The sequence below is a fragment of the Ochotona princeps genome, chromosome 2 (assembly GCF_030435755.1).
Source record: "Ochotona princeps isolate mOchPri1 chromosome 2, mOchPri1.hap1, whole genome shotgun sequence".
In the NCBI taxonomy this organism is placed as follows: Eukaryota; Metazoa; Chordata; class Mammalia; order Lagomorpha; family Ochotonidae; genus Ochotona; species Ochotona princeps.
This window is the reverse complement of record NC_080833.1, coordinates 139,541,998-139,686,176: the sequence shown is the minus strand read 5'-3', so window position 1 is coordinate 139,686,176 and position 144,179 is coordinate 139,541,998.

The window sequence follows — 144,179 nt, the reverse complement described above, 5'->3', positions numbered from 1 at the left end:
AAGTGTCTAACAGTAGAAATTGTAAGTCATAACCTCCATGTGCTGTGGTCCTAATTGTTATGAATCTGCAGTTACATTATTTTTTTTTAACCTCACAGTCACATTTAGGAGATATCATATCAACATAATTTGTGGTCTGAGTAAACAATAACTCTAGCATGAGAAAGAAGATCAGAGCTTGGGGGCAGAAGCAATTTACCCTGGAGACTGCCATGTGAGAGCTGACTGCCTGATACCTCCACACCCTCCCACCCCCACACTGCCCGCATCTGCAATCTGTACCCCAGAGAAGTCAAGGGAAGCAGTATTACAGGCCGGTGACAATAAACAACACATCTAGTTCAAGAAAGTGGCCTCTGCCCTCTGAGACAGATTTATATACCAAATTACAGATGAGGGGAATAAATCCATCTCCTGTTTCCGTTGCCTTGATTGCAGGATGATGAGGCCTGGGCCTCTGTGCCTAGTGTGGCTGGGACTACTGTGGCTCAACACATGTTTAAATGTTTTTACTCAAGGCATATCTCTGGGAGATTTTAACATTATGGACTAATTTAAGAACTTAGTTGGATCATTAACTTCTGAAAGCATTTTTTGTGAATCAGGTTTCTCCTAGCTAGCATTGTCCTTCTTTAACCTGTAATTTTAACTGACATGTGTATGTGAGTTAATTGTGACGAGTTGTCGAGTGTCAGAGTATTTGTCTCAAGGCAGAGTTAAAGACTTGTTGCTCTGTATAAGCAGGCATTCGCTCTCCAGAAATGTCCCCTTGTGTGTTTCCTTTTTTCTTTTTTTAATGTTCATTTATTTTATTTGAAAGGTAAATATTCACAGAGAGAGAGAGACAGAGAAAGAGATCTTCCACTCACTGATTTATTCCTCAGATGGCCACAAACTGAAGGTGGGATCCAGGAGAATCCTCCTATGTGGTTCAGGGTCCCAGGGCTTTGGGCCATACTTTACTGGTTTTCCAGGTCGTGAGCAGGAATTTGGATCAGAAATGAGGCAGCCCAGACTAAAACCAGTACCCATATGGGATGTCAGTGCTAACACACAGGAATAGCCTGATAAGCCGCTGTACCCATCTTAAAGGCAATGTCTGCAGTACCTTAGCAGAAATAGTGAATATTATATTTGCTTCCTGATTTCCAAGATCTTACAATGAATGAAAAAGATAAAACAAAGCAAAAAAGCAAAAATATAGTTGCTTAGATGAGAAGAATGAAAAAAATCCTAAATAATACATGGTATGTTATTGTTCCATGTTCCAATCTGTGAATAATAAATGGATGAAAAGCATGCCATAGCAAAAACTGATGAAAAGAGGAACAGAAAAGAGGCGGGTGGGAGAGCAAAGCAGTGAGAAAGCGGAGTGTCTCCTTGGAATTGCGCTTATGCAACACATAACATCTGTTCTCTTTAGATTAATAAAAATCAACAACAAAAAATATATGTGATGGTGGACATGGATATTGTCATTCAAAACCAGACACTGCTTACTAGAATTTGTAAAACACAATGTGTAATTAGTTTTATTTTTATTTTTTTCTTCTATTTTATTTTAAAGTTTATGGTACAACTCCATAGACTCTGAGGCTTCCCTTACCATTTCCCCAAATTCCCCCTCCACAACTGTTACCCTCTACATTCATACAAATATATAGTCCTTCGTAAGCAGTCGTAAGTCCATCATTGTGCTATTTAAGTATGTCCTGATATTGCTGGTACAGACAATTGCAGAGTCCAGCATCGTATTGCCAATATATATCCAACAGTTTCATTGGAGTCCAGCTTTGATATGGAAGTAGAGATGCATACAGCATTGTATTTTCATGTTCAGCTCTGTTAGTCTCTATTAAAAAGTTACTTAAATGAGAAGCCATAAAACAAAAATCAACAAGAATAAAACAAACCAAAAAAAAAAAAAAAAAAAGTACAGCACCATGGAGTTAACTAGCATGCTACTGGAAAACAAGACACAAAAGTTTCTTGTAGAAAATGATGATAATGTGTGATCTATGAGTTGAAAAACATTTAGTAAGAAATTATTTTGAAGAAATGAGAATAAAAAGAAAAATATTAAAACCCATGGATTGCAGCAAAAACAGTGTTAAAGTGGTTATGGATCATATACTTTGCATGAAGTTTGCCTTGTATCAGAAACATATGGTACTTTTCCATAGTGATTGTACTAGCCTACACTCCCATCAGCAGTGAAGGAGCATGCCTTTCTCCCACAATAATACCATCAGGTGTTGTTAGTAGAGTTCAAAATGTAGGCCAACTTCCCTAGAATTCGGAGGAATTTCACCATGTGGTTTTCATTTGTACCTCCCTGATGCCTGAGCGTTTTTTTATATGTTTATTAATCATTTGAATTTATTCTTTTGAAAAATGTGTATTCATTTCCTTTGCCCATTTTTTACAGTTTTTCTGTTCTGAGATTTTGAATCTTTGCAATTTCTGGGTATTAGTCTCATATTAGTTGTATAGTGTGCAGCAATTTTCTACCATTCTGCTGGTTGCTTCTTCGCTTGGTTGATTATTTCCTTTGCTGTACAGAAGCTTTTAGTTTAATTCAACACCATTTGTCAATTTTGGCTTTAAATGCCTGTGCTTTGGTGTCTTTTTCTTTTTCTTTTTTCTTTTTTTTTTTTTTTTTTTTGTGATTTAGTAAGCAACATTTCCATTTTTCTTTTTTTTATATATATATATATATTTATTATTTAACTTCAGTAATTACATTGTATTATGTGACACAATTACATAGATACTTGGGTTCTCCCCACCCCTCCCCAAACCCTCCCACCATGGTGGATTCCTCCACCTTGTTGCATAACCACAGCTCAAGTTCAGTTGAGATTCCCCCATTGCAAGCGTATACCAAACATAGAGTCCAGCATCTTATTGTCCAGTCAAGTCCAACGGCTTCTTAGGTATACCCTCTCTGGTCTGAAGACAGAGCCAGCAGAGTATCATCCCAGTCAATTGAAAGCTCCAACATACCATCAGCAAAAATTTACATCATTAGGGAATTAATTGACATAGTAATGAGTAACCAACATGCTAAAAGTAAATGCGAGTTCCCAGTCACCTTCTTTGGTGTCTTTTTCAAGAAGTCTTTCCCTTTTCCTATATCTTGGAGAATGCTTCTTATGATTTCTTCTAAGAGTTTGATAGTTCCTGGGTGTAGTTGATTTAGGTCCATCATCCATTTAGAGCTGATTTTTGAATTAGGTGACAAGTGGGGTTCTTGCTTCTTACCTCTGCTGTTTGCCACCCAATTGTCCCAACAACTTTGTTAAATAGACCTGGATTTTCTTCTGGATTGTTTTCAGTTTTCTTGTCCAAGGTTAGGTTGGCTGTATATGCGTGGGCTCCCTTCTGGGGTTTCTATTCTGTTCCGTTGATCTTTTCTGTTTCTGTATTAATACCAGACTGTTTTGATGACTATTGCTCTGTAGAATATCTTGAGGTATAAAATTATGATTCCTCTGGTTTGATTTTTATTCTTCAAAACATCTTTTGCTATTCATGGTCTCTTGTGTTTCCAGATGAAGTTTAGTATCTTTTCTATATCTAAGAAGAATGTTGCTGGGATTTCGATTGAGATTGCATTGAATCTGTATATTACTTTTGATAATGTGAACATTTTGATGATGCTGATCCAGCCAATCCAGGAACATGCTAAGCTCCCTGCTGCCTCCCAATCCCAGACTCTAATAACCATCTTTGTTTACTTTATAATGTTTATATTTTCTTTCACTTACATAGAAAGTAAAGCAACAGAAAGAGAGCCCATGAGTCAGATTCTGTTGCCTGCCAGAATGAATTAGCAGAAAGCTGGACTGGAAGCAGAATATCCACGACTCTAACCAGCCTCTAATATGAGGTGCTGTCATCTCAAATGGTGGCTTAACCTGCTATATCACATCATGTATATCCCCCATTATTGTTGCATTTTTACCTTCTATGACATCACCTATATCTAAGGCTCCACAAACACATGAGGCCAAGTGATATTTACTTTTGCCTCTGTGGCTTGCTTCTATAACATAATGTGTTTCAGTTCCATCCATGCCGCTTCATATGACATGATTTTGTTCTTTTTCCCATCGTATACATGTACCACGTGTATACAGTTTCTTTAGGTATTCATCAGTGGGTGGACAAAGGCTGTTTTCATTTTTTGACTGTTGTGAAAAGTGTTGTGATAGATAAGGGAAGTGTACATATCACTTTGACAAATGGGTTTCATGTCTCGGAAATATGTAACCAGGAATAAGACTGGTGGATACTTTGGTAGGACTCTTTTTAGGTTTTAACGACTCTCCAAACTAACTTACCTTCCAATAAACAGTGTGCAGGTGTTTCTTTCACTCTAAATCCATGCTATCACTTGCTATCCTGTGACTTTTTGATCACAGCCAATCTTACTGGAGTGAAGCAATACACTATGGTTTTGATTTGCATTGCTGTGATATTAGTGATATTGAGCATTTTTTCAATACAAGATGACAGTTAAAAATATTTTCTTTGAGAAATATCTTTTCAGAGCTAACATCTACCTTTTACATAGGCTTATTTGATTGGTTGGTTTTGGTTTTTTTTTTTTTTTTTTTTTTGCTATTGAGCTATATGAGTTTGCTACATATTCTAAATTTTAATGTCTTCAGATATATAACTTGCGAATATTCTCTCTCATTCTGTAGGCTATCTCTTAACTCTGTTACCTGCTTATTTTTCTTTGTAAAATCTTCAGCTTGATGAGTTCCAATTAGCCTACTTCTGCATTTTTTTCCTGTACTTCAGATCTGATCTAGGAGATTCTTGCCAATTAAAACATTCTACATTTTTCCCATGTTCTTTTGTAAGAGTTTCAAATGTAGGTCTCACATTTAGACTTTAATTAACATTTTTAATTAAATTTTTTACATGGTGAAAGTTTCTTTCCATTTTTCTTCTTGTGGATATCCAATTTTCCCAGCACCATATACTGCCCTTTTTCAAAGATCAGTTGCTTGTGTGTGTGAGGGTCAGTTTCTAGGGTCTCTATTCTCTTCCATTAATCTATGTATCTATTTTTATGTCAATACTATGTTGTTTTAATCATTTCAGCTTTGTAACATATTTTAAAGCCAGCCATATTATGTCTTCTCTGTTTTTTCTTTCTCAAAGTTACTTAGTCTATTAGAAGTCTCTTATGAGTCCATACAAATTTTGATTGCATGTGACTTTTTAAAGATGTATTTATTTTGATTGCAAAGTCAGATATACAGAGAGGAGGAGAGACAGAGAGGAAGATCTTCTGTCCGATGATTCACTCCCCAAGTGACTTCAAAGGCTGGTGCTGTGCTGACCTGAAGCCAGGAGCCCAGATCCTCCGCTGGGTCTTCCACACAGGTGCAGGTCCCGAGGCTTTGGACCATCCTCAACTGCTTTCCCAGGCCACAAGCAAGGAAATGCATGGGAATTGGAGCTGCCTGGGTTAGAACCTGTGCCTGTATGGGATCCTGGCTCATTCAAGGTGAGGACTTTAGCTGCTAGGCCACAGTGCTGGGCCTCGATTGTGTTTGTTCGGTATATAGTTCAAGGGATTTTATAGAGATCTCACTGAATTTAGAACTACTTTGTGTAACATGCCCATTATAATGACATTTATTTTTCTAATCCATAAAGATTGTATGCCTTTCCATTTCTTTATGTGTTCATCATTTGGTTTATCAATGATTTTTGATTATAACTTTGGAGAATATTAGCCTTTTTTTTTTCTTAAATTTATTTCAGGGTTTTTTGTTTGTTTGTTTGTTTTGGAGTTTTGGGTTATTTTCCCAGAGAAAATTAGGAATGGAACAGCTTTCTTGATTCACTTTTGGTGTATAACAATTGAAGTAATCTTTACACTGACATTATCCTTCAGTTGTAGTTCTTTTGAAATTGGTTATCAGTTTTAATCATTTTTGGTGAATGTTGTATAAGTTTATCTAATATTCTGTTATCTGCAAATAGTGATAATTAGAATTTCTCCTTTCTTTCTCCTGCATAATTGTTCTTGCTAGAATAACCAGTGCTGCATTGAATGAAAGTGGGTATACTATGAAGTAGAAATACATTGCAGTACATACTATCTCCACTTCTGGATAAAAGATGGACTCCCTATGAAACTGTTAGACCTTGACAGTGGGATGCTGTACTTTCCACCACTGTTAATATGCACATTGTCATGACACTTAAATAGAAGTATGATAGACTTGAGACTGTTTTTGAAGCACTATACTATTATTATTATATAGGGGGAGACAGAGGCAGGGAAGAAAGAGTGGAAAGGGAAATCCCTGAGCCTAGGGAACTGCTTCAAGAAAAAAATAAGTGGGTATTGTAGTTTGTTTCATGTTTTGGAGGGAAAGCCTTCAGCTTTTCTTGTGATACCCTCCGTTGACTTGTTATAATATGGTCCTTTACCCAACTGGATTGTAGCTTTTGTTATGAAGAGTTGCTGGATATATCAAAATTCATCCAATGCCTCTGTGCATCTATGGAGATATCACATGTTCTTTTTCCCATCTCCGCTTTGTAGATATGGCATATCATGTTTATTAATTTGCACATGCTGAACCATCCTTGCATTCATGGGATACATCCCACTTGATCATGGTGAAGGCCCATTTGAATATGTTGCTGAACTTGATTGGATAGCATTTGGTTGACATTTTTTTTTGCATTTATCTGCAATTGCATTGTCCATGGCTAATGCTACTAAATCATACTGCCTGTGCCACCCATTTAATTTAGAGTCAATCCAAGAGACTTCAGTGTCAGCTTGCTGTTTGGTTCTACCTTCTGTCTTGCAAGGGACTCAGTTGTCAAATGTAGGGATGCCTTGGCCAGTTACCCAGGGTTGACACCGAGTATTCACATTATCCAGTGGGATCATCACATACGTGGAAACATCGGCCTTTTCCCAACATCATTCCCCATTGCTGATCTCACTCTAAAGATGGAGTCTGCTCTCAAGGCTTGGGAAAATTCCCTTTTGCTGAAACAGAACTCTCCAGGAGGTACTGGCTCAGACATCCAGCCTCTAGCCTCTGCAGACACTTCCCACAGGATCACTTACCATTCCTGCTATGGAGTGTCCATGCCACCCATGCTTGTGGCCTCTGTTGCATCTTCTGCTTCTATACCAGAGACATCCATCTCTGACCAGTATACCTAGATAGTCACATGTTGGCAAGTCAGCAATGCCACAGCAGCAGAATTCCCCACAAGCTGTTGCCTTGCAAATCTCCATCTCCTTCCACACATCTCTGCAAGCTCAGCCTCAGCCTGGACTGAGGCTAGGCTTCCTGCTGCCCATTCTTGGAAGGTCCTTAGCACCTTGCAGCACTTTATGTGTCAGGTGTAGATGCATTCAAAACTGTCACTGCCAAATATCATGATACTCTGTGGTGCACATTCTTGCATCCTTCATACTTGGGGTGGATTTCCTGGCACATAGCCCTTGGAGATGGAGAAGCCACAGTCCAGGTCACCCTACCATCCCATGAGTGGAAACCAAGCCCTGTTCTCCAAGGAGCAGCTCAGCCAGATTCTGAAGACCAGATCAGCCAGGCTCCAAGGAGCAGCTCAGTCAGTCCCAGATGCTGGACTCCCAGATTCATAGTTATTCATTCTATTGCCACATTAAGGCTTTGGACAGCAGTTCTGACCCTGCCACAATCTATACCACTGCCCTCAAGCAGAGGCTCTGAAGTTCCCCCAGAAAATACCTCCATCCAGATCCCAGCACCTACTGCTGGACTCAGCTCATGGCTCCCAAGGCAGGGAGAGAAGCACCACAGAGCTCCAGATCCCACCTTGTATACTTCCAAGGTCAGCCAGCAGGGAACAGGGATGCATTCTTCAGTCTGCTCTTCAGGTGGCACAGTGACACATCAGATAACATAGGACAGAAAGGCTCTAGTTTCTGACCTGAAACTGAGGATGTTTTAGTATAATGAGAAGTACACAGAATTTATGTCTTGGGCTTTTTTGAGGCCAGCAGATAGGCTAATGGCTGACTAGCCCACACTAGAGATTAATAGTGGAGATAGAGTCACCACTGGGACCCAGGACTGCCAGGATGGGATCTCTGCTTTGGGGCCCCAGTCCTGCAGGGAATTCTGTGTTTCCACACTCATCTCCTTTCATTGAAGATGCTGTGATGCTCCAAACCCTGCTGCCTGAAGGGGCCCCTGAGTGTCAGGTTTTCTACAGCTCATAACTGAAGCCACGCAGTGACAGGCACACCTGCTAGGTCATATCTAAAGGGTATGCATGTAGTCTAAGCCTTTGCTTTCCCTCATTCCTCCCAGCAGCAAACTCAGGATGTTGGCCTCGAGGGGCCTGAGCTAAGTTCAAGTGTCTGTCACTCTCACTCACTGACCTATGTGCACACAGTTGGGCAGGGTCTAAGGTGAGGACAGGTTGTGGGCCCCATTGCACTTCCAAAGTATCCTGGGCAGCCTCAGAAAAGACAACCTCCTTAGCTCAAGAGCTACTTCGAAGAAAGGCATGTGTGAGCCACTGCATACTGCACTCCCGTTGGCGGTTTTAACTAAGAAGTTAACCCAGATACAGGCAAGTCAAAGGGAACTGAAAACACATTAGGAGTTTCTCAAAGGTGCTTCTGAATCTCCCTGTAGGCTGTGCCGCTGTCTGCTAGCAGTTCTGATCACCGGTAGTCCTGGGTGAGACCTGGCTCAGAGAACAGGTTGAGGGCAGAGGGTCCTGTTGTCGCCTGGGTGTGTGACAGCCTCTAGGGTCTAAGGTCTTTGTTTGATAGGAATTTTCTCATGGTGCCCCATTGGAGAGACTGGTGAGTGGCCCTCAGGCATCTGGCTAGGATGGAACATGTTGAACTCCAAGGTATCTCACAGCTTTGCCTGCAGCTTTCAACACCTCCCACTTTGGCCTTGACCCTTAAACTTCCTGCACTTGCTTGCTTCCTTCCCTTCTGCCCATCATCTACTTTCCTCCTCTTCCTCCTGCAAGTGTCTGACAACCTTTACTGCATCATTCCCCTGCTCCTCCTCACTTCATTGCCAAGACATCTCAAGAAGAAGCCTGGGTCAGCACAACCACAAGCATTTACATCTGCCTGCTCCCTTAGAATACAGCCACACCGACTTAGGTGCACATAGCTTGACAAAGGAAAGGAGTTTTCTTTGAAATCCCACAGAATAATCTTGAGTGCTATTTCAAGATGTGTCCTTCAGGTGAATCAGACATTGGAGTGGCAACACTCCCAGCTTGAGAAGAAAACAGAAAGGTGGCCCATTCTCCAGGCCATTTCTCTAGTTCATGCTTTCCTTCTTCTTCCCTTACACCCCAAATAAAAAAAAAATAACTAAGAAAAATTCCATTTTACTTATCTGAAAAGAAGAATTACAGAGAGAGGGAGAGTGGCAGACAGGCAGAAACAAAGAAAAGAGAGGGAAAGAGGTCACCCAGCAGCTGGTTCACTGCCCAAATGGCCACAACGTCTAGGGCTGTTCCATGCTGAAACAGGTGGCCAGGAACTCCACCCAGGTTTCTCATGTAGGTTCAGGGACCCAAGGACTTCTGTTGCTTCTCCAGGTATGTTAGCAGGGAGCTGGATCAGAAGGCGAGCAGCCAGGATTTTTACTGGAGCCCATATGGGATGCTGTCATTGCAGGCAGCAGTTTAAGCTACTGTGCCACAATACTGGTCCTTGAGTTCTGTTTTGTAGCAACTTGCTTACTCTGGCTTTTAATTGCAGAATGCAGTCCTCTTGTGTTTAAGGTAATTATTGATAGGTAATTAATCATTAGTATGATATTTTAATTCTTGTCTTGCATTTGATTATAGTACCTTTTTTCTTTCTCCTATTAAACTCTCCCCTTGTGTACAAGCTATTTTCCCTGGTTTACATTAATTTTGCTTGTTTTTTATTTAAATCATTTAATTAACTGACAAAAGCTCTTCATTTTGTTTTATTTTGAGATTAAATTAGTGAACAAATTAAAAATGCAATATAACTTTTTAACTATAGTTATCACAAGTTTAAAACCTCATTAATTATTCAGATTTCATCATTATAAATTCCTACAATTGCAGAGTCTACTTAAGTTCAGCATTAACCAAAAGAGAGATAACATAGTTTCAGTAATTTTACACCTTCCTACACAGTGATTGTAGTTTTGTAATGGCATAACAACTAGGACCTTATGAATATACTTTAAAGGCCAAATGGCTAGTGACATGGACTGTGTCCCCATTTTGCAGATGTGCACGAAGGCTGTTTGGTCAAACCCCTGCTCCCATTCTGGACACCCTTCCTTCACATTATGTCAGATTGTGTTAGAAAAGAAAAAGAGAAGAAGATAAAAAGGAGAGCAGAAGAGAAAAGGGGGAGGGGAGAGAAAGAAAGAAGAGAAGAGGGGAGAGAAAGGAAGAAGAAAGGAGAAGAAAAGAGAAGGGAAGGGATGAAGAGGAAGAGAGGAAAGGGGGGAGGGAAGAAGAGGGGGCAGGGGAGAGAAGAGTAGAGAGGAGAGGAGAGGGCAGAGGAGGAGAGGAGAAGAGTAGAGAAGAGAGGAGAGGGGAGAGGAGGAGCGGAGAAGAGAGGAGAGGAGGTGGGAGAGGAGGAGAGAAGAGTAGAGACGAGAGGAGAGGGCAGAGGAGGAGAGGAGAAGAGTAGAGAGGAGAGGAGAGGGGAGAGGAGGAGCGGAGAAGAGAGGAGAGGAGGTGGGAGAGGAGGAGAGAAGAGTAGAGACGAGAGGAGAGGGCAGAGGAGGAGAGGAGAGGAAGAGAGGGGAGAGGAGAGAGGAGGGGAGAGGGGAGGGGAGAGGAGGAGAGGAGAGGGGAGGGGAGGAGAGAAGAGTAGAGAGGAGAGGAAAGAGGAGAGGAGGAGAGAGAGGAGAGTGGAGTGGATGCGAGAGGGGAGAGGAGGAGAGGAGAAGAGTAGAGAGGAGAGGGGAGAGAAGAGTAGAAAGGAGAGCAGAGGGGAGAGGAGAGGAGTGCAGTGGAGTGGAGGGGAGAGGGGAGAGGAGGAGAGAAGAGTGGAGTGGAAGGGATGGGGGAGGAGAGCAGACAAGAGTAAAGGATTGAGACAATACATCATGAACACAAGGACTGAGAAAATAGATCTGTAATCCTCCTCATTTTTTTAGCTTTCTAGGAAAGCCAGCTTATTTTTCCCTCAAAGCCTTCTTCTAAATATTTTAATCCTGTTGTAATCCTGACAATAGATTACTGTGTTTGTGAGAGTGGACCCATGTGAGGGCAAAGATGTATGCATGTTTTTGTTGTTGTTATTGTTTATTTATTTTGGATTTTCATTCAACTGAGCACAGCTGTGATTTCATTTGTTCTTGGCCAGCTCTTCTAAATCAATCCCAAAGGCTTTGAAACATAGATCTACTTTTGTATTTTGTGAATCGTTTGTTAACATTCCAGTCTGTCTTTAAAACAGCTTGATTGCAATGCTTAGTGAGATTTGAAACTTGCTGTAAATTTTTTAACATCACTATTAACACTTGCCTTAGGATGTATGTCAAACCTTAGGTCACAAAGACAGCAAGTGAACTGTACTACAAATGTCCATGGTGCTTTGCTTCTATCTGTACTTCAGTGCAGGCTGAATTTAAGATTATTTTCCAGGGGAAGCAGGTAAGGTTGAGGCACTGCCCCCAACAGGTAGAAATATATAACGTGTACTAAAGAAAAAGGATTAAAATGTTTCTCTAGTTTATTTTGATTCCCTGCTGGTTATTTTTGTTAAGTCTGTTACCAAAAATACTTTCTGGATACCATGAAGCTTACACAAAAGGTTTTCTACCTGCCTTGGAATGATGACAAGCTAACACTGAATATAAAGTTAGGGAAAGATATCAAAACCATAGAGGTAAGGACTTCTACCAAAGGACTCTCCACAAGCTCTGTTCTTACACAGATTTTGAGTGCTTAAGGTTACATTTGACCTCTTTCAGTACTGCCTGTCTCTTAACATTTTAATGTAGGGATAATTGTTTAAGTCTTCACAGTTAAATTACAAATGTTGCACACAGTGTTTACAATGTCAAAGAAGTCTAAATTTATTTCGCATGCTTTTAACAATGAATTTTCTGCCTTCTGGTAAGTGTTTCTTGTTCACATTTCTTTCCATTTGAAGAACTCCTCACAGCAATTCTGCAACCCAAATCTAATGGCCATAAACACCGTCACTTTTGTCTGTCTTGGAATATCTTCATCTCTCCCTTCTATCTGAAGGACAGCTTTGCTGAAGGATATCCTTGGCTGACAAGCTATTCTTTCTTTTCTTTCAGTACCATAGAAGCTGCATTCCACTCCCTCCCGTTTTAAGGTTTTTGCTGGAAAGTCTGCAGTCAGATACATTGGAACCTGGTCAGGTCTTTGACTTTCCCGAAACAGGACAGTTACCTCTTTCCCCAGGTATTAGGAAGTTTTCTCTCATTAACTCTTGAATGTACCTTCTACCTCTTTGGCATTCTCAGTTCTCCCTTTGAATACAAATAACTCAATTATTTACTCTTTTCATACTTCATCCTCATTCAAATTAAATCATCTGAAGGAGCAGCAGAATGCTGGTTGAATGAGGATGCATATTAAATAACAATTACATGGCATTTACTAGGACAACCACTAGGAGTATTTGAAATAGACAAGATGAATACGCTAACAGAGGAAGTAAAGCGGAATAGTATAAAAGGCTTGATTAAAAATGGAACAGTCATGAAAAGGAACAATAAAACACAAAGCTAAAGCAATAAGTATAAAGTTTTAAGATGATCGATATTAACGCTATTCTTTAAGTAATTAATTTTATGTGAATGGTTTAAATATGCTAAGTAACGAAGATTGCCTAACCACATGAGAAAAATACAACCAGTTAAACGTTGTCTACAAGAAATCTATTTCAAATACAGCTCACAAAATCCAAATATAAAAGACTAGAGAAACATACACTATGTTAACACTAACAAAGGAGACGAAGGTAGATGTTTTACCTATGGCTTTTTTTTAGTCCTCTCTGAAAGCTGCTATTGGCAGAAGTCCTTAACAGGTTCTTCTAATATAATATTAGAAGATGCTGTTGTATCACATGAAGACAATTTTTAAAAACCTGATTGTTGCTTTAGGTAATTTAGACTACACTTTATGCCAAAATTTACAGCAGATACTCAAATCTGTGGGCACTGACTAAAGAAGTCATGGTGGGCCTGGTGCGGTGCTCTAGTGGCTAAAGTCCTCGCCTTGCACGCGCCGAGATCACATCTGGGTGCCAGTTCATGTCCCGGCCGGCCCCACTTCCCTTCCTCCCTGCTTGTGGACTGGGAATGCAGTCAAGGATGGCTCAAAGCTTTGGGACTTTGCACCCACGTAAGAGACCCAGAAAAAGCTCCTGACTCCTGGCTTAAGAGCAGCTCACCTCCAACCACTGTGGCCACTTGGGGAGTGAATCAGCAGAAGCAAGATCTTCCTCCGTCTCTCCTCATATCTGTATATCTAACTTTCCAATAAAAAATAATAATGAGAAAGAAAGAAAGAAAGAAAGAAAGAAAGAAAGAAAGAAAGAAAGAAAGAAAGAAAGAAAGAAATGAAGGAAGGAAGAAAGAAAAGAAAAGAAAAGAAAAGAAAAGAAAAGAAAAGAAAAGAAAAGAAAAGAAAAGAAAAGAAATAACGAGCCATGGACAACCAACAGCCCTCAGAAAATAATTTTATAGAGCAAGGAGGAACCCATACCACCATTAATGAAATCTATCATATCTACTACATTAAATGTCCTGACACTCAAGGTGGGTGATTTTACAATCTGAACAAGTACAATCTCTCAACACCCACTATGTAGAAAACAAAATATATTTTTACCTTCTGAAAAGGCACCCGAGTTGTAATTTATTTCTGTCCAATTGTGCTCATGCTGGCTGATATGATTCTATATTTCAGAATCCAACAACTTCTCAGAAACTATGCAAGGGACATAGCCATTGGAATTGACTGGAAATTCTCCCACTGGATTGGTGGGGCAAGGGTTAGGGGATGGGACAGGCAAAGCCTATGTCCCTAATCCACAGAAAGTATTTACTTTAGACATGATAGATCTGCATCCCCAAGCAGCTCTTAAGATTAAGGACTGGAAATCTCTGAGGTGGGCAATAAATAGGATGAGTAAATGACCAGCATAGGATCACAAGTTGGAAGCTACACCTCCCCTACTCTATATCATCCTATCCAATTTCCTGTCAATCCAATGACCCCTTCCCCTAGATGTGCTTCTTCTCACCTGGGATTGGGGATTGTGTGAAGTATCCACTTTCCTTTCCAGGCTCATAGGAAGCCTGGCAATCGGGATGTATGCTGTCCTTCTTCCCATGGAAACAGGATTGAAGTTTTCTGTGGAACAGGGAATCAAACCAGAATATGTTAGCATAACCAGCTGGGCAAACTGGTTCTTCTGTAGACTGGAATCCACCAGCCAGTCTGCATTAAAAAGAAGAAATAGTTCAACATACTGCGGCAGCTCAAGACCTGCTCAGGGCCTGGAAATGCTAAAGAAAGTGGTTTAAGTATGTGACTTCCTGCCACACATGGGGGAAACTTAGATTAAGCCACTGTCCCATGACTTCAGCCTGGCCCATCCCTGGCCATTGCAGCTATCTGCAGAGCAATCAGCAGATGAAAGTTTTCTCTCTCTCTCTTTCTCTCTCTCTCTTACTCTTTCTCTCTCTCCCCCCCTACACACACACACACACACACACACACACACACACACTCTAACTTTGGCTTTCAAATAACTAAATCTGAAAAAAAAAAAACAGAAGTGGGAATCAGATCCAGGGACTTGGATATGGAATGCAAGTATCACAAGAAGTATCTTAAATGATGCACCAAATGCCACCTAAGGCATAATAATTGGAAGAGACTAAATTAATTCAATAAAAATAGAAAAACAGTTGAATAAATAAATAAAAGTCTTATAAGGATGTGGAACCAGAACCATCATGCATTATTGATTAAAATACAAAAAACACGGTCAGATTTAGAGACTTCTGCTGTTTTACAAGGGTAAATTTAATTTTAATATATGAGCCAGCACTGACTCTCCCCAGTAGTTACCCAACTAATTTGAAAATAATACATGTTTGCATAAAATTTTCCAACTATATGTTTATATCAAATGTGCATTAACAATCAAAAATAACAAGAAGGAATCAAGATATTCTATCACAGTAAAACAATGGACTGTGACACATCCATGGCATGATGGTTATTAACTGATAAAAAACAAATGAAATATCAATCTACAAAAGAATAAGGATGAAATTTAACACATATTGCTAAGACAGAAGGCAGTCTGAAGGAGTTGTAAATGGTAAAATTGCATTCATATGGTATCTGGAAGATGAAAAAGCCATTGGCCATTCAGTTAATGATAGAGACTCAAGGTGGTTGTGCAGCACAAGCGCTATTAGAGAGAATAAACGAATTCATGGGATAATGTAATGCCAGAGAGACAACAACGTATTCAAAGTCATAATACAGAAAAGTCCACTTTGCTCACCAGAGGCCCCTGCACTGCAAGTGTAAGCCTTAGGTGCTTAAGTGAATTACAGAAACACATTGGGAAAAAGCTTTCAGTCAGAAAAAGAGAATTTCCACAAGAGATAAGAAACAAATCCTTTGGATTCACAAAAATCAATGTAAAATCTCAAGATATGTGAACTTGGAAAGCAGTATAACTCTGCACAAGAAATACAATAACATCTTCATATTGGACTGTGAACAAAGTGAGACTAATGAAATGCCTGAGAAGGAAATCAAAACAATGATTGTAGGCTAGCTCAAATATCCAGAGGCAGCTGAGTGAAACTGCGAAATCAGTTTATGATATGAATCAAAACTTCAGAAAAGAGAAATGTTGAGAAATAACTACACACAAAAATTAGAAATGAAATTTTCCAAAAAGTTAAATAGTGAAAAGTGTTAATAATAGAATTCATGAAACACAAGAAACAACTTTCAACTCAGTTGACAGGACATTATACATATTTCAGTCAGAAAAAAAAAGAAGAAGAAATTAAAATGAAAACAATGTTCAAAATCTAGGAAATACCATCAAAAGACCAACTATGAGTTTTAGCAGTAGCTGAATGAAGAGGGAAAAAGTGATGTAGAAAATCTACTTAATGGAATATTATAGAAAGTTTCTCCGGTTTAAACAGATATGGACTTCCAAATTCAGGAAGTACATAGAGTGCTAAATAGGTGTGATCAGAAAAGATCCTCATCATGACACATTGTAGCTCAACTTTTAAAAGTACAAGATTCAGATAATATTCAAAAATCTGCAGAAGAAATGCCAGGACAATTTTATAAGAACTATCACGAAACAGACAGTTTTTTCAGCAGAAATCCTACAGATAGGGAGGGAATGGAAAGATATGCCAATGAGAATACATTCACCCAATGAACTTATCATGGGTAAATGAAGGGAAAATAAAGATTCTCCAAAACACACAAAAAAACTGATTTTGTTACTACCTCTTCAGCCCTACAAATGGCAACTAAATAATAAACACAAACCAGGAAAGAATTTAAACTTAAAAAATGTGAAGAATGAAAAACCTCCAAGTGAAAGAACAAAGTCTATTCAGCAAAAACAACAAAAATGTTTATGAAAAATTTGCAAGACCAAGCCTTTATTTATAAATTGTAATCTTAAATGTAAATTGAATAAGTTCCCCAATTGAAACTATAGACTACCTAAGTAGAAAAACAACAACTATACAGTGTGTACCAGAAACACACTTCCCCTGTAACAATGCACACATAATGAAAGTCAAAAGGTGGAAAGAAATACTTCATGCAATAACAATCAAAAGCATTTTGCAGTAGCTATGCACGATATCGAAAATATGGAGTTTAAGATAAGAGGCTGTCAAAAGTGACAAAGAAGGTCATATGTAATGACTAAGAATCAATTCAAGGGGCTATAATCATAGAAAATATAGCTGTCCCAATGTTAGGGCATCCAGTTTCAGAAAATAAATATTACTGGATAAAAGAGAGAGACATTCTGCAACATACTAACGGGGATTTCAACACCCCAACTTCATCAACGGACAGTCAGCCAGTCAAACGTCCAATAAAGTAACAACAGAGATAATCTGCACTATAGAACAAACCGGCTGAGTTTTCAGAATATTCCATCACACAGTTGCATAGTACACATTCTTTCATCAACATACGGAACATTCTCTGAGATACATCATATAACAAAACATAAAACAAGTCTTTTTTCTTTTTTAAAAAAAGAAAATCATTGAAATTATTCACACATCTTTTCTGACAATAATGGAATAAAGCTGAAAACTCACAATAAAAGTAACCCAGCAAAAATGCATGAACACATGCAAATTGAATAAGATGATCCTAAAAAACAGTGGGTCATAGAAGAAATTACAAGGGAAATAAAAAATCCTTTGAGGGGCTTGTTTGGTGGCACATCAAGCTACCATTTGCTGCAATGACATCTCATGTGAGCAGCATTCCAAGTGCTGGCTGCTCCACTTCAGATCCAGGTCCCTGCTAATGTGACTGAAGTGGCAGTAGATGGTCCAAATGCTTTGGTCCTCGGTCACATTGCACAGGTTTGGATGGAATGCTTGTCTCCTGGTTTCATCCTGGCCCAGTCCCAGCCATTGTGATGATTTGGGGAATGGACTAGATGATAGAATATCCCCTCCCCCACTCTGTAATGTTGCCAATCACATTTTGAAAAAAAATCACTTGAAATGAATGAAAATAGAAACAATACTATCTGGATCACAGCATAAACAATGATAAGAGAAAAATTTGCAGCAATGAATGCCCACATGAAAAAATTGGAAAGAGACAAAATAAAAACTCTATTAATACAACTTAAGGACCTAGGTAAACAAAAGCAAATAAAGCTCAAACTGAACAATAAGACAACATAATAAAAATTAGAGAAGACATCTAAAAATACAAATTGGCCTGGCACGATAGCGTAGTGGTTAAAATCCTTACCTTGCACATGCCAGGATCCCATATGGGCACCGGTTCTAATCCTGGTGGCCTCGCTTCCCATCCAGCTCCCTGCTTGTGACCTGGGAAAGCAGTCCAGGACAGCCCAAAGCCTTGGGACCCTGCACCCGCTTGGGAGACTCGGAAGAGCTCCTGGTTCCTAACTCCTGGCTCTGGATCGTCCAGTACTGGCCATTGTGGTCACTTGCGGGGTGTATCATCAGATGGATGATCTTTCTGTGTCTCCTCCTCTCTATACATTTGCCTTTCCAACAAAAAAAAAAGTTTAAAAAAATACAAATCATAAACCATAAAAAAGTCAGTGAAACAATGAGCTGTAAAAAAAAAAAAAAAAACAAAATTAGACAGCTGGTTAATAGCCTGCAGAAACAAAAAGATAGATCCACATCTCTCACCATACACTAAGATTAGATCTAAATGGATAACAGAACTAAACCTACATCCAGAAACCTTCAAACTTTTGGAAGAAAATGTTGGAAATACTCTGCAAGATCTAGGGGTAGGTCCCTACTTCCTAAGAAGGACTCCAAAAGCAATAGAAATCGAGACCAAAATAAACAATTGGGACCTCATCAAACTAAGAAGCTTCTGTACAGCTAGAGAAACAATCAACAAAGTAAAAAGGCAACCCACAGAATGGGAGAAGATCTTCGCACATGACATAGGTGATAGAGGGCTGATCTCCAGAATATACAAAGAGCTACAAAACAACCAAAATGTCAAAACAAACAAGCCACTCAAGAAATGGGCACGGGAAATGGGCAGACACTTCACAAAGGAACAAACCCAAATGGCAAATAAACATATGAAAAAATGCTCAAGTTCCCAGGCAATAAGGGAAATCCAAATTAAAACATCAATGAGATACCACCTAACGCCAGTAAGACTGGCCCACATGAATAAAAGCACCAACAACACTTGTTGGCGAGGTTGTGGGAAAAGGGAACCCTACTCCACTGCTGGTGGGGCTGCAGGCTGGTACAGCCTCTATGGAAATCAGTATGGAGAATATTCAAACAACTCAAATTCAACATACCGTATGATCCAGCAATAGCACTCCTAGGAATATATACAGAACACTTGTTTTATGAGAAACCAACATGCACTCCTATGTTCATAGCAGCACAATCAGTAATTGCAAAAACATGGAAGCAACCAAAATGCCAATCAACAGAGGATTGGATAAGAAAGCTATGGTTCATCTACTCCATGGAATACTACTCAGCTATTAAAAAAAACAAAATGCAGTTCTTTGTGGCCAAATGGGCCAAACTGGAAACCATAATGCTAAGGGAAATGAGCCAATCCCAAAAGGTTAAATAGCACATGTTTGCCTTAATTTAAGATGACATGATGTTATGTATAACATGTTATGTTATGAATGTTATATGTTGTGTATAAACTAAAATTGAAGTATAGGTGAGGTGGTCACAGAAGGTGGCTAGGAACTCGCATTTACTTTTAACATATTGGTTACTGATTACTATGTCAATTAATTCCATAATGATGTAAATTTTTGCTGATGGTATGTTGGAGCTTTTAATTGATCGGGATGATACTCTGCTGGCTCTGTCTTCAGACCAGAGAGGGTATACCTAAGAAGCCGTTGAACTTGACTGGACAATAAGATGCTGGACTCTATGTTTGGTATATGCTTGCAATGAGGGAATCTCAACTGAACTTGAGCTGTGGTTATGCAACAAGGTGGAGGAATCCACCATGGTGGGAGGGTTTGGGGAGGGGTGGGGAGAACCCAAGTACCTATGAAACTGTGTCACATAATACAATGTAATTAATGAATTAAAAATAATAAATAATAAATAAAATTAGCATTGGCTCAACTAACCAAGAAAAAGAAAGTCAAAGAAATATAATTACAGATAAAATACAACAGAAATATAATACAGCAGTAATAAATTTATATGCAACCAAAATATGAAGAACCACAGGAAATATTATAAACAGCTACAAGCAAATTTAATAATGTAGAAGGAATACATTTTTGAATACACATCATTATCAAAATTGAGGCAAAAAAACACAAACCTTGAGAAGACTAGAAACCAAAGCTGAGATTGAATTGGTAATAAAGCTTGATGTCAAAGCAACACAATTCAATGCAATAAAGGCAGTGCATAACAAAACGCACGGTCATATTGATGAGAAAAAGCTGGAAGATCCAGGCTGGAAGAGAATGGAGTGACATATTCCACATCCTGAAAGAAAAAAAAAATTGCCAGACCAGAATCACCTACTCAGGACATATTTCGTTTGTATTTGAAAATGAAATAAAATACTTCCAAACAAACAGAAACTGAAAGGCTTAGCCCCTACCTGACCTGTCCTACAAGCGTTACTTAAAGATGTATTATAGACAGAAAAAGAATAACATCTACCAAATCCAAAGGCAACCTGGAGAGCATCTCATTCAAACCTAAACCAGACAATGAGATGCCAATGCTAAAATGCCAGGGCAAAATCACTACCTGCCGATATTAACCTTGAATGCAAATGGCTTAAACTATCAATCAACACACATCAATTAGTAGACCAGACTGAAAAACAGGACCCATCTGTTTGTTGCCTACAATAAATACATTTCACCAACCAAAATACATGAAAACTGAAAGTGATGGGATGGAAAAGGATATTCCAAATTAATAGAAAGAAATAAAAAAGCTGGTATAGCCATTCTAATATGCATTTCAACGTGAAAAATACTAAAAAGGATGATAAAGGATACCACATAATAATTAAGGGATCCATTCATCAAGAAGAAATCATGATAATAAATGTAAGTACATAAAATGTCAGGGTTCCAGGCTACATGAAACAAGTATGAAAATATTTGAAGGGAGATATAAGCTCCAATACAATGATAATGGGGGACCTTAATACCCCAATAATTTTAATGCACAGATTGCTGAGATAGAAACTCAACAAGAAACAACAGATCTCACCCAGACAATAGAACAAATGAACTAAATTGGTATCTACAGAGCCTTTCATCCTACAGGTGGAGTATACATTTTTTTCACCAGTACATAGAATCTTTTTCAGGATTGATCACATGATAGAACACAAAACAAGCATCAACAATTTTTTTAAAAGTTGAAATCATCTCATAAGTCTTCTCAGACCATCATGGAGTGAAATTGGAGACTAGCAAGTAAAGGTATCCCAGAAAACATGCAAATACTTGGAAACTGAACAACAAGATGCTGAGCAGCCTTGGCAATTCTGAGATATCGTCAGCTTCATTGCTCCAGGTCTACTTCAGTGTTTCCCCAGACTTGCGCATTTCATGCACAGCCTAACAAGGGGAGTTGTTTCACCGATTCTGCTTTCCATCTTTTGAAGAGGTCCTAGTCATTCCGTGTTGGCTTAGATACGCTGTCACGTCTTTCTTGTACATCCAGGTATGTTCTTTATTGTAGGGGCTCCAGTAACTGAGGAGGCCCAATCCCAATAGATACATTCCAAGACTGGACCACATTTCTTGTGATTTTCTCCAAGGCTAGAGTTCGAGCCAGGTAATTTAGTTAGAGAGTGCCCTAAGAAACCTTGCCTGAAGTTTCTGCAGACTTCAAACAATGCCAGTTACAATAGATACTATAATGTTTGAGTTAAGTTCTTTCACACAATGTTATGTGTTTGCAATCAAAAACTACATGTACACCATAACTGAACAGCTTAGGAAATAATCCAATTTCTTACTGCTTCTTACAGATGAGCAAGGGGGAAGCTAATTGATCCATGTGGGTAGTGGGTTAAATATCAATACAAATTCATATTTAGCATCATCTAGATACAGTTGGTTACACATAGAAAGTGTATGCTAGCATAAACACAATATTTAATGCTAACATCTATGATAATGTCTAAAAAAAATAACACCCTTCAGAATAAATATAGAAACCACCTAAATCCTCATTTCTAAAACCAATGTTCAACAAAACAAACCCGAATACCTCAGGTAAGTGACTGTTTCTGTGACTAGAACAAAAAAAAAAGTTTTAAAAATGTCTAGAATGACTATATTACAAGAAACTTTAAATCCCTTCACTGCATTATTAGTGGCACAAGAACCAACTGAAAGAGCTTCCAAGGGCCAAAGCTGGTACAATTCAAGGTAATAAGACAGCATTTTATTGAAAGCCAAAGCACAAAGTAATTATCATAAGTTCATATTTATTTAAATAGTCTAATAAGTAAATGGTATGTGGGAGAATTCCATACAACTTATATACCTACTTCTCAAGGTGGACAGTGAAGAAGTCTCACTCTATAGGCATGGACACAGATAAGTACCTCCTCCAAAGAGTACAATGGCAAAAGAGGGACTGCTACTTTCACACTTATTGTCAGGTGATCCAAGCTAACATAGATGGTCGTGAATCATATTCATAGTGCATACTCTCGAGGGGTTGTGATTAGAATGATACTTTACCTCCATCGCCTTCTTCACTTAAATTATTCTAATGATGAAAAAGTCAGACAATTTCTAAGTGAAGAATACACTTTAAAATGCTTGACCAATACTCCCCAAATCTGTCAAGTCACCAAAGAAGAAGTGTCTGAAGAATTGTCATAGTCCAAATAAGCCTAAACAAATGTGATCAGTCAATGCAGAGAGCTATCTCACATGTTAGGTACAATACCGTATAAAGTTCAACTCATGATTAAGTTGCACTATTGGTTTATCAATTGTGACATATATACCACAGTAAGATAATTTTTTTAAAGTAGATGTCTGCTATTTGGGAACTCTGCATATCCTCACAGATTAGGGTTTAAAACTGTCATGTAATTTTAAAATAAATTACAAATAAAAAGCATAATTTTTATAAAATCTATGTTAGTTCAAGGGAACCTGCATACCTCTAGTCAGAATTTAGGTTTTTAATAACTTAAATATTTAAGTCTACTTTCCTAACATAAGAATACCTGTTTTAAATGAAGAAGAGAAAGATACATCTATACCTGTATGGTCCCAAAGCCTAGGTCATGTGCTGGTTGTGAATAAATTTTACATTAACATAATTAAAATGTTCATTTACAGAAACCAAGAATCACTCCAACACATGTACACACTGCCTTCTTAACACAAAACTTTCCCCAAATCATTTCACAAACAACAGACATTTTTGCCCTGCCATATCTAATACAAATCATAGAAAAAAAATGTTATCAATTTTCTTATAGGTGGTTAAAGCACAGAACATACTAAATAACAAACTGAGAAGTTTGCATGTGAAAAATAGAAAACTAAAATTAAATTGCTGTTAGTCAAAATAGCACCACTAACAATTATATAGAACATTAAAGATCTTTGTTACACAATACTCTTGTTGACTCTTGACAGTGTCAACTACATTGGGGATTGAAAGAAGTGTAGCTGCACATCTTGTAATTAAAACATATTTTGAGAATTTTTTGAGAATAAAGACACTGGGATAGGGTAAGGACACATTTAAATAGAAGAAGACTCATTAGTCGGGGTGAAGCAGAGAGGACACATCCCAAAAAAATAGGAGAGGAGAGGCCAAAGGCATAGGGACAGCTGAAGACTGACAGACATGGGAAAACAGTGGAGAAAACAGTGTTGTATTGCATGACCACATATGCTAGTGGCAGTCAGCCAGTGGTAAACCAAGTTCCACCAGCAGCCAGGTGGGAAAGGGAGTTCATCGGGAGCTCAGGAAGCAAAACCAGGCAAAGAACTGCCCCTCTTGCTGATTTATTTGATTTGAACAGGAGCAGACAGAGGAGCAGATCCTAAATAGGTGGTGCTGAGACAGGGTGGATTTCACAGCCAAGTGCCCCAACTCCCGAGAGCCACATCAGGTGTCATTTTGTGTAGGGATGCAAAGCTGTAGGATGGGGCTTTGCATGCACTAAGCTGCGTGTACTAAACTGCATTGTACTGACATGGCAAACTACAGGTTCCACCCAAATTAGGTCCATACAGCCCCCAGGCCTAATTGCCAGAAGATTCAGAACTCCCAGTATGATACATCAGGATCCATTTTTTATAGTACAGACTGCAGGGACAACAGTGAGCTGTGCATGTGCTGAACTGGGAATGAATTCACTTCCAGCTCAGTGCATGGCACTGGTATAACAGGAAAAATAGTACTGACTTCGGCATCCTATGGACCAAAATAGATCTGGCAGGCCTCAGACTTGATGAACAGCAGATTGCAACATGATCAGCACCACCAAAAACATGGTCATTAAAGAAATGTGGTGTTTCCTTCCTAGTCCTGCTAACTGTTTTAACCAGAAGTGGGAGAAAGATTTTATGGACAACTTTGCAGCCACAGCATGAAATCACAGAGGGTGGAGAGTGCTGGTCCAGGAGCTGGAGCTATGGAGACCATGGTGAAAACCTGACACAATGCCTAGGCCTGAAACTCGCTGGTAGGAGTGGCACAAGTGAATGCAAACAAAGAACCGGGTACCAAATGCAATCAGTAAATTCAACCTGCAGACTTATGCGGAACACAGCTTAGAAACCTGCCCTAAGGAAAGAATCTGCTAGCCAGAATTGTAATAACCAGGAACTAAAGAAGAGGCAGAGGCATAATGAATATTATGAGCAAAAGCTTTTGCCAACCTAAAGGTTAATTGAGGAATACATCAAGGAAATAAGGAATAAAGAACTTAAAATAAAACTTATTACAAAGCTTCTTATCAACAATGAGAAACACATACTAGGAGTTCAGGAGATTTAAGGAGTATGTCTTACCGGAAATAGCAACACTGAAGTTAAACCAAGCTGAATTATTACAATTGAAGGACAAAATGGAGCAAATGAAAAATTCAGTGGAAAGCCTCATCAATAGAATGAATTAGGCAGAAAAAAGAATCTCAGAATTGGAAGATATTTATTGCCATAATGAGGAAACAATCAAAAAGATGGAAGAGGAACTGAACCAAACTAAGAAAAAATCTTCAAGAATTAAGATACTATATTAAAAGGCCAAATATAAGAGTTATGGGAATTTCAGAAGGCTCAGAAAGGGAAGCTAGGTTTAAAAACTCACTTGGTGCCCATACTGAAAGTCCTAGGTGAGGATCCAGGAGTCTCCAGGGTTGGGATACAAGCCTTCTCCTGTCTTCCTGCTCCATTCAGGGGTAACCCCCACCCCTGCTCTGTGCATATGACCTCCTGGTAAGAGGTTGTCAGGATCGCTCTTGATTCCCCCTGTATGCCTTTATAGTTTTGTTAATGTCTAATGCTGATTTGAGTCTGTTGTCTATAATTTATCTGTTATATTCTTGGTAGGTTATACTTACTGTCTTCCTCACACATTCTAAGAAGGTGGAAGATTTCTCTGCTCTCCCAACCAATTACTGAATAACATAGGGTATTGAAAATATATTAGGTTTTACAGTTATTTGATATCTGACTCACATTGATTGTTGGTTCATTGGTTAGATCACAATATCTTATTGCATGTGATACAGTCTGAGGTTAAAATAACCCAACTGCCAAGAAGAGCACTGGGAATTGAACTGTCCTCGTAGGCCAAGAACTCTGAGGTCATCCACTCCATTTCAGATCTCCCACATGGGATGGAAGATGCCCAGATCCTTCCTCACAGGATCTAATGTCATTGCAGCAACAGTAAATTTCCTTTGGGACTCAGGAAGGGAGCTTTCTCTGGTCCTTACTTAGTTCCAACTTTGGATCCCCACCCTCTCTTTCAATGACCATCAGGGTCACTCTGGTGCCCCCCCCCAAAAAAAGTTAAAATTAGATTAGATAGACAGAGACTGATAAGGAAAGCTTAAAACCAGACAGGAAATGGTCAGCTTGGACTCACTTATACCTTACTAGGTAGGACACAGATCAGTTACTCCTCATTAAGTTATTGAAGATTTCTCTGCACATCCTTCCTAAAACTGTTTTGGGCCTCAATTGTTAACATGTGCCTAGTTAGAGTTATAAGCCAGTTTGAACTATCCTAAAATTTGCCAAGTTCTGTAAAAATCATGCTACAGTACTATAAATTGCAAAATATAAAAATGAAAATAGACATGAGACAGCTGAATAGTACCCTATAACCACTTTAAGGTGTATAGCAGCCAGTTGTGTATAAGCTAAAATTGAAACATCAATGAAGTAATCACAGGATGTGTTTAAGAACTTGCATTTTCTAACATATTGGTCACTCAATACCATTGTCAATTAACTCCATTTGTTGTAAATTGTTGTTGATTTTGGGCCTGGCGCAATAGCATAGTGGTTAATGTCCTAACCTTGAATGCGCCAGGATCCCATATGGGCACCGGTTCTAATCCCGGCAGCTCTACTTCCCATCCAGCTCCCTGCTTGTGGCCTGGGAAAGTAGTCGAGGACAGCCCAAAGCCTTGGGACCCTGCACCTGCGTGGGAGACCCGGAAGGAAGTTCCCGGCTCCTGGGTTTGAATCGAAGAAGCACCAGCCTTTGTGGTCACTTGGGGAGTGAATCATTGGATGGAAGATCTTCCTCTCTGTCTCTCCTCCTCTCTGTATATCTACCTTTCCCATAAAATAAATAAATTAATAAATAAAAAGATGTATTTTAATTGTTGTTGATGTTATGTTGTGGCTTTTCATTTGATGGGATGGTATTCTACCAGCTCTACTTTCAGACCAGAGATGGTCTCCCCAAGAAACTGTTGAATTTATCTGGACAATAAAGATGCTGGATTCTATGCACAGTACTTGCTTGCAAAGAAGGAATCATGACTGGATTTGAACTGTACTATTGCAACATTGTGGAGGAATCCATCAAGGGGGAGAGGATATTGGAAGGAGCAGGGGGAATCCCAGAGCCAATGAAACTGTGCCACAAAATGAAATTAAATAAATGAAAAAAATGCATTTGATTAAATGATAAATAAGAATTTCTTTAATCTGGAGAAAGAGTTGGGAAACAGAACACAGGAGGGGCACAGAATTCTCAACAAGGTTGACCAAAAGTGATCTTCACCACAACACATGATAATTAAGCTATCCTCAGTCTAACACAAGGAAAAAAAAACCTTAAATGTACATGTGAAAATATCAATTGACATATAAAGGAATGGCAATTAGACTCACAGCTGACTTCTCACCGGAAACTCTACAGGCCAGAAGAGAATGTAACAAGATACTCCAGATTCTCAAAGGGAAAAAAATGTCAACCAAGAGTAACATAACCAGAAAAGCTTAACTTTCCTTTGAAAATGAAATAAAGTTCTTCCACAGTAAAAGAAAGTTCAAAGACTATTCTATGCCTCTTCCAGACCAGCACTACAAATGATACAAATGATACTTAAAGATGGTCTCTTAACATAGAAGAGGAATAGCACACACCAAAACCAAAGACAAAAGTGAAGAACATCACAGTAAAATAACAAAGGAAGACTAAATTGAACAATGAAAACCCATTGCTAAAATTAAAGGATCATATTGCCACCTATTCGTATTAATCCTGAATGTAAATGGCTTAAACCCAGCAACCAAACACCGTAGATTAGTAGACTGGATTTAAAAAATTATGTTACCTACAGGAGCCACATCCCACCCCAACAAAGATCAGAAGAAATTATATCTCATGGATTTTGATGTTTCTGAATTTATTTTCATTTTTTCAAAACATTTTTTCTCATATTTAATCCTTCACTGACTTATAGGTCATACAGTGGCATCACTTTCTTCAAGAAGATTCTTGATTTTTTTTTTCATTTCTTCACTGACACATTAGTCATTCAGTAGCATGCTATTTAATTTCTTGGCCTTGTAAATTTATATTTTTCTTCCTTCTGTTTGGTTCATTTTGTGGCTTTTCATTTGAGCATATTAAACTGTATAATAGAGACTATCGTATATCCAGATGTGTGGGTACAATGCAGTATGCATCTCTACTTCCAGAACAAAGATGGAGTCCTAGTGAAACTGCTAAATTTGTCTTGACAATAGGATGCTGAACTCTGTCATTGTTTATGCCCATAATGATGGACTTATGACTGTTTATGGAGAATTATACTATAGTAATAATATAGGGAAATCAGTGAGGAAGAGGGGATTTAGGGATGGATTAAGAGAAATTCCAGAACCTACAGAATTATATCATAAAATAGTAATAACAAAAATAAAGAAATCTCAAATAAAATAAAAAAAATTATTTTGGAGTAGTCAATATTTCTTTTAAAATGGCAAAAGAGGGACTAACTAAAAATAGTCATTAAAAATTGTGCTCAAGTTAAGAAATCTTGTTCTTTAAAACACCCACAATGTATTAATAGCCACACTATATGAAGAACTCACACAAATAAATAAGAGAGCTCACTAACAAAAAAATTTCAAGAGATTCAATCAGACACTGCACAAAATAGAGAACAAACATAAATGTATGCAAAATTCATCACAATACCACAGCTCTACTGCTGGGGTACCTGAAAATGCAAAATGTTAATTTAGAATACAGTGAAAACAAAAATCCCAATATTGTTGATTGACGTGTAAATCATTGCAACCACTTTGGAAAATTTTGTTGTTTTGTGCTCAAACTAACTCTGTGCTGTATGACCTAGCAATTCCAAAAGATACACACTGTAATGCTTAAATGCCTGCATTGCTTGTAGTACCCCCAAACTGTAAACTAATCAGATTCCTCTCCCTGTAAACTGTATATGTTTATTCTGTTTTCACACATTGAAATACCATACACTGTAGAATGTTCAATTATGTATAATATTAAGGTTCAGTCTCACTACCATGAGCTTGCAATGCAGTTCCATGCATGAATCACAAATTAGTAAGCAAATTTACACTGTCAAAAGTGGGGATGATGATTACCTTGGGAAACATAGTTTCTTTTATGGTTCCAAAATGGGAAATTCATGGTGGCAGAAATAGTCTATTTCTTCCTCTGAGGACCTGCTTCACGTGTGGTTGGATTCCACTTTTGAAATATCACCAAACTAGTCATTTGTGGTGCTTTCCAGATAGGTACATGGGCACCCACACATATGAGAGGCCTGTGGAAAATACATACTTATGATACATCAATGCATGCATTTCAGAATTCTGCATCAAAATAAGTGTATCTTGGTTTTTAAAGTTAATTTATTTGAGAGACAGAGAGAGGCACAGGACAAGACACAGAGGGATCTCCCTTCCATTGATCCATCCTCAACATGTTCACAAAAGCCAGAGGTTGCACACTAACAGATACCTGGATCAGGAGCTGGAGCTAAGAAGGAAACCTAGGCACCATGGTGTGCAATGCAGATATAACCAGTATCTTAAAAGCTAAGTTAGTGGCCCCACATGGTAGCCTAATTGCAAAAATCCTTGCCTTAATTTTCTGGTATTGCATAGGGGTTTCAGTTTGTATTCCAGCTGCTCTACTTCCCATCTAGCTCCCTGCCTGTGGTCTTGGAAAAGCAGTGGAGGACGGCCTAAAACTTGGGACACTGTACCCACATGGGAGATCAGGAAAAAATCCCCTGACTCCTGGCTCCTGCCTTTGAGACCACTTGATGATTGACCGCTAGCCAGAAGATTTTCCTCTCTCCCTCTTTCTGTGTATATGACTTTCCAATAAAAATATATAGCTCTTTAAAAATTAAAAATACCATTTGCTACCTTAATCAAAGCATGTTAGTATTTATCAATGAAAGGTAGATTACATGTGCTTAAGATAAAATTCTGTAAAACTCAAAGAAATCTCAAATGGTTGACCAGTGCCGTTAAATGAAGTCCAGAACTTCCAGCATGTTATACAGTCCCTTTCTGATCTACCCCTTCTACTTCTCAATTGCTAACTTCACCTCTCTTGAGGCTCCTTTGAACTGTTTATTTGCAGCTCTTCAAAAGCCAGTGTGTGTACATGGGGAATCAGGAGCGATCCTGACAACCTCTTAATATTCACAAAGCAGCGGGGGGAACCCAGAGTGGAGCAGGTAGACAGGAGGAGGCTTGTATCCCAACCCTGAAGACTCCCAGATCCTCACCAACGACTATCAGACACCAAGGACTACATCCCAACTGCCAAGGAGACCAGGGGAATCTGAGTGCCTTTGGAGGCTGAGAACTCTGAGGTCATCCACCCCTATTTGGATCTCCCATATGGGATAGAAGAAGCCCAAATCCTTCCTTGCAGGATCCAAGGTCATTGGAACAACAGCCAGGAGCCCTAAGTGGTCCGCAGAAACAGAAGAACAATAAACTTCCTTCGGGACTAGGGAGAGGAGCTTTCTCTGGTCCTCCCTTGGTTCCAATTTTGGGTCCCCACCCTCTCTTGCAATGACCATCAGGATTGCTCTGGAACCCCCTCAAAACAAACAAATAAACAAACAACAACAAAAAAAGACTAGAATGGATAGAGAACAACAAGGAAAGCTTAGAATCAGACAGGAAACGGTCAGCGTGGACTCACATATACCTTACCAGATAGGACACAAATGATTAGTTACCCCTCACTAGGTTGTTGAAGAGAATTTCTCTGCACACCCCTCCTAAAACTGTTGTGCACCTGAACTGTTGACATATGTCTTGTTAGAGTTATAAGCCAGTTCAGACCACCCTAAAAACTGCCAGGTTCAGCAAAATTATACTTCAACACTATAAACTGCTAAATACTAAAATGAAAATAGACACAAGACAGCTGACTAGTACCCTATTGCCATTTTAAGGTGTATAGAAGCCGGTTGTATATAAACTAAAACTGAAATGTCAATGAAGTAGCCACAGGACGTGGCTAAGAACTTGCATCTTTTTAACATATTGGTTACTCAATACCATGTCAATTGATTCCATAATGTTGTAAATTGTTGTTGATGTTATGTCGTGGCTTTAAATTGACCGTGATGATATTCTGCCAGCTCTACCTTCAGACCAGAGATGGTCTCTCCAAGAAACCGATGAATTTATCTGGACAATGAGATGCTGGACTCTATGCTAGGTATATGCTTGCAATGAAAGGATCTTGACTGAATTTGAACTACAATACTGCAACAAGGTGGAAGAATCCACTATGGGGGGAGGGTACGGGGAGGGGATGGGGGAATCCCAGAGGCTATGAAACTGTGTCACATAATGCTATGTAATTAATAATAAAAAAAAGCCCATGTGTGACTTCCATGGATGCAGTTCAAGGTCTCTCACTCTACCCTCTCTTCCTTGACCACTTGTCCATGCTTCTATAACTCTCTGCCCCAGTCGGCTTCTCTCAGCAAGTCCTTCTCCTGTATCTGCCAATTTGATTATGCTCCTGTCCTCCTATCATCTGCCCTCTCCCTGGCTCCCTTAAATATCTCTCTCTGTCTCTGTGTCTGTTTCTCTCTCTCCTTTCTACACATTTGGTTTGTGGGTGGTTCCCACCTGTCCACTATCGCCTAAGTTTCTTTTTTGCCTATTAATTCTACTAAATAAAAGTAAAGGTATTACTTCCCAAAGAAGAGTTCCAGACTGAGTCCTCTGTCCCTACTGCAATAAAAGGCTCATGACAGCTGGATAGCAAAGTCAAGCAATTCCCAACAATATTATCTATGCGTCCCCTGCCTTTTAAGCTGCAAGAAGGTTACTGTGACTGGAATAGAGCAGAACCTCATAAACACCAGAGAAACTAAAGCACAGCCATAGCACTCTGGTATACTTCAATTTCTTATTTTCTACTTAAAAAATTCTGTTGTTTATATTCCTTTTAAGGTGATATATAATATTAGATGTTAGGAATTCCAATAGCATGGTATATAAGTTGTAACTAGTAAGCAAAAATAAATTATTTCTTAAAGGATAGTACAGAAAACTTTTCTTCTATTTTAAGCAGATTTCTGATTGGACTCTCTTTCAACCTAAATTCTAAAATTTTGACACAAAAGAGTATTTTCGTACATAACCACGGAGCACAGCAATCAAAATTACAAAGTTAACTTGACTTTGGCACATTTGAAAGAAGAGCCCAATTTAGAAAATCCCTCTGGTTTTGTTCCTCTGTTCTTTCCTGGAGCCTTGCATTCAGTTGTTGCAATTTTGTGATCCTGTTTTCTCTCATTGCCTACTACATGCTAACATACTGTTTTTATTATCCATGGTGTATTATTTTATTATTTAGGATTTATTTTATTTTTATTTGAAAGGGTTGTAGAGAGAAGGAGGCACACACACACACACACACACACACACACACACACACAGATCTTCCACCAACAGATTCACTCTGCAAATGGCTGCAGTGGCAAAGTTGAGCCAATCTGAAGCCAGAAGCCAGGAGAGTCTTCTAGGTCTCCCACATGAGCAGAGAGGCCCAAAGATTTGAAGTATCTTTGGATGCTTTTCCAGGCTATACATAGAGAGCTGGGTTATAAGTGGCAGTGAAACTGCCAGGACAAGAACTGGTACCCAGACTGGATAATGGTACCGCAGGCAAATTCTTAGCCTTTACCCCCTCAGTGTCAGGCCCAAGTCTATTTTTTTTTTAAGATTTATTTATTTTTATTGGAAACTCAGATATTCAGAGAGGAGGTGAGACAGAGAGGAAAATTTTCCATTCAATGATTCACTCCCCAAGTGACCGCAACGGCCGGTGCTGAGCTGCTGCGCAGGAAATTCCTCCAGGTCTCCCACATGGGTGCAGGTCCCAAGGCTTTGGGCCATCCTCGACTGCTTTCCCAGGCCACAAGCAGAGCGCTGGATGGGAAGTGGTGCCACCGGGATTAGAACCGGCGCCCATATGGGATCCCGGCACGTTCAAGGCAAGGACTTTAGCTGCTGGGCCATTATGCTAGGCCCCCCTAGTTTATTTTTTTCCTTTTTTAGCATACTTTATCAAGGTCTAATTAACTACCTTTATTCAGGTATAATTTACAAAGAAAAAAATTGTTTTAAAGTATACAACTTTATGTTTTGGTATACATTAATATTGCAAAATAATCATCACAATAAGACTTACACATTTATTACCATGCATATATAACTCTTCTTTGTGTGTGGTAACAAGTGTGAAGATCTAGTCTCCAATCAAATATTCAGAGAAAGCATCGTTTATACTCTGTTTCTATTTAATAGTACTCATTGTTTAAATAAGTCTATTCGTGCTTTGGGACATGTCCTGTTACTATCCCCCTCAGCCTCTGGAAATCACTGTTCTATTCAGAGTTTCTCTGTGTTTGTGTATTTCATATTTCACATGTAAGTATTATCATTCAATATTTGTCTTTCTGTGATAAGACATAATTTTATCCTGTCTCGTAAATGAAGCCATTAACCTTGATTCTTTAATTAAAATGATGTCTGTATAATTCTCTGCTATAAAATATATACTTTTTCCTTTGTAATAACATTTTTAAGAAGGTACTTTATGTTTGAAAATATCCTATTCCTTATCGAATGTCCATCATTAGTTATAGTATCCATTAATATCTGATGAATTACTTCCACCTTTTCTAATTATCATGAGTTTAAACTTTGTAATTCCATTTACATTTATTAGTGGCATTCTACTTTCTTCTGCATTGATTGACTTAGATCATTATCCACTCAGTCTTGCACAGAGTCATCAATTTATCACCATCTTTGCTGTTTCTTGATTATATTGCCTCGGGTTTAGCCATCTGTAGCTCCTCTGGGCTGCTTTCTGTGTCCATTTGGAACGTCCCACACTTCTTTGAGCACTTTCTTGGTCTGGCACAATAAGATCTTTCGGGCTCACATTTACTTTCTCATTCTTCTAATCTTGGATCTAGTCACCTCCCCAAGGAGCCCTGCCCCTTTAGAGAAGGCAATGGCATGCAGAAGCCAAAGCCACAGTGATCAGCAGGCTCATTACTAGTGAGTCGCTGGTACCTTCTCAAGGTTCATGCAATCACCTTCCACCCAGTCGGGGGCAGCAGGTCTTACTCCCACATTCTCCTTCTCTGTTAATGCAGCGATCTTCTCTGACAGGGAGAATCATGACTCCCACTGTGTCCAATATACTTTCTTGTACAATTCACATCTGTTACCACAATCTGTCCTCAACACAGTGTGACTTCTCACCCTACCCTTGGGCTCCACTATCCCACACGGGGATATGAAAAATGACGATGAATTTCAAAAAAAAAAGATAAAGGGGATGAACTAGTAGACTATAAAGTACAATCTCACAAATTGCTACAGAAAAGAAAAGTGAAATAAACAGGGGGAGGTGTTGAGTTGGACGAAATGAGACTAGGGTTTCCAGAGCCATGTCTCCTGGGGAGAGCCTTGATAGTGTCTGCCCAGCCAAGGTGACTTTGCAGGTCAACCTTGCATTCTGAGTGGAACCCCCAGAAGTCTATTTGCTGAGCTGCTCTTCCTCATGTCAAATGAATGTCCAATTATTTGAAAACAACCAAAGTATTTGAGGTTTGTTAAAGTTCATCCCCACTAATCATCCAAATTGTCCTTAGGTTACCCTTGGCAAAAAAAAAAAAAAAAAAAAAACTCTACTAAACAAACAAACAAAAAACAATAACAACAAAAACTGATCCTATTGATAAATTCACATTTGTCTCCTAAAGCAGAGGGTGCTTCCAAGAGGCAGCAACTTCTCTCATGCCCAGGCACACCCCTGTCAATCTTGGCAAATGGAGGATTTTGAAAGTGCTCTAATTTTTTTTAGGAAAATCAAATATTATCAGGGATGGGTAGATGTCTAACATCGTGTAACTTTTTTAGTATCAAGGGACAGAAAGAAAAATCTGAGGGTTCTTGACTAGGATTGGGATTCTTGTGGAGAGCAGAGCTAATAAATATTACGAAAAATAGAGATCCTTTAGACCAATGAATATTGTGAGGTGAACTGCAAAAGAGATAAAGAAACAAATATCAAATATTTCTGCAAAGGCTTCTAGAATTTGTGGAAGGGAAAAGGAGAATAGATGTGCTGACTTGCGTACAAATTTGCAGACTCCAAGAGAGGAAGGCCTGTGTTTGCTCACTGATCACTGGAAGAATTAAGGTTGGTGGATGTATGGTCTCCTTGTTTTAAAAGATGTTCCATTAATGATGGATCTTATTACTCTGAGGCTGAAGTAAGGCAATATGAGATAAATGTAATTCTTTTGACATTCTAAATGAAGTGTGTTGTGCCTACAGAAAAATGCACATGTCTTATTCAAGTAGAGAGCTGAACAATCCGCTCTTGTATATAAAGCCATGTTAACCAAGAGGTGGGGAGAATCTCAATTTGTTTCCCCAACTTTCACCTTGAGCTATATATTTCCTTTTCTTGAAATAATTTGACCACACCGTGCACAATCTATACAGCATCTCTTTTCAAGAAAACAGTAGCTGGGCCAGGCGCCGTGGCCTAGTGGCTAAAGTCGCTGCCTTGAATGCGCCAGGATCCCATATAGGTACTGGTTGTAATCCTGGCAGCCCCACTTCCCATCCAGCTCCCTACTTGTGGCCTGGGAAAGCAGTCGAGGATGGTCCAAAGCCTTGGAATACCTGCACCCGCGTGGGAGACCCGGAGGAGGATCTGGACTCCTGGTTGTGGATTCGCGCAGTACTAGCCTTTGCGGTCACTTCTCTCTGTCTCTCCTCCTCTCTGTATATATCTGACTTTACAACAGAAATAAATAAATCTTAAAAAAAGAAAACAGTGGCCAAGACCTCACAGCTGTTTTTTAAGATAAATGAACAGTAGGAAAGAAACGTAACAGAGGAGCCTAAGAGTCTAGCAGAGACATGAATGAGTTTTGATTTTACAAGGACACATTCTTCCACTAAGGAGCCTATTCATGTTGAGTGTTTTCAGCTGCATCTACAGAAAAATTTCTCCTGACAGTAACTGTAACATTACAATTATTTGCAAAATGCCAGTTGTCATAAACTCATGTTTCAGATCACAGACCTGTTTACTTTAGCAAAATGTAAAGAAGACTTTATGAGAAGCTTTGTTTGAAATATGGATTGCCTGCTTCACCTTCTTCCAACAAAGTCCATGAAGACTGAATATGATTGAAGATTCTCAAAGATAAACAGCCACATGGCAGGTGCGAATTAGGCTGTGCACATTGCTTCTAACAGCAACGTAATGCTGCTGATCGATGGGAGGGAACTTGCGTGAGGGAAGCCTGGCCTCTATCCAGAACTAAATTCCCACAAGATGAACAAATAAGTATTCAGAATGTGAGCCCTGCTACGAATATTGTCTTACAAAAATGTGTCTAAAAGGAGCTCAAAGATAAAGCAAGGAAACTGGCACATTAAAATTGAGATGTCCAGTCTGCGGTACCCAGTGGAATGCTGCCAGCCGAGTTTGGCAAGTGAGTGCCGTTTGTGCAGTTTGTTGAATGTTGAATTCAGTTTAGTGAGATGTCAGTAATTCTGGCAGGGCTGATACAAATCCTGCAATGTATTCCCTTGGTATTCGTATTGGTACATAACACAATACGAGAATTCTTTATATGATGCTTACCATTATTTGGTATGACAAAGCTTTCTCAGGTAAAGGGAGTTAAAAGAGCAATGAGGGTAGTACCGATGAAGGCTAATTCTTGAGGTTCTTCTGGTTTTCCATAATCGGAAAGCCTTTTAGCATATTCAGAAGCAAGAATAACACGAAAAACAGTAAAAGACACATACAGTTAGAGTCATTTTTATATGCTATGCCGTATCTTACGGGAGCTCCGTTTTTGTATTGCTTTAGAGTTCACAAGTTGGCCTCCTTTGCTTTGTATCGCCTTTTCAGTTGGGTTGTGCTCACTGTCATTGCTGGGTGTTACTGGCTGGATTCAGTTCTCAGTCTCATGTTGAAGATCTTACCTCCATTTCCTCAAAACATGACTACACTTGAAGAAAGAGATAAGGTCTTTGAGGAATCGATGATGGCCCAATGACACTGTTGGTTTGGGTCCTAACTCCATCTGACCTGTGGCCTTATGAAAATGGCATTTGGACACAAAGAGAGACAACAGGAGATCCCTTGCACAAAGCATAGATCTGTGACGAGCCTGATAAAGCACTCACAGGCTCCCAGCTTGCACTACTCTGGCCGTGGACTCTGTGTGATACAACTACAGCAAAGTAAATTACTGTTGTTGAAGCCATTAGACGGCTGGTTGCTACAACAGTCCTCTCTGACTCATGTATGGTTTCAATCCTAAAGAGAACAAGCAGACACCTTCATTTTGCTCTCCTTATTAACGTCACCCTTCGTTTCCCTGACTCTTTCAGGAACTAATTGCACCTCACAGGTGCTCTGGATCCTCGCTTCCAGCACCTCATTACCCGAGGAACCAATGAATAGCTTCCTTTGACATAACTCCTTTCTTGTGCCTTGCCTGACTTCCTTTGCCATCTTTCCTAATGACTGCATCGTTTCCACTGTACAGGCCATTCTTATTAGCAACAGAATTTGTTTTTAGTTTGGTCATGATGGGACAACTTAAATGTTTACCAAATCTGTGAAAAATAGTTTGAGAGTCTTTTTTTTTAATATGCATTAAATGACTTCAGCCTTCAATAAGGGGCACTAGCCCATGAATTGATGAATGCTTCTGACTTAATGCACCACCTCCATGACCAAATTCAGAGGCAAACATGTCTTGCACTCTCTTCCGCTAGTGTCCCAGATAGTAATGCAGTGATAACAGCCATTTCCACTTAGGCCATATCCTTGGATCCACTGTCACCCCTCAAGCACCCAGAGATGTTCTTCTCCATCAACACATTCTTCCTTGCATCTGCAATCCACGGCCCTGTTTCAAAGGATGAAGTCACCTTCTCCTCCACATGAATGACTATCCTGTAGATGGCTTGCATGCAGTCCCTACATCAACCCGCAGCATAACCTGTTCATCCAGAGTAAATTCACTTCTGGAATCTAAACCAAATATACATGTATGTATGCATGTATATACATAATAAAAGCTATGGCTGGCCCAAATTCTCACAGCCAAACAGCAGAAGAACTGTATGAAATCTCAGGCTAATTTTTTTTAAAAAAAATTCTTTATCATTGTGTATTTGCTTCACCTTTTTTTATTATTAGTGCTGATTGAACCCTAAGGAACTATAGGATTTTTCTTATTGATTTAAGAGAAGCACCGATCCTTCCCTTCAAGATCAAACACAAGAGGGTATACCTAAGAAGCCGTTGAACTTGACGGGACAATAAGATGCTGGACTCTATGTTTGGTATACGCTTGCAATGGGGAAATCTCAACTGAACTTGAGCTGTGGTTATGCAACAAGGTGGAGGAATCCACCATGGTGGGAGGGTTTGGGGAGGGGTGGGGAGAACCCAAGTATCTATGTAACTGTGTCACATAATACAATGTAATTACTGAAGTTAAATAATAAATAATTAAAAAAAAAAAGATCAAACACAGTGTTTTTCCTCACATCATTACCCTCCATTGTATTACAAAATAGCTGAGAAAACCGAACACAGCCAAAGCATTGGCCAGCTTTTGGTATTGCCCATAATGGATGAATCATAGCAGGTGTGATGAGATGGAAAACTTTCTGGGCATCACTTTTATATCAAAAGGGAGAAAAGAACTCTTCTCCCTGAGATTTGCAAAGGAAAGCAGCCTAATACTCCCTTCCCAGAATGCTTTGAATAATCAAAACCTGGGACACAAATACATTAAAGTTTCTTCCAATCACTAGACACCAATGAGTATAGAGAAATGATTATTTTTTAAATTCACAAAGAATCTTAAAATGTGGAAGAAAAGTGTCCCTGGGAAGCAACTTTAGAGCCGATGCACAGTTGTGTCTTGATTTGATATTGATGATGGTGCTGGAGATACCACAACGCCCTCATAAGTTGTGAAGACCTCATTAATCCTCTTTTCATTACTGTAAATTAAATACCCAAGAAGAACTCCTTGGGGAAGAGAAGTTTATTCTAGGGGCCCAGCACTAAAGTCCTTGCCTTGCATGCACTGGGATCCCATTTGAGTACAGGTTCTATTCTCAGCAGCCACGCTTCCCACTCAGCTTCCTGCTTGTGGCCTGGAAAAGCAGTAGATGGCAGTCCAAAGCCTTGGGATTGGGACTCTGGGGAACAAGCAGGGTAGAAGACATCACCTGTAGTCAGTTCTCATTAGACACAGCCACTCATCAACTCTGGAACTGGCCAAGCCACCATGTTGTTTCTCTCTTAGTTTGTTTTTCTGTGAAATGAGGATAATGACGCAGACTTCATTAGTGCTAATGATCATGGTAATGCTACCTGGCACAAAATCTGGAGGTCTTTGTGTTTGTTGAATGAAATAATAAAAACATATTAAGTGATTTCAAGAATTTTGTGGAGGCAGTGGTGTTGTGGTACATCCGATTAATCTGTGACTTGTAAGACCAGAATTTCATACCAAAGTTCTGCTTAAAGTTACCACTGATCCGGTTCTGGTCCTGCTAGTGTGCCTGGGAAGGAATACAGTGTGCCTGGGATGACCCAAATATTTGGGCCCTTTGCATTCATGTGATGTACCAGGATGGAGTTCCTGGCTTTTGGCTTTGGCCTGACCCAACCCTGGCTTTTGTGACCACTGGAAGAGTGAGCCAGAGGATAGAAGATCTCTCTGTCTCTCCCTCTTACTTGCTCACCCTGACTATCAAATTTTTTTTAGTTCATTGAAAGGGAAATTAAAAGATGAATTTATTTTGGTGCAAAAAATGAAATTAATGCGTATAAAATAACTTCAAAATATTGACAGAAAAACCTATGTATGGGTTTTGAAGTATTTTACACCAAAATAAACTGGATATTACATTGTCCAGGAAGCCTTTGAGGTATCCTCATGTACATTTCCTGAGTTTTCCTAGTTTAGCTATCTTGTATGAAGGCAATCATGCAGTAATTTTCCTCCTGTACCTGACATTTTGCTTAACGTGATGTCCTCTGCAGTTATTCATGTTGTGGTGAGCTATGATATTTCCCTCTTTAAAAGACGATTCTTTCATGAAGCTATCTTATTCTGTTTCTGTGTGTAACACATTCTTAAGGATCATTTTGTAAGGATAGACAAGTAGTGATATGTTCTTTCATGTCCTGTTTATTTGGAAACTTTATCTCTATTTATAAATATGAGCTTTGCTGCATACATATAGCATTCAGGGTTGATTTTTTTTTTCTTTTAGAATTTTGACTGTGTCTCTCCATTCTTTTCTAGTCTGCCGGTTTTCTGATGAGGCATCAGTGGTAAACCTAATTTAGAGATCTGTTGAAGGTAATCTGGCATTTCTTTCTGCACATTTTGAAATGTTTTCTTTGTTATTTTTGAAAGTCTGACTGTAATGTTCCACGGCAAAGATGTTTTCTGAGGGAGATTTGCAAATTCCTACACTTGGAGGTCTTCATCCTTCTCCAAATTAAAGCAGTTTTCTGCTAGTATTTCACTGATCATGTTTTGTAATGCATTCTGTCTTTTTACACATTCAGGAACTCCTAAAATATAAGATATTTGATTGTTTGATGAAACAGGCTTCACCTCATCTTAGTTGGAATGGTACCCATCTCAGTTCCAAAAAACAGCAAGTGCTGGTGAGGGATGGGGGGAAAGGTACTTTAATACACCATTGATGGAAATGTAAAATAAACAACTATTATGGAAGAAAACTTGGAGATTCCCCAGATACTTGAAAATAGATCTATCATATGATCCACACTAGGAATTCACCCCCCAAAACTGAAATCAGCTTATGCGAGTTATATCTAACTCCATGCTTAGAGCAGCTCAACCCACAGCAACTAAGACATAGAATTGACCCATTTTCTACCAACTGACAAATGCATAAAGAAACCAGCCACAAAAATAGTGAAACCCTAATCCTTTCAACATTGTATACAGTTGCAGACTATTATGCTTTGTGAAAGAAACTAATCCAAAAAAGCAAAAATACCATGTGGTTGCTCTGATCTGTAGTAACTAATATGCATAGGAAACACATGAGGGCCTGGCAGCGTGGCCTAGCTGCTAAAGTCCTCACCTTGAGCGTGCCGGGATCCCATATGGGCGCTGGTTCTAATCCCGGCAGCTCCACTTCCCATCCAACTCCCTGCTTGTGGCCTGGGAAAGCAGTCGAGGACGGCCCAATGCATTGGGACCCTGCAGCCACGTGGGAGACCTGGGAGAGATTCCAGGTTCCCGGCTTCGGATCGGTGCACACCGGCAGTTGCGGCTCACTTGGGGAGTGAATCATCGGACGGATTATCCTCCTCTCTGTATATCTGAATTTGTAATAAAATAAATAAATCTTAAAAAAAAAATACATGAAATGTGTATGGACAAAATTGATGTTTTGAGGGACAGCAGCTTTTGTACTTGCTAAAATCTTCAGTGGAGCGTTAAGCTTGGGATTATAAAGTAAATTGAAAGCTATGTCATTAAAAAATTAAAAGAAAAATAAGAAAGGGAAGGATGAGGGTTAGAAAGGAGGGAATAAGAACATAAGAATTAAGTTCTTAAAATTGTATGTATGTGTAACACATGACTTTTGTTTCCTTTGTATAAATAATTCTTATTTGAAACACAGAATTAGAGAAAGATTATTCCATTCACTGATTTACACCCCACATTGGTGCCATGTGGGTGCCAGGAGACACTCCAAAGTCAAGAGAAGCATCTCCCACAGGGGTGAAGGACTCAACGGCTTAGGCCATCCTCCACTGCTTTTATGCTATTAGCGGGGAGCTGGATTATAAGGGGAAAAGTTGCAACTTGAACAGGTCAGCATATGGGATGCCAGCGTTACATGGGATGCCAGCGTTACAGGCTGATGTTTAATCTGCTACACTTAAACATGGAAAGCAGAAAGCAAAGAACAATTTCTAGCATCGGCTATTATAATAAGTCGGGCAGTTTTATGCAAATTTTTAGATCCTTTGACTTTATTTCGCTCACATGTGAAATTAAGATTTTGATCTAAAAACCTGTAAAAGTGTTTCTTGCACTTTCGGAGTGATGACTCTAACAGATGAGAGCACTAAAATCTTCAAAGGGCAGCTCTAAAGACCACTGCAAGTTAATCAGCCCACACCCCTTCCAACAAGACAAAATTTGTATCAACAGCTAAGGACAAATCAAATGCAAATGAATATAGAAAGGAAAAAATATTGAACTGCCATGTGGTTGTCATCGCCTTTGGAGAAATCCTGTGCTTATTGAAGAAAAGATTTTGATAGAAACAACTTGGATTGGAGAATCAAGATGGCAGAATAGGGTTAGCACACGTTTAAATGGGCAGAGAAACATTTAATCAGGATGAAGCAGAGAGGACACATTCCAGAAAATAGGAGAGAACAGAACAACAGCAAAGGGGTACCTGGAGACTAACAGACACAGGAAAGAAGCAAAAACAATGGTTTGGTGTTGAAGTGATTGATGTTCCAGCAGCATTCAGCTAATAGCTATCTGAACTCCACCAGCAGCCATTACTCCAGTAGCAACCAGGTGGGAAGGGACTTTCACTGGGAGCTTGGGAGGTAAACCCAGACAAAGAACTGTCCGTCCTGCTGGTCCGTTTGATTTGACCAGGAGCAGAGACAGAGCAGCAGATCCCAGATAGGTAGTGCAAGAACAGGGTAGATTTCATAGCCCAGTCATAGCCCCCTAAAGCTGAATTGGGCACTATTTTGCATAAGGAGGCAAACGCAAGGGAAAGGACTGAGCATACACTGGGCTGGGAGTGAACTCATTTCTGACTCAGTGAACTGCATCCATCAATGTGGCATTCTACAGATTCCACCGAAGACAGGTCTGGGTAGCTCTCAGACCTGATGGCCAGCAGATCAAGAATGCTAGTAGTGGTACGTCGGGTACCATTTTGTACAGTGTGGCAAAAGGTTAGGACTGCAGCAGATAACAGTGAACTGTGCATGTACTGAGCTCATGAGTTCCATGGATTGCACTGGTCCCACAGGAAAATAATACTGACTATGACATCATACCAATCAAAACAGGTCCGTGTAGCACCCAGACCTAACGTCTAACAATAATAAGTAATGTTCAATAATAAATTAAACAAAAACAACTAGGGTTGCTCTATTGTGTACTGCCTTTTACTTTAACTGGAGAGCTTGTGGGCTCATCTCAAGTCTGATAGATTGAATTTTCTGGGAGTAATTTTTACTCTGGAGGATATGGGTACAGATGTATGTCTGCTTTTTAAAGTAGATGTTCCAGGGGCTGGAATGACAACATAGCTGCTAAAGTCCTAGCCTTGAATGCGCTGGGATCCCATATGGGCACTGGTTCGTGTTTCAGCCCCACTTCCCATTCAGCTCCCTGCTTGTGACCTGGGAAAGCAGTAGAGGATGGTCCGAAGCCTTGTGAGCCTACACCCACACAGGAAATCCATAAGAGGCTGCAGGCTCCTAGCTTCATACAGGTTCAGCTCTGGCCATTGCGACCAATTGGGAATTGAAGCAGTTGATGTAAAATATTTCTCTCCGTCTCTTCTCCTTTCTGTATATGTGACTTTCCAAAAATAAATAAATAAATAAAATTCAAAAGACGAAAAAAGTTTAAAAATAAAGTGGGAGTCCCATTTGGCATCCTAAAAACACAGTGCTCAAGCAGAAAGGGAGAGTTCATAAGGCAAGGTTGAGTTTTTAAGTTGTTCAGAAATTCCAACTTGGAGAAAATGGAAGGACAGGCAGAATGCGGATTTGTTTCCGTCAGCATTTCTTTTCATACTAACTTAGAAAACACATGAAGTCTTAAGCCTATTCAGTCTTCTGCACTGTCCTGCCCTCATGGTTCTATGAGACGTTCCAAAAACAGGCCTGAGTTAAGTGCTGAGATCAGAAAGAATAGTCATTCTATGCCACTTCACATGGAAGTTTCAGGAGCAATATTATCTATTCCCTCTTAATGAAAACCTTCAGTCCTTAAAATCAAGTATGTATCATGCTTTTTTCAAGGGCTATCAACATTCTCCATAAGATTACAAAAATGGAGTTCAAATGTCATAAGGGCAAGGGATTGAGTGACATTTTCTGGGCCCATGTTAAAGGTATCAATGCTTGTTCTGCTTCCTTGTTTTTGGCAATTTCATGAGTAGCCAGCCACTTCTGCAGTGACACAAGGAGAGAAAGCTTAGTTCCAGTCACGTGGAAACTTCATTTCTGCTTCTTGCAGAATTTGGCAAAGTTAGCCCATCTCCATGTGTTGTGAAAGCAAGAAACTGTGCAAAGACCACTTCGTATTAATACAGCAAAAAGATTAATTTAACAATTTATAAGCCAGCCCAAACCATCACTGATGCTAGTGTAAATTCTGAAGCTCTAAGACACAAGCTAGTTTAAAAATATGACATATAAGAAAATCAAACGCATATAATTAATCAATGGGATCTGAATAAGCTACAGATTGTGCGATTTCAACTATATACCATTAAGCCAAGGCTACAGTGAAGATTAGTAGTTAGAAAGGCTTAGAGAGGCAGAAGAACTGAACAGGTGGAGCACAGTTGAGCGAAATTGCGCTCGATGAGCTTACTACAGTGATTATCTGTCGTTTTGCATTTGTCCAGCTTGATAGAATGTGCAATAACAAGGTGAACTCTAAGGCAACCCATGGGCTTGGGATTGGAATGCTGTGCCATTAAGATTCATCGACTGTAAAACTGGACCACTTGTAGGAAATACTGAAATTATAGAAAGGCTCTACATGGGTTCATGGAGAAGGCACAGGGAAGCGACCAGCATCTTTTGTTCAACTTCACTGTGAATCTAAAACTTTTGCAAAACATAAGATATATAAAATTTAGCTAAATGCCATGCCAGTTTGTATTTGAAATGACAAAACACCCCATCAGAAAATATAGATTGGTTCAGATTTTAACTAGAACATTTATGAATCCCCTAATTTGTATTTTGATATAATGAGGTTATATCTAGAAAACCTATTACTTTTATGTTGTTAAAGAGGAAACATTTTCCCTTAATATAATGCCTCTGATTTAATGGTGATAGAATAATTTCTTAAGTGATGAACATATCTAATGGCTAAGCAAGTTTTGAGACCATACGGACATAAAAAAAGAAATGCACTCCTGTGCAAAGAGGACACTATATCTAGAGAAATGCGATTAGAAGAAGGATACAAGGAGAGGAAAATATAAGTTAGCATAACTGTTAAGCAAATAGAAGAAAACCACAAATTTGGAGAGGGATGTATGCAAATTAGCTTAGCAGAAAATTTTATTGCGGCCAACTCTGAATGATTACTAAGTAAAAAATGCTGAAGGTTCTGCTTTGAAAGCTAGCCAAATGACGTGCCCAATTGAGGCACCTCATATCCATCCGGACCTAACAGACACCTGCTTCAGTGATTATGTAGGTTTCTTCAGTTTTTTTTGTTGTTGTTGTTTGTTTCAAATCTTAAGCTTGCAAACCACATTAAGCCTCAAGTCCAGGGTTTAATTAAACCTATTGAAGAGCAAAAGGAAATAAGCTTTGAAGGTTCCGCTGTTTGGCTCATAAAATCTCAGCACAACAAACCGGGAAATATTCAATTATTCTTAGGACACCATAAATATTTTATTGCTCAGTCCTATTATTCCTTTTAAGTCTCTGTACAGCAGGGTGCTTGATCTGCCTCATACCTCTCTTCTCCTCTGCATTTGATAGGTTTTACGTACTGGAACAATGAGTTTGTTTTTCAGTATACACTCTGCCTTCATGCCAGTGTTTTTGGCGGGGGAGAAGCAGGGAGGTGAGGAAAAATGCTCTCAGAAGTGCTCCTTAGCAGCCATGTTTGTGCTGCTTTTGCCAGTCCTCAAAGAAACAGAAAACATTACGAGTCCCTGAGCCATGCAGCAGTGACACGGATTGTAAAGTCTGGCTCCCAATGTACCAGAAACATCACTTTTAGGAGTGTATCCCTAAGCCTAACTTTATACTATGACTGCCAAGTGAGGAGTGCATTTTTTTTCCAACTTCACATTCCTTTCCTCCCTATATTTTAATTTTATGATGGGCAGAATCTCCCCAAAGCCTGGGGCTAGTTTATACATAATCAATGACAATTTATGGAAATCAAGTAGTAAGTTCAACTTGCCGTTGGCATGAACACTTTCAATCCCTTATCTTTAAATCTTCATACTAACGCACTCGTGTTCTGTTTGTGATCCCCATTTTACAAGGCATATAAATGAGGCACAGAGAATCTAAATCATTTGCCTGGGATAAAATGGGTAGAAAACGGAAACAGCATCAAAAGCAGAAAGCCAGACCTTGAGGGTGCTCAGTGTGTGTGATCTTCTGCTACAGTATTCCTGTTTCCGAAACCATGTCCTTGTTTGATTCCAGTTCCCCAGTCTGAGTTCTTTTCTTGGTTGTTCCCAACAGCCTATGCCTCTCTGAGGTTTGCTTTCTTTGTGCCAGTTCTCTTCGGTGGTGGTGGTGGTGGTGGCAGAAGGAATGGGCGGTGCAGGGGTGGCGTTAAGTCTTTACCTTTCATGTCACTCACTCATCTTGGCTGCATGGACTCTCATGTCAGCTCCCTACCTGGCACTGTCTCCAGGAATCAGGGGCTTCGCCAAAGCTGATGTGTTCATTTTGCCTAATCAGACTCCATCCAAATTCAAGCAAGGTAGAACTGAAGTTAAAATGGCTGCCGAACTAGAAGTGCTCTCTATGTACTGTGCTACCACATGCCCTTGGATTCTAAAGCTCGGGAAAGTTCATTAGAGACTCCTGTTGCCTCCCAGGGAACCTTGGTCTTACTGCAGCTTTACAAAGACTCCCACTAGGATTATGAAAGCTAGACCCATCTCTGCCTTTTCTGTAAGTACAGCCTGGAGTAAATGGTAAAGTGATTTGCTCCATTAGTTGTCTATGCCTTGTGAAGATATTTTTTTAACTCAAAGTCCAATGGGAAAAACAACCATCTTGTGTCTTCTCAGCAATAGTGCTCAACATTTATCATGAAAAGCCAGAGGTTGTATAGATGGGGAATGAGGGATGTGCTACATGGATACTGTAAGAATGAAAGCCAACCCAGTTAATATAAACTTTTTGGGAGTTTGTGAGATTTCTCCTGCACACTGCTGTATTCCTGTGTGTATGATGCTAATATAGACCTTTTGTTTATTAAGTCTTTAAGCTGAAATTTCCAAATCGAAGTTTCAGTAAGTCCACTTCCACAGAGTAAGGTTTTGTCTACTGCCCCATTCCTTCCTCAGAAACAAGAGAGTGAGAGGTTAAAATTTTTAGAATGTGTTTGGAGCATCAGCTTTGGGAAATTTGAGGATTACAGAGAAAGGCTGGCTCTGTTTATTTGTTTATGTGAGTGCTGTTGTAATGTTGAAATGGAAAGTGGTTGCAGTGTGTCCAAATGATTCAAGAGAGGGGGAGTATTGTCTCTGTGCACACCAACGCAGTCACCTGGCTGTTCAAGTTGAGTGGAAGGACTCACTGTTGGGAGACAGCCATTTGGAAGAGAAAACTATAGCCCCAAGAATGGGGGTGGAGAGGGGTCCCCTCTCCAGTGTCCAATTCCATGTAACACAGTAGGTGAACCTGTCAGATATAGTCTCTCTAGTTCAGAGTCTCAATGTGCCAGGAGCAAGGCCATTAACCAGGGCTCAGCTGAACAGTGTGTATATGTTCCCAAGGCTGCACCAATGCTTTGATTATGCCACTGAAAATCAGGTCTCTCCAGAGAGGGATACCCTCCTGCATTAGTCAGGATTCTGTAAAGAAATAGAGCCAATGCCATGTGCGTTTATGCAAACAACATCTTTATCTAAAGGAATTGACTCAGGTGATTTTAGAGGCTGGCAGATCTGAAATCTGTGGGGGAAGGATGGCCAAGCAGAACTGACGCCGCCCTTCAAATCCAAAAGTAGTTCCTGCACAATCCACTCTCACTCAAGGCATGTAAGCCTTGAAGTTTATTCAAGCCACCACCTGATTGGGAGCAGGTACACCCAGGATACTGGGCCATCTGCTTTACTCAAAGATTGCTGATTTAAATATTAATCTCAGGCCAAAACACCTGCACTGAGATACCAAGTGTAGCATGTGACCACATACCCAGGTGCCATGGCCCAGTCAAGGTGACAACAATAGAACTATGGCAGGCCTGTTTAGTCCAGCTGGAGCAGAAATTCTCTCACCATTGGCATAACAGAGTGGAGAGAAATGGAAATTTATTCTCAATTCAATGCCACCTAAGAAACAAGGGTAGGGTTTCAAAGGCCTGGGGTGAGCTTGTTAAAAAGCTTTGGTAGATATTGACTTCATGCTGGCTTCATGCAGAGGACTCTTTGCCAATGTCCATGCTCACAATGTCAGGATACACTTAAATAGCAGAATGATGGCTTATGACTGATTATTAAAGATTACAGGAAGGACTATACTATTGTAATGACATTGAGGAAATTAGAGGTGGATGGGAACTTGGGGAAGGAGGAAAGGAAATCCCAGAGCCTGTAGAACTGTATCATGAAGTAATAAAACAAGTTAAAAATTTTTAAGTAAATAAATAAGTACTCCCTGAGAACCTTGTCTACTTACCTCCATTTGGATCTTCTAATTCCTCTCATGGCTCCCATACCTTTAACACCACCAGAGCTTCAACTCCTGCACCTCAAAGATGAATTTACGAAGCAACTAAAGTGAATATACATCCTTCTAAACTGCAGGAACGAAAAAATTAAAGAAATACAGAAAATGCAGAAATAGTCTTAAAGGATGTGAAGGCATTTGAATGACTTTCTTCTTCCACACCTTGTCATTTTAAGAGAGAAAAAGGGATTTATTGATTTTGGCACAGAGAGCTTGGTACAGTGTATGAGTGTGTGTGTGTGTGTGTGTGTGTGAGAGAGAGAGAGAGAGTTCATGTGACAGAGTGTCAATGTGTTAATGTGCTAATAGCCTATGAGTCCATGCACATTTGTGTATGTGAATGCGAGTGAAAGGATGTGTGTAAGTGCAAGTTTGGATATGATGAGCAAAAGTGTGTGAGTGGGTGGGTGGGAGTGTCACAGCGTGTTCGTGCAACAAGGGCTACCCAAGGTGAAACTCATATGATCTTAAAAATCAGGGACCTTGAACATAGGGATGGTGCAAGTAGCTTTGTAATATTTGTTGTAGAAGATATACAATGTGTGCCCCTACTTTAGCAGCTTCACAATCTTTCAGAATAAACAAAGCAGGGCTGGTATTATGACTCTTATAATGCCAGCACCCCATATTGGAAGTATTTGCTCCAGTCCCTGCTTCTGCAGTTCTGATCCAGTTTCATGTTAATGCACAGGAAGTGCATGATATCCCAACTACTTGGGCTTGTATCATTCATGTAGGGAACAGGGATGGAATACCTGGCTCCTGGTTTTCCCTGCCCCATCCCTACTAACCAGCAGAGGGAAAACCTCTTTTATGTGCGCTCGCTTTCTCCCTCTCTTTCCTGCCCTCCTTTCACTTCCTTTCACATAAATAAAGATTGTGAAAATTAAGAAATGTAGGGTGGGGCCCGGCGGCGTGGCCTAGCGGCTAAAGTCCTCCCCTTGAACGCACCGGGATCCCATGTGGGCGCCGGTTCTATTCCCGGCAGCTCCACTTCCCATCCAGCTCCCTGCTTGTGGCCTGGGAAAGCAGTCGAGGATGGCCCAATGCATTGGGACCCTGCACCTGCGTGGGAAACCTGGAAGAGGTTCCTGGTTCCCGGCATCGGATCGGATCGGCGCGCACCGACCCACTGCGGCTCACTTGGAAAGTGAATCAACGGACAGAAGATCTTCCTCTCTGTCTCTCCTCCTCTCTGTATATCTGACTTTGTAATAAAAATAAAAATCTTAAAAAAAAAAAAGAAAAAGAAATGTAGGGTGGTGTCAGTATTGGTGCCACACCATACTAATTCTCTGCCTGTGGTGCCAGAGTCCTGTATGGGTGCTGACTTAGATTTCTGCTGCTCTCCCTCTGATTCACCTCCCAGCTTGTGACCTGGCAAAGCAACAGAAGATGGCTCAAGTCTTTGTGGCCCTGCACCTATGTGGGGGACCTGGAAGAAGCTCCTGGTTCCTGGCTTGGATCAACATAGCCACAGGAAGTCTCTGGGAGGATTAGAGGACTCCTCTCTCACTCTGTGTCTTCTCTCACTATAAATCTGCCTTCAAAAATTAATTTAAAAACAAACAAAAATGATTATTTGAAAATATAAAAGAAGTAGGGCAAGAGACTAGAAGTGTATCAGTTTGAAGTTATGCTCTAATTTTTAAAGCCCTGCAAAGCGGGATTTTAGAGGAAGAAGCAGGACAAGTCAGTTGGCTGTTTCTGGCATCCACTGTGTCTGGGCTGCATCTGGACATGGCACGAGTTCAGAACACATTTGTCATGATGTTTCAGGAGCCCAACACCCACGTAATACTGGGGTCAATGTTGTCACCTAAGCCTGATCACAGAAAGCAAGCTGTTCATTTCTTTTTGCTACACCAGTGTTTGATGTGTTTTGGACAGTGAACTTTAATGATATCTAACTTCTCTTAGGCTATTATCTCCTTGTGCCCCACAGATAAAAATTAAGACAACACATTCTCAGATCCTTAAAGAAAATATGATGGTTTGAGGAGTTAGGACAATTCTAGAAGTATAACATTCAACCCAGAAAAACGGGATTGACACATTTCCATGAGATTTGTGACCTACTGAATCCTAAGTGACCCACTGGCCTTGTATTGTTTCTATGTTACTCTGTTTTCCAGTTTGCAGGAAAAGCATTTTTATTTCCAAAAGTATGCACTATAAATCCTTTGTGATACATGAATTCTCTGGCAAAATATGCCATAAGTGAATACTTAGGAGATGGTGCCAACTTGCTGATTTTTTTTATGAAGAAAAGAAAAAAATGCAGAATTGTTAATTAGAAATTTTTTGTTTGCTGGGATACCTTATGATAAATACTGTCATGTAATGCAAAGGCTGTGATTTCCCCCAAACAACTCTTCACCACATTAAATTAAACACCCTAAGAGGCAAGTTTCCAATTAATCTTTCAAGTACACAGAAGATAACAATTTGATTTTTATCTGTAGTGCATTTTCAAAACAATGCAAGCCAATACTCACTTAATTTGCTCTTGGCTCTGGAAAGATGGATCAATATGATAAATAAATCACATCGAACAAGGGCGTTATTGGTATTTGGATGAATATTAACAGACTTATTTGATGAACTTTGTTCAGAATACAAGCAGAAACACCAGACAGTAGTCTTTGATAATAACCCATCAGGCAATAACGAAGAGCTGATTTCACATAAGCACATTAGGTCAACATTTGCGCAAAGTCATTATGGACAGATAATATTCACCATGTTATTTAAGGACAAATGGCAGTACCAATTCTCAATGCATGAATGGAATTTAAGTAGAACATCTTCCATTTTAATGAACTAATCTTTTCTTTTTTTACATTTTAATATTATTATTCATTTATGATACAGTTCCATATTCCCTTGTCCCCTTGCCAATTCCCTCCCCCCAATCTAGTTCCTCTATATCATTACTAACATATAGTTCTTCATACACAGTCATATGTCCATCATTGCGGGCATGGACAATGAATGGCAGAGAGTCGAAAATCCATTTCAAGATAAAGTAAACAGTTTCATTGTAAGTTCATCTTTGGAAGCAGAAATTCGTACTACACTGCATCCTCTCATCTGGATGTTAGTCTCCATTTCACAGCTACTGTACATCCCCTTACATTAAATGTCATAATACAAAATTAACAATAGAAAGAAAACTAGAAATTTACAATGCCTTGAAGTTAAATGACATGTTACTAGATATGACAGTCTCCATTACACAACTACTGTACATCCCCTTAAATGAAGAGCCACAAAACAAAATCAACATCAGGGAGAAAAAGGATATTAACAACACCATGAACTTAAATAACATGCTGTTAAATGACTAACGTATAGCTGAAGAAATGAAAATCAAGAACCTTGTTGAAGAAAATGCCACTGCATGATCTACGAATCATTGAATGATTTAATCATAAGAAAGTGTTTTGAAGAGATGAAACTAACAGAAAACAACAAAACCCATGCGATATAGTTTCCACTGATCTTTGTTGGTGAAGTGTGTCTCCTCCAGACAATAAACAGATTGGTTTTGTTTTTCAATCCAGTCTACTAACCCTACAATGTTTGATTGAGCGGTGCTTTGGTCCTGTCATTTTAGGAATGGGTTGTTCATTGGTTTAGTCTTCTGTTGTCATTTTACTGGGATGTTCTTCACATTTGCCTATGGTTTTGGTAGGTGCTATTCTTCTCTGTCAAGAGAACATCTTGAAGTATCATTTGTAGGGCAGGTTTGAAAGAGGCAATTTTTTTTTAACTTTTCTCTCCTGTGGAAGAATTTTATCTTATTTTCAAAAGACGAAAGAAAACTTTGCTAGATATGTTATCCTAGGCCAACATTTTTTTTCTTTTAGAATCTGGAATGGGTTGCTCCATTCTCTTCTTGCCTGTAGAGTTTCCTGTGAGAGAGCTCCTGTGAGTTTAATTGGCATTTCTTTCTATGTCAATTGTTTTTTTTTTTTTTTAACATGCACATTGAGGGATCTTTTCCTTATGTTTAATTGAAGTGACCTTTATGATCATGTGTCTTGGTGAAGATCACTTTTGATCAAGCCTGTTGGGAGTTCTGTGCCCCTCCTGGATCTTGTTTCCCCATTCTTTTTCCAGATTAGGGAAGTTTTCCTTTATTATTTCATTAAATACATTTGCAAACTCAGCTTCTCTTTCTGCACCTTCTGGGATTCCCATAACTCTTGTATTAGGCCTCTTAACAGTGTCTTTCAATTCTTGAATACATTTTTTGGCCTGATCCAGCTCTGCTTCCAGGTTTTTGTTTGCTTTCCCCTGGTGACAAGAAATATCCTCCAATTCTGAGATTCTTTCTTCTGCTTACTTCATTCTATTTTGGAGAATCTCCATTGTACTTTTAATTTGCTCTACTGTGTTCTTAATTTCTGATATATCAGCCTTGATTTGCTTTATCGCTTCCTTAAATTCTTTGAACTCTTGCATGAGCTTCTCATTGCTGATCAGAATCTTTAAAATGAGTTTTATGAATTCTGTATGCCCCATTTTCTCGATGTCTTCCTCAGTTAACTCTGAGATTGGCATAGGGTTTTGCTCCTTTGAAGGGGAGTTTTTGTTAATATTCATTGTGTCTTTGTTTCTTTCTTTGCTCTTGATCATTGTACTTCTGGTTAGCAGAGTCTTCTCCTTGGGGCAGGTTTCTAAGCTGTATCACCCACAGGGTCTACAATGCAATTTTACTTATTGCAGTTGGTACACAACTTTTTGCTTGCATCCACTTGTGCCACAACCCCCAGCGAGTTCCAGGTCTGGGTTCTTATGTTACATTTCCACCTTGTTCTCCCAACCCCAGCTCCTGGTTCATCAATCTCTACCTCCTGTGATACAATGCTGAGGCCGCACCATTGTTCTCTGCAACCTTTCTCCCACCTCCGGTTGGAGCAGGTCCCAGGACTAGGGAGATACCAGGTGTCCTATATAGCTAGGTTGTTGGTGGTGCTGATCTTGTCGGAATCTGTTGGACATTAGGTCTGGTGTCACACGGACCTGTTTTGATTGGTATGATGTCATAGTCAGTATTATTTTCCTGTCGAACCAGTGCAGTCCACGAAACTCAATGAGTTCTCACGAGCTCAGCACATGCACAGTTCACTGTTGTCTCCTGCAGTCCTAAAGCTATTGCCACAGTGCGCAAAAATGGCGCCCTACCTGCCACTACTTGAGTTCTTGATCTGCTGGCCATCAGGTCTGAGAGCTACCCAGACCTGTCTTCGGTGGAATCTGTAGAATGCCACATTGATGGATGCAGTTCACTGAGTCAGAAATGAGTTCACTCCCAGCCCAGTGTATGCTCAGTCCTTTCCCTTGGCGTTTGCCTCCTTATGCAAAATGGTGCCCAATTCAGCTTTAGGGGGTATGACTGGGCTATGAAATCCACCCTGTTCTCACACTACCCATCTGGATCTGCTGCTCTGTCTCTGCTCCTGGTCAAATCAAACGGACCAGCAGGACAGACAGTTCTTTGTCTGGGTTTACCTCCCAAGCTCCCAGTGAAAGTCCCTTCCCACCTGGTTGCTGCTGGAGTAATGACTGCTGGTGGTGTTCAGATCACCATTAGTTGAATGCCGCTGGAGTATCAGTCACTGCAACAACACACCATTGTGTCCACTGCTTTCCTGTGTCTGACAATCTCCAGGTACTGCTCTGCTGTTGTTCTGTTCTTTCCTATTTCCTGAAATATGTTCTCTCTGCTTCATCCTGATTAAATGCTTTTCCATCCATTTAAACGTATGCTTACCTTTTTCCGCCATCTTGATTCTCCTGAAATAATCTTTTCAATATACACCAATGATGCACCAATGGTTTTATGTGTCTGAGCAGTCTCAACAAATAAATTTCACTTTAGCCACAATTCTTACTGAAGGGGGCATTGGCTGAGGGAGTAGTGATCATTGAAAAAGAATTATCAGGGAACTTGGATGTACCTACCTGCGACAGAGTATGCATTGTTCAAAATTCAAATAACTTGGAAGAATCAGAGGATGCTGCTGACCAATGCCATCATAGCAAATACTCATTTCTTATTTTTAAACAACATTTCTTTTGTTTAAATCATTATCATATTGTAGGTTTTCTGTAACAGAATGTTAGCACTGTACACAGGTTTGCTATTTTGTCTTCAGGTCCTTTGATCCCAGGGTCACCCCATATGGTAGGCAACCCTGTGAGTTAGTGCCATTGCTACTGCTCAAAGATAGAAAAACTAAGGTCCATGATGATGAAGAAACATCAGGAAAGTAATGTCAGTGGGACCAGAATTTATGGTAGGCATTCTACCACCACAGAACAGCTTCCTAAACACCCTATGATCCTTCCTCCTAAATTAACTGATCTGACCACAGATCAAACAAGAGAACACATGGATAGGATCCAAACTCAGTCTCTTGACAGAGTCCAGGTGTTTCCTACCAAGTCTGTGTCACTATTCTTACAAAAAGAAAAAGAAAGAGAAAGAGAGAGAAAGGAAAGAAGGAAGGAAGGATGGAATGGAAGAAGGAAGGAATGGAGGGAGGGAGGAAGGAAGGAAGGAAGGAAGGAAGGAAGGAAGGAAGGAAGGAAGGAAGGAAGGAAATAAGGGAAACAAAAAGGAAGAGGGAAAATTCAAGATAAGTGCACAGGATGTCTCAAACTAGTCTGTGAAGAGGAAAATGGCTTGAGTATGTCAGCATTTGGCTTTCATCTCTTTTTTTCCTTGGAAAATCTTCTGCTCAATGCCCCCACTGCACACTGTGCATGCGTCTGCAGCAGCATGAGAGGCAGCCTGGGCTTACAGACTAGTGTTGCTCTTCCTGACCTCAAGCACAATGCCTGCCTCTATAGAATGCTCAATAAGGTTTGTGGAATGAGTTGCAGAGCGGGAAAGGGGAAATAAAAGAAGTCCTTGCAATTTCTAAATATCTATACCAAGACAAGATTCTTCATACTAACGGTAATGTTGTCTTGTTCATGACCTATAAAGGCTTGCATTGATCTTCTTCAGGAAAAGAGGTCATCCTTGCTGATCCAGAAAATAATTCTCTTACCACATTTACTAAAAAAAAAAAACAAAAAGCAAAAAACAAAACCAAAAAAACCAGTTACTCTTAGTTGTCGATATGAATGTGGTAATATCACCTATCACATGTATATAATTAGTCTTCTGGTGTCTTCTTTTTAATTAGTAAAAGATACAATGATTCTACAAGTACATGAACTCAGTGTTTTAATTTTAGTTCTATTTTTCCATTGTCATTCAAGTAAGAGACTCATAGAAAAAAAACACCAAATTTATTCACAAGAGTCGGTCTCTCATGACCCACAGAATCTACTGGATAAATTCTTTGACTATAGACTAAAATTCTTTCATTTGCACAGTGGAAATAATTAAAAACAGAAAAAAATAATTAATTAAGCTTCAGGCACTAAAAGCTGGTTCTCATTGATTTTTTCCAAAAAGACAAAACAAAAAAAAATGACTTCTAATTCGTTCAGTGAACTACACTGAAATACATATGACTGATCTATACATAATAACTATCCAGCTTGCTTCTGAATTTCTGAACTTGATGTCCAGATGTCTGGAAAAGTCATCAAATTACATACATCCAGAGTGCCTCTTCTACATTACCTCAGTGTAGTTATTTCATATCTTCCCACAGCAGTAGGGTGCAGGATAAGCTCGTGTTGGAGCAAGGACATCTAAGTCCAGAATGGCTGTGTGACCATTAATCTCATGCCAATTGTTCCTTTTTTAAAGATTTATTTATTTTTATTACAAAGTCAGATATACAGAGAGGAGGAGACAGAGAAAAGATCTTCTGTCTGATGATTCACTCCCAAAGTGAGTGCAATGGCCGGTGCTGCACCGATCCGAAGCTGGGAACCAGGAACTTCCTCCAGGTCTCCCACACAGGTGCAGGGTCCCAAGGCTTTGGGCCGTCCTCGACTGCTTTCCCAGGTCACAAGCAGGGAGCCAAATGGAAATTGGAGCTGCCGGGATTAGAACCGGCGCCCATATGGAATCCAGGTGCGCTCAAGGCGAGTACTTTAGTAGCTAGGCCATGCCACCGGGCCCCAATTGTTCCTTTTTACCAACCTCATATCCCCCAACAGTCAGTGAGAGAGATATCACCCTTATCATTTGGAGGATCAGATGTCCAATAGTCATATAGAAAGTTTCTACAAAACTGAAATTATAAGAAATTAACAGAGCCTTTACTGGTGAAACCAGCAAGCACAGAGGTGGTCAGACAGCAGAAGCAACCAAAGACGATATAGAAAGAGACCACAGGTGCTTCATGAACATGTCTCATGCCTGAGTTGGGGCTCTCCCCAACATGCTAGGTTCTGAAAGTCTCCTGTGAGTTCAGCTCTACACTTCCAAATCACCTACACCTAACAAGTCACCGTCAATTAGGCTAAAGCATTATACTCACAAGAAAAAACTTATTTGCAGGCTATTTTATATGTATTGTTTTCAACCCATTAACATCTAGCTGACGGGGTGTTAGAAACTGAACAAAAATTGGCATTTTCTAGGGAGAATGGGAAAGCAGAGAAGTTCTGAATAATGGCAGGACAAGTACCAGCTGATAAACAGTTGGAGAGAAGTGACAGTCATTGTGCCCAGACAAGAGGAGAAAATTGTAATAGGAGTTTCAGATGTTGGAGTTGGCATTGCAACACAATAAGTTAAACCACTGCACACAGGAAGGGCATCCCCTAAATGCACTGGTTCAAGAACCAGCTATTCCAATTCCCCCATCCAGCTGCCTGCTCTCTGACCTGGGAAAGCAGCTGGAATCAGTCAAAGTCCTTGGCCCCTGCATCAATGTGAGAGACCCGGATGGAGTTCCAAGATTCTGACTTGAGTCTGGGCCAACATTCCAGCCTCAGCAATGGGACATTGAGAAATGAACCAGTGGACAGAAAATTCTCCCATCTCTTTCTCAATGTAACTTTGCCTTTAAAATAAGTAAAATAATTATTTACAAAAGTTTTACATGCCTCATAAAATCTGTATGGGCCCCTGAAATGTGACAAAAAGCATCTTTGTCAAACAGAAGAAATGGCAACAAACATCTCCATTTATTGGGGCATGTCATTTAAGTTCCACCTGCTGAGTAGTCTTCTCAAAAGCCTTCTTCTCATCTGATACTCCTTACCTCTGGCCTTATGTGACCTTTAGTGCTATTTGAAGTTTCATGTGTATGTCAGCCTTGTCTCCCAATCTGGGTTGTACACTAAAGAAAGTGGAATTGATTTATATTTATTTTCTGTACAGTTCCAGAATTCCACTGCCTTGAAACTTGGCCTGTCTGACATTACCAGCTGGTCTATGGCCACTTCTACAGCTCATAGAGCCAGATAAAATAATCCATCTTCCTAAAAGCTAAAAACAAACAAACAAAACAAGAATCAAGACTGTATAGCTAAGGTAACAGTCCCTGTATCCTAACCTCCAAAATTTATTTTTTTCTTTTCTTTTTTTTTCTTTTTTTTAAATTAAATCTATTCATTAATTACATTGTGTTGTAATTACATAGAATCTGGGATTCTCCCTCCACCCTCCCCCCACATGGTGGGTTCCTCCACCTTGTTGCATAACCATAGTTCAAGTTTAGTTGAAATTCCCTCTTTGCAAATATATGCCAAGCATAGAGTCCAACATCTTATAGTCCAGACAAGTCCAACTACTTATTGGGGAGACCCTCTCTGGTCTGAGGGCAGAGACAGCAGAGTATCATCCCGGTCAAATAAAAGCACTAACATACCATCTGCAACAATTAACATCGTTAGAATTAATTGACATGGTATTGAGCAGTCAACATGCTAAAAATAAATGCGATTTCTTAACCACTTTCTGTGACCGCCCATTCACAGTTCAATTTTAGTTTATATACTACAAATGACATAACATCCATAACATAACATGTTATGCTTAACATCATATCATCTTAAATTAAGGCAAACATGTGGTATCTAACCTTTTGGGATTGGTTCATTTCCCGTGGCATTATGGTTTCCAGTTTGGCCCATTTGGCCACAAGAACTGCATTTATTTTCCACACTTGACATTAAGGAGTGTGCAAGCAAGAAAGAACACATTAAACTCTCATTTTCAGTGAGTTCTGCCTTAATATATCAGGTGAAAGACAACCAAGTAGTACCATATGAAACACAGAAAAACAAGATTTGTTCACACATAATTGCATGCCTATCACGTCACTTATCCAATATGTTTGTCTTGCTGTAATGGCATACTAGTATGAAAAAAAAAAAAACAAAGAATATATAGCAAGGTGTCATGCATGACAATGTGAATTAAGTAAGCATAATTTACCACTTCTAATAAAATTGTTTTTATTTATGTATGAGCACTAATGTAGTCTGGCATGCTCCTAATTTCTGTTTTGTTGTTTATGAAATAGAAAACTGACAATTCACTAAATCATAATGAGAAAATCCTTTTCAAATCTGTTCCATTTGTTGGACACAGATTATTTTTATTTATGAATCGTGTTGGTTTCAACGATTCAAACTGCAATAGAGAGTAGATCAGCCAAATGTTTGCTTAATGACATAAGTGAAAGGATCCTCACCCAAACCACTACTCCACTGTGATGGTACTGGTGCTTAAAATTCCATTTGTGTTGCTTCATTATGTTAAAGAATTGAACAAGAAGGTTCTCATACCTAGCAAGGTTCTTGTCAAAACCGGACAACTGAACTTTGAGTAATTTGTGGAGAGTTTATTTGCAAAGGGATTAATTACCAAGCAGGTGAACAGAGTGTAGGTAAATCAGATTGGAAGGGCAAGTGCCTGGGGTCAGGAGCTGCAGAGTCAGGGGCAGTAAACTGAGGAAGAGTGTCAAGGGTCCTAAAAGGCAGTATATCCTGCAGGGCAACTCTTGCAAGGAATAGATAATTGAGTCAAGAAGCACATAAGATCATAGAAAGAGGGCCAATGGACTAAGTATCCTGATATTACCTACCTCTGTATCCTTGGTGTTTCTCCACAGGCATGTTATTCATCAGCAGCTTAATTAGCAAAGAACAATGCCACAAAAAAAAAAAAAAAAAAGAAAGAAAGAAAGAAAGAAAAGAAACAGAACACCTATAGCAAAGGAACTGACACAGTACTCAGAAATGTAGGTCCTGGGGGAGAATGACAGGGCAAGACTCAGCAATGGTAACACTCAAGATTCACCACTTTTAGGGTTTGGTATGCACCCTTGGCTGAAAACCTAAGGGCTATCCTCATGCAAACCATTCAGATTTTAGGATCTGTAAAATGGGGCAGGTTAGGGATAAGGCATCTGGACTATGGAATGTGAATTGTCTCTTTGTAGTTGGACAGGTTGGAAATTAGCTACTATTGTTTATAATCCTTGCATTTTCTGAAAATGGCAGAAACCAACAGCACATTTTGTATTGATAATAATTTTTGTGTTAAACACAAGGTTTAGTTCTCTTGATGAAATTACATATTTTAACAATCTGAAAGAAAAATCATATTGATTTATTTCCCCCAAAATCACAATAAAATTATCTTCTTGATTAAGGAGTAAAGAACATGTATGACTCTGACAGAGCAAGATGGTGGCACAGGGTGAGAACAGATTCAAATGCACAGAGACTCATCAGCCAGGGTAAAGCAGAGAGAACAGATTTCAGGGAAAAAGAGAGGGCAGGCCAACTGTAAAGGGGGCACTTGGAGATTCACAGACATGGGGAAGCAGTAGAAACACCAGAAAAGTCTTGCAGTGACCAGATACCTCAGCCATGTCAGCGATTTGTGATCTGCAGTGGCCAGATGGGAAGGGGGAGTTCACTGGGAGCTCAGGAGGTGAACCCCAGCAAATAATCACTCGTCTTACTAATTAGTTTGATCCAAACATGAGCAGAGACAGAGCAGCAGATCCCAAGTGAGTGGTGCAGGAATAGGGTGGGATTCACACTCCAGTGCTACACCAACAGCCAACAGACCCAGAATGCCACAGTGCTATATCAGGTACCATTTTGTTTACACAGGAAAAGGCTAAAAGGCCAGAACTATACATGTGCTAGCTAAGAGCAAAATCAATTCCAGCTCAGGACATTGCACTGGTCCCACAGGAAAAACAGTACTGACTTGGCAACCTATTGCTTCCCTCCAAAATCGATCTGGGTGGCTCTCAGACCTAATAACCTCTGGCTTCCAGGAAGACCAACAACACAGAGATGTAGCCGGCCTATCCCTAATCCTGGACACTGCTTAATCCAGGAGTGGGAGAAAGGCTATGCAGGAACCAATGTGGCCACAGCATGGAATTACAGAGGGTAATGGGTGGTAATGGGGCTATGGAAACCATGGTGGAAGCCTAACACAAAAGCCTAGGTCTGAAACTCGCTGGAGGGAGTGGCACAAGTGCCTGCAAACAAAGTACCAGGTACAAAACACAATCAGTAAATTTTACCCGTGCAGACATGTGAACACTGCTTAGAAATATGCACCGCCACAACAAAAAATAATAAGAAGAATCAGCCAACTAGAAGTACAATGTCCAAGAGCAAAAGCAGAGACAGAGACACCATGAATATTATTCAACACAGCCCTGCAAAGGAGTGAAAGTGTTTACCAATCTCAGTTAACTGAGGAATTCAGTAAAAAAAAAATGGAGGATAAAGAACTTGTAAAAAATATTATAAAGCTTCTTAACAATGAGAAGTACATGCAGGAGTTCAAGGAATTTAAGGAATATATCAAACAAGAAATAGCAATACTGAAACAAAATCAAGCCAAATTATTGAGTATGAAGGATCCAATAGAAAATGTTCAAAATTCAGTGGAAAGCCCCAATAATAGAATGAGTGAATGAAAGTAATAGAATGGATGATAGAATGAAGCTCCAACAACAGAAATAAAATCTGAGATTTAGAAGATGCACCTTGCTGCCTTGGGGAAACAATCAAAAAACAAAAGTGAAACTGAGTTAAGCAAAAAAAAAAGTATTAAACAATTAAGAGACTGTTAAAATGCCAAACATAAGAGTTATGGGAGTTTCAGAAGGCACAGAAAGAGAAGTTGGGTTTAAAGATTCATTCTATGAAATAATAAACAAAAATTTTCCCCAGTTTGGAGAAAGAATTAGGAAATAACATACAGGAGGGGCACAAAACTCCCAATAGGGCTGCCCAAAGGAACCTTTACCTCAGCACATGGTAATCAAGCTCTCTTCAGTGGTACATAAAGAAAAGATCCTGAAATATGTAATAAACACTAATTAATATATAAAGAAACTCAATCAGACCCACAGCTGGCCCCCTCAGAGGAAATTCTACACGCAAGAAGAGAATGGAGTGACATATTCTAGATTTTAAAGGGAAAAAAAATGTCAAACAGAAATAACTTACTCAGGAAAGCTTTTCTTTGTCTTCAAAAATGAAAGGAAAGTCTTGCATAGTAAAGAAAAGCTCAAAGAATTCGCCTCTTCCAGAGAGGCCCTGGAAATGAGGCTTAAAGATGTTCTCAACAGAGAAAAGAAATAGCATCCATCAAAATCAAAGGCAAATGTAGTACACTCCAGGAAAATGACAGCAGCAGACTAAATAAAACAATGAATAACTCATTGCTAAAATTACAGGATCAGATTACTACCTAATAACCTGAATGCAAATGGCTTAAACTCATCTATCAAATATCGTAGGTTAACAGATTGTATGGAAAACCAAATCTCATTTCTCTGTTCCCTACAGAAGACACTTCTTGTTAAAAAAGGTCAATGGAAACTGAAAGTGAAAGGATGGAAAACATTCCAAGCTATTGGAAAGGAAAAAACAGCTTTTGTACCCATTCTCACTTCAGATAATAAAGACTTTGACATGAAAACCATCCAAAGAGATGAAGAAGGACATCACATAATGATCAAATGATCCATTCTTTGAGAAGAGATCACCTTAATAGTTTGTACACACCAAATGCCAGGGAACCTATCTACATGAAACAAACATTAATGGATTTAAAGGGAGAAACAACCCCCAACACAATAATAGTGGAAGACATTATTACCCTATTAACATCAAAGGACAGATTAACAAGACAGAAACTCAGCAAGGAAACAATAGAGCTCACACAGACACTAGAGTAAAGACACTTAACTGATAACTGAATCTTTCATCCTAAAAACACAGAAAAAAAAATTTCACCCAAAATTGGACATTTTTCCAGGATTGAGCATGTTATAAGCCCCAAAATAAGACTCAAAAATTATAAGAAATGAAAATTATATCATGCATGTACAATCAGATCATCATGGAGTGAAATTGGAAATGAATAAATCAAACTACCCAAGAAGACATTGCAAATACCTGGAGACTGAACAGTAAGCAATTAAACAAACAATGGGTAATATAGGAAATCAAAGGGGGAAATAAGCTAATTGTTTGATGCCGGAGACCAGCTCCAGCTGACTGAGAGCTTGCAAAGGATGCGTGGATCGGCGAGATGATAAGAAGAAGAGATAAGACATGGACCACTATGGCTTGATGCTCATAATGGACAACTCAGAAAAGTTGCCTTCTTTATTTATACACAAATCATCACAAATTTTTGCACAATATCCAATTGTTTCATTTTTACATCATGGTTAAGAAAATGCAAAAAACAATCCTAACATATTATTTACTTTAAAGAAAACATTTTTGGCAAGCCATTACTCATTGAAATCTGCAGTGACCTGGCTGAAGCCAGGAATTCCATGGTTGGCAGCACATTCAGTTGCATAGTGAGAAGTAGTTTACTTACACTCAAAATTAATTTTATACTCAAAATCAATTTTTACTAAACACAAACTAATATTGATTAAAATATTAAGAATACAGAATTAAAAGATTATAAATGAAAGGATCTTATACAAGCATATAACATAGGTTCTTTGCTAAATCTTATAATCAAGTCATGCATTAATTACCGTCACCTTCACCTAGTGCTGATTCAATTGTTTTTTGTTCTTTTGTTAAAGGGCAGTGAAAGGGATCAAGGCAGCTCAGCCAATCTACAGAGGGCCTTTACAAGAAACTTCCTTTTATCTATATAAACTGTTTTCTTTCCCTAAATATAAGTGCCAATATAAGACAAAAGTTTTTATAAACTGTTTTCTTTCCCTAAACATAAGTGCCAATATCAGATAGAGATTTTAAGCCATTTTGAGGGGGGTTCACATTTGTTTCCCTTTAGAAGATGCCACATATACTTTTGCTTTCTGAGGTGAGAAACTAGAATACGTCATATCATGTGTTGTAACAGTTCGAGGCACATGGTAAACAAACTCTTTGTACCTCCATGATTGCCATCAATTGCAAGATATTATCAAGCCATTTCTTAAGGAAAACATTACTTATACTAGGGCAAATTCCAGGACAAAAGTGGGCACATAACAGGATGTTTGGAGACATTGTGGGCTCAATTGTACTATTGTATACTTTTAGCTGTGTGTCATAGCCTTACGTCGCTAAAGATGTTTTTATCATAACATGATTGAATTGTATACTTTTAGCTGTGTGTCATAGCCTTACGTCGCTAAAGATGTTTTTATCATAACATGATTGATCAATTTGAGGTGTCATACTAGTTACAGGAATCACTTCCCATCAGCAGAAAAACAACAACAACACCCTCAGGAGAATTCTATGAAACATCAGAGAGGTAATTGAGTGTCCATACAATGGGCTGAGGCAGCAATGAGGTAACCAGAGACATTCCGCCGGGCCTTGCCTTGCTGCTAGAAACTCCTCGTAGCCTTGCTAACCAAGGAGCAGTGCTCATCACACACCCATGCCATCCGACCCAACTGCATGGCTCCCCACAGTTTGAAATAAATGAAGGCATAAACAAATGCTATAGGAAACATCCTAGATAATGTTATAAGTAAAATTCATCTCAATCAATATTTATGCTAAGAATTTGAAAAAGAGCAGTTAAAGTCCTCAGCTAGCATGCACGGGGTCTCACATGGGCACCAGTTCATATCCCGGCTGCTATACTTCCCTTCCAACTTCCTGATTTGGCCAAGGAAATCAGTAGAGAACATCCTACGGTCTTAGGACCCTCTACACATGTGGAGTACTCAGAAAAATATCCTGGCTTCTTTCTTTGGATCAGATGAACTTATGATCAAGGCTACTGGGAGAGTGAACCTGAAGATGGAAGAATTTTCTGTCTCTTCTTCACAGGTCATTAGCCTAGGTTGCGTTGCTACTAGACAAGTGTTACACTGTTAGCAGAAGCACAGCTAATAGCTAGCAGGCATCCTGGGCCTGGTTAATGCCAAATCTATGTTAAAAATGCCACTGTGCCGGCACAATTGTCTAGTTTATTCTCTCTCTCTCTCTCTCTTTTTTTTTTTTTCTTCTGAAGATGTGTGTATGAGCTTGTCAGTCTGTGAGCCATGGGGCAGGGAGTCTAGTGGAGCTCAGATTGCCTGGCCTGGATCTTTAGGCCCACCTGCATGTTGGGTGCCAGGTTCATGAGCCACAGTGGCAGAGGGTCTGGCAAGGCCTGGGTCACTTTACCTGAGTTCTTAGGTCCCCTGTGTGGTGGGTGTCAGGCCCATGAGCCCCACGGTTGGGGAAATGGCACAGCCCACACAGGCAGCCTAGAGCACCAATGGCACTGGGAGAAGCCCCTAGCTGCCCAGCAGTGTGCATGTGGGGTCTTGGAGTGTGGCCTTGAAGGGGGTCTGAGGGATGGCACAGCTGAGGACAAGCAAGGACATTAGGGCTCATGTTCGGGAGTGGTGGTCTGACTGCAGAGTATGTATGTCAGAACTGGGCTTTGTCAGTGAAAAAGATGGAGCAGTAGATGGCAGGTCCTGATGCACATGCGTGGAGGACATGATGACCCATTTTGGCCTGCAGAGGACATCTGACACCATAAGAAAGTAAGGAGGGCAGAACAAATTGCTCAACTACCCCAACCAAGCAATCACAGCAACTATCTGGGCGAATGGAGAGTGTAAGGTCGACTAAGTCAACCAATGGCATTTGAAAGGATTTCTTCATCCTTAGATCAGTAATGTTGATAGAATTTTCAAACTCTCTGAGCCACTTAAGCAGAACTTTCAGAACATGCTCCACACTGGGGACCCTAGGTTGACACCAGGTAGCCATTCTCTATCCCTGGGTACTGGTATGGTTGGGAGACTGGATATGGTATCTCCCCTTATCTCCTTCCTTCCCCCAGATACAGAAAGAAGAAAAAGGAAATTTGGAAACAATGGTCTCACCCACTTTCCCCTAACCCTTAATCCTTCTACCCTGATCAATTATATAAATATCATCAAAAAAGTTAAAAACAATAAATAAATAAATAAATAAATAAATAAATAAATAAATAAAATCTAAAAATAAAAAAGAAAAGCATCAAGTAAGTAAACTAATCATACATTTGAAGGAGCTAGTGCTTTGCAAAGCAATCCCAAGATTAGCAGTAAAAATGAAATAATTAGAAAGAACAATACATAAGATCAATGACTTACAGAGCTTGTTCTTTGAGAAAATCAACAAAATAGATCCCCTGCTAGTCCAAGTAATCAAAATTAGGAGGATTGAAAATGAAAAAGGAGATATGTTAACAGATACCTCAGATAGACACAGAATTATTAGGAACTATTAAAATATATGCCAATAAATCAGAAGACCTAGAAGATGTGGATAGATATTTGAACGCATGCACTCTACCAAAATTGAATCATGATTCAATTAATAGTCTAAACGGAGCTATAACAAGAATGGGATTGAATCAGTAATTAAATCCCTCTCAACCAAGTAAAGCCCTGGACCAAAAGTCTTCATTACTGAATTCTACCAAATGTTTTTAAAATAAATCGCCCCAATCCTCCAAAAGCTTTTCCAAGCAACAGAAAACCAGATAGAGATATAAAAGAAAAATAAAAGTATAGACTAATACACCTGATGAGCATAGAGGCCAAGATCCTCAGCAAAATACTAACCAACAAGATCCAGCAGCACATCAGGCAGATTATTCATCCAGATGAGGTGGGATTCATCCCTGGTCTTCAGGGATGGTTTAACATACACAAATCAATAAGTGTGATACACCACATCAACAAGTTGAAAATTAAAATCCATATGATAATCTCAATAGATGACGAGAAAGCATCTGATAAAATTCAACATCACTCATGCTAAAAGCCTTAAGAATGATCGCCTTAGAAGGAACATTCTATAACAAAATAGCAGCAGTTTACGAAAAACCCAATTTGGCATCATACTAAATGGGAAAATATTGAAAGCGTTTCCTCTAAGAAATGGAATGAGACAAGCATGTCTACTTGCACCACTGTTATTTAAACTAGTATTGGAAGTATATGCCAAAGCTGTTTGACAAGATAAAAGCAAATCAAAGAAATTCAAATAATAAGAAATGAAATTATCCCTGTTTGCAGATGACATGATTCTCCACATAGGAGAACCAAAAGATTCAATCTAGAGACTATTGGAACTCGTAAGAGAATTTGGCAGCATAACAGGGTGCAGAAGTAATGAACATAAATCAATGGCACTAGTATACACAAATAACCCCATGGCTGGGAAAGAAATTGTAAGTAAGTTCCCTTTAAAATAGTGGAGTTGAATCATAAATACCATGAAATTAACCTTATCAATAATCTGGAAGACCGCTACATTGAAAACAAATAACAGTAAAAAAAAAAATATTGAAGAAGACATTAAAAGATGGAGAAACCATGTTCCTTGGTCAGCTGGATTACCATAATCAAAATGCACTGAATATGTAATATACAGATTCAATGTGATCCCTATCAAAATCCCAACAACATTCTTCTCAGAAATAGAAAAGATGAAACACAAAAGAGCATGAACGGCCGATGCTATTCTGAAGAATAAAGAATCAAGCTGGAGGAATCACAATTTCAGGCCTCAAGGCATACTTTAGGGCAGTGGTCATCGAAACAGTGTGGGACTGGTACAGAAACAGAGAAGATCAATAAAAATACTGTTTTGGCTACATGCCATGTGTTTTGGTATTTTTTGCTTTATTTTTCATTTTTATAAAAATGTTTTTTTCTTCTTAGCAGCACAATCAGTAATTGCAAAAACATGGAAGCAGCCAAAATGCCCATCAACAGAGGATTGGATAAGAAAGCTATGGTTCATCTACTCCATGGAATACTACTCAGCTATTAAAAAAAAAAACAAAATGCAGTTCTTTGTGGCCAAATGGGCCAAACTGGAAACCAAAATGCTAAGGGAATTGGGCCAATCCCAAAAGGTTAAATACCACATGTTTGCCTTAATTTAAGATGACATGATGTTATGTATAACATGTTATGTTAGGTATGTTATATGTTGTGTATAAACTAAAATTGAAATGTCAATGAGGTGGTCACAGAAGGTGGTTAAGAACTCGCATTTACTTTAAACATATTGGTTACTCATTACTATGTCAATTAATTCCATAATGATGTAAATTTTTGCTGATGGTATGTTGGAGCTTTCAATTGACTGGGATGATACTCTGCTGGCTATGTCTTCAGACCAGAGAGGGTATACCTAAGAAGCCGTTGAACTTGACTGGACAATAAGATGCTGGACTCTATGTTTGGTATACGCTTGCAATGGGGGAATCTCAACTGAACTTGAGCTGTGGTTATGCAATAAGGTGGAGAAGTCCACCATGGTGGGAGGGTTTGGGGAGGGGTGGGGAGAACCCAAGTGCCTATGAAACTGTGTCACATAATACAATGTAATTAATGAATTAAAAATAATTAAAAAATTAAAAAAATGTTTTTTTCTTAACGGATTCACTGACTCATAGGTCACACAGTAGTATTTTTTCCTTCAAAACATTGTTTTAAACTTTTTTCAAAATTTCTTTGATGACACATCAGTCATTCAGCTACATGTTATTTAACAGAATTTTATTTCAAATTTCTTATTTTTCTTTCTGTTGTTGATCTTGCTTATTGCTTTTCATTTAACATAACAGAGACTGTCATACCCAAGTGTGAAAATATAATGCACTATGTATCTCTACGTCCAAATCAAAGATGGATTCCCAATGAAAACTGTTGAATATATCTTGACAATAAGATGTTGGACTCTCCGCCATTGTCCACAACTATAGTATCAAAGTACACTTACATAGCAGAATGATGAACTTAGGAGTGCTTGTTAAGGATTATACTACTTTAATAATATGGGGGAATCAGTCAGGGATAGGGGATTTGGGGAAGGGGAAGTGTAATCCCAAAGTCTATGGAACTATATGATAAAAAATTTTAAAATAAAATTTAAAACTATATGATTAAAAATTTTAAAGTAAAATGAATTTTAAAAGAACACATAACTCTAAGATTAAATATAAATACAAATACAAATATAAATATAAATATTTGTAAAGAAAATTGTATAGCATTTTAACACATCATGGCATAGTATAGATCTCAGGAAGTTATATTTTAGGGGTTTTCCTTGTCTGATTTTTGGAAGAGCTATGAGGTTTTTTGTTTGTTTTTCAATTTGCTTGCTTTCTGTGTTAATCTTCATTAGTGGAAAAAAGCGAGTGCCTAGGAGATTTAACATGAATTGTATGATTGTTTATCAGATAGACTATGAATTCATTTTGTGTAGTCACAACTGCCTTGCCTGACGCTTTTATCTATCTTCCTCCTCAAAGGCAACAAAATGAGCCTCAGCTTAGGTCCTGATCTATGGAGGGTGAGTCAAATGATTTTGAACATATTTATTGACAAAAGGAATTCTAATCAATCAATCTGGATTGATGAAGTGTAGCTGTACGATTTAACAAAGGAAATTAAGCCAAATAGTGAAGAATAACATTTTGTTTATAATCAGCTTAAGTCCATAAAAATACTGAATGTGCTCCATAAATGAAGAAAAAAAAAATAGAATTTAACAAAATGTGGGAGACCTTTTTTTATCATGATCATTAATACAGCCAAAGTGTACAATAATATCCAAGAGTGCAGGCTCTGCCATGCATCCAGCTCCTATTTCTTCATTGTGTGTATCATCAAAGCCACACAAAGATAGCTCCTGATATTACTTATGTCAGTCTCAGCATCATTCTTCTCTTGTAATGTAATTGCTTTCAAATTTTATGTCATTTTCCTTCTTCAATTGATGGAGTAGATGGAATATGAAATGAATATTCAGTGTATAAGGCAAGCCCATTTAAAAAGCAGGCACATGGCAACTGCATCAGGAAAGCAATGGAAAGTTCCCATTAAAATCTAGATAGAATCATAGAAAGTTACAGGTACAAGGATCCTTAGAAAATATCTTATTAAACTATGCATCAGAAGCATAAAACTGAGTAATTCAAAGTCTTAAAAGTCCTTGCCAATGTCATTCTTTCCTCATTCATTTTATGACTTCATTTCATAGCCCTGTTCCTGGAGGTCATTGTCCTGAGATATTCTGTGCCCTGCTGTATTCCAGGTCCAAGTCTGTTACATTTTTGTAAGCCTTAGATCATTTGGTATTGATCTCAATCTCTTCCCTCCACTCTGAGCCTCACCCACATCCACAACATGTCACAAATGTCCATGGAGTCCAAAGCGAAGATACCTGATTCTCAGAATGTATTTTTGCATTTGATATCACTCCCAGAATTTCTCTGCTCCTTTCTTGCTTTCATATTGAATATTCATAGTCACAAACTCCTAGTTTAACTCTCCATTACAGAAAGCAAGATGTAGAGAAGTCCCAACAAAACTGATCTCTATGGGATTGGGACTCTGTAACCCTCAACCTTGGGCTAGATGTTAGAGTAACAGCCTTCCACAGGTGTACTCAAAGGATTTCTAAAGCTATGACTAGCAAAACCTTCATGCTAGTGATAAGCCCAAATTCTTATGTTGATTCCATAGTGAGTGGGCATTGCCAGAGATTAGGAAAGAAGAAATCAACTGCCATTCAGAGTCCATCTCTTTGGTGATATTTTCCAGTCACTAATTGGCATGAAAAATCCTAAAATGAGAAGACTGCCATGAATAATTGAGAATTGTCAAACCAGGAAGCTCAAAGTAAAAGATGTCTGTAGAATTGACAATGACAAGACAAAATGCCGTCGGTGCAAATATGACACACTTGGCATTTGGCACTGGCAACCTCTCTTGAATGAAGGGCATTGGCTTCTTTTGTGAGCACTGGAGGCACAGCTGCTGATTTGGCATTGGCAGCAATGGAAGGTGTTACCACAGCAAGCCAGAGCAGCAAAGGGAGAAACGGCAATGGCTTATGACAGCTGAGAGCACTGATCTGCAAAACACATGAGAATCCTGGATCTTGTTAACTGTTTCCTGGTGTCACATCTCTTGAACATCTAACACTCCCCTTTCTGCAAAAGTTCTCTTTGTCCTTACACTGTATTATTTTTTCAGCTAAAACAAGATTCATAGGGCCTCAAAACTAAAATTATGGCTGCTTCAAACAACAGACTTTTCTCCACACTTTATGTAATGTTGACCATATGTGCAATTTTAAGGGTCATATTAGTTAGATACACTATTGTTATGTAACAGACCACTGGAAAACTTGGGTTTTTACATATTGTATTTGCTTTTTCCTTACTTACAAGACAACTGGTGACATGAAGCAGTGCTTCTTGAGGCTGTGAGATGACAGAACTTGGCTTCTGTTTTTTATTGAGTTCAGTTTGTGCTGCTTGCCCCCCATTCTCTTTGGATTAGCATCCATGTTGTTTTAGCGATGGATCACAGAAACACAAGAGCCAAGTCCAATCACTAAAGCACACTTAATGTCTTACGCCAATTCCATTAAAATGATATTGACCAATCAAGTTGCATGGGCCAACCCAAGATACCAAGGTCAAAGAAATAAATGTCGTCAGCCTAGTATAATGCCAGAGGTGAATAAAGAGATTAGGGCAATTCTATCTACCACACAAGACTTAATGAATGTTTAATATTTCAGTGAAAACAAGAACAATCTTTTTCATCACCCTGTTTTCCTACAGCACTGTTTACTAATTCTGCCATAATGTAGTTATTGTATCTTAGTTGGCACATAGCCAGTTTAATAACTGTCTGTTGAATAAATGCAACCACTAGAGAGAAAACCCAATCCTGCTTTTATTTTTCTCCTGCTTCTTTTTTGTTCTTTCCTTATTTCAAAAATACCCAGCTGCATTTTCAAACTTCAACCTAACTTTTACCAAACTGCTTTGGAGGAAGAATATTTGCCATTTATCTATGAAACTGGTTTCACCTAACACTGAATTACAGTCAAGGTCAGATCCCAAATACGTGTGTTGTACTTTCCAAAGCCATAAAACATTGTGCTTGCTTAATATTGGAAATCTTGTTGGAATAAATATCTTATTATCTGGCATTCAGCTGTCATCTCAGCATTCTGGTGAATACTGCAAAATAGAATATGAAGAGCTAGGAACTGTGAAATGAATGGGAAACCTCTAAATACAACAACAGCCCTCCAGCACCAAGGATGCTCACTGCTTCCATTGGGAAGGCAAGGGAAATAGAAGAGAAACAAGTGTGTGGATGCCCTAGTAGCTGCCTTGTCTCTCTTCTAATAAAATAAAGTTTCCAAAAGACAGAAAATCTATACCAGGACTTTTCTAAATGGCTTATTATGTCCAAGTTGCAAGTCCATATTATATTAGCAAACTTCGCATCTTGTCCTATTATCATCAAACAGGGACAGTGTTTGCATTTGATTACAAGGCACAGATTAGAAGATGATTTCTTATAGCTTGTTTGAGTGCATAAAAGAACTAATTTAATTACATAGAAAACTGGAGATGCCACTTCTACCACTTGGGGAGAGATTTCACCTATCAGCTCATTGCAATCAAGTGTATCGTTGTTCTTTGAAAGGATGCCCAGAAATATGTTGTGGGATCTCTTGGTCCTGAATACAACTTAATAAAATTAAGCAACAATTATTATAATATTTTTATTTGACTACCCATCTGTCACATACATAACATCGATTTATTTCTGAATTCTAAAAAAAAAAAAAAAATCCAAAGAAAGAAACATGAAAGAATAAAAAGCAAAAAGATAATGAATGCTTAGATACATCTTGAACAATGAATGGGACAAAAAAGAAGCCCAGTCTAAACTCTGGCAAAAGGCAATGTGTTAGGAGCCACAGACTTATGGGCCTTAGACTTGGCCTACCTGACAGCCTGTTGCATTGCAAAGTCTGCCTTGGGCAAGCAGGGCCACAGCCAGCAGGATATTAGGCCAGAACATCCTGTGTAGAGCAAGCAGAATAGAACCTCCACCCTTGTTTCTGTTCAGATTAGTTTCTCCCTGTTTCAATATAGATGATTAGTTCCTTCCCTGCTTCAGTGAAGATAATTACTTCCAAGAAACCCCTCCCCTCCCCCTCCTCCCCTAGAGAAGAAGGTATATATATGAGGAGTAAAATAAAGAGAGAGGCACTCTTTTCCACCAAGTGGGTGTGTCCATGTGTTTCTTGGGCCAGCAGCCCGAGGGCTAGCAGCCCGGCATTCCCAGTCCACCCTCTGGGTTTGAGCATCGTGTCCTGCAGGTCGGGACAAATTGGTGGCCCATATGGGGAACCTGATATGGTGGAGCTACTGAGGAACCTCGCGGTGAAGAGTTCTGCATAAGCGCTTGGGGTGCAAGGCAAATAAGGTGAGTCAATAATTGACTGCAACATTTCTAAGAAAATTTTTGCAGGGGCATAAGTGATTTCATCCCCAGACCCTTTCCCTGTCTCGGGGCATGAGTGATAATCTGAGGGACCCCGGAAATCCAGAGGCAAGCTTAGAATTATGAAATTATTAAAACATAATGGTAATTGGGGCCCGGTGGCGTGGCCTAGCGGCTAAAGTCCTCGCCTTGAAAGCCCCGGGATCCCATATGGGCACTGGTTCTAATCCCAGCAGCTCCACTTCCCATGCAGATCTCTGCTTGTGGCCTGGGAAAGCAATTGAGGACGGCTCAATGCATTGGGACCCTGCACCTGCGTGGGAGACCTGGAAGAGGTTCCTGGTTCCCGGCATCGGATCGGCGCGCACCGGTCCGTTGCGGCTCACTTGGAGAGTGAAACATTGGATGGAAGATCTTCCTCTCTGTCTCTCCTCTCTGTATATCCGGCTTTCCAATAATAATAAAACATCTTTAAAAAAAAAAATAATGGTAATCTACCCTCACACTATAGTTACTCCCTATTCCTCTGAAAATCTATGTTGGTTGATGTGTGGTGATCTGGACTGGGCCATTTTATTTCTGTCCTACCAGACCAAGTTCAATACACATTATCCCCCGTCTCCTATTCTTTCCTTTCTCAAGGTTCACTCTGTTGTTTTCCTGAGAATAGTTAGACCAACCCCTGTTAGTAACACTTTAACAATTTTGAATCAAGGATTATACTGATGTGAAGCCCATGCTAATTACAAACAGCCTTAGCAAGCCAGGTCGCATGTATTTGTCTTTATGAATATAGAAACTTTGAAAGTTAAGACAACACATTAAGATGTTCACATTATGGCAAGAAGGGACATTAGTTTGTTTGCAAAACAAAAGACATAAACTTGGTCATGGCAGGTATGTGATTTTAGCATTTGTGGCAAGTTCTATGGATGCTTCCTAAGATATGCATATATAAGTATGTAGCAAAATTGCTTGATGTCTCTTTTTCTTATATTTTCCAGTAGTAACCTATAAGGGTAGATTTCAATGCTATGTATCAAGTCAGAATAGAAAATTAAGAAAGTAATAGAACCCTCCTAGTGAGTTCAGTGGATGACTACATTAAGAATGGCCTGATTATGAGAGTGGGTATCCAGGCAGACGGTAGCACTAAGACACTCAAAACTTTTGCTTGAAGTAATACTTGACATCTATTAATGTAATCATTCAATAACAGAGTAGAAAAATGCAACTTATTTTCTCAGTGTCTCTCAGTAGGTGTTAAGAGGGCACATAATAAAACTCTGTGTATCAATTAGTTGAGGGAAAAACAATTATTTTCATTTTGGCATTGTTAAGCCATTGCTAAACCTGAGATAGTGATGTTTGATCATCATAAGGATTCTGAGATTTGATGAGATGACAAGAAAGTGGATCACATTTGTGAACAACTTCCTAACAATTGTCTAGAGCTGCTGTCTTATCTTGTTTGCAAAACCACAGGCTCCATTTTACAACTAAGAAGAGGAGCCCCTCACAAAAGTCTGTTGAAGATGAAAGCAAAGTAGACATTTTAAAATGTATTGAAAATGAACCGTTATGTCCTGGTTCAGAATTAGAAGCTTAGGGTCTGACAGTGTAATGTCTACAGACCCATGAATCTCCCAGAAAAAGTAAACTACCAAAGCATAAGAGGCTTTAATATGTCTAAGATATTTCTGAGCGGTGTCTAAACTGAAGGAGAATACTTAGTGGTTGTATTGTAAAGCTACCTGTGAGGAGCTGTGTGTTAGTGTTGCGTCTGTCAACACTGTTAGACGTGAGTGTGGTATTGTGTACTATCTTGATCATTGCATGCTGTTTATACCTCACAACTCTTTACTCCCTCTACACCCCATTCCTGTCTCAAAGTCAGGATTCTGAAGGTCTAAGTGCAAACCTGAAGTTGGATGAGGGCTCCTGACAAGACTTACAGAACCCCCTTAAACACAAACACTCAAAATTTCTCATTTGCTAGAGTTGTATTAAAGAAAACTTAGCCATCTTCTGGTTAATGAGAAGACTTGCTTAGCTTTTACTCTCTCCTGCAAGGTTGTCTCTTACATTCACCACCCATGCCCAAGGAGAAGAGAATAAAATCCAGTTCTAATTACATGGGCCTAATGAAAGCTACCAATACTTTCTTCTGTTCCTTAAATATTTTTCTCCCTACATTTAGCCCCTTTTACCCTTAACTTTTTAAATATGGACCATGAGGATAACTCTGCAGCAGATCATCATTGGGACTCACATTCAGAGAAAAAAACCCAGTGTCTTTTGGAAAAAATGTTTTGACTGAACAATGGCAAGGGCCAGACCCTGTTCTTATTTGGGGAAGAGGAAGTGTTTGTGTTTTCCCACAGGATGAAGACAGCCCCTGATGAGTTCCCAAAAGTCTGGTTAAACACCATTCTCCCAGTCTCACTATTTCTACTCCTATGGAACCCACCACCCAGAAGAAGGGAGATAAACTGGGGAATAATGAGAGTGATCCCACTTCCACTGCCGTAGGACCCACGACTAAAGTTCTCCTGAAGCTTTTTCAGGAATACTAATGCTGAGTTGATTTATTACTCGTGTTCAGTAAACTTCCTTAGGGACTAGGGAGAGGAGCTTTCTCTGGTCCTTGCCTGATTCCAACTTTGGGTCCCCACCCCCTCTCCTAATAACCATCAGGAGCGCTCCAGAAACCCCTCAAAACAAACAAACAAACAAACAAACAAACAAAACTAGAATAGATAGAGAACAAGGAAAGTTTAGAAACAGACAGGAAACGGTCAGCGGGGATGAACTTATACCTCACTGGGTGGGACACAAAGATTAGTATGCCTAACTGGGGCATGGAAGATTTCTCTGCACACACCTCCTAAACATGCTCACCTAAACTGTTGACATACATCCTGTTAGAATTATAGAGATAGACCACCTGTAAAACAGCCAGGTTCAACGAAATCATGCTTCAATGCTATAAACTACTAAAGACTAAAATTAAAATAGGCATGAGACAGCTGAATAGCAATCTAAGCCATTTTAAGGTGTATAGAACACGGTTGAATGTAAACCAAAATTGAAATGTCTATGAAGAAGCCACAGGTTGTGGTTGAGAATCTGCATTTTCCTATTAACATATTGGTTAATCAATACCATGTCAATTAATGCCATAATGTTGTAAATGGTTGGAAATATTATGTTGGGGCTTTTAATTGATTGGGATGATACTCTGCTGGCTCTACCTTCAGACCAGAGATGGTCTCACCAAGAAACCATTGAACTTACCAGGACAATGAGATGCTGGACTTTATGCTTGGTAAATACCTCCAATGAAAGAATGTCAACTGAATTTGAACTATGGAAATGCAACAAGGTGGATCAATCCACCGAGGTGGGGGGAGGGTTTGGGGAGGGGCGGGGGAAATCCCAGTGCATAAAAAATGTATCACATAATGCAATGTAATTAATTTTAAAAAAAGGAAATGCAATAAAAATATATGTTAAAAAAAATTGGAATGTGTCTCTACACTTGCTAATCTCTCTCGTGAGCTCTCTTACAGGTTGAATGGTTCCTGGAATGCAGACTATGAAAGCTTGACCAGCACGCTTTGACATTATACCTTTGCTATTGATTCCACCTATGTTGATCCCATTTCCTGGAATTCTCTCATAGATATTATAGTCCCGGGGTTCCATTTGTTCAGGAACTGGGCAGGAGTTGCCCCTATGATAACTCTCTTATTCATAGGCCTCCCTTTCCTGTGCCTTCAGCTTAAGTGGCAAAAACAGCAAGCACAGGCTCAGGTTATGGCCATAAGACAAGCCTTTGCAGCCCTAGAAGGAGGGCAAGACCCTCAATTCTGGCTCTCACCTATACAGTAGCCAGGGCTGGTAGTCAAAGATGGGCAACCTCTGATCTGGTCAGGTACCAATCTAAGACAGAAGTTAGGCTTTGCCATCTGCCTGAACTTCCCATGACGGGTAAGGACCTGACAGGAGGTCAGATGAACTAAGAGGCACAGTCACCGAGCCATACACTTACTGTATCATAGAAAAAATAAAAGGGGGAGCTGTTAGGAGCCACAGACTTATGGGCCTTAGACTTGGCCTACCTGACAGCCTGTTGCATTGCAAAGTCTGCCTTGGGCAAGCAGGGCCACAGCCAGCAGGATATTAGGCCAGAACATCCTGTGTAGAGCAAGCAGAATAGAACCTCCACCCTTGTTTCTGTTCAAATGATTAGTTCCTCCCCTGTTTCAATATAGATTAGTTCCTTCCCTGCTTCAATGAAGATAATTACTTCCAAGAAACACCTCCCCTTCCCCTCCTCCCCTAGAGAAGAAGGTATATATATATATATATATATATATATATATATAGAGAGAGAGAGAGAGAGAGAGAGAGAGTAAAATAAAGAGCAAGAGACACTCTTTTCCACTAAGTGGGTGTGTCCATGTGTTTCTTGGGCTAGCAGCCTGGGGCTAGCAGCCTGGCATTCCCAGTCCACCCTCTGGGTTTGAGCATTGTGTCCTGCAGGTTGGGGCAGCAATGGACAACAAACCTTGATTCACATTGAAAACCCTATCTCTTCCTAGGGATGTTTCTTCTGTTTCTTCTCTTTGGTTCAAAAGGTGTATCTTTTCTCTCCCAGACTCAAGGAAGTATCCAAACCAGGAATTTGAAAGGATTAGAGGTCAGAGAAGAGTTTTCATTCTAACAAATGCATAGTCTGAGACAGAATAGAAGTTTTTTTTACCCTGTGAGGAAATGAGCAAGAACAGTGGATCTTAGTCGCAAACATATAGAGCAAAGTGCAGTTGGCTGTGGGTTATAAGACCACAGAAAGTGATTCTACCTCTGTTTGTGCCCAAGTGCTGCTCCTAGGCCACTGCGTGGTACAAGTGATTCTACCTCTGTATGTGCCTAATTGCTGCTCCTATGCCACTGCGTGGTATAATCCAGATTGTAGGGGTTTCAGTTGTGTTTTACATCCAGTTACTTTGAACAGATTTTATCTTTTTTATCTCTATCCTTTCCTGAAAAAAAAAAAAACAGAGAGAAAGGAAGATGATTTTTTCTTCTTTTGCTTCACTTTTCAAGTGTCCATAACAGTTAGGGCTGTGTCAGTCCAAAGCCAGAAGATTGATCTGGGTCTCCCTGGTGGGTGGCCGGGAAGCGGTAACAACTGCCCCCTTCCCAGGATGTACTTTAACACAAAGTTGAACCAGAAGCATAGTGAAAACTCCAATCCAGGCCCTCTTCTATGGAATCTGAGCATTCCAAATGGCATTTTAACTGCTTTGTCATGTGACTACCCAAATCTGGGAAATTTAATTTTATAACTTTAAGGATAAAGTTATAACATCAGCTAGTTCCTGACTTTTTCTGCCACCTGATTAAAGAACAAATTCTGTTGACATCTAGGCTGGCCACCACCCTGTTAGCTATTTAAAACAAGTGATAGTAGAGTTCTAGTTCATAAGATATTACAATATTATTACATACGATATTACGATATAATTACACGCAGCTAATTCCCGCAACCTGGTTCTTTACTGTGAGCTGAAAACACCAGACGCAACGAGGTATCTTAGGAGGTTTATTCCAGCTGGGGACGAACAGGGTGGAGGGGAAGGGGGGAAGGGAGGCCGGAGGAAGAGGGGAGAGCAAAAAAGAGGAAGAGAGAGAGAGAAGAGAGAGCTGCACCTGGGGGCCTTTTTGTCTGCCAGGTGTGGGTGGTGGGGATTGGGAGGGATTGAGGGCAGGCCCCCAGGGGATTGGTGCCTGCAGGTGAATGCCTAGGGATGATTGGTGAGTGGGTGGAGTTGGGGAAGGGGCTGGATGATTGGGGGTGGGATTCTCAGGTGGAATGCCAGGTTACATCTGATTGGTGCATGGCTGGAGTGGCACGAAGAAGGAAGAAGAAATGGCGCTGGGTATAGGGTGGGTATAGGGTGGGATACTGGAATAACTCCTTACACACCTCTTCCTCATTTGTCGCCAATGGAAAAAAATATATATATATAATTTCATCTGCTAAAGTTAATCGGTTAGTGATGTTGGAAGGACTTCAAAATAGGTACTTCTCAATTCGTGGGGAATTTTAACATGTAATTAGGACATATAAGATGTATGGAACCTCATAAGTGTGACTATAACCTCTAAACTCCCTGTATGGAGGAAAAGTCAATCCAAGTTCAATTTACCATAATGGTAATGAAAGAAAGTACAAGGAAAGATCATTACTGAAATAATAGTATCTTGGCCAAAATTCTTTCAACCATCATATTCAAATGATAAGCCTCCATGTTTCTTAAATTGTGTGAAACATGGTTTGAATTCAAACACTCTTGCCTATCTCTGTCCTGTGATCATTGCCAAATTGCATGTCCAGACGCATGACCAAGGTACGAAAGAACTGTCATCTGTCCATGTTGTACATTATTGAGCTATTCTTCCTTCCTGCCTGGCTTCTCCAGACCCACAGACCTGCTCGTCTGCCATGCTTGGACACAAAGTATCTGATAAGGATGGTAAGCCCATACCAATGGAGTTACTTCCCCCTGCTCTTGCCTGGAAGCTCCAGACCTCTCTATCTCTCACTAATCCAGAAATATCTGTAATTTGTTTAAACTCTATCTTCTCTATGCCTTATCTTTCCTGATAGATTTTGATAGCTAATGAACTGTAATAAAATTCTATCCTTTCCCTGCAAATCAGAAATAGCTTGACTTTCTAGCTATCTTCTGACATAAGAAGAGATATCTGAATTCCATTTTGCAATTTCCTTGAAGAAATGGAAGAGGGAAAACCCCAATTTTTTTCATATTGTAACATTATAATATTTTTTCTGCCAAATATTCTTTCATTTATCCTAGTAAATCATTTCTAAAAAAACCAGCAGTTGGTGTTTTCATCTTCTCAAGCCACGAAACTTGGAAGTATAACATATGCCTTTACAACAACTTCTGTTCAAATGCCCAAACCTTTGAACAGTAGAACAGGGCTCAGACACAAATATGCTTCTATTTGGAGGAACTGTGGTGCAATTGATCATGTGTTTTACATATTTCTTGATGCTCACATTGTCCCTGTTGCCCTTCTCCACTTACACATTACAAATCTCCATTATACCAACACCTACCTGAATCAGAGCTGAGTCTGCCAAGTACTTCTGATTCTGGTCACTGGATTGTCCGAACTGTCCAATATGGGATTAGTCCTGAACCTCCCTATCAGGCAGGTCACTGAGGACCCAGACCCAACCACATTTCCACTTTGTGGTAAAGTATTATTACTGGTATACATCACAAGTGCTAATATATGAAAGGTTTCATATTTCTTCTTAATTGCCATGGAGCAGGAGTTCAAAAAGAGATTTTGCTTAGCTTGCTGGTTTTAGGATTTGGTTGAACTGAACTGAACTGACCTGATGACATCTGGTATCAATCTTAAAAGATGCTTGCTAACAGGGCTAAAATCAGGTATTCAGGATAAGGCTAAGATAAAATTGTTTTAGTAATTACACTTCCCTATATCATTTTACAATGTCTTGTCTAGTTACTTAAGGGTCTTTAAGGGAAAGTACAGGTCACACTTAATTCCTTTCCTCTCAATTAACTATTCTATGTCTTATTGCACACTGTCTGCAAAATTGATATTAAATAATCTGAAAACTAGAGTTTGGTTAAAAAAAATTGAGGTCAGAAGTGTAAGTGAGGTTATCATCTCAGATTAATATGTCTTCCAGAGGAAGGATGAGGTAAGAGTAATTGAATAAAAGGAAATCTCTGACATAATTGCAGTGATAGATATAAGTTAGCGTTCCCCTTCCCAGTCACCTTTGCAATGTGGCACAAAGCTATCTACCTTCCAGAGCAGCTGACTGTCCCTCCCTATCATGTTTTCCTTCTAGGAACTCTCTTCCTATGGAAACAGTGATTCCTCCAGAAGGACCAAGGAGCTTGTGGAATAAATACTGACTGACGCCACAGTCACTCCTCAAAGCATCTGGCAAACAAACAAACAAAAAAGAATAAATGTCCCAGACAACTCAGAGAGAGAATAGGAATGTGACCACATAGGAACAGTCTTACCAGTGACTGCCAGATACATTTTCACTCATAGAAATGCCAGTCAGCAGGAACTTTGTGATCAAAGATGTTTGTCTTGTGACTGGTGTAATGGTGCACGAAGTTAAGCCATGTTTTCAACACCAACGTACCATATCAGAGTACCAGTTTAAGACCCAGATGATCAGCTTCCAATGCAACTATCTGATAATACTCCTTGGAAAGGTAGCTGATGATGCCCCAAGTCCTTGGACCCTACCACCCTTAGAGAAGACTAGGATGGAGGTTCTGCTTCCTGGATGTTGCAGGACAGTGAGCCAACAGGTGGAAGATTCCTCTCTCTTTCTCTCTTTCACTCTGTTGTTCTTCCCTGTAAATGAGTAACAGATCATAGGAAATAAAAAAAATGCCAGTCTTCAGTATTTTTCAATAAATGTTGCAGAATTTTTGGCAAAAAGGATGACTTTTTTGAATGCAAAGGCTGAATGGTAAGGCTACCCCCTCCCTCTCTTGGATTGTGCTGGATATCATTCTGCTGCCTCCTCCGGCACATGCGCGCGCGCACACACACACACACACACACACACACACACACACACATACACATACACGCACATGGACACGCACTCACGGTGCCTCAGCTACTCAGCTGTGGAGCATCACTGTCCCTCACCACGGGACCAGCAGAGTGGTGAGCAGGGTTCCCGGAGAGGCCAGCATGGGGACAGCTGCTCCTCTAGCCACAAGCATAGAAGGGAGACACCCAGTCCCTTGCCTACAGGACACCGCTCCTCCAGGTCTCTATAAATCGTCCTGGGGGTGGGGGAGAATTCCAGCACATTCCTGTGCCAGGGAGCCACAGGGAGTGTTCTTTGCCCCAACGGAGCTGCAGGAGGGGGTTGTCTGCCCCCGCCTTGAGCCCTGGCAACATCTTGGAGAAGAGACCCCCGCTTTAATCCTCCCCTTTCTTTCCCTTTCCTTTGTTCCTGTGAAATGTTAATCTCTGTGAGCTTTTTCTGGTTCATGTGTTTTGGGGGGTTAGGGGTGGGAGGGAAAACAGATGGGAATTATGGGAGGGATGTATCTGAGGACACTCTGGGATGCATGCCCCTGGGCACACTCTAGTCCCTGAGGGAGTGGGGAGATGATTTGAGAGGTGTTCTTGGAAGGGGCACTGGAAATTAGTCAGCCCTGCCTGCGCCCCCTTGGGTTGTTGCCCCTTCCATCTTTTCATGTTTCTTAAAAGGCATTTGTTTTTTTTTTAAAATCTGTACAGAAAGAGCAACTTTTTCTGTCAAATAAAAATGAGAAATGCAGGGAAAAAAACACACGGACACATACACAGAGACACACACGCACATGCACACACACACACGGACGCACACACATACATGCACAGACACATACACACACCTGATTTTAATTAATATGTACCCAAATGTTCCCCACTAATACCAGTCTTCCATTTCTACACCGGATCCATGTCCGGTTTGTCTTTTTACAAACGCTCTCATTCCGGCGTTGAGGACTTGTTCCCTTCAGGAACGTGGACAGAGGGAGACCCCTCAGTGATCCCCTCTATCACTCCAGGAGGGGGGACAGAAATATACATATGTCCAGTTCTCAAAACACAGTGGATCCACTGAAGGCCAAATGGCCATTTACACCCATATCCCTGTAAATAACTGGCTTGACCAGGTCATGGGAAACCACAGAACCCTCCGAGCGCAATGGGCTGACTCCTCCAATGTGTTGGTTAGGTCTCACCATCTCTCATATATTCAGTTCACAAATCCCTGTCCTGCAGCCCACTGATCCAGCCAGGCTACCTTCACCAATGCTTCTTCAGGGAGCCTCCTCTGAGCAGCCAGAACCTCCGTGTGTTTTAATGTTAGCCCGTATTCATGGAAAATGTGTGTCAGAATCTAGAGTCCTGCTTTGTCACGGGTCACCTGATGTTTTGTCAGTTCTTTTTTGTGAGATTGATTGGTTTCATTTTATTCCCGAATGTCCAATATCAGAGCACACATATCTCTTCAATGCTTATAAAGTTAAAAGCAAATGTCTTTAACATCCAAATTATTGTTTTATAATAGCTTATTATTGTACATTGACCCGATAAAAACTGAAACAGAGAAAAAAATTAAACACGCTCTGCTTTCGATCCTCCTTCCCCACTTAATCTCCAGGATACAAAGTTGCTTTCTGTAATAATTTTCATGATGCTATTTAATAATGTTGCAGGGTTGTTGACCCCAAATGCGGCAACAACTTCAATTCTTGTCTCACAGCAAAGAAAAATTTTCATGCGGATACAGTTTACCTTTAAAGCCTTCCATTAGAAAGGCTGAGAAAAGAGGCTCCCGTTCTAATGACAGGAGGGTGTTTCGAGAGAGAAAGGACCCATATCTGGACCCATATCTCCTGTAGTGGCCGGAGGAAGGAAAGAGAAAAACCCTAAACAGGGAAGAAGAAAAAAATCTAGGCTTCTTGCCACAGGGGCAGGAGGAAGAGAGAAAAACCCAAAGAAATGGTGGAAATGGTATCTTTTATGCACCATCTGGGGGAGGGTTTTACATGAATTACCCTCAAGGGCAGAAATAAGTTTTACTGCCTTGTCCCAAAACAAAAGTTGAGAGCAATAGCTTCCTTCCCCAACCCTGAAGATAACTGAGGTGGAGCCGTTCCTTTGGCCAAGGTGGTGACCAAGATGGGCCAGTCTGCTAGCTAAGGGATCGTGACTGAGGTGTTAATTCTAGCAAGTCTCGTTCTTTTGCATGTTAAAAAATAGTTTTACCAGAAAAGCACAGTTAACAGTTTAAAGGTAACTTTGGTATCCTTATCCTGTCTGACTCCTCACACAATAACAGTGAGTAATATCTATACTACTTATTTCATACCTCTGCTGTATGGTAGCTCATTGGTCATCACAAAAGCCTGACCAGCACAATAATGGCCAGTGCAACATTTTGTTACAGAGGCCTGATGGAGACCAGCTCTTTGAAGACAGGAAGGCTCTTTTGCAATTATTGTGATTCCTGATAAGGAGCTGGGAGAAATATGTCTCCAATCAGCCTTCCCAATCAGGAGTTGAATGAAAGCATTTTTGATTAGGAAGGAGAAATCTGATTGTGGAAATGCGTGGCAAGGCAAATTTTAATTGGAGAGACTTGGTATCAGGCTAACGCAGTGAGCAGGACTTTTAATTTCAGATTGCTGTAATTGAGGGCCTTCTTCCTCCTGTGCAGGGATCTGGGACCGCCCCCACTTTCTGCAAGTTCCAGTGTTGCTCTGGCTGCCTTGGTTCTGCTGGCCAGACCCCCTTCATTGGTGCATGCCAAACACTTGCCATGCACAGCTCCCACTCTGGGTTCCCTCTGCATGTACACAACCATGTTCCAAACAGCAGGCACTCAGACCAAGTCCTCAGACATAAAAGAAAGGCAGAACTCTTGGTACCCACCTAGACTCAGGGATATAGCTCAAGAGCCTAAAGCCCATTCCCACCGCTCCTCAAACGCAGTCATCATGATTTTCTGATTTACGAATTTTATCCAGCATCTATCTACTGCCTTCATCCTCTTTATTTCCACTACCTCTTTCTCATAATTTTTGTAATCTTGTTAGTTTTCATTCTATCACTAAACATAACTTAATAATATTTAAACCTCTATATTTAAATCTCTCCGTTTTACAATTGTATACAATGAAGAACTCCAAGCCACTATAGTTTCTTTCGCTCCCAATCTTTCATTTCACTTGAACATGGCACGCAGTAATATAACTGCTTTTAGGGTATAAAGAGTTAACACCTGGAGATACAAAATGACATATAAACGATTAATCTCTCATGAATTTTCTGAATTATTTCTAAAGAGTAAACACTGAAAAACAAATTCTGTACAAAAACAACAGCGCCAAGACAAGTTAGTTACCAGAAAACTGAGTAGCCCAGTTTGATGGGTCTCATAGATGGTAAACTATATTCTGCTATTTAAAAAGTGCTGTTCCAAAGAAAAGATTGTGAAAATGTAAATGAAGTCAATTTTCTGTTCCTGAATTCTAGGCCTGCTCAACATCTTGCTAGACTTTATTTGATTCTATCTAGGTTAACTTCCTCAGGTTGATACATATTTTTTTCAGATTTAAGCAAAAAGAACATATTGTGTCACTCCTCAATGAGATAATCCTGTTGCTGCCTCGCTCTTGGAACCCCACCCCTCACAACTCCAGATCTTCCGTCTCCAGTCTGTACTGCTGTCTGGGCACACTATCCTCCCTAAATCCTGAGCTCTCCCCCTCCAGCTTGGGTTGGAGTCACTGTTCTGGGAATTATTTGCATTTTGCTGGAACATATTCGTGGTCTTGTCTCCATCCCCCAAAAGAGGAGAATAAATGTTTTTTCGAGTCTTTTTGTAACTGCAAATGTTTTTATTTTGCCTTTTTCGTTTGCTGTTTTGACAGAAAAGGGATTCCAGATCTCACATGATTTCCCTCAGGCTTTAAAGGCTTTGTCTCTTGCTTTCTCACAACAGTGATGATGATCCTATTGTTATTCTTGTTTGTTCTTCTTCTTATTTTCTCTGAAGCTTTTAAGATCTTTTCTTTATGCCCAGTTTCGTACATTTTAATGAGGATGTAGCTGTGAGGTTATTTTCCATTCATACACATTAGTATGCAAGGTCTCCTTGTCAAAGGCATTCATCCTTCTGCAGCTTGCAGAAATTATCTTCCACCATTTGTTATTTCCCCTCACCTATTTTTCTTTCTTGGACTCCCATCGTACGGTCGATCCCTTGGGTTGGTCCAGCTGGGACTTGACTTCCTCATCCTTTCTTTCATCTCTACCTTCTCAGTTCCATGCTCCACAATACTTTTACCCTCTTCATCTACAAATAGGGCTGGAAAGAATAGAACAATCACTGTTACTAAATGTGGGTATTTGGAAAAACTCATAAAAAATGGAACAAGCTTATAAAGCAAACATACTTATAAAGCATATGAATTTTTTTGCTTTTTTATAGAGACTTCTTATTCTGAATACAATCTTTTCCCAAAGTAAATTCAGCCAACGGAAGGCATTGAAATACTCTGAGGATGTCTTCCAAGAGCTTGATTTTAAATGCAATTATTTGTTCTCTTTGAGTAAAATTTAATATCTTAGAAGTAATAGATGTTGCATATCTATTAATGTGTACCAACAAATGATTTGATTTGTCATTATAAGTCACAGGAGTTAGCTTCATCTGCTGCTCATTCCTACCTGAATAAGATTGTGAGATGTTGTGTCTTGTAGGCAGCATGCTATATAGCAGGACTGACAGAATTCACTTTAGGCACCCGCCTAACTACTTTCTCTGGACAAATGAGGAGCCATTATATTGAGACATCCACACCATCAACAATATAAATGTATCTTGGTGTTACAACCACGTGTAATTCCTTTGAACAGATAATGGGGGCATAGGACACAATGTCTCCTAGGTACTGGCCATCCAGCAAGGAAGGAGAACTTTTTTCTAGAGCAAAGAAAGGACAAAGGAGCCCGATTGCCATCAGATTTGCTACAGGGAAGTAGAAACTCACAGATGTGGAGAAAACGTGCAGTGAATCAAACCCTACATCTGACCGCTGTGGCCTCTGCTTCTCGGACCCCTCATCTGTACAAAAATAGGATGTGAGCATTAAATGAGGTCAGCACAACAAAAAGGCCGTCCACACCGTCCATTTTTCCTGAGTCTGACCGTTAAACCAGTGTGCTGGAGCAAGAATCCATGCCTTTTTCTTGATTCTATTAGCCTAAAATACATTTCAGTTGTTTTTCTTCTGCCAAGCTCTCGTGAAGTAATTATCCCAGAAGCTTTTACTTTGTTAATTAATTGTTGAGTATACTTTTAAGTGAGTCTCTGTATTTATTTTAGTCTTTAAAACTATAGCGTGTTGGCCCGGCAGCGTGGCCTAGCGGCTAAAGTCCTCGCCTTGAACACGCCGGGATCCCATATGGGCACAGGTTCTAATCCTGGCAGCTCCACTTCCCATCCAGCTCCCTGCTTGTGGCCTGGGAAAGCAGTCGAGGACGGCCCAAAGCTTTGGGACCCTGCACCTATGTAGGAGACCTGGAGGAAGTTCCTGACTCCTGGCTTCGGATTGGCTCAGCTCCTGCAGTTGTGGTCACTTGGGAAGTGAATCATTGGACGGAAGATCTTCCCCTCTGTCTCTCCTCCTCTGTATATCTGACTTTGTAATAAAAATAAATAAATCTTTAAAAAACATAAAAACTACAGCGTGTCTTCCAAAAAATTCATACAAAGTGTATACTCTAAAAAAACTAAGGCAAATATCTAAAATAAAATTTGTGCCAGAATGAACTTACTTTGTTCCATTTTTTATGAGTTTTTCCAAATACCCACATTTATTAGCAGTGATTGTTCTATTCTTTCCAGCCCTATTTATAGAATACATACAAGGATCAGGCATTTTACATATATTACTGTTCATCCCCATAAAAAATCAGGCAGAAGTAATTACTTGCACGTAACAGGTGAGTCATGAGTAACCCAGGAAGTTATGTTACTTGCCTAGCCTTCCTCAGCTGCCAACGGTACAGCCAGGACTCTAATCCTTGTCTACATTCTTGCTTCTTTCTCTTTGTAGCATGCTGCCCTGCCACTGAGGCACACAGCTATACATCTCTAACACATATTTCAGCAGCAGGGGCTCCTCTGCATGATGATCACTTCATGCAAAAAGGAGTGGTTTCTGGGCCTCTTGGTCTGATTCCACTTTAGAAATGTCTCACAAGGGAATGATTTTCAGTATCACTGTGTTGCATGACTAGAAAACAGCATTCTTCATTTTTAACTTTCTTCCTTGTCAAACTCATATCCATTTGTTTAGATGTCAAAAATCCATTGCCAGAGTTCATACCAAGAGAAAACATTTTCTACAGAATGATATGCAACTATCCCTCAAAGAGGGCAAAATATGTTATAATGAAAGAGTTGGGAGTTCAATTTGATAGACAGGAAACAAACATAGGTCATAAAGATATATTTGAGCTTAGGCATTTTGACATGATCAGAAGATGAATATATCTTCTCTAGACCAGTTTTATCTTAACTTACATTTAGTATTGAAAGAATCTATGCACAAGAGAATTAAGCTCTCTAGGGAGTAGTAAGTGGACATTTTCAAATATTAAACAAGTAGAAAAACTGTAGCGAGAAACAGAAATGTCAAACACTATCTGTCAGCCGTCTATGTTCTAGAATGTTTTTGCAGCCATTCTATGTCCAGTTGCTTGTTTGCTGATGGCCAAAGCCTTCCCATTTAGAACTTGGTCAAGTGAAAAAGGTCACCCATGCTGGCACAATTTACATTTTTACATTTGGTATCAAAGATCTATAATAAATTTATATTAATAAATAAACCATACATATCACACTGAGGCTAGAGGTGTCAAAATAGAATTTCCTGACTGAAGGATCACAAAGAGTATTAACAGTTTCATAGGTACCATGTTTCTTGTAGTTAAAAATTGGCCCTTTGTCTTGATTTGTTCTTCCATCTAGAAATCACGGAAGACACAGAATCTTGAAGGAAGTTTAAGCGAAACTGCCCTGTTCCATATGCTCATACCTGAAGTTATAGTTTCTTGTAAAATATATATTTTTAATTTTTATATAGAATAAAGCTTTTGTTATCATTTAGTACTCAGAACTTAAAGCATAATAAGGCATTGGGGAAGTAAGTGGGTGATTACTGATACCAACACATGGGAAGGAGCTCTCAAACCAGCAGCATGCCTAGATGATCTCACCTTTTCTTAGGGAAATCAGAAATGGTGATATACTAAAAAGAATGTCTAATAAAAATAAATTTTTGAATCTACAGCACAGTCTTTGCACTGATGTTTTGTTTGGTTGGTTCTACCGAATGAAGTGTGACAGGGTAAGTTGGAATGACTGGTCTGGACAGCGGGAGAAATCACCGCTGGTGGACGGAACACTCCCAGCAACAGGACCCAGACAGGAGACCTCCAGGAAGGGAGAGTGCATGTGACCTCCCCTCCCTCTGGAGGCTGTAGTCTCTCTCCAGCTCTCCTGCTGGACAGATACTTCCTCAGAGCCCCTGGAAACTTGCTGGCAAATCAGGAAGATGGGCTACAAACCCAGCATCACAGAACTAAGAGGGGCTGAGTTGCCGCGGGAGCAGAGGTCACATCACAGCTGTTTAAGAAAGCCAATGTGGAATCATAGTTGCGAGATGAAGGTCAGTGACGTGAAGGATGCTGAATCCCAGAAGCAGAGACGGCGAGCCCTATAACCAACTCCACCTGATGGGCCCAGTTGGATATCTGTATCACTGATGTTAGGGGACAGTCGTGATCATCCTGCAGCTTCACAGGCTCGCGCAGGGCCCTCAGCCAGGAAGAATTTCAAACTTCTTTCCCAAAGAAGAGTATTCACCAAAACAGAGGAGAGAATAAACCAAAGTCAAATCAAATATTTTATTCATATTTTATTATTTCAAATCGGTTTGTCTGCCAAAACAAACTAGAAGAATTCTTTTACTTAGATAAATGTTAAAGACAAACCCCCAGATAATTGTGAAAGCTGTTTTTAACTTCGATGATTAGTTTTGTAGCTTTTTTAAAGGACTTATTTATTTTTATAGGAAAGTCAGATACAGAGAGGAGAACAGACAGAGAGGAAAATCTTCCCTCCTTTGATTCATTCCCAAAGCGGCCGCGATGGCTAGAGCTCAGCCAATTCCAAGCCAGGAGCCAGGAGCTCTTCCAGGTCTCCCATGTGGGTGCAGGGTCCCAAGGCTTTGGGCCATGCTTGACTGCTTTCCCAGGCCACAGGCAGGGAGCTGGATTTGAAGTGGGGCCGCTGGAATTAGAACCGCACCACCGTGCCAGGCCCAGTTTTGTAGTTGTTATCAACAAGCAAAATAAGGACACTGTGGCTCTCAAAAGAAAAATCCCACTCTTCTCTTTTTTTCTATAAATATTTTTGTACTGAAAAGTCAGATCTGCAGAGAGAAGGAGATAGAGAGATAGAGAGATAAAGATCACTCCCCAAATGGCCACAATGACTGGAACTAAGCTCATCTGAAGTCAGAAGCCAAGAGATTCTTCTGGGTCTCCCATGCAGGTGCAGCATATTAAGGCTTTGGGTCATCCTCCACTGCCTTCCCAAGTCACAAGCGGTATGTACATGCATAATGTCATTGTCTCATACATAACATATTCTGTTGGATAATATTACAGATAGATTTAAACCCACTTCCAATCTCTACTATTTCAGTGACATATTTAGACATAATATAAATCCTCCAAAATAAACAATAGCTAAACATTCATCTAGGAGTTTAGGTGACATATTTTGAAATGACATATTTTGAAATGACACACGCTTGTATGAATGTGAATTTATTTCACATTCACAAAGATGCAGATAATACAAATTCTTCTGAGACATTTCTATCGTGTTCCTCCTTCTCTCTAATGCCCCAGTGGGTTTATTCTTTCAGCAAAGTCAGTAGTCATAGCAGAATAATAACTAGGACTGCTGTTCAAAACAAAATCTTTTGTGTAAACATTTTTTTTTTAATTTGCCACAGTATATACTTAGAGTCAAATAGGTAACAATCAGAAGGATTCAGATCCCTTAATACAAAGCTACGGAAGCAGGCCATCGCAAAGTGCTCCATACAGAGAGAATAGAGTCTGATCACGTTTGAAGCGTCAAATGTCATAAGCTACTACACAAATTTAAAATTAAAAAAAGGAAGAGAGCTCAATAGAGTTGAAATTTGAAGTCATCTATCTTTTGCTGTTTTCCACCTCATCTCAAGTAGTCAGGACTAGATAATGGGCAAATGTATCTGATGTATCTGCCATGCTTCATCCCTTTTGGTGTCCAGATTATACTCAATATAAGGCCCAAGACATCAACAAAGCATTTATCGCATGTTGAATCAATATCCCACTCTGCCCTGTATCCCTAAATATTCTCAAGGAGTTACCAAAGTATCAATAACCTATAACACAAGAAAAGTAAAAAGTGAAAATCACACACAGACACACACATTCTCTCTCTCTCTTTCTCTTTCTGTCTCTTTCTCTCACACACACACTAAACCCATAGCCTTAAAGGTTTTTGTACAACTAAAAAATCCTGCAGATGTTAGGTTTGATGTATAAAATCCTTTCTTTTGTTAAGATCCACTTATTTTTATTGGAAAGGCAGATTTACAGAGAAAAGGAGAAACAGAAAGATCTTCTATCCACTGATTTACCCCCCACACAGCCACAACATGCTGAGCTGAGCCGATGGAAGCCAGCAGCTTCTTCCAGGTCTCCCAAGTGGGTGCAGGGTCCCAAGGCATTGACCCATCCTCCACTGCTTTCCTAGGAGGCCACAAGTAGTGAGCTGAAAGGGAGTGGAGCAGCTGGGATTCCAGCTCTTACAAAAAGAGGATTTTGCCACTGAGCCATTGTGCCAGACACATAGATTCATAATTTATAGAAATTACCTCTACAGAGCTCTAGTTCTTCCCAACTTTTAAGTTTAGCTTCTATATGATCGTTTTTTTAATAAGGCCACAAACACTGATGATTTTCTACAAGCTAGGCTGAGGATCACATCTAATATTATCTGCAAACTTTAAACATCTTCCGATTTTTAAAACTGCATTCATAATTTTTTTTTTTAATTTTATTTTAAATTCATTAATTACATTGTATTATGTGACACAGTTTCATAGGTACTGGGATTCTCCCCACCCCTCCCCAAACCCTCCCACCATGGTGGATTCCTCCACCTTGTTGCATAACCACAGTTCAAGTTCAGTTGAGATTCCCCCATTGCAAGCATATACCAAACATAGAGTCCAGCATCTTATTGTCCAGATAAGTTCCACGGCTTCTTAGGTATACACTCTCTGGTCTGAAGACAGAGCCAGCAGACTATCATCCCGATCAATTAAAAGCTCCAACATACCATCAGCAAAAATTTATATCACCATGGAATTAATTGACATAGTAACGAGTAACCAATATGGTAAAAGTAAATGCGATTTCTTATCCACCTTCTGTGACCACCTCATTGACATTTCAATTTAGGTTTATACACAACATATAACATTCATAACATAACTTGTTATACATAACATCATGTCATCTTAAATTAAGGCAAACATGTGGTATTTAACCTTTTGGGATTGGCTCATTTCCCTTAGCATTATGGTTTCCAGTTTGGCCCATTTGGCCACAAAGAACTGCATTTTGTTTTGTTTAATAGCTGAGTAGTATTCCATGGAGTAGATGAACCATAGCTTTCTTATCCAATCCTCTGTTGATGGGCATTTTGGTTGCTTCCATGTCTTTGCAATTACTGATTGTGCTGCTATGAGCATAGGAGTGCATGTTGGTTTCTCATAAAACAAGTGTTCTGGATATATTCCTAGGAGTGCTATTGCCGGGTCATACGGTATGTTGTATTTGAGTTGTTTGAATGTTCTCCATACTGATTTCCATAGAGGCTGTACCAGCCTGCAGCCCCACCAGCAGTGGAGTAGGGTTCCCTTTTCCCCGCAACCTCGCCAACAAGTGTTGTTGGTGCTTTTATTCATGTGGGCCAGTCTTACTGGCGTTAGGTGGTACCTCATTGATGTTTTAATTTGGATTTCCCTTATTGCCAGGGAACTTGAGCATTTTTTCATATGTTTATTTGCCATTTGGGTTTGTTCCTTTGTGAAGTGTTTGCCCATTTCCCGTGCCCATTTCTTGAGTGGCTTGTTTGTTTTGACATTTTGGTTGTTTTGTAGCTCTTTGTATATTCTGGAGATCAGCCCTCTATCACCTAAGTCGTGTGCAAAGATCTTCTCCCATTCTGTGGGTTGCCTTTTTACTTTGTTGATTGTTTCTCTAGCTGTACAGAAGCTTCTTAGTTTGATGAGGTCCCAATTGTTTATTTTGGTCTTGATTTCTACTGCATTTGGAGTCTTTTTTAGGAAGTGAGGGCCTACCCCTAAGTGTTCCAGTGTGTTTCCAACATTTTCTTCCAAAAGTTTGAAGGTTTCTGGATGTAGGTTTAAATCTTTTATCCATTTGGATTTGATCTTAGTATATGGTGAGAGATGTGGGTCTATCTTTTTGTTTCTGCAGGCTATCAACCAGTTGTCCCAACAGCATTTATTGAACAGACCTTCCCATTTGCCTGGGTTGTCGTTTGTCTTTTTGTCAAAGATTATTTGGCTGTATTTCTGTGGGTTCCCATCTGGTGTTTCTATTCTGCTCCATTGATCTTCTTCTCTATTTTTGTGCCAGTACCAGGCTGTTTTGATAACCACTGCCCTATAGTATGTCCAGAGGTCCGGAACTGTGATTCCCCCTGCTAACTTCCTGTTCTTGAGAATGGTTCTAGCTATTCGTGGTTTTTTGTGTTTCCAGATGAACCTTTGGATCATTGTTTCCAGGTCTGTGAAGAATGTTTTGGGCAATTTGATTGGGATTGCGTTGAATGTATATATTGCTTTTGGCAGTATAGACATTTTAATGATATTGATTTTACCTATCCAGGAGCATGGGATGTTACTCCATCTTTCTAGATCTTGTTCAATTTCTTTTTTAAGTAGTTTGTAGTTTTCCTCGAATAGGTCTCCTACATTTTTGGTTAGGTTAATTCCCAGATACTTCATGCTTTCCTTTGTTACTTTGAATGGTATCTTGCTGGTTAGATCTTTTTCCAACTTGGGGCTGTTAGCATACACTATGGCTGTTGATTTTTGTTCATTAATTTTGTACCCTGCCACTCTACCGAACTCTCGTATAAGTTCTAGTAGTCTCTGTGTTGAGCCTTTTGGCTCTTCCATATAAAGAATCATGTCATCTGCATATAGTGAAAGCTTGACTTCTTCATTTCCCATTTGGATTCCTTTGATTTCTTTTTCTTGTCTTATGGCCTCAGCGAGTACCTCTAGAACTATGTTGAATAGCAGCGGAGAAAGCGGACATCCCTGTCTTGTTCCAGATCTCAGTGGGAAGGGTTCCAGTTTTTCTCCATTCAGTATGATGCTGGCATTGGGTTTTGCATATATTGCTTTGATTATGTTGTGGATTTTTCCATCTATGCCTACCTTGGTTAGGGTCTTTAGCAGGAAGTTGTGCTGAATTTTGTCGAAAGCTTTTTCTGCATCTATTGATACTATCATGTGATTCTTGTTTTTCAGTTTTTGGATGTGGTGTATCACATTTATGGATTTGCGAATGTTGAACCATCCCTGCATTCCAGGGATGAATCCTACTTGATCTGGATGAATGATCTGTCTGATGTGTTTTTGAATTCTGTTGGCTAGGATTTTGTTGAGAATCTTAGCATCAATGTTCATCAAAGAGATAGGTCTGTAGTTTTCTTTCTCTGTAGGATCTCTGCCCGGTTTTGGGATTAAGGTAATGTTGGCTTCATAGAATGAGTTTGGAAGGGTTGCTTCCTTTTCTATTGTTTTGAAGAGTTTGTAGAGGATTGGAGTTAGTTCTGTTCGGAATGTTTTGTAGAATTCTGTAGTGAAGCCGTCTGGGCCTGGGCTTTTCTTTGTTGGGAGGTCTTTAATCACTGATTCAATCTCTGCTTCAGTTATGGGTTTGTTCAGGTTGATTGTTGCCTCTGGGCTAAGTTTTGGCAGGTTGTGTGAGTCTAAGAACTTTTCCATTTCTTGGTGGTCTTCTGATTTGTTGGAGTACAGTGCTTTGTAGTAATTTCTGATTATGTTCTTAATGGTTGTAATGTCTGTTGTTATGTTGCCTTTTTCATCTTTGATGCTGTTAATTCTTGCTTTCTCTTGTTTTTTCTTTGTCAGACGGGCCAGCGGGGTGTCTATTTTGTTTATCTTTTCAAAAAACCAGCTTTTTGATTCGTTGATTTTGTGTATGGTTTTTTTTATTTCTATCTGGTTGATTTCCTCCCTTGTTTTGATGATTTCTTGTTTCCTGTTGTGTGTGGGGCTCATCTGCTGCTGCTTTTCCAATTCCTGGAGGTGTGTGGTTAGTTCCTGTATTTGGCGACTCTCTTGGGCCTTGACATGAGCTCCAATTGCGATGAGTTTACCCCGTAGCACTGCTTTGGCAGTGTCCCACAAGTTTTGGAATGTTGTGTCAGAGTTTTCATTGGTTTCCATAAATTTTTTGATCTCATCTTTAATTTCTTCCCTGACCCATTGTTCGTTTAATAGCATATTGTTCAGCCTCCAAGAGTTTCTATATTTCCTGGGACATTTTGAATTGCTGATTTCCAGTTTCATTCCGTGGTGGTCTGAGAGGGTACATGGTATGATTCCTATCTTTTTGAAGTTATTTAGATTTGCTTTGTGTCCTATCATGTGGTCGATCCTGGAGAAGGTGCCATGCACTGCTGAGAAAAATGTATAATCTGTGGTCTTAGGATAAAAAATTCTATAAATGTCTACCAAGTCTAGTTGTTCTAATGTTTGTACGAGCTCTGTTGTTTCTTTGTTGAGTTTTTGTTTTGTTGATCTGTCTATAGTTGTTAGTGGGGTGTTAAGATCACCCACTATTATTGTGTGTGTATCTATGTCTCCCCTTAATTCTGTAAGTAGTTGCTTCACGAAGCTAGGCGCATTGGAATTAGGTGCATATATGTTCACGATTGTAATTACTTCTTGATGGATCAGTCCCTTCACCAATATATAATGTCCTTCTCTGTCCTTTTTGATGTCTGTCAGCTTGAAGTCTAGGTCATCTGAGATTAGAACAGCTACGCCAGCCTTTTTTTCTCGTCCATTGGCATGAAATGTCTTTTTCCATCCTTTCACTTTAAATTTCTTACAGGATTTTCTGGTTAGATGTGTCTCTTGTAGACAACATATAGTTGGGTGCTGTTTGATGATCCATTCCGTTAATCTATGCCTTTTGATTGGTGAGTTTAAGCCATTTGTGTTTAGAGATAATATTGAAAGGAATTGGTTTTGGGCTGCCATGAGTGTAAGTATGCAAGTGTGTATTTGCGACTATTAGAGTTCTTGATTGGTTGACTTTTCTTGTATGGATTTTAGTGGGGAGGTCTTCCCATTTGCCATCTTTGATTTTGGTTTGTATTTTTTCTTTCTGGGTTTAGCACCTTCCTGAGGAGATTTTCCAGAGCTGGTTTCGTGTTGATGTATTCTTCGAGTTTCTCTTTACTGTTGAAGTATTTAATTTCATTCGCAAATATAAATGAGAGCTTTGCTGGGTACATTATTCTTGGTTGGCAGTTGTTTTGTTTCAGGATTTGATAGATTTTACCCCATTCTCTCCTTGCTTGGAGCGTTTCTTCTGATAGGTCGGCTGTGATCCTGATTTCCCTTCCCCTGAAAGTAATCTTATCCTTTTTTCTTACTTGTCTTAGAATGGTTTCCTTGTGTTCACTTGAAGGTAGCTTGAGGACCACATGTCTGGGAGACGATTTGTTTGGGTCGTATCTCCTGGGGGTTCTTTGCCCTTCCTGGATTTGTGCTGGATTTATATTTCCAATATTCTGGAAGTTCTCCTGTATTATCTCATTGAGCACCCGTTGCAAGCCTGTCTCCTTTTCCACTCCTTCGGGAAGGCCTATTATTCTAATATTTGATTTTTTGAGGTTGTCTTTCATTTCCTGTATGGACCTATTGGCTTTCTCTAGATTTGTCTCCAACTGTTTGATGAGCTGCTGCCTTTCATTCTGATTGTCTTCCAATTCTGATATTCTGTCCTCTGCTGTGTTCATTCTGTTGGTTAGGCTTTCAATTTTGTGCTCTATATCGAGGATTCCCTTTTTGATTTGATTTATTTCTGCAGTGATATGGTTTTCGAATGCCTTAGACTCTTCCCAGCGCTTTTCACTCTCTCTGACGAATTTCATCATTAGCTTCTTAAAGTCCTTATCTGATAGTTCCTCTATGTCTTCATCTTGCATCTCAGATATTGAGATTAGTTTTTGGTTGTATTGGGAGGGAGTGCTTGATCTTTCCTCTGGGTCATTGCTTTTTCTGATACTTCTCCTCATTGTGTTTTTGCTTCTTGTTGTTTTGAGATTTTAGCGGTGATTCAGCTGAGCCGGCTCTGGTTTGGGGTCTCCGGCTGAGCCCAGCAGAGCTTACTGCCTGAGTCACCAGCTGCTTTCAGGGTCTGTAGATCACAGCCCTGAGCTGGGTCAGGAGGCTTTGTGGGCCAGCCCCAGTGCCAGGCCCCTTCCCCTGTGGCTCCCTCTCAAAGGCAGTGCCCTACAGATTCACTCTGCTGAGCCGCGCCTGGGCTTTGGGTCACAAGGCTAATACAGCGGGGGTCTCCGCCTCAGTGCTGAGCCGAGACTCTCCTTCAGGGCTTGAGGTTAGCACAGCAGGGGCTCCTGCTGCTCGGAGTCTAAAATCCCCAACCCCGGCCTGTGCTGGGCTGGAAATCTCCTAGGCCCCAGTGCCAAACTCGGAAGCGCTGCTCCGCTGAGGGCTGCAACACCGCAGGCAGGTCTTTCCGAGTGGGCTCCTGCTGGGAAAACCTGTCCGGCCAGTTCAGCTGAGCCCGCTCTGGTCTGGCCTCTCTAGCTGAGCCCAGCTGGGGACTCTGCCCTGAAGAAGCCACTTCCTCAGCTGCACTCTCTCAAGGGTAGAAGCGGATCTCTGAGAGGCACAGAGCCCTTGAGGTGAGATGTGCCCCCACTAGTCTGCTCCTCTGCCCAGGACGTGAGGCCCTGTCGAGCGTTGCCCAGCCTCTGGGGCTCAGGGCTAGTCCAGCAACAGGATCCACTGACTCTCCCGCAGCCAGTCCACAGCTCAGAGCCGATACGGGGATCTCTGAGCCCCAGTCCCACAGCGCCGCTCCTGTTCCCTCTGCACTCTCCCTCAGCCGCTGAGCAGCGGGTAGGCAAGCCTCTGGGAAATCTCCCCTGCTTTTCCTCCACTTCTGCAGGGATGATGCACCCAATGATCAGTCCAGTAGCCTCCTCTGGGAGCTCCTGCCTTCCAGGGGACTGGTGCCCCTGTCGGTGTGGGTGCCTATCCTTCCAGCCGCCTCTGTTTTCCCTGGGGCGGTTGAGCCTCCGCCGCCTTCCCCCTGCCTGGGATCGTGACTCACCAGGTTTCTCGCGGCGTGCTGTATTTTCTTTCCTACTTTTTGCGGCTGTTCCTTCACGCTGTGTAGATCTTCTTGCTTTAGTGGACTCCAGTGACCTTCTCGTTCTTCTCCCTACAGTTTCGCACCTCCTGGCCTGTTTCTCTGCTGGATCGGCTCCCCTCCTTCCCTACTCCACCCTACACCAGCTCTCTGCAGTCGGCCATCTTTTTTTCTCCCTGCATTCATAATTTTTAAGTGCTCTAGTTGTCTGACAAATCCCTTGGTCTTCAAGCAATTATTATAAATCCAATCAAATAAGCTTAACAACATAGTGAATATAACATTCCCCTAATTTTTCTAATACTATACATATACTTGTGAGAGTCTCAATAGGCTACTTTGGACTGTCACTCTAAAGACCAGCTCCTCCAAAATAGTCCAAGCTAGAAACGAATTTCACACATAAAGAGTCCTTCACACAAAACTGTATAATCAGCTCCCAGTCTCTTAAGTATCATTATACTTAATATCAAATCTTCCAGATGTAAAATATGTTAGTCTCCTAAGAGCCAAGACCTTCTCATTTTAAAGTTGTACAAGACCAGGGAATCTCAACAAAGGTCAACTACAGTTTTGGCTGTTCTATTTGTTTTGTTAGTGATTCTGTTACTTCCATAAGGTCTTTGGGCTGTAGGGTGCAGATTACTCATATCAGATAACTCAATGATACGGAACTTTTTGCTTCTCAATATTTTCCTAGTAGTTAACTTTGCTTCTTAGGTACTCATGAAATGTTAAAAAACATTAGTATGCATATAGCCAAAAACTGATACGGTATTCCCATCATACAAGTTACAGTAACAGGACAGTGTTAGAGATAGACCCAGAATCCAAGATGGCTGACTGAGGAATAGTCACACTAACATCAGCTGCCTTAGGATGTGAAAACAACAAAGGAAGGACTACCAAATCTACCCTCCACACTCTACCCAAGCCAGAGGCATTCATCCTTTACAGGCTCACATCAGATCAGACCATAAAAATATCCGCTCCCATCTTGGGAGGTCTGGATGATGATCCAACTACATGTTGCAACACTTGATTATAACAATCCATTCTTTCTCGGTGCCACTGGAATCTTCTCACTGCACAAGAACAAACCTGTAGTTCACTTCTCTAGACTCTAGACTCATCCTACCCAGAACAAAATATTCTAGATAGCTTGCAGTCACCTGGTAGGATTGAAACAGGGTTCACCTCTCATGCTCTAGGCTTCACATGAGGGTGGTTGGAATTACAGCCATAGCACCAGTTGTACCATCCCAGTAGGACCTCAGGAAGGACCCATCCGTATCATGTAGCCCTGGAATCAGAGAAATTGCTTCCACAAGATGCATGCAACAGCACTCAAGCATGCCAGCAGGACAAGGGGGCAGCCACCCTAGTCTCCCTTAGTATTCAGCCATGCAGGTGCAAGGGCCCAAGACTTTAGGCTGTCCTCTGCTGCTTTCCCAGGCCACATAAAGCTGGATGGGAAATGAGCAGCCAAGACGGGAACCAGCACCTATATGGAATGCTGCCACTTGCAGGCACAGGATTACACTGTTCCCCGGTATTGCTTTTCAAATAAATAAATCACAGAGGAAAAAAGGGGGAAGGATGGAGGAATAAAACATACCTTGAAGGTCTACTATAAGTCAGGCACAGTGAAGTACAGAGAACAATGAGGGTCAAAATGGTGCAAAGAGGCCAGGACAGGAATGAAACACTAACTCCTTGCAGGACACGTAGCATTTGTGATGCATTAAAAATATCCCGAGTGCAGGGCAGATCAATTGGCTAATAATGTGATGATCATAACGGTATTTTTTAAATTTTCAGTTATAAATCCTACAGATTTGTAGCACTTTAACTAAAATTGAACTGAAAAAAACCTCACAATGAAAAAAAACATTTGTAGTAATGTTTTAGTCTTTTGAGGTAATTAATCTAAAATAGAGGGAAGGGGCATTTGGTTCAAGGGTTAAAAAATCATTGAGATATCAGAGTTTTGGTTTGAATCCTGGCTTTTTTGGCTTCAGCTCTCTGCTAATGAGCAGATAATAGTTCAAATATATGGGTCCCTTCCACCTATTGAGCTGGGTATGGGTGCCTGGCTTTGGTCTGCCCCACCCTCAGAGCCACCAGCTGTTCTGAGCATTGGGGGAGTGAACTTTGAGAAAAATGTTGTTCTCTCTGTCGCTCTGCCCCACCCCCATTCTCTCTTCATTTCAAATAAACACAAAGTAATACATAACATTTTAAAATAAAAATGAATCAGAAACTTTGGTCTACTTAAATTTGTGAAATCCAGAAAAGTAATTTGGTCTTTTTAAAATATTCAGAGAGTTAAATTACAGGCTTCAGTACAACCTATGAGAAGCTATAGACTGTGTAAGGAACCAACCACATTTTGACTTAGACAGACTAAGAAACTTAACACAGAAGACCACCAGGCCTCAGAAAACATCCAATCAAGGTTGCTGAATTGAATCTCCGCCTACTGAAAATAAACTTCCTTCTGTGACCTTTGGGTACAAAACCTCTTCATCCACAGATAACTAACTTCACTGCACCTAAACCCATTGTAGTCCTTTCTTTATCAATTAAGTTTTCATACTCACCTGCTTGTCTGAAATAAGAAGTATCTCACAAATTTTAAAACTTTCTGGCCATGGACTTTTTCTCTCAGTTAGACCTGGACCATGTTAAAATCATTCACAGAGATTGAAGGAGCTTTTGGACTATTTCTACTGTGACATCTAACAACATGTTTATCTTAAGTGTTTGTATAAAGCATTTTAATAGACACATAAAGCAGATACATGCTTATAGTACCATGTGGTATTTCAGTGCATATACAGAGCTAGGCCATTTGGAACCATTTATGACTGAGAACAGAACTCTATGTGCTTTCCTGTCCATGTTATAAGGTTGAATATATAGACAGCGGGCAGACCGTTTATGACAATAGAACACAGACCTACAACCTCTGTTGTGGTATAGTAAGAATGATGAGGACTTGGTCAACGTGTACTAGCTTCCCTAGGTCTTACCCCTACTTCCTGCTCCAGAATGTCTAACAATCAGCCTTTCCAGGCCAGTGACCGCCAAGCTGAGTAACCCCAGATGTCCCCCCCATTTTTTTACTATAGCTTTTCTACTCCACTGCTTGACATTGAGCAAGAAACCAAATATGATAATGATTGATTCTGTTGCTCCACCAAACTCTGGATCAACAGCTTTCTTTTATCATTGATTGTTGTTCCCATAATGTGCTGAAGGATTCTGGGAAAAGGATTTATTTTTCTATTTGAGCAACGCATGGGTAAGGTAGAGATGACTTACCTATTTTCCTTCATGGCTGTGCTCATCTGCATAAGTGTTCCCCTGTCTCTACATTCTCACCAGCACTTGTCATTTTTGTCTCTTTTGAGTTTAGTCGTTCTCATTGGTGTGAGATGATACTTCACTGTGTTATAAGGTTGCGTTTGTGTGATGATTAGTACTGGTGAGCACTTTACATACACTTGCTGGCATTTGCATATTTTCATTTGGGAAACATCTGTTTAGAACCTTTGTCCAATTTTAATAAATTTGGTGGTTTTGTTGTTGAGTTGTTTGAGTTCCTAAAATATACTGGAAATTAAATGCTTGCTCAAGAAATAGTTTTCAAATATTGTCTCCAATTCTGGAGTTTGTCTATTTACTCTCTTAGCGGTTTTCTTTGGTGTGTGTTATGGAAAACAGTATGGAAGTTCTCTGAAAAGTAAAAACAAAACATTATATGACTCAGCTATCCTGCTGCTGACTATGTACTCAAAGCAGACAGAATCATCACAGGACACCTGATCTTTGTGTTTGTTAAATCATTATTCACAGTTGCAGACACAGGAAATAAAGCAAGTCCATCAGCTGAAGAATGGCAAAGGAATGCAGCATGTGTGTACGGAATGAAATGTTGCCTAGCCATTTCAAAAAGTCAGACACCAACCATCAACTAGAGAAAAGAGACAAATTCAAGTGTATTGCAGCATAATAGGGTATCTACAGTTTAAAACAATTTACTATATATTTTGTAAAAATTGAGAATACTCCATAAACTCTAAGCACGAATCATAAATGTTTAATGAAATGGAGATGCTTATATTCAATTATCCTACTCTGCCCCATCAATATGCACAATTAGGTTCCTATTAAAACTAATTTTAAAAAAAAAACTTATCTTCCAGAAGCATTTCTTTTTTTTTTTTTTTTTTTAAGATTTTTATTGTTATTGGAAAGCCGGATATACAGAGAGGAGGAGAGACAGAGAGGAAGATCTTCCATCCAATGTTTCACTCCCCAAGTGAGCCGCAACGGGCCGGTGCACGCCGATCCGAAGCCGGGAACCTGGAACCTCTTCCGGGTCTCCCACGCGGGTGCAGGGTCCCAAAGCTTTGGGCCGTCCTCGACTGCTTTCCCAGGCCACAAGCAGGGAGCTGGATGGGAAGCGGAGCTGCCGGGATTAGAACCGGCGCCCATATGGGATCCCGGGGCTTTCAAGGTGAGGACTTTAGGAGCTAGGCCATGCCGCCGGGCCCCAGAAGCATTTCTTTTCTGAGATAGATAGCTAAGACTCCGACCAAATTGTGCAGTTTGCTGATTAAAACTAATATTAATATTAAGACCTCCATTTAATTGTGTTCATCTATCCAAAATGTTCATAGACCCAATCCAGTACCAGTTTCCCTCCTTGCAAGGTCCCCCTACATCATTCAGCCAAGTATTTGGACCCATAAATGAAGCCTTGGCTTATCTCTTCTGAGCTACCACCAAGACTCTGTAAAGAGAGTGCAATTCCTTAGTGCAGAAAGCCTTTAGGGTGATCTTGTTTTTGGAAACTCTCAGCTGATAATCCTGGGTATTTTTCCAGGATCCAATCAAGATCTTGCTGCCAGGGCTCAATAACTCCCACTCAGAAAACCACCACAGAACGGCCAGCTCCTTGGAGGCCTCATGAGTTGCAACTCTTTTTTGTTAAGCTCCCAAACACCAAGTTGACTTTATGCCTGGGGAGAAGAAGCCACCTTTTGAAACTCTTTGGTTATCAGATCAAATCTGAAAACTTTGGCCTTTGGTAAAAGCATGTCTTTTTTCTCTGATCTTCTTTTTTTCAATAAAAGTAAATCTTCTTTAACATAAAATGTTTTTCACAATGGGACACATAGCAAACTATGTAAAAAACACATTTGGAATCAGAACATTGGCATAGTAGGCCAAGCCTCTACCTGCAGTGTGAGCAATTCACATGGGCATCCAGTTTGATTCTTGCCTGTTCAACTTATGACCTAGCTCTACTGATAGCCTAGGAAAACAGTAGAGGACATGCCATGGCCTTGGGTCCATGCAACCATGTGGAAGACCCTAAAGAAGTTCCTGGCTCCTGGCTTCAAATTAGCCCAGCTCTAGTCACTGCAGTCATTTCTCTCTCTTTTTGTCCTTCTCTCTCTGTAGCTCTGCTTTTCAAAAAAAATGTTTTTAAAGATAAAAATGCACACAAACAAAAAAATTGGCAAGTTTGAGTTGGTATCTGTTGAGTTTTTGAGAAAACATACTCCACATTTATATAGCAGAGAATAGGTTTAATACTTATTCAGATATGAAGTTAACAAATAAAACTTTATTGGACATATAAACAATGGCATTAAATAATAACTGAATAGAAAACTGACCACTTCACCCATACACAGCAGCTTTTATGTAAACACAGATCACTAAAACTACAGTAATAGCAGAGTTTTAATCATTGGTTTGACCAAGGCATAAATGAAAGCTTTACAAATATACTTGCACCAATACTGATACACCCAGGCATTTTGCTATTCCTTACTTTTTTAATCTTTCCAAAAACCAATTTTGTTGACTTTTCTCTATTTTCACTTTTCTGTTACATTCATGTCCATTCTAGTTTCAGCTTGATCGGTTTGATTTTTGTCTTCTTTCACCCTTGCCTGGAATGGAAACTTGTTATAGATTTAAGATCTCGCTTGTTATTAAATGTGGACATTTACAACTGTAAATACAGCTTTCAAAACATATTTTTGAAAGCAGATTCGGAGAGAAAGAAGCAGAGACACAGAATGAATCTCGAAACCTCTAGCTCATGCCACAAATGGCCACAATGGCAGGGGCTGGAACCTGGGGAGGCAAGGCAGAAGCCAGGAAACTGGAGCTTCTCCCAGGTTTTACACCTGGGTTCTGAGGCCCAAGCATTTAGTCCATCTTTTGCTGCTTTTCTGGCACATTAACAGGCACCTGGATCAGATGTAGAGCATCCAGGACTCAATGTGGTCCATATGGGATGCTGGCTTTACAAGTGGAGACTTCTCTTGCAATGCCACAATGCCACACTCCTATAAATGTCTTTGTAAGTGCTACTTTAGCTACATACCATTATGTACATACATGCTGTATCCTATTTTTATTCATTTCACAATAATTTCTAGTTTTGCTAATAATTTCTATCTTGCTCCATTGACTACCCCGGTCTGTGTTTTTAATTTCTATGATATATGTGAATTTCCCAAATTTTTGAATTTCTTCCTGTTATTAATTTCTATCTTTAATTTATTTTGGTTAGGAATAGTATTTTAGTATAATTTCATTCTTTTATTATTGGGGCTTGTATTATAGTATAATACACAGAATATCACAGAGAATAATTCATATGTACTTGAGATGAATTCATTTTCTGATACGCCTGAGTGGAGTGTTCTTTAAATATTTTCTAGGTCTAGTTGATACATAGCTTTGTAAAAGTGTTACATGTCCTTGTTGATCTTCTGTCTAGTTGTTCTAGATGAAATTTTCCATGTCAATAGTTTTATGTGCCCGGGTTTTACTGCAGTGCCCTGGTGGGCAGTTAAGATTTTTCATTTTCAGACCAGAAAAGGAACTTAGTTCATGATGTTACAAGAGTTTTATTCTGTTTTCAATTGTGAATTCTCCTCTTTTTTTTTTTTTTTTTTTTTTTGCCTTTAACAACTTTAATTGCTGTGAGTATGGTGGAAAAGGGAAGCAGATTAAAAGAAAATGATCTGACGCCAGAAGGTGTTGGCTGACTCCAAGGCTGGCTCCAAGGATCGGAAGCGTATGAGGCAAAGAGGGACTCTCTGCTGGAGAGTCCTCCATTTTAGGTTTTCCAACTCTAGGGAGGTCTGGGCAATGCATCATTGAAATGGACACACTGGAGGAATCTAAACATCAGCTCCGCATATTTTTCTATCACACTTTTGTCTTGGAATCACTAAGATAACATGGACTTAGCCAATATTGAAGTCTTACAAATTTTCCCGAATTGCCAATCTTGCACAGCTTAGTCATGAAGCACCTTGGCATGCTTGTAACCTTTGCCACAGGATAGTGGAATCAGTTTTGGTCTTTAGCATCACTTCACTCCTGAAGAAATACCACTGAATAACTCTTGCATCCCAGTGGTATCCACAAGCGTGTGGTAACTTTCACATCATGACCCAAGGCATCTTGTACGGGTCAAAAGACCATATCATGGGACAGCATATTTTCAGGTTGAATTTGATCTACCAGCACATCTTGTAGAGGTAAAGTTTAGAGATAGTAGAGCCCACAAAGTTCCTGTTTTAGTGCTCATGTACAAAGAGCCTGTCCTACTCACTCTCGAACAGAGCCTTTGAATCCAACCAATAGCCTAGACCATAGTGCACAGAACCGCATTTTCGAGGCCCAAGTTGTAAGGCTTCTTGTCAGCACCCCAAGGGCATAGGTGAGCTCACACTACAGTAGCTCCAATTTATCTCTTGTTCAAATTTTAAAATTTGTGTAAAGGGAACACATTTCATGCCTGTTATACGTACATATGCAAAGATTTATTTATTTTTATTAGAAACTCAGATATACAGAGAGGAGGAAAGACAGAGAGGAAGATCTTCCATCAGCTCCTCAAGTGGCCACAATGGCCAGAGCTGAACCAATCCAAAGCCAGGAGCCTCTTCCAGCTCTCCCACACAGGTGCAGGGTTCCAAGGGCTTGAGCCATCTTCAACTGTTTTTTCAGGCCACAAGCAGGGAGCTGGATGGGAAGTGGGGCCGCTGGGAATAGAACTGGTGCCCATATGGGATCCCAGGACATCCACAGTGAGTACTTTAGTGCCTAAGCTACCATGCTGGGCCCATATCATCCCTCTCTTCTTCTTCTTCTTCTTCTTCTCCTAATTTTTGTTTTAATTTTTACAATACAGTTTATGATTATGACTTTATTCTTCTATAGAATAAAGAATTCAATAAGTAGTAAATGGAAAAAGCACTATGAGTATAGACAATAAGTGTAAACAACAATTAACGCTCAAAATGTCTATTTCTTTCATAATGATGTATAGCAGCCAATGCTGGTAAGGAGCTTCCCCTGAATGCCAGAAAATGATAACAACAATTGCCAGGAGAAAATTCATGTGCTAACCTAGGGGCAAATGATGAAAACAAGAACAGAATATCCCAGGATATTTTCTGAATGTAGTCTCTCTGGGGTCTTTCATGAAGATCTATTGAACATTGTAAAAGACATTTTCTTAGAAGTTGAACTGATGGAAGTTCTATATAATTAACATACCAAGAACAAACAAACCAAGCACCAACACTTAGTTCTGACTCCATTCAGGATTAGGAAAATACATGACAATGATGTTGACCAATAAGACTGTCAAGGAGTTGAAAAGCAAAATCCAGGCTAGGAAAAAAAGTGATGTGACTTTACTGTTACAGTGAAGATCAACCGCAGTAGTTTTAAAGGGATGTTGATATCTATATGAAAAAAAAAATAATTAAAACTCCTAATCCAAAATTAATCTTCCAGAGGTATGCAGCATACGTGTACAAAAACATTTAATAAAACATTATCTGGGCCCAGTGGCATGACCTAGCAGCTAAAGTCCTCGCCTTGAACATGCCGGGATCCCATATGGGTGCCGGTTCTAATCCCGGCAGCTCCACTTCCCATCCAGTTCCCTGCTTGTGACCTGGGAAAGCAGTTGAGGACAACCCAAAGCTTTGGGACCCTGCACCTGTGTGGGAGACCCAGAAGAGGTTCCAGGTTCCCGGCTTCGAATTGGCGCAGCACTGGCCGTAGCAGTCACTTGGGGAGTGAATCATTGGCCGGAAGATCTTCCTCTCTGTCTCTCCTCTCTGTATATCTGACTTTGTAATAAAAATAAACAAATCTTTAAAAAAATCATTGTCTTTTAGGTGAGCAAAGGTACAAGCAACATAAAAGGATTCCTCAATAAAATATTCTTACAGGAGTTAGACTGGACACACACAAACACAGAACACAATTTCCATGTAGAAAGAGTCGACTAACCCTGCATGTGCTTGACAGAAAGCTGCCATTTAAGATCAGGTTCCCTGGCAAAAAGTCCTTGGGACAAGACTAAATGGTGATGCATTCAAGGGGGATTATAGACCCAGGGTGACAAGGAGGCAAAGAAAAGAAGAGTTTTACATGAACTAGGCAAAGACAGATTCTGTAAATTGGTTTCCTGTTAGTTTAATTCTTCATAGTAGTCTGAGGACTATTTTCCCAAAAGTCCCTCAGCGCCAAACTCAAAGGGCTGCCTGTTAACCAGACACCAAGTCAGCATACTTTAGACTACTGAGAGGTAGTAACTTTCTGTGCCCAACATCTAAGCATAGATCACAATTCCAAGGCTATCATGACCCCAAGCTGCTCTCGCCTTACAGATTCCTCAACAAACTGCAGAGTACTACTACCCAGGCTTCTAAGTACCTCCTCTAACTTCCTTGACTCCCTAGAGACTCCTGCCTTGGTCTCCTTCTTGAGCGGTGGTCCCCATGTGTAGCTAAAGGGTCTCAGACCATGAGAACTTTGAAAAGTGCAGCCTAAATAAAGCTGTAATACTGCCACCTTGTGGACATTTCATTTCTCCATCATCCATTCCAAATCCCTGAACCACCTCCCGCCCTCCGCAAGGATAGGAAACAAAGCAAGATGAGATGTATTTCACTAGTCTTCATTCTAACTCCTGAAATGACACCACAGGTTGCCTAAGTCTACTAAATCGTGTGTCACATGGCTCCATAAGCAGGACATGCAGTCCACAGGTACCACACCTTGGAAAAGGGAGAAAAGGGGAATTCATCTTTTCATTCTTTCCTATCTTGCTTCTTATTGTTAAAAATTCTTCAAATGGGGCCCGGAGCAGTGGCCTAGCTGCTTAGGTCCTGGCCTTGAAAGCTCCAGGATCCCATACGGGCACCAGTTCTAAAACCTGCACCCTCACTTCTCGTCCAGCTCCCTGCTTGTGACCTGGGAAACCAGTTGAGGATGGCCAGAAGCTTTGGGTCTCTGCACTGAGTGTGAGAGACCCGGAGGAGGCTCCTGGCTCCTGGCTTCGGATTGGCTCAGCTCCTGCAGTTGTGGTCACTTGGAAAGTGAATCATTAGATGGAAGATCTTTCTCTCTGTCTCTCCTGCTCTCTGTATATCTGACTTTCCAATATAAATAAATAGATAAACAAATCTTTAAAAAAAATAATCAAATGAAAGATTAGCCCATGTGCATACGCTTCTCTGACATCTTGGTCCAGCCACTCAAGAGAACTAACAGGAGGAGCTTCATCTCACAGTAGCAGCGAAGCGGTTGGGGAGTAACTGGCTAGTACCGTGCATCAAAACCTTCCTTCCACATACAGTTGGTAAAGCAACTGCGAATCCAGGAAACAAGCAGTTGTGGAAATCTAAAAAGACATGTTAATTGTGTCATGTAGAACTGCGGGAAAAAAAAATAAAACTCCAGAAAAAAAAAATTGCTGTGAAATTCTCAGATTCATTGTCATATGCATCCCTCTTGTCGTACATTTTTTCAAAATTCTATGTCCTGAGGAGTTGAGATTTAAACTGTGCTGCATTTTATTACAAAAGGAAATATATCTTCACTTAAAATTTGAATGTATATACAATAAAAATGACTTTAGTCCAGTTTTTAGGTGTTGGATACGGAGTTCTATCAGCTATGGAATATGTCCTGATTTATTTTAAAGAATTAAAAGAGATGGCTGGCTTCATGGCTTAGCATGCTAAACCTCCAACTGCAATGCAGGCATCCTATATTGCCGCCAGTTCAACTCCCAATGGCTCCATATTTAATCCAGTTTCCTGTAAATGTCCTGAGAAGGCAATTAAAGATGATCCAAGGTCTTGGGCTCCTGCACCCATGTAGGAGACCTGAAAAAACATCTGGATTCCAGCTTTGCACCAGTCCTGTTGCCACTGCAGCAATCTGGGAAGTGAACCAGCAGATGGAAGACTTCTCTCTCCATCTCTGCTTCTCTCTCTCTGCAACTCTGCCTTTCAAATAAAAATAAAGAAATAGTGAAAGAAGGAAAGCAAGAGAGAAAGAAAGAAAGAAAGGAAGAAAGAAAATGAGGAAGGAAGGAAGGAAGGAAGGAAGGAAGGAAGGAAGGAAGGAAGGAAGGAAGGGCATTAAGAACCGTTTCAGGAGATCAGGACAGAAAATCAGAAACCAAAGGATATGATAACACATTGCTCTTCAATGTACATATGATTCTGTAGTGTCCCTCCTAAAGCAAATCTCTGGAAACCATAGGACATTACCCCCTTATAATGGTTTATACCATTAAATTAATGGTTTATACCATTACATTATGCCTTAAATTGGTACAGTATTCAATCACAGCCCATCACTCATGGATTCACATAAACTACAAAAATGACCAGAAAATCTGTAAGATGAGATATATGCAATTCATTAAAGATGGTTGATGTGAAACCTAAAAAAAAAAAAAAAAAATGGTTGAGTAAGACTGGCAATCCGGGCTAAACCATCCAGAGTCCAGTTCCATCTGCCTAACCTGCTTCCTATCCAGTCTCCTGCTGATGCTCCTGGGAGGGCAACAAAAGGTGGCCCAGCTGTTGGCAACGCCCGCGTCGCCAAGTACCCCGAGCTGAGTGGAGGGACTAGGGTTACAAGAAAACACGCAGTACACAGAATGCCGATCGATGACAGATTCCTCTTTATTGAAACTCCAGGCTTTCTTTTATCCTCTGCCTAGCTCCTCCCAGTGTTTATCCAGTCCTCAAGTGGCCACCCTAAATCCCTCGAGTTCCTCCCAGTGTTTATCCAATCCTCTAGTCTCCACCCTAAATCCCTTGAGTTCCTCCCTGTGTTTATCCAATCCCTTGGCAGATAACTTGACAAATAGGAAGCAAGAATTTGCGGTTAAGCCAGTGGCTAGATATATCAAGCCCAAATTGCTCATCCTGTTACCCTCTGAGAAACAAGCTAAGCTGTGGAGTTAATCCTTGGGAGACCGGGGTCTGCACCCAGCTACTTGGGCTCTTGCCACATGAGAAAACAGGTTGGCATTCTTGGCTTCAAAGTGACTCTGATTCGGCAGTTGTCACTACTTGGGTAGTCAATCAGAGGAGAAAAAATCTCTATGTATGAGTCAGTCTCTCTCTCTCTCTCCTGCTCTCTTCCATTTTCTCTCTTTTCCTTTCCCCTTCCATCGTCCCTCTCTGGGTCATTTTGCATTTCAAATAAATCTTTTAAGAAAAACAGATGGCAATATTTTTAATAAAGTCAAAGGGATTGAGTACAGATCTTTGGGTTTAAAAAAGGGGTCTTGTTTCAAAAAATCTCAGAGGCAGAAACAGGGACAAACTCATTCAGTTTCCTGAAACAGTGAGGAAGTCCAGATTTTCTGAAAATGAGCCACACTAACAACCTTTGCCTTCATGAAGCATAAGCAACGCTGACGTGGGGTAGCAATGAGACAGGTGGGAGAGACAATAGAAAAGTGCTATTCCAAGTTAATACTTTATTTAAACTAGACTTCTTAGCACATTCTTGTATCTGTAAATCTCGGGGATCAGGATCATGGGCCACCAGCAAATCCAGCAATAAACCAGGCTGATTCTGTTCAGAAAGGTGGCACTTCTTTCCTGAAGTTATCCTGTCATGATGTTGTAAACAAGTAAAAAGGAAGACCCAATTCTAATCCCAGGTTTACTAACCAGGGTTAGTAACTGAACAACATTTGTGCAAATGGACTTGTGTTCAGAGGTACAGCCTATTACACAGCACAAATATAGCTCAGAGAGGAAGGGAAGTGCAACATAGATGTGCAAAGAGAAGAGGGAAGACATCACAAGTGAAACACGACGCAGTCAGGAGCAGGCACAAGAAGCCATACACACACAATGGACAAGAGATGCGTGTAGAAGCAGACCAGGCGATAAACCCAGAGAGACACAGGGTCAGAAGAACATGGCAGCCACTGAACACTAGCCTGAATTTTCATATTCTAAATCAGGTTTCAATGCACATAATAGTCACATGTCCTTTTTCTTTATAGAACATTGTGTGGGGAATGCATAAAACAAAACAAAAAACAAGAATGGCTGTTTTGTTGATATGCCTCTCAAGTTCCATTACTGCAATAGCCTCTAGCAGTCCTTTGCTTCCATCGTAGAGTTCCCAGATCCTGGTTGGCTGCCACCCTCTTAACCTTGTGATCATAGAAGTTTAATAAAATGCCTTCAAATTGCACCGTGCAGCATTCTAAGACTCTCCTGAGTCTGTGGAAGTATGAGAACTCTGTTTTGTCTACTGTTGTATGGCAAAGAATTCAAAAACACACAGCAGGTCATTGTTATGCTTTACAAGGAACACAGGAGGGAAAACTACTCTAACAGAGAGATTCATAGCGATTCAGACTTAATGTCTGGATGTTTTGGAGGCAATGCTGTATGAACATTTTCAAACAGAGGAGCTCTGTTTTGACATTTTCAAAGCTTTCCTTGAAGACACAGAGCTTGTTGCACATCAAATGCACAAGAACAATGGGTCCCCATATTTCCTGAATGTACAGTCGCAGGAAAGGACCTCCACTCCCTTGTCCTTCTCCTGCCGCTTGCCCTTATTTTCATTCCCCTCTGAAGGTCACTTTGTGTGCATGTGTGTTCAGTGATAGGAGAGACTTGAGCTCTGCAAAGCCACAAAGAAAGATTAATCAGGTCCTAAAAAACACTCATTGTCCTGAAGCCTAGGTCAGTGAAAGTTCAGATCTGCTTTGTACAAAACTGCTTTATTAGAATATCATTGAACGTTTCATACATATTTACATGATGAAATGTTACTATAGCTGAGCTAAATAAAATATTCATCAAATCGCCTTATCATCTTTTCTAAGTTTGGCATTCTGAAAATGCAGGGCTGTGTCCTCAACATATGGTCTTCAGAAGAGACACAAAAGGTACCTTCTTTGAAAAATCATTAATTAAACTCAAAGACAAACTGCAAGAAATGCCCTGTGGCTGCTACCATGGCTTATCAGGCTGAACCTCTACCCATGGTGCTGGCATCCCATAGAAGCACTTGTTCAAAACCTGGTGCTGCGGCTTTCCGTTCACCTCCTGCTAATTCCTCAGGTGTGTGGGTCACTGCACTCGCCTGGAAGACCCAGAAACTCCTGGATGCTAGCTCCTGGCTTCTGATTGGCCCAACTCTGGCCGTTATAGCTATCTGGGAACTGAGCCAGCAGGTGGAAACGTCTTTCTAACTCTGCCTTCCAAATAAAAATAAGGAAATTTTAGGGGAAAAAAAAAGAATTTGCAGCTTGCTTTGTGCTTGTATATAGGATCAGGAATAGAATAGTAAGGTTTAATCACTTGTGCAGCCTGGGATGACTTTACACAGTAAGCTTTCCCATCCTACAGAACACAGATGCACACACACACACACATCACAGAGCATAGGTGAGAATACAGGTGTACACGTGCTCACATGTATAAACATTTATGCTTGTTAACCCTCAGTGGCACACTCACACACATGTACTGTACACATAGGTGCATAGACGTGCACACACACACATGTCAACACCGACGTGTGCTAAACAGATCCCCCTTTAGATTCTTCCGTTGCTCCTGGAGTTGTACATTTTTCTAATTCAAAAAATGCAATTTTCACTTGTTCCTCAAAGTAGACAATACCAGCTCCCAATCCCTTCCTTCAAATTCATTCGCTTTCCTCAGGAGAGCTCTGTGAGATTTCAACAAATTCTAAAGCATCAGAATCCTTCAGTTCTCAACTTCGAAATAAAGAAAGAGGAGAACAGGAAGGACAGCCAGCAGGGAAGAACCCCACTCAGGGGTGCTGAGGGGGATAGTGTGCCCTCTCAAAGCTTGTTCAAACCATGCCGACTCCCCTGAAAAGCATTCTGACTCAGGAGCATGCCTTTCACTGGAACTGCTCACAGTTGAGTGAAAACACAGAACACAAACCACCTACTCCCTTCTGTACCTGGTCAGGTCCCCTGTTCTACACACAGCTTCTCCCAGACCAGCCATGTGTGCATGACAAATGTGACCCCAAACTCACTCTCCTCCTCCTCCTTAAAATGGGTGTTACCAATCTGATGCATCAGCCCCTAACAACTGGCAGCAGAGTACAGAAAAAAGCATAAGGAATCTTCTGAGCTGGCCATTCTCCACCCTCTCCTCCACACCAATCCTGGCAGAATGGCTTTGCTTATGTAGGCCAATAGGAGGACAGGAGAGAGCAGAATGAGGCAGGGGCAAAATAGTGCAACCGCACCTCTCCATCCCCAGAGAGCAGGTGCCTCCCTCTTTACAACACTTCCTGAGAGAAGCCTTTCCTGCAGTGATAAAGCTAGCCTCCAACAGTGGCTACTCCCATCTCGCTGAAAAGCCCAAACCCTATCACCAATGACTTCCCTGGGTTTCTGCAGCTGGAACCTCTGGGCACAGTTTTGCTCCCTGCCTGGATTATGGCTGATGAAGTACAAAATGTTTTTCAAAAGGGCAACATTGGGCTGGAAGCAGAAATAATGCTGGTGGAAATGATGAAAGCAGAATGAATGGGATCTGAAAAAGCATAACAACTGGCTCTTCTCTCCGAAAAGAAAAAAAAAGCCAGGATTTCAGTGTGACCAAATGCGCCACACAGTTGCTTGGAGATGATCTCAGAGGATACAGATCATCATGCTCTCCTGCCGTTTATTGTCAGTCAAGTCCCAAATTAGAACATAAGGTATGTGCAGAAACACAGAAATGCAGTCTGTTAGCATCCTTTAGCCTTGGGGTTGTCTTGCCAAACACAGTTTCAGAAAATATCAGCATCAGAGTCTGTAATCCTGATAGATTAGGAGAAAAATAAGACCACTGTGTAACATGTGTAAATACAAAGACAGTCTGGTCGTGGTGACCCAGATAATTGAACTTATTATCACATCCTTACCAATTCACTATTAACCTCAGTCTAGTTTCCCTCCTTCTTAATAAGATTCACTGTTGCCTAGTTAATTCTCTTATATCCAGTCCATAGAAGAGCCCTACTTCCTTAAACCACCCCCATACATCCTGCCAGGCTCAGCTCCCATAATAACTTTTTTCAAACATTGAAAGTTTAGCATCCTATTGCCAGGGCTGCAGTTGTGACAGGAAAGGCACAAGCAGTTTGCCATGTCCCACATCATATCCATATGAGCTCTTGGCTTATTCGATCCAAAGGCAATGCTGAACGCACTTATAGACGATGATGACCGTTAAATAATATTTGTACCCTCACAATTGCCTTCTATTTGCAAATTAGATCTAAAAGGCCAGTAAAACGCTGATCACTTCTGAGGGCTATGGAGTCCCTGAAGCTAAATTGTTGCATTTTCCAAAATACTTTGCATAATTAAGTTTCATTCCAAGAGTAGCTCACTTATCCGCTAGAGATCATTTATGACTCATCTGAAAGCTAGCAAGCTAATGGTTGGTGTTTTTGTTTCTGAAATCATCTTGCATAGGCAGCATGAGGTCAACAGAATTGAATAAACAGGAATATTTGTCAGTCCTGGATATTGAAGTCACTGTAAAATGATGGCCTGGATTCTACTGAGGACTTCAGATGCAATAAGAGAAGAATGACCTGATGAAAAGACCTCTTACAGACAAGATGGGGGGCAAGGTGAGTTTACTCTTCAACAGGAGAGGGCCATCTTACTACTGTGTTTTAAAGAGAAGTATTTTTCCTCATCTTGCTCTGGCCAGGAAGCCTTTCTGCTCTTCCTTCTGGGCCCCAACTTTCTGTAGCACACTTCTGAAGGTATTATCACACTTGGCGTCTTTGTGACTGCTCACACCCTCCCCATGGTATAACAACCCAAAACAGCTTCCTGGACAGTTATTCGCATGCTCATTCCTTGCCTTCCTACTCATTCCTACTCCCTGAATGTTAATTATGGATGGGGTCACACATGCTGATGCTGCTCCTATCAGGTAACAGGTCTACATCAACTTGGATGCACTGGAAACATTTAGGCTCCCAGACCCAGGAGTGAGAATTAGACACTAGAATCCCCAGCACTGTCATTAAGTTGAGGCCAAAGGGGTGGAGGAAGTTAAAGGGATAACACTGTGAGAAGGAAAAACAGCTCTTAAAGGAAAAAGAAAACTAAGGGAAAGACAGAAACAAAGACAGAAATCAAGCAGAACAACTGATACCCTGCTGCTAAAACCCTCAGAGGATCTTCCTAAAATGGATTTTTCCAGACAAAGACCAAAACGGAAATGGATTCCACCTGAATTCCCAGACAGGGCTGTTACTCCCAGGAATGATGAGTGGATGGAAACAGAAAACTTCTGTGGAATGTGCTCTGTGTAGCCCCTCCTATCCATGAATATCAAAGGGATAGGCAGGCCCTGAGGTATGAGTGGCAAGAGCAACAAGTTGCGACAATGCAGATGAGATGAAAGCACAGTTATTACTCCTTGGAACGGGCACTCAGGGACCTTAAGGACAAATGACTGCAGAAGCACATGACATTAATCAAGGTGCTCCAGAGACACAGAACGGAGATCAGAAGGGAGATATTTAGGACAAGAGATGGGCTCAGGTGCTTCTGGGGGATGGCCATCCCATAATGTGCCCTTCTCAGACTGGAGACCCAGTAAGGTTGCTGGTGTGTTTCAAACAGCTGAGCATCAAAGAACCTCTGGTGAATACTCTAGTCTGATTCTAAAGTTCTGAAAATCAGGACCTCAGAGCAGCAGAAGATAGATGTCAGTTCCGGTCACTGGATCAAGATAGGAGAGCTCAACTTTCCTCCAATTGTTGGTTCTAGTCACACCCTGCAGAGGTTGTATGATGCCAATCCACACTGAGGAGTGACATCTGCTTGAGTGAGTTCACCAACTCTACTGCTCATCTCTCCCAGAAACACTCTCCAAAACACCCCAAAATAACACTTAGCCAACTATATCAAGCTGACCTACAAAACTAAGTTTTTTGCACAGCGAAGTTAATTCAAGGTATAATATGCCTATCAATAACCCTCCCAGTAGACATGTAGCTATAAGATAGAGGAAGAGGAGAAACAATGGATTTTAAATGTCTTATTCAGGAAGCTGGGGGTCTAATTCATAATAAAATGTCAGAAACCATCTGGGTTATCCAGCTCAAACTTCATATGTGTGCAACAAATTAATAGACACATAAAGAATAGTGTGTGGGGAGGTAATGTGAAGCTTTATCCAACAGTATCCATAGAAAACGGCTTAGTGTAGGCTCTTGAGGAACCTTATTCCACTTTCTTGCTTACCATTTTTTTCCAATAACTGAAACCACCAAGATGATGAAAATCACCACTAGGACAGAACTTTATGCAATCCTCTACTTTAGTTAGGTGAAATTTTACTATCCAGATTAAAATGTATTTACTTCCAAAGGTAAGCATGCAATAACTTAACAAACAAAGGGCAATATTTTTAATGGCTACTTTGCACTCTAACCTGTTTGTTAATCTGTCATTGGCATATCTGTAATATCTGTAATATCATCATTGCCATGTCTGACATTTATTTAATCATGGCATTTTCTTCAATAACTGAAAAAAAACGAGCATGCTTTTTGTGTCGGCTATTGAGATAGCACTGTGGGATTTCCTACTAGACCATAAAGTCTTGGTAAGACAAAAGTTTAATTGTTTTGTTTTCAAAATCCTCAGATACCTAGTGAGTGTCTCAAAGCTATGAAACTGTAGGTAAATGATGTTGTTTATGGCACTGGAGTGCCTGAGGTCTTACCTGCTTTACCTTCATGCAGACTAGCGTTTGCTTCTTCTCACCTCCAGTAGCAAAATTCCTACTAAGTACCCAGATATGCCCTCAATACAGTCTAAATCATAGTGAAAACCTTTGCGGAATCACCCTGATGCTCAAGGCAGATTTTTAAATTCCCATTTCCTCTGGCTATTCTTCATGCATGTCTATGAAAAGTTACTGGTAACAACCCTAGAACACTTGGTTTGGTTATTTTTGTATTTTGTTGTTGTTCTTTGTGTGTTTCCAAGCTTTATTGTCTTGGTAGCATTTTATTGTGACGAAAATATGTGTCGCCTACTTTCTTAGCAAATTCCTCATGTGCATTAACTATGACCACTACTGCTGGGGTTGGGCTGTCAGGTTCCCATGAGGAAAGGCTGTGCACACTTGAAAAGGATAATTGTATCTAGGAGGTAAGTCAAAGTGTCCGCCAGTGAATCAATGGTGCCTGATCATGATGGAAGCACAATGCTACGTTGAAGAAAACCAAGCAGTACAAAAACCATTACAGTGCTGAGGAGAGACAGGGCACCAAGGAGTGAAGGGGCAAGATATTTTGATCTTTATTTAATTAGATGTTTACATTTGGAAGCAAGACAATTTTGGAATGGAGATAAAGTTTTTAAAAAATCGGTGCTTCCTAGTGCTGTCGTTGGAAGTAGTTTAAAAATGCAGAGATACCCTCAGCCCACCATAGCAGAATTCTACTCTTCTGGAAGATGGAAGAAGGAGCTGTTAACAGAACCCAGACATCGGATGCTGCAGTGGCAGTCGTAAAAGGGAGGGTTCTATTATCCCAAAAGGAGCTGTGGTTTTTGATAAAGGAACAAAACGTCTTCTAATAGGAGCCCAAGAGCACAGACAAAGCCAAACATGCAGAGAGTGTGAGGCCAGATTCTCCTTGACCCTCCTATTGCCCATACCTAATTGAGACCCAGATACCAGGAGTCTTGTGGAGGCAAAACACAAAGATCAACTTTCCTGTACCCAAAGCAGAGAGAGAAGGGATCCGGGACAAGAATGTTCATCACAGTGAATTTCCCAGATATGCCAACCCCAAGGTTGTACCAGATTTATATCAGCTTGGGATGCTTCCTTGTGTGGATAAGAGAGTTTACATCCTGAGAGATTTTGTTCAACTGTCATCAACTGTTGTAAGTTGCGAATTTGGACACTACCAAGTTGTTTGAGCCTCAGGACCAACAGAGTCTCAATCAATGTAGAAGAGTGATATCTCTCAGTTTAAAACAACTCTGAAGATTCAGTTGGCTAAACAGAAAGGATCTGTAGCTGTTGTTCAGATTGCTACAACACATAACCTAATCACCCCCACACAAGTTTCACTTCTTAATGTTGTAACATTGGGAATTAATTTCAACATGTGATTTATTTGTTATCTATTTATTTATTTTGAATGGAAAGGCAGAGTTACAAAAATAAGGAAAGATAGAGAGAAAGATCTTCCATGTGCTGCTTCATTCTCTATATGTCCACAATGGCCAGAGCCGAGTCAAGATCACAGAGCCGAGTCAGCTAGATCTGACCACAATGTCAGGAGCCAAGAGCTTCTTCTGGGTCTCCCACATGGATACAGGATCCCAAGGATTTGGGCTATCCTCAACTGCTTTCCTAGGCCATACACAGGGAGCAGAATGAGAAGTGGAGCAGCTGGGACATGAAACAGCACTCATGTAGGATGCTACTGCTTGCAGACAGGTTAGCCATCATGCTGGCCCCTCAACATAAGATTTTTTTTAAGTTTTATTTTTATTGCAAAATCAGATGTACAGAGAGGAAGAGAGACAGAGAGGAAGATTTTCTGTCCATTGATTTACTCCCCAAGTGACTGCAACAGCCAGTGCTATGCCAATCTGAAGCCAGGGCCAGGAACTTCCTCCAGGTCTCCCACACAGGTGTAGGGTCCCAACGCTTTGGGCCATCCTCCACTGCTTTCTGAGGCCACAAACAGGGAGCTGGATGGGAAGTGGAGCTGCTAGGATCAGAACCTGTGCCCATATGGGATCCCGGTGTGTTCAAGGAGAGGACTTTAGCTGCTAAGCCTCTACGCTGGGTACAACATAGGAATTTTGAGGAAACACAGACTTTAAGATCATAGTCTTGTTCAATGCTGAACCAATGGGCAAGGAATGTTTGATGCATGGTAGCCATCATTCTGTTCTTTTTGAAAAAAATATTTGTTTCTTTGAAAGGCTGAGTGACAAAGATATCGATGTCTTTCATCTTCTGGTTCATTTCCCAAATCATTGCAATGGCCCAAGCTAGTCGTCTTGGTCTCCCTCCCTGGTGGCAGGGTCCCAAGCGACTGAATAATTTTTTCCTATTTTCCCAGGTAAGTTAACAGGCAGCCAGAACATATATGGAGCAACCAGGACTCAAATTAGCACTTTGATACAGGATGTTGGTATTGCAAGCTCTAACTTAGCCTGATGCTGGATCCCCCACTGTCCATAAGACACTACAAATTATATGTAGTGTTCCTAGGTTACCTTTTCTATACAACAAAGATCTTTGTGGTCCCAGCACAGTGGCCTAGCTGCTAAAGTCATCATCTTGAAGTGCAAGAATTCCATATGGGCGCTGGTTCTAATCCCAGTGGGATTTTTTTTTTTTATTAAAAGTAGTTTAATATTATGTAAACTCTTCCGAAAGGTATATATATTTTAAACTACATCTAAAGACAAGTCAAAGAACATAACGTTTATAGTTACCTTTTTTCCTCCAAGTAGTCGGAATTGTTGGGCCATGTTTATTATCCACCTGAAGGAACTACCCCCATGTAGTCACAGGGCGCGGGCTGGCAAGTCGTTTTGCTTCCTGCGCTGCTGCTCCCCAGGTCCCGTTCCTGAGGGGCTGGCCTGTCTTCAGGAATGCTGGCCAACGCTCACAGGTCCAGCGGCCAGCGCACAGAGGGACTCTTTTCCATTCAGCTCCCTGCTTGTGGCTTGGGAAAGCAGTGGAGGACAGCCCAAAGCCTTAGGACACAGCACCTATGTGGGAGACCTGGAGGAAGTTCCTGATCCTGGCTTCGGATTGGCACACCTCCAGTGGTTGAGGTCACTTAGTGAGTGAACCCTCCAACAGAAAATCTTCCTCTCTGTCTCTCCTCTCTGTATATCGGACTTTCCAGTAAGTCCAAAAATAAATAAACATTATATATAAATAAAAGATCTGAGGCTGGTTCCATAGTTTCTATAGACTATTGAATTGCTAATTGCTAGTACAGTTAAGAACGTTTGTGAAAGACTAGTGGAACTGAGTCCTGTTTCTGAAAGCCACACAAGCAATTTCATAGCAGAAAATAAAATAACTTGACTAAAACATGAACAAAGGCTTAACCAGCCACTTCTTTTTTTTTTAAATTACATTGCATTATGTGACACAGTTTTATAGGTACTGGGATTCCCCACACCCCTCCCAAACCCTCCCCCCATGGTGGATTCCTCCACCTTATTGCATTGCCACAGTTCAAGTTCAATTGAGATTCTTTCAATGCAAGCATATACCAAGCGTAGAGTCCAGCATCTTATTGTCCAAATTCAACGGCTTGTTGATGAGACCATCTCTGGTCTGGAGGTAGAGCCAGCAGAGTATCATCCCGATCAATTTAAAGCCCCAACATACCATCAGCAACAATTTATAACATTATGGAATTAATTAACATAGTATTGAGTAACCAATATGTTAAAAAATGCAAGTTCTTAACCACATCTTGTGACTTCTTCATTGACATTTCAATTTTAGTTTATAGACAACTGGGTTCTATACACCTTAAAATGGCTATAGATTACTATTCAGCTGTCTTGTGTCTATTTTCATTCTAGTAGTTAGCATTATATAGTGTTGAAGCATAATTTTACTGAACCTGGCTTTTTCTCAGGTAGTCTAGACTGGCTTATAACTCTAACAAAACATATGTCAACAGTTTAGGTACAGAACTGTTTTAGTAGGGGTGTGCAGAGAAATCTTCAATACTCTAGTGAGGAGTAACTAATCTTTGTGTCCCACATAGTAAGGTATAAGTGAATCCACGCTGACCGTTTCCTGTTTGATTCTAATTCTTGTTGTTCTCTATCTATTCTAGATTTTTTGTGTGTTTGTTTGCTTGTTTGGTTATTTATTTGTTTTGAGAGGCATCCGGAGTGATCCTGATGGTCACTGCCAGAGAGGGTGGGGACCCAAAGTTGGAACCAAGCTAGGACCAGAGAGAGCTCCCCTCCCTAGTCCCGAAGGAAGTTTAATGTTCTTCTGTTTCTGCAGACCACTCAGGACTCTTGGCTGTTGTTCTGATGCCCTTGGATCCTGCGAGGAAGGATTTGGACTTCTTCCATCCCATGTGGTAGATCCAAGCGGGAGTGGATGACCTCAGAGTTCTCGGCCTCTAAAGGCACTCCAATTCCCTATGGTCTCCTTGGTAGTTGGGATGTAGTCCTTGGAGCTCATACCAATAGTCCTTGGTGAGGATCCAGGAGTCTTCAGGGTTGGTATACAAGCCTCCTCCTGTCCGCCTGCTCCGATCTGGGGTACCCCCTGCTCTGTGCATATGACCTCCTGTTAAGAGATTGTCAGGATCACTCTTGATTCCCCTATATGTCTTTGTAGTTTAACTATCTTCTAATGCTGATTCGAGTCTGTTGTCTATGAGTTACCAGTTATGATCCTGGTAGATCCTGGTAGAATGGAAGATTTATCTGCTCTCCCACTCCATTACAGAATAACATAGGGTATTAAAACTATATTAAGTTTTACAGTTCTTTGATGTAGATCATAAGCTGTCTGACTCAGATTGATTGTTGGTTCATTGGTTACTTCACAGTATCTTATTGCATGTGGGATAGGAAACAGCCACTTCTTAAAAAGGAGACATACAAATTACTAATACAAAAATACTCAACACAGGAAAATGCAAATTGAAACCACAATGAGATATCCCTTCACACCTGTCAGAATAGTTATTATCTGTAAACATGCTTTGTCAGCACACCCTGAGAAGCAGTAAGCAGTACACCACTGTTAGCTGGTGATAAACGCCAGATGTTGCCGAATAGCGTACAACACGCAGGACAATCTCTCACAACACAAACTTTATCTAGACAAAAGTACCAAACGTTGTGAGACTGAGAAACAGAGAACCAGGATGTGCTGTGAGAAACAACGTGGAGGATATGATTGGCTTGTGAATAAAATTAAGGACAAAGAAAGAATGGGAAACTTTGCTAGAAAATGGAAGAAAACTTCATGATTGGAGTCAAGCCATGGGGCGATGGGGCAGTGACTTCAAGAACCTGGAAAAATATATATTGAAAATTAATTTGGATCATTCCCATCCCAACTGCTATTCTTTCTCCATTTCCCTCAAAAGATTCAAGGAATCTATTTTCTAAATAAAAAAGAGAGAGAGAGTATGTGAGTGGAATGTTTACTTTTTAACTTACTCTCCAAAATCCACAATTTTCTCTGCAGGTTGAGGGAAAGTTGTGATAGACTCCTTCTAAAAATACTGAATATTATCAGTATGAAAAAAAGAAACAATTCAAATGTGATTATGCTTGAAAGCTGATCTGAAATAATATCCACATACATAAAAATGACTTTAAAGTGTAGGGAAATACCATTTGTCGCAAAACTGGTTTACATAATAAAGATATTTCACTGACTAATGAAATTTTAAAAATCCACTAGTATGGCTTGATCTTCTGACTAAGTGATGTCCTCAAAAACATCTCCTCTTTCTTCTCCATCCTTCTAATTCTGACTTTCCAAAGACAGTTTCTAGGGCTTTGTAAAATTACAAGCTGGAAATGACCCTTATTTCACATCACAGAAAAAGCTTGGAGATCATTTTAATTGGATTTTTTGGAGCATTTACCCAACCCTGGGTTGACTGCTATGGCCAACATAATGAGATTAAGCTGACCTTTGCTAGGGAATGGATCAATCTCATATAAAGCATGTGATCAATAATGAGGGAAGAAGTGATCTCTTAAGCAATTTACAGTATTATGGTATTAGTCACAGGAGAATAAAGTATTCTGGACAGCAAAAAGCAGATGGTAAGCTTTAACCAATCGAGAATTAGACACCAAGTCCTGGGCATGAATTTCTGGAAGGTGGAGTGCACAAAGTTGTGTGTCACATGTCCAACAGCTGAATTCCCTGTTTGAATGGAAAAGCTAACACAAAGAGAAACAGAGAAAAGATTCAACTAAGTGCCAAATTGCACAGAACAAACTGAAATGGTAGAAATTTAGAAAAGAGTACTATGAATTTCAAAAGAAGAGACTAAAAGCTGGATTATGGAAAAGCCGGGCTGGGCTGATCGTACCTTCTGGTACATGCATAAGCCAGTGTCGGTGTGGACTGATTAGGCTTTGCCGCAGCATCACCTGGTAGATAGTGGCACAGGGGCCAAATTCTGTCAGGCACAAGCATGGCTTAGACAGATGGTGGCACTTGCTAGCACCAGTGTGAACTGGACAGTGGGGATAGTTGCGACAAACTGGGCTTCAATGCCCATCAACATGTACAAGAGCTGAATGGGTTGTGAGACAGACAGGACCAGTCTGCTGTACATACTAGCAAGCACGGGAACCAGGTCAGAGGCAGGCCTGGTGGGGGTTTTTGCGGGTCGCTCAGACTAGACTGAAGCTCCCATTGGTTTACTTGAAGGCTGAGTATATGGTAGGCAGGATAGCGCTGGGCTCCAACACCCATTGGATTGCATAAAACATGGGGCTGGAGACAGAACTGATCCAGCAATTACAACTACCAGTGTATGCGTAGACTGATTTGGGTGACAGACTGTGCCGGACCCTTTATTAGCAAGCACACACAAAAATCAAGTGTGGAATGGCCTCAGATGAGGTTTCTTGGGTGAATCGCTACCAACTGAACTGCTGGATTCAGAACCCTAGCCATGGAGAGAATTGCAGGTTTCATGGTCTGACCATGGAGTGCGTGTATCAGAACTGGGCCTCCTCAGTTGTTCAGATGGAGCAGTAGACAGCATATCCAAATGTACATTGAAGATATGGCAGCACACCGGAGCCTCCAGAATACATCTGGTACCATGGCAGAGAACAGAGGACAGAAAAAATCGATCAACTACTCCAGCCAAGCATTGGCAGTGAAGATCTGGGAAGACAGAGACACTAAAGTGAACTATAGCAGCCAGATTCTGCAGAGATTTCATCTTGATTGGAGTGGCGGGATTGCCAGCAATTCGGGACTGTTGAATTATCAAAACCCCTTGAGAAATTCATGACATTGTAAATTTCTATTTTTCTTCCTGTTGTTGATTTTGTATTGTGACTTTTCATTTAAGAGGGATGTGTGGTGACTGTGTAATGGAGACTGTCATGTCCAGATATGAGGATGCAGTGCAGTGTGCATCTCTACTTCCAGATCAAAGATAGACTACTGATGAAACTGTTAGCTGTATCTTGACAACAGGATGCTGGACTCTCTGCCTTTGTCCATGCCTGCAATGATGAACATGTTTATGAAGAGCTATGCCATAATAACAATATAGGGGAATTTGGTGGTGGGGGAGAGAGGACTTGGGAAGGAGACAGATGAACTCCCAGGGCCTATGAAACTATATTATAGAATGATGACAATAATTTTTAAAAAGTAAAAATAAAATTAAAAAAAGAAAATGTAAGTCATGACAAAAAGCTACAATGAGGTGAGGAATGGTTTGTGGACTAATTTTTATTTTCCTAACATATTACACAGCAGTCTCATATACTTAAACATATATAATACATGAATATATATTTGTTTTATATATTTAATGTATTTGTGCTTTATGTTATGAGTTTTTTGTCTATGAGCTTCAAATATGAATTTATACTTTTACTGCGCACAACGTAGAACCAATTGATGTGGAAGACACCTAAAAGCTGCCTAAAGTCATTTGATGGATTTCTGTTTTCTCTAAATACTCTTCTTTAAAAGAAGAAATGTCAGAAAGGACTTTTTGATTACATGATTTCTTTAAAGTAAGCATTTTCAAATTAATCAACCATAAAAAACAAAAGCAAACAAAGAAAGATAACGTCTAGTAAACAGAGGCAGAAGGAGAGGAGTGAATATTAAGCAAGAATAAGCAGTGGTTGAGACTGGAGGCTTGCCTGCCTGGAGCAAACACTGAGTGAGAAGCCAAGCCCACACCTCCACATTGATTTCTGCGACTGAGTACCTGGCTTCCTCCATCCACGGACTATGCTTTCTTATTTGTTTTGACAAGCTCATTTAATTTGAGTAGAAGAAACTTTTCAATGAAATGGGAAAGTTTCAGGTAGTCAGTTCCTTTTATCAGTTTTCCATTCTAGAAGAAGCATTCTCCCTATCACTTTATTTCTTCAAAACCATTACTCAATCAGCAAGAAAGGGAACCAGTGCTCTCATTGTACAGGTCGGTGACAAATGAAGACGTTAATTTCCCTGAGCAGGCACCTTCGGTGGCCATTTGCCTAACCAGCAGCAGACAAATACAGTGCCATAGATTATATCTTTAAGATTACAATGACCTTTTATGAGAGATAACTCAGAGTGATTAGAAATGTTAGGACTGTGAACTTAAAGAACACAGCTCAGCCATGAAGGATTGTTTCTGCAGGAACCCATATTCTCACTGCAAGTGTGCAGCTAATAGATCCTTTCTAGCTATTCTTCTCACTATGAAGGACATTCAAAAAATAGATCTTCTGAACTTCTTACGTAGTGTCCTTGCCCTGTTAAAGAACATGCAGTGGGTCTCTGCTTTCATTTGGAATGCAGGCAGAACATTTCAGTAGAATTTAAGCATCTCCAAAGGTTGGCATCTCTTTTAAAGGGACAGAGGACTTTTTAATTTTTAAAATATTTATTTGTACTTTGTAAAATTCAATGATTTTTAGCATTTCCCAATATTCATATATCGATAACATACAAAGCCTCTTTCAAAAGTGAGGGTATTAATATCACATAAATGACAAAAGTCATTAAAATGTGTAATTCAGTGAAGACACACTTCCAATTTTATACTACATAGTAAGATCCCTGTGTTTTTTCTTTAACATTACGTGTATGTTTGGTTATTTGAAAGGCAGAGGGAGAACAGCTTGAGAGAGATCTCCCATCCTCTGGTCCACTCAGCACAGGATCTCAACATCATCTGGATGAGCTAAATGTAGGAACCAGACATTTCCCACAAGAGTGCCCAGGGCCCAAATATTTAGGGCTGCACTTGGCTGCCTTCCCTGGCACATTGGCAGGAAGTTATCTTCACACTTTCTTCATGCTCTGTATTTGTTAGCTTCCATAGATGAAAGAAAATACATGGAGTTTTTCTTTCAGTGTTTGGCTTATTCCCTTAGCATAATACTATCCATTTCCATCTTATTTGGTTGCAAATATCAGGGTTTCCATTTTCATGACTGAGTAATATTTCACCGTATATTATATATACATCCCCTTTACCCACTCACCAGATGAAGGACAATTAGGTTAGTTCTATATATTTGCTATTGATAATTGCCTCCCTTCTCCAATACACACTCAGGTCTTCACTCAGATCCAACTGGCCCACCATTGATACCAATGAAGACCATCTGTGAATCCAAACAGCACAGTGTATTCAAAATTGATCCACAGCAAATGAGAACAGCCAGATCAATCCCTAGCAAAACCTGTACTGGTAACTGCTTTAGAATTCTCATTTGAAGTCTTGTTGGGTGAATATGGCTAATTACTTCATATATCCAAGATGTCAAGAGTGTATAAGGATTTCTCATGGATTGGTTACTGCCTGGGTTCATTTGGAAGCTCTGACCTTGTAGACATTTGGGAGTGAACCCTCACGGATGGATGGTCCTCTCTGCTTGTTTCTCCTTCTCTCTTCTCTGTAAATCTGCCTTTCAAATGAAAAAAAAAAATTAAAAACTCAACATTCCAGTACATTCCATGATCTGATCTGTCTGTTTATCAGATTTCATTTTGTACTATTATCTTTATTCATACCCTATATGTCAATGATACTGGAGTGTAAGATATACTGAAACTTATCTTTTAGTTTATTGAAGAAGATATGCTTTATCCTTCCCTTGATTTTGTTTGCCTTTCTTTCTCCGACCCTGTTTAAATGCCGCTTTTACCTCTTGATGACTCTCCCATACCTGTGTCTACTACCCTTTCTCATGTTCCCTAACATTCCATTGTTTTTCTATCAAAATAATTTTATTTCTCAAGGAAATTGCTTTTTCATGCATGAATCTTTCACTAGACATCAGATAGTCTGTCAATTTTATTCCAAAGTCATGTTTTCTCCAAAATTATATGACATCTCACACATAATAGACGGCCTATAAATATTTGTTGAATGAATGCACATAGGAATAGTTTTTGCTTTTTGCTTGTATCAACTTTCAATATGCAAACCCTCTTGAGAGGCACAGTGAGGACCGTCCCTTCCATATTCATGGGGTTCCATTATCATCTCCCTTGTCCCCTGAGGAGAGACACTGCCTCAGCAAATAGACTCTGGATAAATAGAAGTGAGATTAAAAATTCCAACAAAGAGAATCTTTAAATGGCTCATATTTTGAGCAAATAAAGTAATGTATAATATGCTCAATCAAATTAAAAGTTTGTCTAAACTTTTTCTTAGTTTCCAATGTTAAGATGTGTGAGAGTATTACAAGAACACTTCTAAACGTTCATGGATAATGGAATAGAAAAATAAATTCTTTTTCTTTAAAGATTTACTTATTTTTATTGCAAAGTCAGATATACAGAGAGGAAGAGAGACAGACAGGGAGGTCTTCCATCCATTGATTCACTCTCCAAGTGGCTGCAACGGCCAGAGCTGCGCCATTGTGAAGCCAGAATCCTGTAGGCTCATCCAGGTCTCCTGGATGGGAGCTGGATCCCAAGGCTTTGGGCTGTCTTTGACTGCCTTCCAGGCCACACGAAGTGAGCTGGATGAGTAGTCGGGCAGCAGGGATTAGAACTGACATCCGTGTGGGATCCTGGCACATGCAATGGTGCAAGGACTTTAGCAGCTAGGCCATCGTGTCGGGCCCAAAAGATAAATTCTTGAGTACAATGTCTGAGTATAATTTGAGCATCACTTTTTCACAGTATCCATAATTTAATGCCCAAGTTTTTTTAACACTAATCTCCCCTGAGCATTTTGAAAATACATCAAACCCCCAATTTTTTCTTACCAAAATAAATGTATGTTTTAATTCCATGACCCCATAGCTTTTTAACATATTGTCATAAACACCCAGTCAATAACCATTTTGAATACTGAGTAGCAAAAAGACAGGACCAGAACTGCCACAGTTGGCTCCTTGTTACCAAAACTATATACCAGGAGGTCGAAACTACATTGAGATGCAGAAAGGAGAAATCCATTGAATGTTTCAGAAACTGTCAGAACCAGTGAGTCTCTTCCAGATGAAGGCAGAGGTGATCCCACTGGGTAAGACAGCTATTTTCACATTAAAATATTGTTCCAAGAGCAAAGGAGACCCAAGAAGGCTAGGAAAAATGTGGAGCAACATTGGGAGCCACAGAGGAAGAAAAAATTTTAAAAAGCCAAAACAGAAATCAGCACCAACAACAAACAAAAAACCCAACAATGAATATAAACCAGCTTACCACAAAGTAGTCATCTGATCATCTGATTTCCTTTCTTATTTTTCTCCAGCAATTTTAAATCGACCCCTGTGACAGAAGGTCATTGTTGGGAATGGTAGCATAGTTTATCCATTAGGTAAACAGAGCAGCACTAACTACTCCTGGCTAGTCTTGATTTCCCTTTTATAAGTAGGGTTTTCTCATCTAAGTTTCTTTACCTCAGTTTTTTGGACTGTGACAGAGACACCATTCACTGCCTAGACTCTCACAATACAATGATTTCTAAAACATGATTCAAAATAAGGAAATACAAGAACACAAGAAACATATCTTTTAAGCCAGATGCACTGAAACAAGGGTTGACTTATTCTGTTAATGGACCTGGCTGGCCTCATCACTTATTATAAGCAAAGTTTTAGTAAAACACAGCTGTGGCTGTGACTGTCTATTTTCCATGACTTTTTTACATAACAGCAGAATTGAGTAATCCAAGGCCATACGACCCACAACACAGAAATATGCACCCTTTTCATACAGATTCACATACATCTGGTTTCCAACCTTGAATCTGTAATGCAACTTTGAATCTAATAAACTTATAAGAATTATTTTTAAGCAGCAATTTTATTTGCATGCATTATTTGTACATTTTTATGGTGTACAATATGATGATGCAAATGTGCAATGATCAAATCGGGGAAATTAGCATTTTTATCTCGTGAAACACTTATTTCATTATGTCGGGATACTTCAAGCATCTCTTTTTGTTTTTAGAAGAGCTATTTTGAAATAAATTTCAATTGATGGAAAAAGATAATATGGTATTTGTACACAATGGCATACCTCTCAACCCTTATAAGACAATGACATCCTGTCTTTTTCAACCAAATACTAGTGACATAATCAGTGGGAGGCTGGGTGGAACTTCTCCTTTTGTTTCTCCTCTGACCCCAGATACACACACACACACAAAATGATGATATTAGTGTGGAAACAATGGTGTTACCCACTTTCCTGTGTCTCTTGACCCTTTGTACCCTAAGCAACTAAGTAAAATTATTAAAAATAAATAAATAAAAGATGTTCTTTTGACAGAAAATAATTAGCACCCACCAAAGCAAAAAGCAAATGCAAGAACATCCCAGTACTATAACAACAGAAGACTAAATCAATGAACAACCCATTGTTAAAATCACAGTACCAAATTACCACCCATACATATTAACACTGAATGTAAATGGCTTAAGTTTACCAATCAAACATCACAGATTAGTGTACTCGAATTTTAAAAATATATATTTGTTGCCTACAGGAGACACATTTCATGAACAAAGACAAGCAGAAACTATGTCATTACATCCCATGAATTTTGATTTTTTTTGTTTCATTTCTTCAAAATACTTTCTCATTAAATTCTTCACTGACTCAGCTGAGTCAGAGCAACCACTGGCATGCTGAGCACTGGTTGGGAACAGGCCCAGTTGGGGAGCTGAGGGGACACCCTAGCTGGGTGGAGGTTCCCACTAAGGGGCTCACGAGCTGGAATGGGACTGCATTCTGGTCAGGATACAGTAGTAGTCTCCTTTTGCACAAGTGTGGACTGGGACAAGACGCACAAGACTGGGCCAGACTGCAACATCTTCTGGTGTTCTGAAGGACCAGGGTAGATGTGGGACAGACTAGGTTAGGTCTCAACCCCTACTGAGCCATGTATGAGCTATATGTGGTATGGATGAGCTGTGGCTGGGCTGAAATATCCAACAACAAGAACCAGAATGGGTTGAAGCCCAGTTAGGAAAAGCCACTCTTCCTGCTAGGACAGGAGGTGAACTGAGTAGTGCTGGCTCATGGACCCACTGGCATGCGCAAAATCTGGCATTGGGAGAGGTTCTGATGGAGGAGCCTGGGCAACTCCTCTGGCAGAAAACACACCCTACAGGTAAGCGCAAGAAGCATAATAGGAAACAGCCCAGAACAAGCCGTGGAAAGTGTCCTACTGGCATACATTTGGCATGGGTTTGGTTCAGACCAGGCTGAATCAGCTCACGTGATCCACTGGCAAATCCGAACGCCGGAACAGAGTGTGGGTCAAGCCAGGTTCAGTCGTGACAAAAGCAGTGCACAACACAGAATGCCAGTGTGAGGTTGTCTGTGCCAGATGTGACCGCAGCACCCAACCAGCACACGTGAGAATCAGGAAGGGAGGAGGTAGAGTCGGTAGGGGAATAAGGGGTGGTTCTCTTGCTGGACAGCTACTCCCACTGGAGAATATGAGCTGGGATGGGGGTAGACCTGACTAGGCAGGGCTACAACACCTGTGTGCCTCATGTCGAACAGATCAGGGAAAAACCAGGCTGGGTTTATTATACCTACTGGTGCAATCTATAATTTGAGTGGGTGAGGGTTGTTGGGGCTTAGCCACAGCAACAGCTGGCAGAAGTTGGCACTGGGGGCTAGTTCTGTTAAGTTAAACCACAGAACCACCTGGAGAGTGCATAATCTGGGAGTGGGAGTGGCCTGGGAGGAAAATAGTGGGCTCCTCCCTCTTGGGTCACCACTTCCAAGGGAGGGCACAAAAACTAGGACAGGGGCTGGGGTGGCTAGACAGACACCCAACAACATCCGTGAAGGCTGAATAGTTGAACTGATTGTATGGAACAAGGTTTTAATACCCATTGACATGTAGGATAGCAGAAGGGGTATGTGGGACAGATTGGACTAGCCTGCCACACATACTGGCAAACCAAGGTAGGGGGAGCGCCTGGTGGGGATTATTGTGGGTCCAACTAGGCTGCTGCTCCCACTGGTTTATGTGAGGGCTTTGTAAGTGCTGGGCAAAACCAGGCTGGACTGCAAACACCCATTGGTTCCAGTGAAAGACAGGGATGGAAACAGAACCAACCCAGCAATTGCAACCACCAGCTGATTGGGGCGATGGACTGTGCCGGCTCCTGTGCTTGCTAGAACACACAAGAATCTGGTCTGGGAACACCTCACACAAAGTTTCTTTGAGGATCCCCCCAATCGAGCTTCCAAACTCAGAGCCGTAACCATCAAAAGGTAGAGGACAGAACAAGTCAATCAACCACCTCAGCTATATGTTGGCAATGAAAACACTGGGCAAACAGAGACTCTATGATGGACTATGTCAATCAGTGGATTCTCCAACGACCTGATCGTGCTTGGAGTGGTGAGAGTGGCAGCAATTCAGAACTGTTGAACTATCAAAACCACTTGAGCAAGACCCTTGGAGCATGCCCCACATTTGGGACTTGGGGTGGGTGGGAGACTGGGTGGGGCTTCTCCCTTAAAATCCCCTTTTACATCAAATATATTAAGGAAAAAATACAGAACTAGTTGTTTTGCCCATTTTCCTGTAGTGCTTGAAACTTTTTACCCTAATTATGTCAAGATTGTCCAATAAATAAATAAATAAATGAAGAAAAATAAAAAATAAATAAATAAATTCTTCACTGGCTCATAGATCATACACAGGCTTCATTTTGTACAAGCAGGTTCTTCATTTTCTTTTTCATTTCTTCGGCAACGCATTAGCTATTCAGTAGCAAATTATTTAAGTTCATATCCTTTTTCAATTCCTTTTTTTCTTCCTGTTGTTGATTTTGTTTTGTGGCTTTTCCTTTAAGGGAATGTATAGTAGCTGTGTAATGGTGACTAGCATATCTAGCAGCATATTATTTAACTACATGGCACTGTAAATTTCTATTTTTCTTCCTGTTGATTTTTGCATTGTGGCTTTTCATTTAAGTGGATGTTTTGTAACTGTATAATGAAGATTATCATATCCAGATGTGAGGACACAATGCAGTATGCATCTCTACTTCCAGATCAAAGATGGACTCCCAGTGAAACTATTAACTATATCATGATAATTATATACTGGAGTTTGCTATTGTGCATGCCCACAGTGATGGACTTATGACTGTGCATGAAGAACTATACTATAGTAATATTATAGGGAAACTGGACAAGGGGGGAAAACTGGAGGGGGCTGGTAATTAAATGCCAGGGCATATGAAACTGTATAATAAAATGTTAACAATAATAATATAATAAATTTAAAAATCAAGTGCTGCAACATTTAACTCCAGTACAGTTCCACTTAACTCCATTTAACTCCAGTAAGGAGTTTTTTTTTTAATTAATTATTTTTTAAAGGCAGAGATATAGAGACCTTTTTCATCCATTGGCTCACTCCCCAGATGGCTGTATCAGCCACAGGTGGGCTGGTCTGAAGAGCCTGGGACTTCTTCTACATATCCAATGTCAGGGCGGGAGACAAAGGACTTTGGCCATCTTTCACTGTTTTTCTAGGGACATTAGCATGGGAGTGGATCAGAAGTAGAGCAATCGGGATTTGAATACATGCTCAAATGGGATTCCAGTACTGCACGTGGTAGCTTTACCTACTCTGCCATGATGCTCGTACCCATAACCACAATTCTAAGAAGATAATTATTTCCCTCCTTCTCTTCCTCAAGTCCTCTGCCCCTTCCTTTCTTTTATTCCTTTAATTTTAATTTTTGCCATAACATTATTTAAATTTAGTTAGTAATCACACTCTTAATGGATCGCTAACCATTATGTTCAGTCAGTAAAAAGTAGGAAGACTCTTCTTTAGGAGTACAGAAAAGGTCTAAAATCAACAAGCACATCTTAAGATATCAGTCCCCAAAAGACAATTATCTCATGTTTTCTCTGATAGACATTTCTTTAATATAAAATACAAACGCATATAGCAATGAAACTGATGTCCGTACAATCTTTCTCCCACTTTTGGTTGGAGCAGATCCCAGGATTAAGGAAACACCAGGAGTTCTATATAGCTAGGTTGTTGATAATGCTGAACTTGTTGGAACCTGTTGGCCGTTAGATCTGAGGGCCACACGGACATACTTTAACCTGTAGGATGCCAAAGTCAGCATTATTTTCCCTGTGGAACCAGTGCAATTAAGTGATTTCAGTGAGTTCACTCCCAGCTCATTGCATGCATGGTTCACTGTTGTCCATGCACAGTAAAGCTAGGGCTGGGGAACCTACTTGGTAGAGTTAGACTACAGTACCAAACAATGAGTGTCAGAACAGAGAGTGGGTCATATTAGGACCATTACCAGTATGTGAGAGAGCTAGGTCTGGAGGCAAATTCTGTGAAGGGTATGTGGGCTCACAAATGCAGGACTGCAATATCAGCTAGTTTGCTTAAAAGTTGGGGGGTGGTGACAGGCCATACTCAGTATGGCCATGGAATTTAATGACACTTATGGGCATTGGAGTTGGGAATAGGCTGAATTAGTCAAAGTGGCAACATCCCCAATTGCACACAAGAATTGGGTATTGGATGGTCAGGGCTACAGCATCCAGCAACAAAAACAAGGGCCAAGACTGGCAGGCAGACTGTGTCAAGTAAGGGCTTAACATCCACTGGCAAGTATGAGATTTGGGCCTGGGAGCAGGCCTTATGGGGAAACTTTGGGAAGTCCCCTGGTGGGCTGTAGTTCCTACTAATGAGGACATGAGTCAGGGCTGGGTGTTGTTCAGGCTGGGCAAGGCTGCTCCATTTATCAGAAGGTTGTGAGTTGGCTTAGAGCAGGGTGGGCTGGCACAAGGCTGGGAAAAACCATAGCATGTTGGCTTGTATGGGAGCCAGGATGGGTGCAAGCCATGCTGGTCTAGGCTACCACACTTGGGGTCTGCATGAAAAACAGAAATGGGGGTAGGCTTGGCAAGGCTAGACTTTAGAACCTACCAGTGAGACTTGGGCTACAATACCAGCCAGTTCACATTAGGACTGCAACTGTGGGCTGGCTGGGCTGGGTTAGACTGCAACATCCACCAGCAAATGCCAGGGTGAGGTGGGTCATGCCAGACTGGACCACAGTAGTCAAAACCATAGACAAGCCCTGGGCAGGGGGACAGGTAGGATGCTCCTGCTGGTGAGCGTGAGAGTTGGAACTCAGGGCTGAGCAAGCTGGGCAGGGCTATAAAACTTGTTGGCCTGGCAATGAGGGAAAGCCAGCCTGGGCTAACCAACTATATTTATTGGTGCATGCATGTGCCAGAGTAAGTGCATTCTGATAGGGCTTTGCCACAGCATCTACTGGCATGTGCTGGGAATGGGCTGGACCACTGTACCACCTGGAAGTTTCAAGATTTGGAGCTGGGAGTGGGCCTAGAAGCGAAACTGTTGGCACCCATCGAATGAAATTGCAGCTCCTACTTATGAGCAAAAGTACCAGGACTGGAGTAGACCATGCTGGACAGGCAGTAGTATCCATTAGCATAAGAGTGGGTTGGATAGTAGCATTGGTTGTACTGAGCTAGGCTCCAAAACTCATTGATGTCTATGAGAGCCGAATCAGATGTGGGACCCTAGAATGACATTATGTGGCCTTCGCACATCCGCAAGTACTGGTACAGTAGGATGCTGGAAGAAATCCTCTCCCCCCACCCCCACCCCAGCCTCAGATGCAGCAAGAGTAGAAAGGAAGATTGGAAGCTGTTGTCTCATTCAGTTTCCCCCATACTGTGACCTTTTCCATCCTAATTGATGGCCCACATTGGCATGTATCCTTTTCAACTATGTAAACATCATCAAAAATAAAATTAAATCATTGTGGGGAAAAAAAGCCACTGGCAGTCATCATTCCCTTTTCTACTACACATTCTAGCTTTTTTCTTATCCTTGTTAACACTGCAGTGAGTCTGTGTAACTTTTTGGGTTGGATGACCCAGCCCCCTCATTGTGAATATTATGACCCCTTAATTCTATTCCCATATAAGATCATGACTGCCAAGCTTCCCATTAATTATAGAAACAAACACAGAAATACCAAAAGATGCTCCCATTATTTGCTGAACACCAGAGTCTTCCCTGTCCCCCTAATATAGCAGCAAAGTTACCTCTCACTGACGATCTGAGTTAGATATCCCTGCAGGAACCACCCCTCTTGTCTCTGCTTATTGGCTCCTTGGCGCTGGAACCCTGAGAGACTAGGCAGCTAAATATTCAATGAAACTTGTCCTGTGTCCAGTGGTGTAAGCATTCACTTCAGGAAACCAGGACCTCTACATATGCAGAACTTGGCACTGCAAAACAGAAGCATGAATTTCAAGTGAGAAGAAAAACTTGGAAAATAGGGCCCCACTTCTCCCTCCCTTTCTATACACCAAGTAATAAAATGAAATGAAACCAACCAAGGCTCTTTAATTTATTGTGTGGTGAAAGTCCCTTGCAGTAGATGCCTTTTTTTTTTAATTTGTCCTTCTAGAGTGTCACTGAAAATTAAGAACCTCTTTCCCTAGCTTTGAAACTGTGTTATTTGGTTAATTCCATGCTGCAGAAGTGACATTACGAGAGTTCCAAGGTTCAGTTATAAGAAACCTCTTGGGTTGGCTTGGGTCTTCTGGAATGTTTATAGTTGAGATGAACCCTCTTGGCATCAGCCACAATGCTGGGAGAAGCTCATCTCACAAGGAAAAATCACATGTAAGTAATTTAAATAATTTATCCAGTGGATAGACCCTGTTGAACACTCAGCTTATAAGCAACTTCAACTTTGAGTCACCATGACTGCAACTATAAGCTGAGGGAGCAATGCTTCAATGGAAAATGATAATTTTATCCTAATTACCTGCTCATATAGCTTACTTTTAACTTAAAGAGCTGTTTTCACTTAATCCCACATGTGCATTTCCACTTTAGGATGAATTATTTTGGGGCTCACTTGAGTTTATGATGAGGTCCTAGGCAGTTGGTTACTTGACACTCCATGTCCAAACAGTGGGTCTCTACCAGAGCCCAATATCAAGACAGGAGTTACTTTTTAAATGATTTACACTCAGGGGTTTTATTGCCAATGGCCCTACTTCCAATAAATCTCACAAGGATTCCTAATTAAAGCTTGCCAAATTCTCCACTCAGCATGTTTTCCCAACTCTCTAGGACCCTCAGGTACCATAAATCTGTTAAGCCAAATGGCCCAAATGGGATATCTCTGTCTAAGCTCTGGGTTCCATTTAAGAAATGCAGGTTGACTCCAGAATCCAGAGTTCCTACAGACTTTTCACTTCTCCATTGCAGGTGGGAAAGGTTAGCTCTTAGCCTTGCTAGCATTCTCCAAGTTACATTTGCTTTATCAAAAATGCTATCAAGTTTTTCATTTTTTATTTATATGTACTTATGTGTATGGTCTCATAGATACAGCAAAATAAAATTTCTAGATGATTCGGTCATCTTCTAACCATGAAAAGACAGATGTCGGAAGAAACAGCATAGCCAAGACTAAATGCCTACTAGTGTGATTTTTACATGAATAAAAATGTGCTTTGATCCACCAGTCTGTTAGAGATATCAAAATGCCAAATCAGTGTTTCACTATTGACAAGTTTCTCTTTTTTTAAAAATTTTATGTCTTACCCCTCTTCATCCAGCACACTTGGGATCTACTCCCATGTACACTATCAGATGAGATCTTTTAGAACGATCTGGTTCACCTAGCTTAGCTCATTCCTCATTGGACTTTACTTGGATTTGGCGCTTTTTCTTCCATTGTGCTCAGGGAGAAAATAAAGCTAGTTCCGGGTGGGGTGTGGGGGCATAGGAAATGTAATAGTTCTGTTTAAAAAATTATTTTATTAAGAATTATTCATTCTTATTGGAAAGTCAGATATAGAGAGAGAAGAGACAGAGAGGAAGATAGTCCATCCGCTGATTCACCCCCCCCCCCAAATGGCTGCAATGGCTGGAGGTGAGCCAATCCGAAGCTAGGAGCCAGGAGCCTCTTCTGGGTCTCCCACACAAGTGCAGAGACTCAAAGCTTTGGGCAAGCCTCAACTGCTTTCTCAGGCCACGAGCAGGGAACTGGATGGGAAGCAGGGCCACTCGGACACTAACTGGCTCCCATATGGGATCCCGGTACATGAAAGGTGAGGAATTTAACTACTAGGCTACCTCACCATGCCCACCAATGTGATTGTTGAGACTTCTAATAATCTTAAGACAAGGAGAAACACCTTTTAAAAATAACCTACTGACCCTTTCTAAATAAATATATATATAAATGTCTTATTTATTTGGAAAGCAAAGAGACAGAAAGAGACAAAGAGGTCTCCCATCAATCAGTTCATTTCCCAATGCATGAAGTATCTACAGCTGGGCCAGGTCAAAGACACAAGCTAGGAAACCATGCAATCAATCTGGGGCTCCCACATGAGCATCAGGGATCCAACTATTCAAGCCATTACCTACTGCTTCCCAAAATGCACATCAGCAGTAGGCCAGCTGGGTGACAGCCGAGCTCTCTGAGAGGACGTGGGCATCCTGGGCAGCATCGCCACCACTCTGCCAAATGCCCACCCCAAGGCAACATCTGTTAACAAGATGGACTTGCTTCGTTAGAGCTAGCACATTTGGAAGACACTTGAAGCTCAGGATACTCAAGAGCATCTACTCAACAGAGCCCTAATCCAATCCTCAGGGCTCCACAATGTTACAAGGTCATTTGTGCAGTAGCAAAAAAGCCAGGGAACCCGCAGGAAACAGATTGCCCATGCATAGCCCTCAGGTGCATACAATCGAGCCAACACCACTGCTTCATGTTTTGATCCTCTAGGACTATGAGACACGAAATGTATGCTGTTTAACAACTAAGTGTGTGTCAGTCTGTTACCAAAGTCCAAAAAAATTCACCCAAAAAATTCATAGAACATGGAACTAAAGTATCTGTTTTCTTTGGCCTAATATTTCTGAATTCAACGCATACTTAATATGCGTGCATTTTGTATTTTTTTTGCATAAAATAGACATCTGTTGGTGCAATTTCTCATAACTTTTACAGTGTTCTCATATACATTTGCTTCCTAATTTGGTTCATAGACTGAGAGAAACTGTACTTCTATTTGAGTCTCTCTTCGCTGAATTGGATCACTTCCTCAGGGAAATCCATGCCACCAGTGGCTCTGTGAAGTGGCCAACATGGCAAGACAGTGAAGCCACCTGCCAACATCTTCACAAGTCAGGTTAGACGCTGAGCATTTAGCTGCAGTCTAGATGACCAGTCCACTGACTTGCAGAGGACTACAACCTCTGTGAAGACCATGAGCCAGATCCACTCAGCTAAGTCAAGCCAAGCTAAGACTGTGAATAACTTGTCCTGTAGTGGTAGTTAATACACATATCCCATAGCATTTCAGGGGCAGGTGTTTCCATCACATGGCTTGTCAGCAAGCTTATTTGGATGGCAGTTCAGGACTTAGCCATTTTTATTAAAAACATAGTAGTTGGCTGTATAACTCTGCTTGAGCACTAGAGAATAAAGAATCAATCTTGAACACCTAAAGAATAGGTGTTCAAACTACACTGTGCTGTTTCACCAATGTCCCTTCTCAAGACCATTCAAACCCAGTGCCTGGGTGCTCACAGTGGCACCTCTCACTGGAAACTGTCAGTGACCTACTGATTCACTTGCCTCAAACCAGGAGAAATATGAAGCTGTACCCAGTTCCAGATAGGTGAAGCAAGAGGCCATGTTACTACTGTTTTGTAGTTCAACATGTGCCTCAGCTCAGTCCTGTTTGTCCTTGTTAGCTTCAACAACTAGGGTCCTTGTCTTTACTCTGTATATTTTTACTTGTCCCTCAACCAGTGAGCTAGTGTCACTCTTTCAAATGAATAAATCATTTTTTAAAAGTTGAGGGCTGAGCCCAGTGTAATGGCTCAATTGGCTGATCCTCCACCTCAAAGCACAAGGATCCCATATGGATAACGAGCCTCGTCATGGCTGCTCTACTTCTTATCTAGCTCACTGCTTGTGTCTTAGGGAGTCAATGGAGGATGGCCAAAAGTCTTGGGACCCTGCATCTGCATGGGAGACCTAAAAGACGCTCTAGGCAGCTGGTTGGGGATTTCCTCAATTCTAGACTTTGTGGCCATTTTGGCAAGTAAACCAGCAGATGGAAGATCATTCTCTCTGTCTCTTGGTCCCTAATAAATTTGCCTTTCCAATAAAAGTAAATGATGCCTTTAAAGATTCATTGTTTTTATTGGAAAGTTAAATATCCAGAGAAGAAGAGAGACAGAGAGAAAGATCTTCCATCTGATGATTCACTTCCCAAGTGGCCACAATGGCTGGAGCTGAGCCAATCTGAAGCCAGGAGACAGAAGCTTCTTTCTGAGTCTCCCAAACAGGTGCAGCATCCGAAGGCTTTGGGCCATCCTCGACTGCTATCCCAGGCCACAAGCAGGGAGCTGGATGGGAAGTGGGTGTCTCCGGGATTAGAACCAGTGCCCAGATGGGATCCCAGGTGGGTGCAAGGCGAGGACTTTAGCTGCTAGGCTACTACGCTGGGTTGCAAAAATAAATAAATTAAAAAGAAGAACTGACTGTAGGGCCAAGGCTGTGGCATCATGGGTAAAGCCATTTGCTACAATACCAGCACCCAGAATATGGGTGCTGGTTAGTATCTTGGCTCTCTGCTAATGTCCCAGGAAAGGCAGGGGGAATGACTAGAGTGTTAGGGCCTCTGTAACATGTATAAAAGACTTGGATAATGTGCCTGCTTTAGCCTGGTAGTAGTGGCTTTTCATTTGGGAAGTGAACCAACAGCTGGAGGATCAGTGCGTATGTTTGCTCTGTTACTCTAATTTTCTTCCCTTTTTAAAAGATTTATTTATTTTTATTGTAAAGTCAGAAATACAGTGAGGAGGAGAGACAGAGAGGACGATCTTCCGTCCAATGATTAATTTCCCAAGTGACTGCAAGGGCTGGTACTGCGCCAATCAGAAACTAGAAGCCAGGAACTTCCTCCAGGTCTCCCACATAGGTGCAGGGTCCCAATGCTTTGGGCCGTCCTTGACTGCTTTCCCAGGCCACAAGCAGGGAGCTGGATGGGAAGTGGAGCTGCCAGGATTAGAACTGGCGCCCATATGGGATCCTGGCGCATTCAAGGCGAGGACTTTGGCCGCTAGGTCATTGCGCCAGGCCCCTAATACTCTAATTTTCAAAAGTAATAAATCTTTTAAAAAATATATTGGTTGTGATATATAAATATAATTTGTAAGTATATCTCTATTGTGAATTACTATTTTAGCGTTTTTAATGTTTTTAATGGTTGCATTGAATACTTTTTAAGATTTCAATTTCATTTTGATATTAAGGTGATAATATCATTTCAGTTGCTTTATATGCCTTCACTTATCCTATACATTTATCCTCCAATTCACTTTGTTACAGATGTGTGTTTTGCTTGATAGTAGTTATATCTCGTATTATGTAACAAACTAAATATATTTCTGTTTTAATAGTCATGTCATAATTATCAATGTGACTGATATTTTGAGTATTACCTGGGTTGTAATGTTTTATCATATTTGCTATGTTCCTGACTATATTATCTATTTATTTTTAGACCTTATTTTGTTCTGCCTAGAGTTTCTGTAATTTTTGGTAGGGTTTGTCTTATGGTCTGTGTTCTTTGTAGCACAATCAATTTTTTGGTATTAAAATATTTTGATTTACTTGAGAGGCAGTTACAGAAATAGGTAGAGACAGAGACAGACATCTTCCACTGATTATTCCTTTCCCAAATGACTTTAACAGTCAGAGTTGGACATAGCTAAGCACAGGAGCAAGCAGCTTGATCCGGGTATCCTATGTGGATTCAGGGACCCACATACTTGGATCATTCCCTATTAATTTTTCCAGATGTATTACCAAGAAACTTGGTGGAGCAGACTGGAAACATTGCCCATATGTGATGCCTACATCGCGGGTGGTGATTTAACTTGCTATACCACAATGTCGGCCCTGCAACATTAGCTCTTAACCTTACTCCACCTGATCAATTACTGGTATATCTTAATTCCCACATGTTTTCTGAAAGACAATAAATTAATTTACTCTACTCTCCCTTTACATTTTGCCATCCAGTTTTTCTAAGTTATAGTATTTTTTCTGCATTTATCTTGTACATTAAGCTTCCTTCCTTCCACTGCGCTTTAGTTTTTAAACCCATTCAAACATATTGCTACATACACTTTGATCCTTTTACTGAGGTTTTTCAAGTTTACATGAAGTTCATCCTCTATTAAGATCACTCTAGAAGGAGTAGTAGATAGCTATCTCCTGCACTGCTTTGTTATAAAACTAACCTTGATGCTTAACAGCTGAAAATGATGAACATGTTTCAGGTTTTCCCTCATGGAGTTTTCTATTTGGCTTTACTTTTACAACGCATTTTATGTCATTCTTGAGAGAAATTTTAACTATGGTTTAATCCTTTTGCTTGTGTCTTTTTGTTTTGTTTTCTTGCCTGAAGGCTTTATGTTTGAAAGTTAACGGTTTTGTCCATTTCTCTTTTTATTTCCTCAAGTTTTTGATGGACTCTTTAACTTTCACTTACTTTATTTCTTAAAAGTTATCTAGGGAATGTGCTTTGTGGCACAGTGGTAAGCCACAGCTTGGGATAGTAGCCTCCCTTTCCAGGAGCCTGGGGAGACCCACCTACAAATAAGATCCAGCTCCTTGCTGCTGCGCACGTTAGGAGGCAACAGGTGATGCCTTAAATATCATGTCCCTGGCTCCCACAAGGAAAACCCAGATGTAACTCTAGGATTCCAGCTTCCTCCTGGCTCAGTTCCAGCTGTTAAATGCATTTGGGCAAGGAATCAGCTAAGGCAACCTCTCTGTTCTTTGTCACTGACTTTCTCCCTTTCATATAAATTAAATGAAAAAACACCAAAAGAAGGTTTATACATATTCTGTTCAATGTGTTTTGTCTTGTACATCAATAGATTAAATTATATGTACACCATTTCTTGTTTTTCTTTTCCAACGCTTTCTCCTTTATCCATCCATTTAACATCTTCCTTTAACTGATTTTCAGTTATAGCTGGTTTTATTGTCATTTTCAATCCAACTTTTTCATTTGAGTCATTTCCACTCTAAGAGGATTTGTCTTTTTCAGTAGCTGTTGACCTTAATCAGCTCTCTTTATATTCCTTTCTGCTCTTCTATTCAGTCTTGGATTCCTGGCTCGCAGTGGTTGCTTATATTTTTGAAATGTCTGGGTACATACGGCTCACTTAGTAGCATATCTGATAGTTTTATTTTGTTTTGTGGTTATCTTTCGGGGAGACACTTCATCAGATAAAACTGATTTCTTCTCAGTTTTTTTTTAATTGAGGGTAACATTATACAGAGGGTAACATTATTCTTATGTTTCATACTTTCACTTTGTGCATCTGTAGCCATTCACAAGACTCCTGGTTCAACAGCCTGGTTTAATATTCTCTGGATAACGCAGTCAGGCCTCTTTTATAGATGGGTGTTTTGCTGATACAGGGAATAGTCTGGTTTTACTTGGTACCTTATCCTCTAAGACCTTCAGTTTTCTCTTTACTTTAAAACAAACAAACAAAAAAAAATTGCATTTATTTCATGTGATTGAAAGGCAGAGGTTTAGACAGAACTCCCTCCCTGAAATGGACCCCAATAGGCACGGTAGGGCCGATTCAAAACCAGAATCTTGGGCCCGGCGGCGTGGCCTAGCGGCTAAAGTCCTCACCTTGAAAGCCCCGGGATCCCATATGGGCACCGGTTCTAATCCCGGCAGCTCCACTTCCCATCCAGCTCCTGCTTGTGGCCTGGGAAAGCAGTTGAGGACAGCCCAAAGCTTTGGGACCCTGCACCCGTGTGGGAGACCCGGAAGAGGTTCCTGGTTCCCGGCTTCGGATCGGCGCACACCAGCCATTTGTGGCTCACTTGGGGAGTGAATCA